General features: G+C 51.0%; 3 protein-coding genes across 4 annotated transcripts; all 3 read left to right on the top strand.

Annotated features, from left to right (window-relative positions):
• The first annotated feature begins 7904 nt into the window (after positions 1–7904).
• Positions 7905–23109, top strand: TMEM9 (transmembrane protein 9). 2 transcript variants are annotated; one of them, XM_049770677.1, is made up of 6 exons: positions 7905–7987; positions 8538–8638; positions 9908–9999; positions 13946–14054; positions 15448–15579; positions 22302–23109. In XM_049770677.1, the coding sequence occupies exons 2-6, from the start codon at positions 8573–8575 to the stop codon at positions 22449–22451; spliced, it is 549 nt and encodes a 182-aa protein (XP_049626634.1). In that variant the 5' UTR covers positions 7905–7987; positions 8538–8572; the 3' UTR covers positions 22452–23109. The 2 variants fall into 2 exon arrangements, with proteins under 2 accessions (XP_049626634.1, XP_049626633.1); XM_049770676.1 differs by lacking the exon at positions 7905–7987 and adding an exon at positions 8078–8104.
• A 14368-nt stretch (positions 23110–37477) lies between these two features.
• On the top strand, positions 37478–38023 carry ASCL5 (achaete-scute family bHLH transcription factor 5). Its single transcript, XM_049770685.1, has one exon. It carries the CDS (start codon positions 37478–37480, stop codon positions 38021–38023), a length of 546 nt encoding a protein of 181 aa, XP_049626642.1.
• Positions 38024–39667: 1644 nt separating this feature from the next.
• On the top strand, positions 39668–98386 carry CACNA1S (calcium voltage-gated channel subunit alpha1 S). The gene is made up of 43 exons (XM_049770788.1): positions 39668–39819; positions 41196–41301; positions 52232–52371; positions 53127–53269; positions 53419–53571; positions 55231–55436; positions 56131–56234; positions 58233–58378; positions 58684–58765; positions 59379–59539; positions 62258–62483; positions 63187–63394; positions 64281–64401; positions 64877–64991; positions 65734–65827; positions 66309–66378; positions 68917–69049; positions 71013–71142; positions 72321–72380; positions 73912–74018; positions 74272–74359; positions 74771–74878; positions 75662–75714; positions 75910–76056; positions 76187–76388; positions 76618–76776; positions 78929–79039; positions 79335–79418; positions 83828–83884; positions 84556–84684; positions 84777–84842; positions 85087–85178; positions 86786–86945; positions 88239–88366; positions 89437–89533; positions 89678–89780; positions 90754–90855; positions 91105–91229; positions 94059–94187; positions 94856–95106; positions 97766–97835; positions 97961–98068; positions 98180–98386. Exons 1-43 carry the CDS (start codon positions 39668–39670, stop codon positions 98384–98386), a joined length of 5433 nt encoding a protein of 1810 aa, XP_049626745.1.
• The last annotated feature ends 12226 nt before the right edge of the window (positions 98387–110612 follow it).

Raw genomic sequence — 110612 nt, 5'->3', positions numbered from 1 at the left:
ATTCTTAAATAAGCTTAATGAAATTTGTAAATGAGCTAAGGTGCTTGAAGAAAAGATAGTTTTAAAACAATAAAAAGTCAAAAGTAGTTTTGGGATTTAAATTTGACAAGTTCTTTGATAACACAAAGGAATCCATAGTTTCTTTCTGGGAGTGTCTTCTGTAGAAATGTAAGCATATCCTCTTCCTCTGATGATCAAGTTTCCTGCAACCCAATCCCTGTTAATTTTCACCTAAATAGGTGAGTTCATTGCCTTTTGTGTGTGTGTGTGTGTGTTTTAATTTTTTTAATTTTGGGCTACACCCAACACTCAGGAGTTTCTCCTGGCTCTGCACTCAGAAATCACTCCTGGTAGGCTCGGGGGACCTTATGGGCTTCTGGGGATCGAACCTGGGTCTGTTCCAGTTCAAAAGCATGCAAGGCAAATGCCCTACCATTGTGCTATCACTCTGGCCCTGTCCTTTGGGTTCTTGGGTCTTTCTGAAAATATTTTTCAATGGCTGTATATGGTTCTCCTTGTGGTAGACTTAGAAGATTTAGAGAAAACAATGATATTGATAGAAAGTAAGTTGGAGACAATCCCCACTTTTTATTTTTCATTAATTGAGTGCTTAGTGTCCTATGTGCTCTTTCAACTATGGCCTGTTCTTGTGGATTATATGGTATTCCTGCTATGTGCTTTATCCGCCACTCATTACAAAAAGCTTGGAAAGTTTTGCTGGTATATTCTGGTCCATTATCCATCGTGATTAAATTAGGAATTCCCATAACTGAAAAGCATTGCAATAGAAAGGAGCAAACTGCTTTAGCAATCTCTGCTGACATAGTGCCAGGGGCCCTTGCAACTAGCAGAGAACTTTGCTAAAAGCAAGGAGTTCTGAGAAGTAAGTGTAAACATTTAAGGCTGGCATAGAGACAATGAAAGCATAGAATTTCAACCCTGAGAAACTGAGTCTAACTTATCTGAAGTTCCCTTTATCAGTACACTCCGGCGCCCGAGATGGGTCCCATTATCTGTACATTCTGACCCATTTTTGATGGGCCCTGTTATCTAGGTATTCCTCTCTGTTCAATGTATTTATGCTATATCTGCATGTGTAGGTGTAGAATTGTGCCCGCAAAATGTTTTAAAGCTGGGCCTTGTGCTTCAATAAACAGAACTGGAATTCTTCTCCCATTCTTGTCTGTCTCTATGTCTGTTATTTGTTCTGTATGCAAGCACTCCCTCCGAGAAGAGTAGCTCACATTTTGACTGGTGTCCCCTACAGGTTGGGGACACCTACAACATAGGGACATCCCATATAAAATGAGAACACGTGTCAATAATCATATGCAGTTATGGTTTGTTTGGGAAAAAATTAACATGGATCACATCCATTTGCCATAATTCATTTGTTCTAATACCATGAAGATTAGCTCCTGCCACATGACTTTTGTACTAGAGAGGAGTGCAGACTGAACAGCTCCAAATAATATTCCTGGCTTGTCTTAGTGGAATGTGATATTGGACATGAAGGTGATTGGTATTTGTGTGTAGAACATCATGTTCTTCCACTGATGATGTAAATATTGGCATTGCCAAGCAATCAGCTAATTCATCTCCTACAGAGATAGGCCAAGAATATCTAACCAAGATCTTATGTCTGTGATATAAACAGATTCTGAGTGCTTTTGTAACACGACTTGCAGTTATTAAAGTAGATGTACAGAGTTGTGAGCATTTATAGGTATGGCAACAATTTTTGTAGAGAGGTCAACTACATATGCAGAATACTCACAAGATTACATGGATCTAACACAAATGATAATGGGTAAATTAAGGTAGCAAGTTCTACTTGTTATGCAGTTATGACTGATGCACACTGTTGTGATCAAGGATGGATCAACGATTCCACCTTTCCATGAGGATGATCCATCAATATAAAACACAGGTACATCTGGAATAGGAAAGGTGCAAACTATGGAAGAAATAATAAAAGTTCTTCTTCTTTAAAAGTCCGAATTTTTCTCCTGCTGGATAGCGTGAAGAAAGTTCACATGCGGAATCAGCCAAAGCTCTTTGCAGAACTTCACTGAGTGGAAGTATTGATTCAATTTCATTTTTGGGTATTGGCAGAACTATGATATCAGGATAGTATCCCAATAAAGTGTGATTTTGCAACCTCCCTTTAATAATCAAATTATCTATTAGTTCTAATATGGCATGGTTGTTTGTTATGAAGGTATATCTATTTCAGAGGACCTGATAATTTAACAATGGCAGCTGTTAGTGATTTTGATGTTGTAAATAGTAAGAGCCATACATTCTCTTCAGGTGTAAAGCAAGTAAGACAGTATTTTTGGAGGCAGCACATAAAATTCCTTCTGAGCCTCTGAAGTCAGTTTTCTTGGACTATTCAGGGAAGAGTCACCTTCTAAGGCAAGAAAAAAGTTAGTTAGCTCTGAATTAGGAATGCCAAGAAAGGGTAATATCACCCAGAAATTTTTGAAAGTCATTGAGTGTTTTAAGATCTTTTTGGTAGATTGAAAGTTTTTGAGGATGTATTATCATGCATTCAAGAATATAACCCAGGTAGTCGTATGGCGACATCATCTGAATTTTTTCTATTACTATTTGTAATCCAGCTGCTGACAAATTTGTCAGAACATCTTCATACAGGCTTTGAAGTTCCTTCTCATTTGAACATGCTATTAAAATATCATCCATGTAGTTTTTAACATAAGCATTAGGAAATCTTGCACAGTAAAGACATAGAACTAAATCAACAAAATACTGAGACATACTTGGTGAGTTAGCGATTCCCTGAGGTAAAACAGTCCACTGAAATCTGTGCATTGGTGCCCTACGATTTAAAAAAGGAATGGAGAATGCAAATTGTTTACAGTCATGTGGGTGAATGGGTGAATCATATAAACAGTCTTTGATGTCGATCACTACCAGGTGGGAATTTTTAGGAATCATTACAGGAGAAGGAAGGCCAGGTTGGAGAGTTCCCATCAGAATCATTGTGGCATTAACATTACACAAGTCAATCAGTAGTAGCCATTTGCCTGGTTTGTTGTTGTTGTTGTTGTTTTTGGTAGAACAAAGACAGGAGAGCTCCATTCAGAAAATGATATTTCTATGAGTCCCAATTTTAACTATTTTTCTACTAAATTTGTAAGCACCCTTAGTTTTATTTCATTAAGTAATACTGACTTGTCTACACAGGGTGGTTTGATTTCCACTGAATGTGGAGTGGTGGTGAACACTGTAACTAAGTGACCCTGATTAGAAAATGTGATTCCTCCAGATTATGAGCTAGACAGATTTATAGGAGGAGGAATTGTGAACTCAGCACGTTATTGTCATGTTCCCATAGATTCGGGAGCACAGAAGCCACATTAAGATTGTAATGTGGGGCCCGGAGAGATAGCGCAGCGGCGTTTGCCTTGCAAGCAGCCGATCCAGGACCAAAGGTGGTTGGTTCGAATCCCAGTGTCCCATATGGTCCCCCGTGCTTGCCAGGAGCCATTTTCTGAGCAGACAGCCAGGAGTAACCCCTGAGCACAGCTGGGTGTGGCCCAAAAACCAAATAAATAAATAAATAAATAAAAGATTGTAATGTGGCTATATTTCCTTCTGTAGTAATGGCTTTAGTTGCCTGGTGCTCTGTCGGATGGAGGAAGAAGGCATATTTCCTACTCCTTGCAAGTCATAAGGAATCTTCCATAGAGTACAATTCCAAAACCAGTGTCAAGTGGATATGATGGGAAAATCGTCTCCTATATCACTCATACGTATCCCTGAATTGCTTGCCATCAATTTCTAGAGGGATTACTGGGTGTGTGTTCTTGTGCAGGCTACAAGTGAATGCCACTAGAGGGTCTGTAGAAGCTACTAAGGGATTAGTGCTGCCAAATCCTCCAATTTTGGGGTGATCAGAGTAGCTCAGCATTACAAATGAGAGAAGAAGGAATTGTGCTATTCTCTCACCCTTTTTAAAAGTCCATATTGTAGGCACTATTATTACGATTATTAGTTCTCCCTCATAATCAGGGTCTATAATCCCCACATGAACATTAATGCCATTTATTGTTATGCTACTACCCAACACAGACCTACTGCACCTGGCAGTATTGGTCTCTTAATGCCTGAGCATAGTTTGATTGGGCATTGTGCTGGAGTCAGGGTTATATAATTTGGGCATATATAATTCCGGTGGTGGTAGGCTGTAACAAGCTTACCAGTCATAGGTATGACTTGTTGCCCCAAATTTTTGTGGAGCCTGAGGCAGACCCCCTGCCCAATTCCCTATAATTTGCTGAACATTAGTAGAGCCATCTCTTGACCAATGATTCCCTCAATTGCATTGTGGGCATGGTCCAGGTGGCAGTCTCCAAAGGGTGGGAGTAGGGTCCCTTCATCTTCTCCTGTAGTGACCATACTTGCCACAATGAAAATATCTACACCAGATTTGAAAGGTCTTCCTCCCTCCCTCCCTCCCTCCCTCCCTTCCTTCCTTCCTTCCTTCCTTCCTTCCTTCCTTCCTTCCTTCCTTCCTTCCTTCCTTCCTTCCTTCCTTCCTTCCTTCCTTCCTTCCTTCCTTCCTCTTTCCTTTCTTCCCTTCCTCTTCCTCCCTCTCTTACTTGTTTCTTGCTGGATACTTGATGGCAACTTTCAGCCTGTTCTCAGAAAGACTCCTCAGTGTAATGTCAGGATTGAAACTCTGGTTTGTAAACAGGCTGTCCTCTGTTTACATAGGCAGATCAGCAATTTCTTGCCCAGTGATCACCTCTGCCGCATTTAGGACAAGGTCCAGATGGTAGATAGTGACCTTGAGAATGCGCAGTTGGACGGAGCTCTAAAATCTCCCTTATATAGCCTGACATTCCTCATTTGCATTTTCAAATGTAAGTTGCTTTATTAAATAATCCTGGACCTCTTTTCCTTAACTTGCCTCTGTACCACCTCAGACAGCTTGCCGATAAATTGGGCAAATGGTTCTGACACACCCTGAAAGACCTTTGTAAAACTACCTTTAAACTCAGAGTCTGCATTTATTTTTTACCATGTGAATAGGACAATAACCCAAATATAACTCAGGATTGTGCAGGATATAATAGCCTATTTTTTATTTTTGTTATTATACTACTCCTAACAACATATTAAGGGTGATTTTGATTCTGGATAGCCTCCTGCCTGATTTTCCCACATTGTATAATTTTTCTTTCGCCTCATCAATTAGCCACATTTGCCATTACAGGTATTGGGATGGGCTCAGGCAAGCTTTGGCCAAAGTCTGAAAGTCCTGTGAGGTCCAAAGTACATTCTTGCTCCAACCTGACAGGTATTCAGTGCACTATGGGGATGTTGACCCATATGCCATGCAGGCTTATTTGAAGCTACTTAAGGAGTTTTATTTTAGTTCTTAATATGTGGGCAGTTCTTGGAGTCTATCTCTGGTGGCCTCTAGTTTTGATCTTAATGGAGTTAGGTTTTCTGATTTTGACTCTGAGCAGATACTCATAGGTTCATCTTCTGTGGTGCTATGGATTTTCTCAGGTCTGGAAGATGCAGGGTTTTTTTTTGGGGGGGGGGCTACCTTCATCTGTTATTATATCTGGACTTATTTTATTCATAGATTGTACCCTGGTCTCTACTAGAAACATTCCACTCCCTTGTTCTGGTGTCAGTTTAGCAGAATTTTCCTTTCTTGCCTTCTTCACCTGATTCGATTTTATAGGTACAAGAGAAGATATTTTTTGTTTTGGATTTTGGAATAGATCATGTAAGAATGGCAGTAGCTATTATATTTGCCTTGGTTTCCTTAACTGATGGAGTGGGCTCAAGAGGAGCTGAAGGACTGATACTTCTCATTAAATCAGTTATTAAGTTATTAAATCTTGTTAGTTTTCTTTAACATAAACTGGAGAGATACATTCCAGCATACCATGGTTTTATGGTTGAATAGATCATTATTGCATTCATGTTTATATCATTTAAAATCCAGGAGAACAAAAATGATTTTATCCACAGTGGGATCAGGGCCTTCATATAAGATGTGATCATTGCCTGGACCCACTGGAAAATCAAGTATAATAGCCAGACTAACATACGTGTTCCAATGTCAAGATGTTTGATGTGCCAACTGCCAGAGCCAAGCTGCTGGGGATGAGCCTATTCTGCTGGGGTCTGTTGGGGTCTTGCAGACAAGACTCTGACAAACTACTTCAAGCCTTTTTAATAGAGGAGCCTAGATGCCTATGATAAGCCCCTAGGCAAGGAGAGGGAAAAAAAGAGAGAAAGAGAGGGAGAGAAAGAGCTGGGTTTGAAACTAGAGTAAGGTCAGATTGAGGGCAGCAGGGTTCTGGGTTTGAGGTACCAGGGAAGCAGGCAACAATGAAATATAACAAACAGGAAGACAGGAAGCAGACCAAGGTGCATGTTTGCAGGAGTAGTTTCCAGGTAGGAGTGGGGAGGGGGGCTGAGGTGGAGAGACTAACAGCCCTAGAGACTCTCAGCGGGTTGGGTTCCAACTATGGGCCCTGGGCATGTGTATGCTATGCATGTGGGTGCAGGAGGTGCCATTCCATTCCATGGGGAGGATGCTGAGCTTGCTTAGTATTGGGGACCTTTATTATTGGCAGTGAAGGGGACCAAGTCTCAGCACCCTGGTTTTATCATCAGAAGGGCTCCACCTCCCCGTGGAGCAGTTTAGAAAGAGGAGAGTCTCTTCTGCCCCCTAGTGACAGGTATCCTGTCTTTCTCCCCCTTCAGCTTGTGGTCCAGAATGGACTTACGGTAAGTCACTTATAGAGATGCCTCTTCTTTGTGAATGCCTCAGATGTGAGTCCACAGAATGACGCACAGGCCCCTGACATATGCCCTGAGAACAAGGCCACACGCTTCCCAGTTTATGGATGTGGAAACCAAGTCTTCCTCCAGGATATGCCAACTGCCAGTATTCCCAGAGCTGGGATGGAACTGAACAGAGTCCTTCCAGCTCCAGAGGCCCAGGTGGGGGTGGGGGGTGGGGGGTGACCTTTGACCACAGTGCTGCCCACTAGGCCTAGTTATTTCCCGACTCAGTTGACAGACATTTCCCGAGCATGTGCCAAGCACAGGGCAGCAGCATGCTGTGGCAGAATGATGCTGAAGATGCAGACACTTGCAAACAGTCCTTGATGCCTAAGAGCAGCTGCATCTGCTCATGGAAGCTCTTCCCTAGGACCCACAATACAAAGGACTTTGTATTGGTATTTATATTGGTATTGGTATTGTATTGGTATTAGTATTTGGTTTCTAACCAAATCCTTTATTGTTTTGTTTAGTTTTGTTTCTTGGGCCACACCTGGCAATGCTCAGGGCTTACTCCTGGCTCTGTGCTTAAGGATTATACCTGGTTGGTTCAGGGGACCATATAGGACACCAAGGATTGAACCTGGGTAAATCAGTCCAGCCGAATCAACTTCCTTTACAGATAAGAAAGCTGAGGCCCAGAGAGGGGAAGTAGTTGCTTAGTAACAGAATCAAAAGCAAAGTCCACTAGGGACCTAGTCCCTCTGGCCCCAGATGGTTCATCTTTCCTTTCACATCAGCATTCTGCAGCCCACCAGTATTTGCCACACCAGCTCCAAGGAGAAAGGAAGAGGAGGAGAAGGGGAGGAGGGTGCTGACCTCTAGCAAATTTGTCCAAGCATAACTCACCAAATAATCTTTTCAGACTGAATCGGGACAAAGCCCTTCAATGATCCTTTGCATCATTACTGCTGCTCTTGCATATCAATTACATTTGTTTTTTTCTCTTTCGAACTGCAAGATGGAGCAAGATAGGCTCCAATATCGCACAGACCGAAGCACTGCGCTAGTAGTTTTAACCCGCCACGTAAACGTCAAGGCCCCATTCTGATCTTCGGGGGGCAGACACTCCCTTTTCTTCTTTTGTCCGGTTGGAGAAATGCCTCCCTCTCCCTGGCGCGGGAGCCTCCAAGAAGCCCAGGAGAAGGTGGATCTCTGCCTAGGCGTCAGGGAGGTTGGACTTGAGCGGCTGCTCTGGAAGCCAATAGAAGCACGGAGTGGGAGGGCCCAGCCGGGCCTTGGATGGCGGCGGCGGGGCTCGCAGGTTTGCGGACTGGGCCTTAGGGGAGGGGGTACAGGGGGTTGTGGGGGGCACGGGGCGGGAGTGGGGATGGGGTGTGTGTCTCAGCATGGCCTAAAACACTTGAGCGCGGTGGGCACGGGCCTTGATCGTCACATCCCAGCTCCCAGGCGCTGCGCCCAAAGTTTTCGCCAGGCCTAGCCGGGAAGAGCTGTTGACTCGCGGAGATGCAGATGGCGCAAGGGGGTGGGACGCGCGTGTAAAGAGGGGCCTAGCGGGTTTGGTGGGAAGAACTGCGGTCCAAAACGCGCCTGATGGGCTGTGGAGAGCCTGAGGTTTAGGGGAGTTTGGGGGGTGGGGAAGTCAAGCAGTATTTGGTGGCCTGGGTTTTTTTGGCTCCTGGAGCCCAGCTCCCAGCCCATGGCCTCCTCCCCTTCACTCCGTGTGTCTGTTGCAGGTGTCCGGTGTGGCTGCCCCCGTATTCCAATAAGCATGAAGCTCCTGGCTCTGGTGGCCTTGGTAGGGTATTTGCTCGTGCCCACAGCAGAAGCCAACAAGGTGAGGGAGGTGGCGCAGGCCCCTGGCACATAATGCCCAGAGGAACCCATAGGCAACTGCTGCAAACTGTCACTTACCCCAGGGCCAGACCTCTGGGGGGGGGAGGGTGCTCCCCCAAGCCCTAACTGCATATGTCCGGAGGGGAGGGAAGAGGGTGGTGCCTGCCAAGCCCAGTGTCTCGCAGAGATTCCAGGTAATGCCAGCCTGTGAGGAACTTGGGGCTGGGAGTTCTCAGGACATGCCCCGCCTTCCCTTGCCCTTGGCCTAAGTGGAGGTTAGGATCCCTCTCTTTTTGTTTGGCTACACCTGGCAAGGCTCAGGGGTTACTCTTCATTCTGGAATTACTCCTGGTGGTGTTTAGGGAACCACGTGGAAAGGCAGGGATGCAAGTTTCTGTCATTGAGAGTGACCTAAATGCCTGGGGGTCCTGGCACACCCCTCATTCCTTAAGACTTAAGTGCTGCTTTGAGTGTGTCTGTGGACCTTGAGCTTTGGTGAGGGTGACAAATGCCTGGGGGTCCTGACACACCCCTCATTCCTTAAGACTTCAGCTACTTTGAGTATGTCTCTGGACCCTGAGCTTTGACACTTAAGGACTTGCTGCTTCTCCTTCTGGAAAGTTCTAGATGGAGTGGTCAGAGTTGGACTCTTACCTATTTGGAAAGAAGGAACTTTCCAAAAGCCTGCTGGGGTCTCTCCAGGGAAAGGCCTCCTTTCTTTTCCCCAATCCAGATCTAGGGAATAGAAGGTGGGGTGGGGAAGAGATAAGTATCCAAGGCTGTAGGGCTGAGGGGCACCGAGAAGGGGTAGGATAGAGCACTGTCCCTCTCACTCACACCCCTACACAAACCCCCTCTCCCTCACTCCTCCTGAGGAAATGGCCATCCCCATTGGTTTCTGCAAGCTCCTTTTGCATCCTGACTGGTGGTGATCTTTTTATTTATTTTGCTTTTGAGCCATATCCAATGGTACTCAGGGCTTACTCTGGGGCTGTCTGCTCAGGGATCACTCCTAGCAGTGTTTAGGAGACCCTGTGGAATGTTGGGAATTGAACCCAACTGGGACATGTCCAAGGCAAACACCATGCTGTATTGTCACTCTGGCCCATGGTGTTGGTCTCAAGGCAGCTGTGACAGAACATTCTTGTGGGGGGGCATGGGAGAAGGTTGGGGCTTTCCTGTGGTCACCTCTAGAACTGAGACCTGGAAGCCTAGGATCTCACCAGAGCCTGAACTGGTCTCTCCTGCCTGTGTGTGCTTCCTCTCACAGAGCTCTGAAGACATCCGGTGCAAATGCATCTGCCCCCCTTACCGCAACATCAGCGGCCACATCTACAACCAGAATGTGTCGCAGAAGGACTGGTGAGCCTGCCTGGTGGCCTGTACCAGCTGTGCCTATGAGGAAATTGGGTGGAGTGGGAGTTTGGGGAGTCTTGCACCCCCCAAAGGAGAAGCTTGCTCTTTCTTTTTTTTTTTTTTTTTTGGTTTTTGGGCCACACCCGGCGATGCTCAGGGGTTACTCCTAGCTGTCTGCTCAGAAATAGCTCCTGGCAGGCACGGGGGACCATATGGGACACCGGGATTCGAACCAACCACCTTTGGTCCTGGATCGGCTGCTTGCAAGGCAAACGCCGCCGCTGTGCTATCTCTCCGGGCCCCTGAAGCTTGCTCTTTCATTCCTAGGAAGGTTCTGACAGGAATTTTGTTTTTGTTTTTGTTTTTGTTTTGGGGGGGAGGTCACACCCAGCAGTGCTCAGGGGTTACTCCTGGCTCCACGCTCAGAAATCACTCCTGGCAGGCTCGGGGGACCATATGGGATGCTGGGATTTGAACCAATGACCTTTTGCATGAAAGGCAAACTTTTTTTTTTTTTTGGTTTTTGGGCCACACCCGGCGTTGCTCAGGGGTAACTCCTGGCTGTCTGCTCAGAAATAGCTCCTGGCAGGCAAGGGGGACCATATGGGACACCAGGATTCGAACCAACCACCTTTGGTCCTGGATCGACTGCTTGCAAGGCAAACACCGCTGTGCTATCTCTCCGGGCCTGAAAGGCAAACTTTTGCCTTACCTCCATGCTATCTCTCCAGCCCCTCTGACAGGAATATTTAGTCCTTGGCTAGCCTGTTTGGAAACAGCACCCAGGTGTCTGATTCCAGGAGAGGGGCTCCTGGCTTTGGTTCATGTAGCATGTATTGGTAACGATGGCATGGTGGCTCGGGTATAGGTGAGGGGGTGTGGTGGCTGTCAGCAGGGGGTTCTCATGTGCTCAGCACAGGGACCCTGTGCTGTATTCTGCGCCAGTCTCTCTCATCACAGGCCTGTGAGGGAGATAGGCTGCATGCCCTTTCAAGACTAAGAGAATTTAAATTAGACTCTTGGAGCCTTGTATGCATTTTTTTATTAAATAAAGGGGGGTGAGAGAAAAGATAGAGAGGAGAGAGACAGAGACAGAGACAGAGGGAAAACAAAGAGGGCTTGGAAAGATAGCACAGCAGGTACCTTGCACCCAGCTGACCCAGATTTGATTATATGAACCTCCTAGTATGTGTGGCCCAGGTGTGGCCCAACACCAAAACAAGCAACAAAGTAAAGAAAACCATGCTTACCCTGGGTGGGGGTGGGGATCAGCAGTGCACACGATGCCTGGAGCCCCCAGGGTATGGATCTGCCACTGTAACGTTGGCATTTTTTTTTTTGTTGTTGTTGTTCTTGGGTCACACCCAGCAGTGCTCAGGGGTTACTCCAGGCTCTATGCTCAGAAATTGTTCCTGGCAGGCTCGGGGGACCATATGGGATGCCAGGATTTGAACCACCATCCTTCTGCATGCAAGGCAAATGCCCTACCTCCATGCTATCTCTCCAGTTCCATAGCCACATCTAACCCAGTAATACGGGTGGGACCCAGCAGCTGAGCTGGAGAGAAAGGGTCCCTCTGCCACGCCTTCTGTACTACCCTCTGCACAGTGGATTGTGGGGTGCCCTGGAGCACACTGGGTCAGCAGCTCTGATGGAATTCAGCTTCTGTTTGTCCTGTTCAGTCCAGGAGACAGGGAGGTACAGAAGAATAAGCCCCCCCTCCCGCCATTGTTTGTTACTCCCACCCCTCTGTTCCCTACCTCTTGGGGAGTATTTGATGTGTGGGTGAGAGGCAGATAGTAGACCTCCCCCATCTTATGTAAGCTGGGGCAACAGTTCTGGCTTCTCAGGACCCTGATGTCTCTCTCCAGAGGTCTCAACCCTGGAGCTTCTCCACTAGAGGCTTCAGTGGACCTCTCCCTATCCTCCCCTGATCTTCACCCTAGCCTTGTGGGGGAGCCCCTGCCTTTCACAGTGATCTCCTGTGTCTCTAAAGGATGGAGGTTTGGCTCTCTGGAGCCAGCAGAGGTACCCCAAAGAAGGGAGAGCCCTGACAGACCAGCACTACCCCCACAGACCTGCTGTCCATTGCCTTCCCCAGAGGCAGGAGAGGGCCCAGGAGGAGTCAGGAAGCCCCTCATCTGCATCATTAGGGCTAGAGGTGCTTAGAAAAAAGACTCTGAAAAACTTTTTGAAAATAGGCATCCTGGGTTTTGGGTTTAGTTTCTCTTTTTCGTTTTTGCTTTTGAGTCTTGCCCATCCATATTCAGGGCTTACTCCTGGATCCACTCTCAAGAATCAATCCTCGAATCCCGGTGTCCCATATGGTCCCCCGTGCCTGCCAGGAGCTATTTCTGAGCAGACAGCCAGGAGTAACCCCTGAGCACCGCTGGGTGTGGCCCAAAAACCAAAAAAAAAAAAAAAAAAAAAGAATCAATCCTGGTGGGCATAGGGAACATACAGGATGCTGGGACTGAAACCAGGTTAGGTTTATGCAAGACAAATGTCTGCCCACTGTACTGTCTATTCCTTCCTTCCTTCTTCCCTCCTTCCCTCTTCCTTCTTCCTTTTCCCTTCCTTCCATCCTTTCTTCTATCTTTTCCTCTCCTTTTCTTCCTTCTCTCATTTCTCCTTTTTCCTTCCTTTCTCTTTCCTTCCTTCCTTCCCCCTTCCTTCCTTCTTCCTTTCCCTTCCTTCCCTACTTCTTTATTCCTTCCTTCCTTCCTTCCTCCCTCCTTATCCTTTTTCCTTCTGTCCTCCTTCCTTTCTTCTTCCTTCCCTCCTTCTTTCCTTCCTTTCATCTTGGCTCCTTTGGTTTCTGTGCTGTGATTATTTTCAGGGGTGTTCAGAGGAGACTGGGGTGCCAGAACTTGGGCTGGACTCCTCAATTGCAAAGCCTATTCTCATCCTCTTTCTGGTTTGAATTTGGGCTTTTATTTCCATCCCCAATGTTCACGCCTCATAGATTTTGCCATTGCTGCCTCGGATGTGGCCACCTAGTGTAGCCATGTACCATGTACCACAGGGGACGGTCCTTGCCCCAGGCACCGCTGCCTACAGCACACACTTGTCCATCCTGAGAATGTAGGCAGGGTCTGTTTGATTGTTCGGTGCTGATGGGAAGGGGCATTTTATAGGCTGCTGTGCTGCTGACCAGCTGGAAGATGAAAGCTGAGGGGCTGAACTCAGAGCTGGCATTGGGACTGGGCCGAGGGTGTTATGTACTGTGGCCTGCTGCCATGCCCAAACCCTGGCTCTGGGGAAATTACCCCTTGGGGCTGTAGAGCTGGCAAGTATGTCCAGGAATCCATCTGGGGTCCTGTGAGCTGACCTTGAATGAAATGGGGCCTTTGGTGTAAGAAGTGGTGGTGGGAGTAGGGGGAGGTGGGGTGCAAGTAAGGTGATCAGAGGGCACGTGGGAGGGAGTAGGCTGAACCCTGCAGGGATAGAGCTGGGCAGTGGGAGCCGGAGTCAGAGCAGCCTCACCTAGTTCTGTTGTAGAACCTGGGCTTGCCTGGAATAGTGTGAAGTGGGGACCCCCCAAGGAGGCCATGTGGGAAGCAGAACCATAGCAATGGTGGAAATTTCTGGCCACTGTGTGGGGCAGAAATGCTGAGCCTTAGCTAGGCCTCAGTGGAGCAAGAACTGAGAAGCCAGAGTGGACTGTGGACGGAGCTAGAGTTGGGGAAAGTGGGGCTGCCTCAGGTTCAACCCAGGTTCTCCCTGGGTCAGCAGAAGATTTTGCTATTTGGGACACAAGCCACGGAGTCAGGTTGAGAGCTCAGGGGCCCACATCCAGGGAGAGCACAGCTCAAGTGGGTAACACATGGTTGAGCTAGGAACAAGGCAGGGCCATCGATGGGATGGTTCTTCTAGTTACCCCCTCTCTCAGAGTCTCTCTGCCCTGAGCCACACTGTCTTCTGCCCCACCCATGACATGTCTCTGTTGCAGCAACTGCCTACATGTGGTAGAGCCTATGCCAGTGCCCGGCCATGATGTGGAGGCCTATTGCCTGCTGTGTGAGTGCCGCTATGAAGAGCGCAGCACCACCACCATCAAGGTGGGTACCCCTACCAGCAACCCAGTCCCTGGCCGTGCCATAACCTTAGCCTCAGATTTTAACCCCCTCCCTTCTACCACAATCTCAGCTGAGCACCCTGGTCCTGCCACCCTGCACCCACAGAGTTTGGTTTACTCTGGAATATTCTAGGGGTTTCTACACTGGCAGTTCAGGCCTTGAGCACTTGCTCCACCTTACTGAGCTCTTTCCTATGGTCCTCCCTGCCTTGTCCTTCAGTGGTGGTCCTTCCCACCTCATCCCTCCTATGTCTTCTTACTTTCTTCACCTCAACTTCCATCTTCCGGTGTCCTCCTCAACATCCTCCATCCTCCCATAGTCCTCTCTGCCATCCCCCATCCCATGGTCCTTCCCACTGTACCCCATCCTCCTAGAATCCTCCATGTCATCCCCTCATCATTCCCACGGTACTTCCCACCATCCTCCATCCTCTCACAGTCCTCCCTGCCATCCTCCCATCCTTCAATGGTCCTCCCACTGTCCCATGCCCTTCGCACCACCCTGCTCCAAAGCAACCCCCTCTCCATTGGGATATTTCCTTCTTCAGCTCTCCCACCTTCCTAGATACCTTATTCTCTGAATGTGCTCTAGGGAACCCACACTCTGGGAACCAGGTATCTGAGCCCTGAGTTCTGAGCCACGTGTCACTTGAGCTGGCAAAGAAGGGACTTCCTGTCATGAGTACCTCATCAGACCCACCCCTTCACCCTCACATTTCTTTCCAGTCCTCAGGAGACCCCGGCCAGCTTTAGCCCCTTTCTTCTTCCCCCTTCCTGGGTACAGGTGGGAGCTGGACTCACATGGTGGGTGCACAGAGACTGGGTCCCATTAGGGAGAAGCTGGCCCTCCAGCTTAAGCTGGCCCTCAAACAGGTATCCCTCTCCCTCCCCTCCCCCCGTGCTACCCCTCTAGGTCAAATCCCTCTCTGATGGTACCTGGCCTAATAGGAGGGCACAGAGCACTTTCAGAGCCAAGTACCCTCTGGGGCCCAGGAGCCTCTTTCATTTTGTACCTCGGCCTGTCTGATCTGTAAAAGAACTGAGATTACCTGAGAAACAGCAGCTCCATCCCGCAGGGAGTTTGTTGTGACCTCTGACCTGGTATGCCCCTCAGGGCCCACTGTGTGTGCTGGAGGACCAGGGAGGGGCACAAGGCCTCAGAATGGCAGTACCCCCTTCCCAGGTCTGGATGGTGTCAGTGTGGGACATAAAGTTCACCCCTCCAATCTGTCAGTTCTGCTGGCCTGAGTGCACCAGGCCTCTGGGCGCCCCTGGGTGAAGGTCAGCCAGTCCAGGAAGCCCTGCTGTCCCTTGCAGCTCCCCAACACAGCTCCCCAGCAGGGTGCAGGCCAGGCTCACGGTGCATATCTTCCCAGGTCATCATTGTCATCTACCTGTCAGTGGTAGGCGCCCTCCTGCTCTACATGGCCTTCCTCATGCTGGTCGACCCACTGATCCGGAAGCCTGATGCCTACACGGAGCAGCTGCACAATGAGGAGGAGAACGAGGTAGGGCCAGGGGCAGGAGAGGGTGACAGGGCTGGGGGAACACCTGGGATTGGCCTATCCCCATCCCCACCCCTTAGATTCCCTAGACTGGGAACTGGGGCAGAATGCACCCCACCTGCCTGGCCCCAGCCTCAGCGAGTTGCCCTTCCCTGGCAGGCCACTGGGGTAGCGAGAAGCTACTAAGATTGGGGACAGGCACTATATGGTCCAGAGCTGCACAAGGTAGTTATTGAGAGGTGGCTGTGGGAGAAACAGAGAGCATTTCTGGGAAGTAACAGACAGAGCTGGGACACCAGCACAGATAGCCTCAGAGGTAACCTGGGAAGTCCTCGCATAGCTGGGGCTGCCGCACACCCCATGAAGGTCCCCATGGGCTCTTGCTGCATCAGGGCTGTGGGCTTCACTTGAGGATGTGGAAATGGGGTGACACAGGAAGAGGACCCTTGGAGGGCTCTTTATGGGTACAAGAAGTGCTGTGGCCTCCACCACTCCCTGTCGAGGCAAGTCTCAGGGCCAGATCCTGTTGAGGGGCTTCAAGGGATCTAGCAAGTAGGTATGGTCTGTCCCAGAGAACAAAGAAATTAGTTAGCGTGTCATTGGGAAAGAAGTGCCAGCCCCATGGAGTGTTGGGAGTGAGGATGGGGAGGGGCACAGGGGACCCCACATTGGGGCCATGAGACTGACAGCATGGAGAAGCATTCTCAGTTGGGGCTCCCCATTGGCATGAAATGAGGCTCACAGGATGAGCTGAGGGCCGAAGGCCCCTGCTTCACCACATGTTGGCTGCACACAATGCTGGGATGGTCAGGGTCCCAGACCTGGGCTATGGAGGCCAGCCTGCTCCAGGGACATTCTGGGGAGGCCCCTCTTCCCCCAGCCAGAGGTGGAGCCGAGAGGTGGCCTCGCCCCATTGGGCTGGGCCCAGGCAGTGGTGCTAGCAGTTGGGTGGTCTGTGCTCCAGAGGAAACCTCGGGTCTACCTGGTGATTAATGCACAGTAATAGCAGCTCTGATATGGGCGGGGCCTGGCTAATAAACACTCAGATTAGGAGAAGGTGGTAATTGCCACCTGGCTGGGGGGTAATTCAGAGCTGCGCTGATTACACAGGCTGCGCCGCCCGGAATGCCTGGCGCTCCACTCAGCCTCGCGTCTCCTGTCACCATGATCTGGTGGGAGGGCAGCTCCTTCCACCCCAAGAGGTGGGGGGGTCCCTACTTCGGACCTTGAGTCAATGGCAGGTGCTTGTTGGCAAGCTTCTGGGCAAGGGAAGGGTCCACTCTGGTTCCTAGGAATAGTCCCTGTCTCCCACAGGGACAGCACCCAGGGTGCCCCCTTGTGCTGCATGGCCAAGGGCCAGGTTCTGGGGCTCAGCCCCAGGTTCAAGAAGGTGCTGCAGAATAAATTCTGGCTTTAAAGTCCTGACCCAGGTCAGGCTGATGGTCTGAGAGGGCAATGGGGACCCTAAGTGCTCGTTGAAGGCTATGGCCTTCTATCTCAGTGCTGAGCGTGGCTTCTCTTCCCTGACTTTGATTCAGTGGGGTGTCCTCTGCCTCAGGGCTCCTAGCTTGGCCCTTCCTTGGGTTTAGGGAGGCCCTTCTCTCCTGCATACTCAGATACAGGTCGTCACCTCTGAACAGCCCAGACCAGACGCCAAGGGTGGCCTTTGCAGGTGATAGTGCAGAGCAAGACCAGAGCAATAGCACAGCAGAGAAGACATTTGCCTTGTTCATGACTGACTGTTTGATCCCCCATAATATGGTCCCCTGAGCCCACTAGAAGTTATTCCTGAGAGCAGAGCCAGGAGTATGTCATGAGTATCAATGGGTATGGCTCTAAAAACAAAACAACTCCCAAAGAACAGAAGAGTAAGGAGAAACTGGCTAGTGAGGATGAGAGGCTCTGTCAGACACAGCCTGGATACCATGTTCTCTAGCTAAGAGTCTTGGAAGAAAGAAGGAAGACTGCCTAGATAAAGAAGGAGACAACCTATGAGCTTTCAGAGGATGGGAGCATGGTACTCAGCACATGGCACCCTCAAGTTTGTCCCCTTGAGAAACACAGGTCGTGGGTGGTGAGGAAGATACTGCTGACCCCTCCTCTGCTCAGTGGGGACCAGGAGAGGACCCCCCTCCCACACACACACACACACTACTGGCTGTGTGATTGAGACTGAGCAGAGCTCTCGGGACTTACAAATACCCTGTGGAGCACTTTTCCCTGAGAGGGCAAGAAGGACAGCCTGGGTGGAGGGCTTTCTGTCCTCCTCGATAGGTTCTGGAAAGTTCTCCAGGCCTCCCAGAGGACTTGGACTCAGCTATCTGAGACCATGCGTCGCTCTGGCTGTACCCTCCCAATCTACCTGTAGGAGTCTGGGACCCTCTGAGGTGAACTCCAGCGGCCAGAGCACTCTCCAGGATTGGGGGGGGTCCCCTGACCCGGTACCCCAGTCTGGAGCCAGGAGCTCTCCTGCCCTGGGGTGGGGGGACAAAGAGAGGAAGGGATGGCCCCAGGCCTGTGGAGGGAGATGAAAGCCCCAGGTTCCCTTTGAAAGGTCTGGCAGGCCCCTGTGGGCCCTGATTGCGGGGCGCTGCCGCCCCTGGATTCCAGCAGCATTAGACCTAATCCCCGGGCTCAGACGTCCTTTGAAAGGAGGAAGCGAACATGTTTGCCGAGCCTGAAACGCCAACAGAGCTGTTTCAGATGTACGGGCTGGGCCTCTTTGAAGAGGGAGAAAGAAGGGACTATGAGCTCTGGGTGTCTCCTCATGGCCTGGCCCTGCGCCCCAGGGGTCCCCAGGGCTCTCAGCCCAGCAGTTCTAGGGCCAAGCCAGGGATCTCTGTGGGGAGGGTATGTGGGAGGGCAGGGGATAGGCTGAAGGAGAGATACAGCTCCAAGGACTTCCCCCTTCTACCCTGTATCAGGGTGGTGGGTAGTGGGGGGACAAGGGTAAGGGGTGCTCTAACCTCCAGCCTTTCCCTCTGAGCCGGGGCAGGAGAGGTGTGAGTCGATAGAAGAATCTAGATTTAATCTAGAACATGTGTGAGGTATTTATGATGCTGTCAGAAGAAGGACTGGAGTCCCTGTTGGGGCAGAGGGCCTGGCTCAATTGCTGTGTCGGTGGGACTGAACTTCTTAAGAAGCTTTGTGAGGCGTGATGGTCCTAGCGCCCCAGTGTGACTGAGTGGGGGAACCAACCACGTGGTCTCCCTTCTGTGGACTTTGCCCTTACGCAGTGTGTTGTGTGTGGGAAGGCAACAGGACTGGCTCACGTTGTGGGCACCGTGGGTCTGCCAGCTGCTGAGCTTGCCTTTGGCCCTTCCTGGAGGGGTGACCCGGTCAGTGAGCCAGCCCTCCCTCTGCCCTATGGTCTTTGCTGGAACAGCTTCTGGTCTTAGGCAGGCCTGTGCATAGCCAGGAAGAGGCACCCCCAGTTCTTATGTCAGCCCAGCCCCACCGTATAGACATCTGGGGCCTCCTGGCTCCTGGTGGCAGCTACCCCAGGAGCCCCTCAGGGTTGTCAGCAGCACCTGACCAGGGTTCTCCTGAGCAGTCCTGAGGTTCTGAGGACAGATGCTGTGTGACTTGAGTCAGCAGCAGGTCCCCTGGGTTGGTATCCTAGAGCCCCAAGGAAGGAGGCTCGGAAGTGGGGGAGTCGCCCAGCAGGCTCCGCAGAGGCCCCACTCGGCCGTCCTAGAACAGATGTGGCGTCTTTAATACCTTTTAATCAGACTATTAGCGATGGGAACACGAGCCTCTCAGCGGCAGCTTCCCCCCACTTAGGAGCTGTTTGCTAAGACTTTACATGAAGGGAAAACAAATGAGACTGTGGTAATGCGGTGAATCCAGCATGTTCCTTAATGCTCCACTCTTGGCTCTTTGTGGCGTCCCGCCTCAGCATTCTCCAAGATACTGAGTGCAAGTGGGGAGACAGGAGAGGTGGCTCCGCCCAGCCTGGCCCAGGGGGGACCCCAGCGCATACTGAAATCCTTTCAGTTTTGTCCTTGCAGGATCACGAGGACGCTTGTCCTTGGTAGAGGGACACTGGGGGTGAGGGTTGCATAGCTAAACTCAAAAGAGCAGAATTGAGAATGTATGGGGCGGAGAGATAGCATGGAAATAGGGTGTTTGCCCTGCATGCAGAAGGACAGTGTTTGAATCCCGGCATCCCATATGGTCCCCTGAGCCTGCCAGGAGCAATTTCTGAGAGTAGAGCCAGGAGTAACCCCTGAGCGTTGCCGGGTGTGGCCTAAAATAAAAATTAAAAAAAAAATTGAGAATGTATGAGGCTGATTTTGAAGGGAGCAGACACGCCCTCTCTTCACCCATGGGGTGCAGGCTGGGGGACCTACTCAACCAGAGATACCAAGAAGCTTTGGTATCGTGGGTGGGAAGGAAAGATGCTGTCAGGATAGATGACTCCCTGGCCAAGGTGTCAGTGCTGAGCACCAAGACCAGTGCTCCCCACCCTATGCCTGTTCTGCCAGCCAGTTAGCTCAGTACCTCATGACCATTATCCTGAGTGTTCTCCTGACCAGACTGGCTCCTGACCCTTCATTGCATGTCAAACTGGAGACAGGAGGTGGGGAAGTTGGGGTAACAGTGTGGGCAGAGTGGGGAGCTCTGAGACATCTCACTTATCAATGAGAGAGAGAGAGAGAGAGAGAGAAAGAGAGAGAGAGAATGTGTGTAAGTGTGTGTGTGTATGTTTGTGTGACTGTGTGGGAATAAGTTGTGTGTGCATGAGTGAGATGCTCATATGGGGGTGAATATGTGATGTGGGTGTGAGATGTGAGAGTGTGAGAGTGTGAGGATATGTAAGTGTGAGGTGTGTACCAGTGTATGGGTATATAGATGTATGAGATGTGAGTGTCCATTGAGTAATGTGAGGGGATGAGAGTGTTATGAGGGAGTGTGTGTGTGAAGTATATGTGAGAATGTGTGTCTGTGTGAGTGTTGTGGGGATGTGAGTGTGGAAAGTATATGTGTGTTATGAGTGTGTGTGAGTGTTATGAGGGGGCGGGTGTGAGGTGATATGGGTGTGAGACTCTGTGTGTGTGTGTGTGTGTGTTAGCGTGAGTGAGTTGTGCTGCTGTGTCACTGGCAAACATGGATCCTCCCGACACCGGCATCAAACAAGTCTGAGAAGACTGGCTGGATGCCCAGAGCTTGGAGGCCCCAAGTGGTCCAGGCACTCAGCCTCTCAGTGCTCCTGGTGCTCTGCAGGGAGCACTATGGGCCCAGTGGGAAGAGGCCCAGAGGAAGTGAATCTGGAGCCAGGCTCCGTGCGCCCCCTGCCTGGCACAGCCAGCACTGCACCCTCAGACACCTTTGCATCTCCCCTTCTCAGGAGCTTCCCAGGTCCTGGACAAGGGGCACCTGGGAGGCCATGTCCCCCTGCTTCATCCCAGCAGTGCTCCCGGGAAGTGACTTGAGCCCTGTGGCCCTGTGACAGTGAGTCCCCTCCCAGACGCCACTCGGAAACTGCTTCTCGCTACCTGCCTGCCCCCCACCAGCCCCCTCCACCGGCCCAGCAGCTGTGTGCGACAGAAGCGGTGCCAGCAAGGGGCATTAGAAGCAAAGTTGCATTTACTGGGCGGCTCTGGGCTTAGAGAGGTGTGCTAATCCCTTAAGAGATGTGTGGCAGGAGATGAGAGGCAGAGAGAGCTTGGGAGGAAATCCCCACGGGGGTGTGGGCCTGGCCCTCAACTCTAATTCCCCCCAAAGATCAGGTTCGGGTCCTGCAGGAAATGCATGGGCTCCGGAGCCTCAGAGGCGAGAGTGGTAATTAGGGGAGGAGACCGCTTTTGAGGACAGAAACCGATGGAGAGCAAAGGGGAAGGGACTTTGGGGAGTGGGGGAGACAGGAGTGAAGAGGTAGAATAACCCTCAGCTTTTAGCAGAAGGTCCAGCACCACACTGGGGCAGTGGCCATGGTGTGGAGGTACAGGTGTGCAGGACTATGGGGTGCAGGAATGTGGGTACCAGGGTGTGTAGGGGTGAGGGTGTGTAGGGTGAGATTATATAGAAACAGCTGTGCAAGAGTGAGTGGGGGGGGTGCAATGTGCCTATGTGGATAAGAGGGTGTGCAGGGGTGCAGATGTGAGGGTGTTTGTGTAGGGATGAGGAGGGCGAGGTGCATCATTCATGTTCCCGAAGGCTCCACAGTGAGCACTTCTGTCTGTGCAGGTTCTGGGCCCCTCCACGCCCTACAGGGCTGTGCCGCCTTCATGGGTTAGCCCCAAGCCTCTCTCCATGACCAACATAACTGAGCTCTGCATACACCAGTATAGACAGAAGCTGCTGGTAACAGAAGTGATTGATCTTTGTGGTGGTGCCTAGAACCCCACTTTCTATAGGCCTGCTTCCCAGAACCCCAAGAATGAATGTGCCTCATCATGCAGTTGCCAACAACAGAGCCCCCAGTCTGCCCAGCTCACTATGATGGACCTCAGAAGTGACCAGATGGACCATCCAGGGCTAGCACCCAGGCAGGGGGTGGCTGCCTTCTGTGTGGGGCCCAGTGCTGGAGTGCTACAGGGCACACAGTCAGGCTCTCTCACTCTCTCTCGCTCTCTCCCCTCTCTCTTTATCTCCTCTCTCTTTCTCTCTCTCCTCACTTCCTCTCTTTCTCTTTCTTCTCTCTCTCTCTCTCCTCTCTCTTCCACCCCCTCTCCCACTTTCCTGCTTTCTCTCTCTCTCATTCTCCATATCTCTTACTGCAGGATGCTCGCATGGCCGCTGCCGCCGCAGCCATCGGAGGCCCCCGAGCCAACACAGTGCTGGAGCGTGTGGAGGGAGCGCAGCAGCGTTGGAAGCTGCAGGTGCAGGAGCAGCGGAAGACGGTCTTTGATCGACACAAGATGCTCAGCTAGAGTGTTGGCACAGAGCTGGCGTGGTGGGGCTCAGGGAGCCAGCGCTGTTCCCTCCTGTGAGCCTTTCAACCCCTGACATCCACCAAGTGCCCCTTCTCCCTCTCTAGAAAAGCCATGCTCAGGACTGAGTGCTGGGACCCCAATCCCCAACAGTTCAGTCCACTCTGGGGTGAGGGTGGAAGTGTTCTCAACTCTGCAACCTCCTAGCTCCACATCCTGGAGCACTTGGCAGCTTCTGGCTGAGACAAGTTGGATCCTGGATCCCTGGGAGTTCAGGGTTTAGACAGGGGCCCAGTCCTCTCACCTCCCCCAGCCCTGAGACCTCAACTCCGGCAGGGCAGACTCCAGCCCCCTCCCCTGCAGTATTCTAGCCACCCCCAGATACTCATCCAAATTTCCTGCAGCCCTTCCGGTCATGTATGGCAGTGACCATGCAACCTTACCCCACTTTTGGCAGTGCCCCCCTTCCCTGTGTCTGCAGTTTCTGAGCCAGACATTTGGCAGGACCCCATGACCAAGAGGCTGAGCAGGGCACGGGTGTTCCTGCTCCTGCCCTCACCTACTGAGCCCCATCCTCCGATGTCCCTGCATGGAGCGAAGCGAATCGTTCTGGGTCTGAGAACTGGTTTGCATTATTAAACTGAGTCCCTTCTTCCCTGGGTCTCCTGAGCCCTGACAGAGCCTGGACTCTGCTAGTGCTGTGTGTCAGAAAGGGCCCATGCCCCAGGGATCCTAGTGGCACTGACAACTGAGGGTGGAGTGGGCACCCCCTCACCCACAGAAAGAGACCAGATGGGGGTGAGGCTCCTCCTTTCTCATTTTACCACAGAGCTAACTTGGGAGTGACCTGAGCATGTTCTGGTCTTTGTGGGAAGTGCAGAAGGGAAGTACCCATGTCAGTCTCATAGCCAGGCATTAGGGCTCCCCACAAAACCATGCTGCCCTAAGGCTGCCAGGTGCTGAGGGTGATCAGGCAGGTCCAGTGGATCAGGGTGTTCCATGTGCAGTGAGTGTCACTAGTGTGATGGGTGGGAGTCTCTCCCCTCAAGGTTTGTCTGAATAAACCTTCCTCCCTGGCTGACTTCTTACAGGGTGAGGAGGACACAGTCTGGAGAATATTTTGAAGTGTCTATCCTAGTGGCTATTGGTCGAAGTGCAAAGCCAATAAAAGTCCTAAAGGGGGCACAGCCAAAACCATAGCACAGTGGGGACAGCACTTGTCTTGCACACTGCCAACCCAGATTTAATCCCAGCATCCCATAAGCCCCTCCGGTCCTTTGAACACTGCCAAAAGTGATTCCTGAGCATAGAGCTAGAAGTAACCCCTGAGCACTGCTGGGTGTAGCATTCCCCCCACCCCCTAAAAAAGGAAAAAAAAAACCTCTTAAGTGGGATGAGGAAATTGAAATGCAAGTGGAGTTCTAAGGGATGGGGGAGCTGGAGGCAGGCTTAGGGATACCATAAGTGTGCACGGCATGATGCGTGCCAGTGTGACTCTAGGGACACAGGACACTAACACCGGAGGCATAGAGGGGCATCTTACCCACAGAGCTGCCCCTGTGTTTGCCCGCACACTCTCAACACCTGCTCACACACTAGTCACCAGGACCGCCCTGCTTTGGAAGGTTCTGGGCACTCAGACCTTTCAGGAGATACCATTCAACCTTGAATCCCACCAGAGGTAGGCGATGGATGTGCTGACTTCACAGAAGCCTCACGGGAATCATCTAAACACCAACCAGACTGTCCTTGAGACTCGGGATGTCTGAGTTCTGGTTAAATCCTGCTGACAGACAACTCAGTCAGGTTTTTGGGTTGGGGTGGCCCAAAAGGCTTAGACTGAACCCAATCATGGTCAGTATCAAGAAGCTCCAGCATGTGGAAGGTCCATGAACAACAAGTTTTGACCCCGCTTGAAGGATATATCTCATCACCAGCATTATGGCAGTTCCGCCCACCCATGTGGGGAGGGTTCTGAGGTAGTTTCCAGGGAACCCCTCTGTACCTGGACAGAGGCTCACAGAAAGCTTTGCCAATAGCCAGGAATTAGTGTCAGGGCTGGACACATTCATGCAAGTTGGTGAGAGAAGCATTCGTTCATGCTCACAGTCCTGTTTTCCCTCAAGCCCAACCACTTTGTTCTGTGGCAGTCCCCAAGGCTCCCCCAGCCCTTGAACAAACCTGCTTCAGACTAGAGCTGAGCCTTAGAGCCAGGCTCCATTAGAGGGTTGCTTGTCCTCATGGGTCATGGACTGTTGGCTTCCTGAAACCTCCCAGACTGGCTCACCCCCTGTGCCTCATTTTCCTATATCAGCAGCTGCGCCAGCTGTGCCTGGACTCATGGTTCCACCATGATGTCGATTAATCCCAGCTTTAGACCTTTCCCAAGGGTCCCTTTAAGTCACAGGTGACCTGTTCGTATCCCCTCCCTTCTCTGGGAATTCCGGCCTTTCCCGACATGTCAGCTCCAAGGGAGGGATGGAGGGTGCTGCTTATCCCCATCAGCACTCTGGCCTCCACGTGATCTTGCCTGCCTTCCTATTAAGCCAATCCAACCTCCCTGGGTGCCCATCTCTTCAGCCCTGCCCTGATTGCTGGCCCTTCTTAGCCTAGTGTCCCTTTTTGTGGGGCTGGAGAGAATTACAAAGGGCTTTGATCCATTCAGTTCAATCCTCGTCATCCCATATAGTCTCCCGAGCACTGCCAGGAATGTCCCCAAGTACAGAGCCAGAGTAAGTCCTAAGCACTATGAATGACCTCAAAGATCCTTCGAAGAAAGGTTTTGTGGGCTCTACGTCCACCTCTGAGAGCTCCTTCCCAGCCCATTGTGGTTCAGTTGCTGACAACATGGGCAGGCCTAGAGAGTTTGCTGGTTCTTGGCTCTGGCATCTCTGCTCCTCCCTGTGCCACAGTCCTGCCTGCTGGGCATCTGAGCCATAGACGCCCTGACCATCCTCACCCAAACATGGCATCTCCTGGGTCTCTGCTCACTGCCTTCTTAGCTCACCCTCATGCTTATGCTTTATTGTTGTTGTTGTTGTTAGTTTTGGAGTCACACCAGCAGTGTTCAAGGCTTACTCATGACTTTGAGCTCAGGGATCATTCCTGACAGGATTCACGGGGTCATGTGGGACACCATATTGGTCAGCTGCATGTAAAGCAAATGCCCTATTTGCTGCATTATTGCTCCAGCCACTCATTCCTTTGCTTGGGGGCCACACCCGGTAGTGCTCAGGGATCACTTCAGGACCACATGGGACACCAGGGACTGGACCTGATCAGCTTCATTAGAAGTGCCCTGTTTGATAAACTCTCTCCAGCATCTTCCTGTCTAGTTTAACATCATGGCACCTCCCTGGGCCCACTGGTGGGTTCCAGACGCTCCACACCAACCCTGCGCAGCCTCTGTTGTGGCCTGGTCACCCGACTCTCCCTGGGCACCACTGGCCCCTTCACAACCCACAAGCCTAAGAATAAACTTGCCGCACTCCTTACCCAGTTGGCCACTTTCATTTCCTTTGGTTTGGTGGTACCCCCCAGTCTCACCCCCCCACCTCCACTTGTGCCTCATCAAGTCAAAGACTTGCAGCTTTTTCTGCTCTTAGGTTCTTTGCTCCTCCCATATCTACTAGGCCAAAGTTCTCAAAGCTCCCAGGTGGCTCAGGAATTGCCCCTCCCTCTGTCTATAGCACACCCCAGTTTTGGGGTTTTGTTTTAATATGGGGGCAGAACCCTCCCAGCCATGTGGTGCCAGGAATCAAACCCAGGACTCCCCACATGCAAAGTCTGCATGAATGTTTGACCTGTCAGGTCAAACATAGTTTGACTCCTTTAGTGCTTTTTTGGTTTGGTTTTTGTTTGGAGGTCACATCCTGATGTGCTCAGGGATCACTCCTGGTGGAACTCGGGGTACCATAAGTGGTGCCAGAGATTGAAACCAGTCAGCTGCTAGCAGTCAGGCCGCTTCCCTCTCTCAGCTCCTTTCTCCTTCAGCTTTGTACCAGTGAGATGGGCAGCCTTGAGGCCAGCCCATCAGTCTTTCCTCCCCTCCAGTCCTTGATTTCAGAGCCTCAGCAGATCCTGGAAGGGAAGAGATGAGGACTCCCTCAGACCTTTGCTTTCCTAGGGGACAGAGGCTGCACTGCCTCTCTGGGACCACTGTTCTATGTCTTCCTGACAGGACCTGAGTCCAACCCCAAGCCCCTTAGCTGCGCTATACTCACCCTTTTGTTTCCTCACACACCCACACCCAGGTGGAGTGCACACGGAGTCACTACACCTTAAATGTGGGCAGCCATGTGACCCCTAGACCTTTCCAGGGAGGCCAGAGGTGAAAACAGCATAAATGGGGTGTCACTGCACAAGACATGGGGGATCAGCCATTAAAACAAAGGAAGGAAATGAGGCCAAATGGGGCCACAATAACAAGAGTGCTGGTGGTGGCTTCTGTCCCAGCATCCCAGGTGCCAGTCCTCCATCTGTAGGGCTCAGGGCTGGACTGGGGATCCTGAGCTGAGCAGTGCTGTCTGTCACTAATGATCAGCTAGCTAATGGGCCCTGGGGAGCTCATGTGCCACAGCTTCTCTCCTGTGGGGTTACCTACTGCATGGACTGTGCTGGGCGCCTCTTTCCAGCATCCCTTACAATATGGTCAGCACCCCGGGTGTTACCTGTCCTCTCATCATTGCTCCTGAGATGTTGGGACCACCCCACATCACCTCCTTGTAACCCCCACCCACCTGTAGACCCTCCCATTCAAGGTTCTGCAGATGCAACAGGAACACCAGGGGGGCCCCACAAACCCCAGCCCTCAGTCAAGACCCCAGCGTTGTGAAACTTGCAGTGGACCACCCCCCCCCCTGCCCAGTACTGTCTCAATGCTCCCGGAGTTAAGACTGTGGGACCTCTGTGCCCTCTGGTTCTGCCTTCCCCTTGGAGAATGAAGGCATGGGACAGCAGCCCCACCCCACCCCTAAGGTCCCCTGCCCTGTGGGGCAGGGCAGGCAGCTCGCAGCGTTAATGAAAGATCTTCCCACTGAAGATTGCACTTCTAGGAAAGTGATGCCACAGATGGGACTGAGGGATAGATCTGGAACGTCTGAGCAAGACAGTGAACACTAGTGGGTCTGAGGACAGAAGCCACCAAGAGGCTGGGGCTCCACACCCACGGGTTCTGCCTGGAGGTGATCACTGGGCACTCAGGGACTCTAGAATAGTTTCAGGACTGAGTACCTTTTCAGACACTCGGCTGGCTGCCAGCACTCATCCTGAAACTATTCTAGAGTCCCTGAATACCCAGTGGTGATCACCTCCAGGTCCGCTCTGTGAGAGGAACCTCACTGCTCTTCACATGAGCTGGTCCTGCAGAAGCAAAGGTATTTCCTGGCCTGGTCCTCTGGGCTCTGAGCCAGATGGACAGCATGGCCTCTGCCCCCTGGTCCCTGAATCTGACCCCACCTCCTGCCCCCTCACCCCCTGCCCCTCTGGCTCTAAGGTGGAGCTGAGGGATGCTGGGAGGCTCTGGGCAGCTGCACTGTTGGCCCAGACTCCACGGCTTATCCCCCGAGGCCAGAGTGGTCCCTCTCCTCCTTGGGAAGCTCCCAGATCAGAAGCGGCCCCCTCCCCTTGCTGGGCGTGTCCCGTGTGAAGCCTGATCAGGTACCGGGATCCGGCTGTGGCTCCCAGAGGCGGCCCCCGGCTGTGAGCAGAGCAGCAGCGCTGCCAGAGCACCTGAGAGGTAACCGGGCTGGGTTCTGCGGGAGGGGACCCTTGGAGCTGGGGGACCACCTGGAGGAAGGAGGCTGGGAGTGTGTCCTCAGGCATGGCTGCCCTGGGGAGAGAAAGCAAGCTGCTGCCAGCTGGTGGGGGTGACATCGCCACAGTGGGGCCTGGCCCTGCACCCCGTCCGCCCACACTGCCTCTGGGTTTGGCTTGACGCCTGCAGGTCCAGAGCTGAAAGCCTGGATTTCCGGGGGGCTCCATAGCAGGAGGCTTTCCTGGGAGGTGCAGGAGGGAAACTGGATGTGTATGGATCCCCGGGGCCATCCAGCGCCCTCCCATCATGTGCTCTGAGCAGCCCATATTGCTGTGTGCATCTTTGGTCCTCTGACCTGCAGATCAGTTTCAGGGTTCACCATAGTCACCCTGGAAACAGGCATGAAGAATTCCACCTGCAGAAAGGCAGCAAAGCCAATGCTTTGCTCATATTTTATACTGCCCCTCACCGCACACTCCTGGGTCTCAGTTTTCCTACCCATAGCATGGGATGAGAGCTTACTTTGCAGGGGTGAATCTTGGGTGCATTCAGTGAGGCACAGCATCCAGAAGCACCTCCCAAGAAGGGTGCTCCATCCTGCCATAGAAGACACCCTCTTTCCCCATCTGGGCCCCATGGTTTCTCTTCTTGCCTTCAGAGACCATGTTTTATATTCTTGCCCCTAGTGCCCCAGACAGGCAGCAAACTAGGCGGGATCCTTCTGGGTGAGCCCCACTGGCTCATCTACTTGACCAGGACACTTCCCCTACTCAGCCTGCCAGTGGGGGGGGGGGGCACCTCCTATGTGTCAGGAGCACTGCTGAGGGGCAGGAGACAAGATCCCATGAACAGAAGGTAAAGCCAGTCTGAGGACCCACTCGGCCTGTCATTCTAAGGGACCTACACACAGCGTTTTGCATATTCTGGGGAGAAAAGGAGGGCCAGTAAGGAACCCCGACACAGGCTTGACCCTGCAGGACTGGGATTTGGAAGGGAGGGAGGATGGGGTGGGGTATCACTGGAAACTCAGGAAAGAATACTCAGAGAGAAAAGGGGGTTCAGGGAGAGGGAGACTCGGGGTACAGTGGCAGAGGAGCTCAGGGTGTAGTGATAGGCAGCTAGGCCAGGAGGGGAGACTGGCGCTGCCTTGAGGGGGTGACAGACTGAGACCACGTCTCAGAGGGTGTCAGATAATGTGCATCTAGAGAACTGGGGGACAGAGGTGGGACCTGGTGAGTGACCTCTGTCCACATGGCAACAAGAGTGGGCATTTCTTGGTCACCCAGGGGACAGGAAGCCCAGGGAGGGGTGCCCTACTCACACTCAGCGGGGACACAGACTAGCTCTGCCCTTACAGTCACTGGAGTCTGATAGAACCCAGCCCACCCAGGTGATTCCAGAACCCCTTTTCACACACACACACACACACACACACACACACACACACACACACACACACACACACTATAAGCTGGTTTCCCCATCACAGTTTTAGAAACATGGTGCGTGGGGCTAAGCGACAGACCAGACCAGCATGGCCTGGATGGGGAAACTCAGATGCAAGTCCACCTTGGGGCTTCTCTCCACCCTGCAGGGCTGCCCTTGCCTTTCTGGGGTCACTCTGATGAGGTGAAGAACCCCAACACTCCCAGGATGCCTGGCAATGCCCAGCATACTTCCTTCTCTGACTTCGAAGCAAGAAGCTACCACTTTCCCGGGCCTCTGCGGGGTCCCTGCCCACTCGGGAACTCTGAAACTTGGAAGGTGCCCATCAACTCCCAGGGGAGAATACCCCATGCACCATTGGGGATAAAGGGAAAGGAAAGGGTCTTTTACCAGACCTGTGGGGCAACACTGGGACTCTGGACACACGAACTAGAATTCAGGTGGGTGAGTGAGGAATTCTGATGGCGAGGTGAGTGACTTGGCTAAGAATTACAGGGACTAATCAATCCTTAGGACCCTAAACACTGCTTCAAATACCCTCAAATTTATTAAAAGGACAATGAGAAAATGGCATCAAGACCTTTTCTACCTGCTGCAACTACAGCATTGATGAGGTGAGGTGACGAGGTTCTGTGGCCCAGAGTGCTGCCCTCCCTCCTCACTCCTCCTCAGGGCTGCCTGCCCAGCTCTGCCAGGCCCCAAGCAGTGTGGTGGCTGTGGGCAGGCATTGTGAACTGGAGGTTGTGCCCTGGTGACTGGTAGGGCTCTTGGGGCAAGGGACCAGACCCATGATGTGCAGGTGGTGATGCTGAGATCACCAACCTGTTCTGAAGAGGGGGTGTCGATTCTAACCCATCACCCAGGGGTGGGCAGCTGGCACCAGGGCCAGGTTGCCCCTGCTCCTTTGTGTCCCCTAGGTGGGCATCAAGTGAGACTCTGAAATGACCACTGAAGTGAGATCACCCTTCCAGAGGCTTCAGTAGACCAGAGGTCTATGTGACTTTTGTTAGTTTTTTTGTTTTTATTATGATCACACTCAAAATGTTCAGGGGTTACTCCTAGCTCTGCATTCAGGGATCACTCTTGCTGGGTTCTGGGAGACCATATGGGATGTCAGAGATTGAACCTGAGTCAGCTGTGTGCAAAGCAAATGTCCTACCTGCTGTGCTTTTTGCTCAGGCCTCACAGAGGCCTTTGCAACTGCTTATCTGGAGATTTGAATATGGACATTCCTGCTGGACTTCCTCAGGCAGGAGCCCAGAGTCACCTTCTGTGGAATGTCCCTTGACATCACCAATTTCCTCCTGCACCCTGTTCTCATCCTGAGACAAAGGGGCCTTGGAGAATCTGATGGAACCCTTGGGGGAGGGGGGCTGCCACTCATTGTGGCCTGGAGGCAGGGGAAAGGGGATGGAGAGTCTCAGAAGCACCTTTCTGAACTGATCCCAGGGGGGCCACCCCAGTATCCATGTCTAGCTTAGATCTTATCTCAGCACCACCCTGACTCAGGGCCCCAGGAGGCAGAGAGGGACTCCGGAAATGTGCTCCCTAGAGCTAACTGTTGGAAACTTGGTAAGCTTGTGGTCATCCTCAGCCAGAGCAGGCCTGGAGCAGACCAAGAGCAGAGCAGGGCAGTGAGAGGTTTCTGTTCTTGGTGTTTTAGGGCTCTGAGGAGTTGATTCAGGCTACCTCTGGCCACACAGTATAGCACAGGGAGTGCTGAGTGGTCCTGGAACACCCAGAAGAGGGCTAATCTGAGAAGCTCATGGACTTTCAGAGCAAGTTTGAAGATGGATCAGAGTTCTTGTGCCCTCCGTTGCAGGCTGGCTTTGGGGGTCCTTTGCACAGGACCAGGCAGGACATGTGGGCAGGGTAGCAGGATAAAGAAGGCTCGGGGCTCACCCCAGGCTTTGTGGAGCAGCCAGGACCTGCCAACACTGCAGCTGCCCTGTGGCAATCAAGAGCAAAAGAAATGGCTTCTTTGCCATGGGGCAGAAGCTGGTGAGGAAGCTGGTTGGGGGGGAGGGGGCATCCTGGAAAAGATGGACAGTGTCGCCACTGATGCAGGCAATTCAGGGCTGGGTGCGGCTTACACAGTGTGGGGGAAGCACTTAGCTCAGATAAACGCACTGTCACCGAGTAACTGATCGAAGCACAGATGCACCGCACTGCATTATGTCCAAACTAGTGACAAGTTTAATTACATAAATATAAAATATATCTGTATATAATAAAAGTATAAGCCAGGTGAATTGAGCCACAAACTTGAAGGAAAATTATTAGGTGTTAGCAGAAAAACCGTTCCCTTCAGGAAGCAGGGGGTGGTCCTCAAACACACAGAATTTTCTAAACCAGGCTGTACCCCTGAGGTCAGGACCTGGCCTTTAGGCAAATTGTTCCTGCCATTGCTGCTAGACGCCACACGATGGAGCTGTTTACAATCAGCCGGTTCGTGTACCGCCCAAACACTGCCAGCAAAGTTAGTAAATCAGACTGGAGGCTCCCAAATCCAGCAACCAGTTCCTTAGTGGGGTTTCTGGATTCAGTCTGGTAATACTCCATCTTGCAGTTACCTTCCGAGTAACTGCCGCTGTTCGTGGAGCATCCTTTAGGGCCTGATAATATCTTTACAAAGCTAAATTCCAGCAGGAGAATTTTAATCTAAGTCAGGACAAGGGTCTGGCCAGGAATTGTTGGGTTTTTTTGTTTGTTTGTTTGTTTTTTATCATTTTTGTTTCCTTAGGATTTTGTTTTGTAGATTTCACACCTGGTTCTGTGCTGAGGGTTGCGCCTGGCTTTGCCGGGGTACCATATACAGTGCTGGAATTTGAATTCATTTCTGAAGACTGCAGCCCTGGGCTAGGTGAATGAATGCTGTGACCTCTATTCTATCTCTCCAGCCCTGGAATCATAATTTAATAAGATATTTTAATTTTTGGATGGGGATAACAAGTGCTCAGGGCTTAGTCATGGCTCTGTGCTCAAGGATCACTGGGATTTTGGGAGACCATATTAGGTGCCAAGGATTGAGCCCAGGCTAGGGGTATGCAAGGCAAAACACCTTCTGCTGTTCTCTTTCCTCTCTCTTCTCTCTCTCTCCTATGCTGTCCTCTTTCTTTCCCCCCCGCCTCTCTCTCTCTCTCTCTCTCTCTTCTTACAATATTATTTTGTTGCTTTTTTTGAGGGAACATACCTGGCAATTCCCAGGGGTTCTTCCAGGCTCTGCACTCAGGAATCAATCATTCCTGGCAGTGCTCAGGGGACCATATGGGATACCAGGGATCAAAGTCCTGTTAGTATGTGCAAGGCAAGCACCTTACCAGCTGTACTATCTCTCTGGTTCCTAGCATCATATAGGATCACCTGGTGACACTCAGGGCTTACTCCTGACTATGCGCTCAGAAATCGCCCCTGGCTTACGGGACCACATGGGACGCCAAGGATTGAACAAAAGCCCGTCCTGGGTCAGTCACATGCAAGACAAACGCCTTACAGCTGTGCTACAGCTCAGGCCCCTCACTCATACCTCTTTTTTGAAATTAATTTTTATCACTATGAACTACAGAGTTACAAAGCTATTCATTATTGTTTCAGATATACCAAGATATACAGTGTTCCACTACCAATTCTTTCACCTGTGTCCTCTTCCCTCTAGCAACGTCTGTTTTTCTCCCTCCCAGGTTTTCTCCTACCCGAGCATGTGCAGCAAGGTTCCTACTGAAGATCAGTTCTCCTGCTCTTCTTTTCTATTCCCTTTGGGGCTTTGTTATTACCTTACAAAGTTTCTTTATACAAGCTCTCTCTTTCTAGTTCAGTTTTGAGGCTCCACCTGACAGTGGACACTTGGGCTACTTCAGTAGCAAAATCCTGGGGGAACCTGGGAGAAGGGTCCAGCCATAAGCATGTCTGGGAAGTTGCTACTTGTGTATCTTTGGGCAAGCGATTTAATCTTTTTGTTTGTTTTGTTTTGTTTTGGGGCTACACCTTGTGATGCTCAGGGGTTAGTCCTGGCTCTGCACTCAGAAATCGCTCCTGGCTTGGGGGATCATAAGGGATGCTGGGGCTGCGGATCGAACCAGGTCCGTCCTGGATCTGCTGGGTGCAAGGTAAATGCCCTACTGCTGTGCTATCATTCAGGCCCCTGATTCAGTCTTAACCGGATTTAATCTTGAGGCACCTTAGTTCCCTTTTGCTCACCTGGAAAACTGGAGGAGAGAGAGAGAGAGAGAGAGAGAGAGAGAGAGAGAGAGAGAGAGAGAGAGAGAGAGAGAGGGGAGAGAGAGAGAGAGGAGAGGAGAGAGAGGAGAGGAGAGGAGAGGAGAGGAGAGGAGAGGAGAGGAGAGAGAGAGAGAGGAGAGGAGAGAGAGGAAAGCAAGGAGAGGAGAGAAGAGAGAGGAGAGGAGAGAGAGAGGAGAGGAGAGAGAGAAGAGGGAGAAGAGAGGAGAGAGGAAAGAGAGGAGAGGAGAGGAGAGAGAGGAGAGAGAGGAGAGGAGAGAGAGGAGAGGAGAGAGAGAAGAGGGAGAAGAGAGAGAGGAGAGGTGAGAGAGGAGAGGTGAGAGAGGAGAGAGGAGAGGTGAGAGAGGAGAGAGGAGAGGAGAGAGGAGAGAGAGGGAGAGAGGGGAGAGAGAGGGGAGAGAGAGAGGGGAGAGAGAGGGGAGAGAGAGGGGAGAGAGGGGGGGAGAGAGGGAGAGAGAGAGAGAGAGAGAGAGAGAGAGAGAGAGAGAGAGAGAGAGAGAGAGAGAGAGAGAGAGAGAGAGAGAGAGAGAGAGAGAGAGAGAGGAGATCTCAATGGCTGGGTCCCCTCTGCACTCTGCTGGTGCCTCCCATATGGGAAATACAGAACACAGAGACAGAATTGTCAGCATTACTGTTCTTGCATTGCTTGCCTTCTGTCCACCAGCTGCCATGCTGGGGGTAGCCCCTAGGCCGAGTGATGGGCATTGTTCCCTCATGCCGCTCTGGCTTCCCCCGGCTCACAGACAGATTTGGTCTCACCTGCGCCCCCTGCAGTTCTAAAAGTAAAGAGAAGAGAGAACCAGGTCAGGCAGAAGTGCTGTTCTTGACTCTATTTCTCCGACCAGCTTTTAGGGAAATGTCCACAGCGCAAGAGGAAGGCCAGCATGAGGCCAGCATGCATATGAGTCAGTGTGAAGAGCAAGTGGTGTTTAGTCCAGCTCATGAGCTCATTTAGTCTCATGAGAGTAATGACATCAAGTAGGAATCAATAGCAAGTGTTTCGGTCCATGCCTTATTTGTGCACAAATGCAAGGTTGGCATGATCTAGGGTGCCCAGTATGGCACAAGGGACTAAGAAATATTAGTTACAGGGCCCAGAGAGATAGCACAGTGGTGTTTGCCTTGCAAGCAGCTGATCCAGGACCAAAGGTGATTGGTTCGAATCCTGGTGTCCCACATGGTCCCCCGTGCCTGCCAGGAGCTATTTTTGAGTAGACAGCCAGGAGTAACCCTTGAGCACCGCCGGGTTTGACCCCCAAAAAAAAAAAAAAAAAGAAATATTAGTTACAAAAGAGACTGAGTCAGAAGAGCTGCCTGAGCACTGTTTCCTGAGCACTGAGCCATGAATGAATGCTCCATAAGCCAGGAGTGTTCCCTGAACACAGAGCCAAGAATAAATCCTGGGCACCACTGATGTGGTTCAACTCCCCCACAGGTTGCCCCTCTCCCAAATAAGACTGAGACCTGGCCATGGGTGCCGGGCAGTCTGAGTGAGCCTTGGAAGGAATCAAAATTGCAGAAAGCCGGTGGCTGGGCTGGGGTGAGATTGTGTGGAGAGAGAAGCAGAGTTAACCAAGACCAGGTAGGTTTAATTCAGCTAGAAGGCTCTAGTGAGTCCTGAGTCTTGAGGAGCCAGTGAGATTTCCCTGCTTTTCCCCTTACTCCAAGAGTCTGTTTGAAGTGATGCTTTTCCAGAACCTTTCTTCAAGAGTGGTCAGAGCTGTTAGATGGCTGTGGTCAGGGAAGGGTGATACTACACCCTTACCTTTCACAGTGTCTTCTACCATTGAGAGTTCAGGTCGCTAGGATCTGTTTCTGGTGCTTTCCAGGTTCTGTTCAGCATGGAGAAAGAGAGGGGAATGCACTTGGGCTGAGGCTCAAAAGAGGGGATGGGGCACTTCTGCAGACCCTGGCTCTCCCAAGATGGCCTCACCCAGCATCCAGACCCCAACCAACCATGGCCACTTTGCACTCACTTGCTCACCAACATCTCCCACGAGGAGGGGGACTTTCATGGGACGTGGGCAAACACACCACAGAGAGCAGTGGGGCCTGAATTCCTGAAGGAAGCGACATCACAGGTAAATCTGATAACCTCCCATCTGAGGCCAGAAGTCTCATCCACCCAACAATTATTTCTGAAATAACAGCTTCCTTGGGACCAGGCAGGCTGTGTGTAATTAGCCCAACTCCAGGCCTAATCCTCTAGTCACTTCTGCCTTCCGGGGGCATCTATGACTTTCTAGGGCTGAGCCAGGTCCTGTGCACTGAAGATGAAGACTAGATGCTGTGTTAGGCACCCTCAAAGCATATGGTACTCCAAAGGTCGGGGCACCCACTGAGATTCTAGAATCCAAGAATCACATCTTCCCGTGAAGACTTCACCCCTGATTATTTGCAGTCCTCACTGGGATTTCTAGTGTAGACTTAGGGTCCACAAATGTTCCCACTTGAGGAAATGAGGCTATTGAACACTCATTTTAATAAGCCGTGCCCTGCAGAAAGTACGTTTGGATTTTATTTTGTTTGGCATAATAGCCTGTGGTGCTCAGGTTTTACTCTGCTGTCTGTGCTCAGGAGTCATTTCTGGTGGAGTTTGTGGGTCCATATATGGCGCTGAGAATCAAACTTGAATCAGCCTCATGCAAGGCAAGAGCCTTAATTCCTGGTAGATCTCTCTGGCCCGAGATGAACTTTTGGATTTCGTCTCCGTTGATTCCTGTTATTCTTCTCCTGAGGGACATTTTCCTTCCCTCCTGACAAAGGAATCACTACTCAGAGGAGCACTTAACTTGGTTAATGGGTGAGTCACGACCCAAATCTGGGTTCTAGCATGGCTGCCATGGCCACATCAGGTGCCTGCATATCCCCAGGGTGTCCACAAGTCTGGAAAGGAGAAGGTGACACTCCAGATCACCAACAAGGCACTCTTTTCCTTTTGTTTTGTGTGTGTGTGTGTGTGTGTGTGTGTGTGTGTGTGTGTGTTGGGGGACAACACTGGCAGTACTCAGGGTTTATTCCTGGCTCTGTGCTTCCAAAATTGGTGCCAGCGATTGAACCCGGATCAACTGCATGCAATGCTTGCATGCAGTGTATCCTTTCCTAATAGAATGTTCACTCTTGTCCTCTTTAGAAACATTTCTGGCTGCGTTGACACATCCCAGCAGCATCCTTTAACTGTCGGTTCCCCATCCTGCAGCCTGCCATCACTCCTCCCGACTCAGGCCGTGAGAAACAAGGCTGGGGCTGGGGTACACAAGCACGAAATTCCTGGGCTCGCAGGCTGCTGCAGGCTGATGGCGGTGCCTTCGGGCCCCGTGGGTGAAGGTGAAGGCGGCCCAAGTTCTGCAGCACCTCCCACAGAATCTGAGCTCCCAGCGCTGTCGCAAAGGGCCTCCCTTATCCCAAGGAATGGCTTGCATTAGGGTCACTACAGAAGCCACCCCAGAGAGCGACAAGAGGCCCTAAGAAGTTGGGGGTTTGGGGGTGCAGAGCTGCTGCCTGCAATGTGACTCATTCCCGGAGCTCGCTTGCGTCTGGACGCGTCCCGGGAGATTAGGGCGGGTCTGGCCCTGGGTCCGGCACCACCATGAACAATAACTTCTGCAGGGCCCTGGTGGAGCGCAGGCCCGGTGCGCCCCCCAGTTGCATGCAATTGGGGGTCGTGCCCGCGCCCCCCAGGCAGGCGCCTCTACCCCCCGCCGAGCCCCTGGGAAACGTGCCTTTCCTGTTGTACCCGGGGCCTGCCGAGGCGCCCTACTACGACGCCTACGCGGGCGTGTTCCCCTACGTGCCCTTCCCGGGCGCCTTCGGGGTCTACGATTACCCCTTCGAGCCCGCCTTCATCCAGAAGCGCAACGAGCGCGAGCGGCAGCGGGTCAAGTGCGTGAACGAGGGCTACGCGCGCCTCCGGGGCCACCTGCCCGGCGCGCTGGCCGAGAAGCGGCTCAGCAAGGTGGAGACGCTGCGCGCCGCCATCCGCTACATCAAGTACCTGCAGGAACTGCTCAGCGCCTCCCCGGACGGAGGCCCGGCACCCCTCGGAGCGCCCACCTGCCGGGGCCCCGATGCGTCCGAGTCCCCCTGCTTCTCCTCCTCCTCACCTCTGCTGGAGTCGGAGGAGTCCAGCCACTGACCGCGTCCACACCCGCTGCAGCACCATCACCCCTGGTCTGGCTCATGCTGGATGTCACAGCATCCTCATGGATGGATTGGATGGGTGTCCTCCATCGACTAAGAGGAAGGCTGAGTGTGTCCTGTCTCCCCCCCGGATCTGGCCACACTGTCCCAGAATGGCCGGTTCTTCCCAAGAGGCTTCATGAGGTTCTTCTTGGCTTGAGGAAACTGTAAAATCACCCCTACGCACTGTATTTCCAAGCCCAGGTGAACTGAGTCTGCATCAGGGTCGCATAATAAATAAGACTAGGTTGAGGGTGAAACAAGTGTAGTCTGACAGTCTTCTACCTAGTATGGAGCTCCTGCCAGAACTACAGCTTTTATTGAGTACAGAGAACACCCCTGAGTGGGGCAGTATACCCACCCAGCTTTACAAGTCAGGCCATCTCTGTTTGGGGGTAAATCTAAGTTGTAAACAAAACATACAAAGAAACCAGGATTGGTCTTTGTTTTGGGTAAAATAAGGTGTAACGCAACAGAAACCTCCTTTGAGGAAGGAAAGCAGAGGTCAATAATGGAAGGTGCCTATGCTCAGAATTAGGGAGAGATGGTAGAGTGTACGTGGCCCACCCGCACCCCCATGACCACCCCCACAGCAACCTTGACCTGAGTTTTCCAGGGCTGGGTGAGGACTGTACTTGCCGGGATGGGGCTCTCTCCCATCAAATGCAGGCAGGAAAATAAAGTTTTACTGAGTTGCCTTTCCTGCACCTAAATCTGTTGTTGGGATGGTGTGTGTGAGGGTGGGGTCCTGGAGCTTCTGTGGCCAGCTGACAGCTGGCGAGGGGAATTCCAGCTTCCCTGGTCACCAGGAGGCAACAGGAAGAAGGTACAAATCATGCATTCTCAACCAGTGAGCTAGGTGGTGGCTAATCCTGAGTTCTGGAACCTTCTGTACAGATGTGGAGTAGTCGACTGTCTCCCTGACATGGAGTGTACAGATGGTGAGGTGGGGTCGGGGGGATGTCAAGAGTGAACATGCCATGGAGAGAGCCATGGGCGATGCCCAGAGCTTTTTCCTGCAATATGGGAGGAAGATTCATCTTGGTCAAGGGGACCCAGATGGGGCCGGAGAGATAGCATGGAGGCAAGGCGTTTGCCTTGCATGCAGAAGGACGGTGGTTCAAGTCCCGGCATCTCAAATGGTCCCCCGTGCCTGCCAGGGTTTTTTTTTTTTTTTTCTGAGCATAGAGCCAGGAGTAACCCCTGAGTGCTGCGGGTATGGCCCAAAAACAAACAACAACAAAATGGGGGGCCCAGATGAAACCCCTGGATTGAGGTCTGAGAGCCTTTTCATGAACTTTCTAAGGCCCTGCCTCCAGATTCATCTGTCTTCTGTCTGGTCTCCACCTCTAAGCTGCTTCCCCCAGCCCCACCCCACTCCGCCTCCCTGGGACAGACTGCTGGGCTGAACAGGGTGACAGCTGCCTGGCTCCAGGACTTCGGCTACGGGTGGCGGCTAATTTTACCCACCAAGAGTCTGAGGATAATCCTCAGTCCCACCCCCATTGGCTCAGGAGCCACTGTGGGTCCAGTCCCCAAGGTTGGGGCATTGGGGACGCAGGGCAGAGAGGGCCTTGGGCTGGGTGAGACCAAAGGAACCATGGAACCACAATCACCTCAGGACGAGGGTTTGAAGAAGAAGCAGCCCAAGAAACCAGACCCCGAGGTGCTGCCCAGGCCACCCCGTGCCTTGTTCTGCCTGACCCTGCAAAACCCACTGCGAAAGGCCTGTATTAGCGTCGTGGAATGGAAGTATCCTTGGGGCCTATATTGGGGCAGGGGGGACAGAAGCTTGTATGGGGTGAGCCTACCAAAAACAGGCTGAGGGTGGGGGAAGTGGAGGAAACTCTAAGGCCTCAGATCCTGGCACCCTGTTTTCCCTACGAGAGGAATGGGCCATGCCCCTAACTCAAGAGCAGGAGAGATCAGACTAATATTGACATATAATAGGGAACCCCTGCAAGAAACTCTCCCAACTCTGGTTGGTGGAGGGCGTGGAAGGGCGGGTTTGCAGGTGCGGAGTGTCTTTGGGGTTTGCAGGCAGGGGAGGCCACAGGAGATGAGGCAGAACCTGGGACACTGTTGGGTTCCAAGCCACAGACCCAACAGGCCTGAATCTTCAGATCCAAGAGGCCAAGGGGACAGGCCCAAACCCCTTCTCTGTAGCCTGGGTGCTGGGGGAAGATGGTGGCACTCTGGAGTCATTTAGGGAGGGAGGTGCAGTTGGTTGATAAGGTATGGCCAGCAGCACTTGGGGAGGGGGTCCATGGAGGACTATCACAGCCGATGCAGTAGGGTCCCCCAATCGAGTCTGGCTACCCACTCCTGCCCCCCCCCCACTTCCCTTTGAAGAATGGAAAACAGGCTAAACTGGAGATCTGGCAAGGCAAGATCAGGGCAAGGACCAGCTGGTTCTCCAGCTGCCCTAAGCCCCTTCAAGTCTCCAGTAGCCTCTCCTACCCATCTGGGGGACCCACTGGCCCTGGGGTCTCCCTCCCCAGCCTTGGATCCTCAATGTCTTTTCTTTTGGGCTCCATGTCTCCTGCCACATGAGCGGTTTCTGGGGAGGGAATGGGGCGTCCAAATACACCTTCCATCTGCTATGCCTTGCACCCAGCCTCTACTCAAGCCCCTCACCACTTGAATCCTTCCTCCTCTTTCCCAGCCACTCAGGTTGGCCCAGGCTGCACCACCAGCAAAGTGAGAATAGAGGGGCCTAGGGAACCCTTGGGGAGTAGCCAGGAGGAGGACAGTTAAGCCCTCTTCTTTCCTTCCCCTCCATTCTACTTCTCTGGGGTATCTGACTTCTGCAGGGTTTGAGGGCAAACGGGGAATTCCAGCTCTTAAAATGAGGAGCCTCAGAGGGGCGGCGGGGCGCGGGGGGCCGAAAATAAAAAAGAAAAAAAAAATGAGGAGCCTCTGACTTAAACCTCATCCCAGGCCTAAAGCAGCTACATGTAAGGTCCCCATGGAAGGGGAGAAGAAAGAGGAAAGGAGGGAAGGAGAGAGAGAATGAGGGAAAGAAAAGGAGAGAACAGTGGTCCCCACTGGTCCTCTGGCTCCCTTTAGTCTCCCCCACCTGCTATTTCATCACACGCACCTGTGGCCTCTCCTTAACTTCAGTCCAGACCCTTCGAGACCATCATCTTGCTCACCATCTTTGCCAACTGTGTGGCCCTGGCTGTGTACCTTCCCATGCCAGAGGATGACAACAACACCCTGAACATGGGCCTGGTAAGACCCTCCCTATTGGCTGTGATCCCCATCAGGGTTGCCCAGGGACAATCCATCTGGAACTTTCTTTTCCTGGGACACAGTCCTTGACTTGGGGCCCTTTGTAGGGCTCTGGGAATTGTCATAACTTTGTAGGGTCATCTTGAGTGAATGAACACAGTGGTGCATGCCTGGAGGCTCGCTGTGTCTGGGCTGTGCTGAGCACCCTCAAAAATGAGCATAGAGGGGCCGGTGAGATAGCATGGAGGTAAGGCATTTGTCTTCCATGCAGAAGGACGGTGGTTTGAATCCTGGCATCCCATATGGTCCCCCCGTGCCAGCCAGGGGCGATTTCTGAGCGTAGAGCCAGGAGTTACCCCTGAGCGCTGTTGGGCACTTACTTGCCTGACCTGGGTTCAATTCCTGGCATCCAATATGATTCTCTGAGCTCATTAGCAGTGATCCTTGAGCACAGAGCCAGGAGTGAGCCCTGAAATTGACTGACTGTCCCCAGAAGAGTCTGGAGATACATGGAAGGTTAGGGAGTTCAGTTCATGTCAATGTCCCTTCCTGATGCTTCCAGAAGGAACTTTCTGCCTTGACTCTGCCTTTCCAGGGGAGTCTCACTCAGGAGTCCCAAGAGAGGACAGGATTTAACATTCTGTACCACCTTCTCCTTGTGCCACCACCAAGACACAGACAAGTCCCAATGAATGGCAGAGCTTGAGGGACCTTCCAGAACCTGATTATCTTGTCTTTTCCCATCTCACTCTTTATGTGTGTGTATGTGGTGGTGGGGGAACCACATGGAGTTTGTGCTCAAGGGTTCCTCCCAGCTGTGCTCCAGGGATTGAACCAGACCAGCTGCATGCAAGGCCTTTACCCTGGCACTCTTACCAGCCTCCCCATCCATCCTCTTATGGATAAATAAACAAGGACTTGCTAGCTAGACAGCGATCATACTTACTGAGTATTTCTTGGATGCCAACTCTGTGCTAAGAACCGGATGCCATTGCTTATTTCCTCCCCCACAGACAAGCCCCACAGACAAGTGACTTACCAGTCCCAGGATGAGCAAAGGATTTTTCAGGGTTTTTTTTTTCAGGTTTTTCCGTTTATTTGGGGGCTACACCTGGCAATGCTCAGGGGTTACTCCACCTCTGCTCTCAAGAATCACTCGTGGTAGTGTTCTATGGATCATATGGGATGCCATAGATGACTCCTGAGTACTCCAGGATGTGTTTGACTTCGCCTCCTCCAAATAGGTTATAAATTGTTCATAAGATTATGTAAATGCGGGACCAAAGAGATAGCACAGCGGTAGGATGTTTACCTTGCATGCGGTCTACCCAGGAGGGACCTAGTTCATTTCCATTCCCGGCAGCCCATCTGGGCCTCCATCCTGCCAGGGTCAATTTCTGAGTGCAGAACCCAAAGTAACCCCTGAGTGCTGCTGGGTGTGGTCCCCAAAACAATCAATCAAATTTATTTTTAAAAAATGATTATGTAGAGCTGGATCAGTGGCGCAAGCAGTAGGGCATTTGCCTTGCACGCACTAACCTAGGACGAACTGCAGTTTGATCCCCCAGTGTCCTATATACTCCCCCAAGCCAGGAGCGATTCCTGAGTGCATAGCCAGGAGTAACCCCTGAGCATCACCTGATGCAGTCCAAAAACAACAACACCAACAACAAAAACCCCCACAAAGATGATGTAAATGTATTTTAAAGATTTAGGAATTACTTATTTATTATAGCATATATTAAGTGTTGTTGAACTATGTAACTGTTTGGGGGCCACACCTGATAATACTCAGAGGTTACTCCTGACTCTGCACTCAGGAATTACTCCTGTCAGTGTTTGGGGGACAATATGAAATGTTGGAGTTCTAACTTGGGTTGACCTCATCAAGGCAAGAGCCCTACCCACTGTACTAGCTTTCAGGTCCCTTGCAACTCAGAGTTTGGACCCAGTGTCCAAGGCCATCCATCTTCCAAGTCTTATCCCTAGCTACTTCAATGTTGTTACAATGGCAGTATGAACTTCTTGGGTCAGCAGCACCCTTGAAACAGAGTCCACAGATTTTATTGCTGGTCTTCAGAGACAGAACAATGGGGCCCACAGCTGCCATTAGTGTGTCCTGCCAGTGAGAGGCAGATGGCCCGTGGGTGAGCCAGAGTGCCTGAAAGAAAGATTTTTCGCTGCCTGTCCTTTCTGCTGGTTTCCATGGAGATCTATCTTGAGCCATCCAGAAACCGAGGTTCTAAGTATGTGCTAGAAGAAATTACAGAGCCAGAGTATGAAAGGAGTTAGGACTAAATGTGGCAGGGCCAACTAACAAGGTTCCCATTTGGGAGGAAGGTGCTTCTCCATTTCTCTGTTTCTGGGCCAAGGAGGCCTCTGGTGTCCCCTTGCAGGATTTTGGAGGTCTGGGTTGTGCTCCATGTCAACCTGAGATGCTGACTGCTTTAAACTGAAGCTCTGCCCTCGTACTGGTATCAATTACCTCAGAGTCACTCATCCTCCATCTTCAAGCAAAATGGTGGCCCTGTTTCTGAGCATCTCACATGCTTTGTGTTGGAGTGAGACAGCCTCAGGCATGGTCTGCAGCTTTTAGAGATGGAGGCATTTCTGGAAGCAGAAAACATAATCAGAAAACTATGTGAAGCAGCATTTGTCCTTTCAGTTATCAGAGCTGGAAGTGTTGTCTGAGAGTGACGGGTCCCTTTATGACAAAGCCTGAAAGAGGTGACACTCAGATTATACACCAGCTCCTGGGGAGACCCCCTCATTCCCTCTTGAATATATGTGTCTTTCAGACCCCATTAAAGCAAGCATGAGGCACAAGAGATGGGGGAAGAAACAAAGGCTAGAGACTGAGAGACTCTAACAGAGCAGGAGGAAGGGCAAAGACTGACATAGCAGGAGGAAAGGAGGCTTTCTTTCGTCCTCTAGCACTAGCTCTCAGGGTGTTTCAGAAAATCGAGGGACCCTTCATTGTCCAGAGAATGCTGACCCCTCTTCATCAACTATCACTCAGCTACTTCTTATTTAATGGCTGCATATCTCAGCCACACTGATGTTACTGGGAATCAAAGGAGCTCAGGTTCTGTCTCCATAGCCTTTAAAGGAAGCAATGGACCAAGCAGTTAGAGCTGAACAATGAAAGAAGCAGTGAAAGGGAATATAGTAGGTTCTGAGACAGGGAAGTAGTCTTCTCTATTCTTGAAGGTCCTCAGCATGGGCCTTCACTGCCCTATACTGGTCCATTTGGTGTTTCCAGTCATTTTCTCTCAGACTCAATGCCCTTTGAGTTAAGTCCTAGGAGCCATGGTGCCCACACCTAAGTCAGGCCCTTCTGCCCCTGGCTCTGGTGGGGTGGGCCCAGGGTGGCTTGGCTGGACATCCCCATCCTAGACAGTTATCAGTGGGTGCTGCAGGAGAGTTACCTGGTTCCCTTCCTCCATCTGGAGTGTTGTGGATGGGGTGAGCACTCACCAGACACTGGTGGGCAGGGAATCAACCCTCACCTCAAATAACCACAAGATAGTGGAGTTAAAATTCCACATAGCGGGGCCAGAGAGATAGCATGGAAGTAAGGCATTTGCCTTGCATGCTGAAGAATGGTGGTTCGAATCCCGGCATTCTACATGGCCCCCTGAGTGCTGCCAGGTGTGACCCAAAAGCAAAACCAAAATCCCACATAGCACCGAAACCCCAGGGCAGGTGGGGAAAACCCAGCAGAAAGGCCAAAGCCACCACCTCATTCTCACCTTCCACGAGGGTCCAGGCCCTCTGGCTCTCTAAACAGGATGGAGTAAGTATAGATACAGGGGCTCAGGTGCAGAACTTGGGACGAGGTTCCAGGGTGAAGGCACTAACAGAGAAACCTGCAGGAAGAGGGGCTTGGAGTCATTGCTGGAGCCAAGACCTGGAGAGGAAGGAAATGAGAGGGCTACTATGAAGCCAGGTTTGGGTATAGGAAAGGGAGTGATGGGTCCCTGGAAGGAGAAGGATGGACTGGCAGGAGGCTGATGCTGGCTAAGGGATGCTCATGAGTTCACTCAAACGGGATTTGGGATGGGGGTGGGGGTTACAGTAAATCTAGAGGGGAACCAGCTATCTTGGGGGAACATTTGGCTGGGGTAGGGTATGGTAAGCCCCATTGTCATTCTGGGTCCTCACATGTCTGGGGCCTCGGGCACCCCACACATACCCACTGAGCCCAGGCTTAGAAAGTCCCACCTTAGAGCTCTCCCAGAAGAGAGGAGGTGAAGGTGAGGTCCCAGGGACTAATGTTATGGGAGTATGGATTCTGGGGTGCACTTAGACGTCCAAGGACAGCTGAAAATCAGACCAGCACTCATTCCCAAAACCCCATGCAGACAAAGCTCTCTCTCTCCAGCTTCTCTGCCCCCATGAATCTCACTCTTTAAATTAGCTCTCCTTCTCAGGTCACCCCATAAGGGCTGAAGGAGACCCCAGAAAGTCCCCAGCAGTCTCAGCCAGACTGCAGGGAGCTCATTGCACCCACAAGCCATCAGCAAAGAGAAGATTGTGAGAGTGAGTCTAGACTCGCAGTGGTCCTCAAACTATGGCCCGCGGGCCACATATTGTATTTGTATCTGTTTTGTTTCTTCATTGCAAAATAAGATATATGCAGTGTGCATAAGAATTCGTTCATAAGTTTTGTTTTTACAATAGTCAGACCCTCCAATGGTCTGAGGGACAGTGAACTGGCCCCCTGTTTAAAAAGTTTGAGGACCCCTGGACAGGCAGAGAATATGTCAGAAATGATTTGGCTCAAAAGCAGGAGGGCAAGTTAGAGGGTAGTACCTCAGGAGTTAAAGGAGCCCCAGGGAGCAAGACAAGACAAAAACATTCAGGGGAGGTCAGTGGAGTTACTCCAGGGACCCTGAACAGAGAGAGATGGGGATAGACTCTGGAATCTTAATCAAAGGAAGACCCAGGCATTGGGTCCCACTTTGAGGAAGGAGGGACTGTGTAAGAAGCCTGGTGTTGCCCAGGAGCAGGAGGTTACTAATACTCCCATAGGGCCAAATGTGGAGGTCCACACTCTCCCTTTGCTAATTTTCAAGTTGTTTGTGAACAACTATCAAGTCAGGCTCCTGGGCTGCCCAGATTGGAGGTTTCAGTCCCCAAAGGGTGGCATACAGCTCTGCTGCCCCTTCCCCGCCCACCAACAGAGACTGGGCCCTTGAACATTCCTGGGCTTCAGGTTGCAGCTCTCGCCCCCTCGCCAGGCTGCAGGCGTAGCCTCTGGCACACAGGGCCAGTGTCTTTTTACAGGGCTCGGAATGTGCCTGCCGAAGGCCACCCCCTCCACTGCGCCATCTGGGGCAATATGCCTGGGATAGAGCCTGATGCTGGTATGGCCTTAGCAGAATGAATGGAGCAAGATTTGAGCTAAAGGAAGAATATGAGCCTGGCTTTCCATTTTCCTTGGGTTTCAGCCTCTTTCGGGGTCAGGGCTCCCAACCTTATTTGTACCCCCATTCAGGCCAGCAAGCTGTGGGCAGATAGCAAGCAAGAAAACTCTTGAAAATGGCCAGTATCTGGCTGGTCATGACTTTAAGTGAGCCCCACTCGGCTTTTGAGGGCCTAAAGAACTCATAACCTTAGCCTCTCTGTGCATTATTCTCCTTATCTGCTAAATGAAGGCAAAAGTCCCCAACTCTCCAGTACCTAGATATATGTGAAGGGAATAGAATCTTTTGAGGTGCTCAGGGTTTACTCCTGGCTCTGTATTCAGGGATCCCTCTTGAAACTGCTCAGGGGACCGTATGGAATGTCGGGGTCAAATGAACCAGGGTCAGCTGCATGCAAGGCGAGCACCCTACCTGCTGTACTATCACACTGGCCCATAACTGTCTAGATTTTGGCTCATAAATGGTTATTAACTCTCAGTTATTATTGTTGTTGTTGTTATGTAGAACAGAGCTGGTGTCCCATCTTTTCTCAAACATTCTCTCAGCTTCAAGGTCTCTTGGGTCTGGACATATCCCACCTGAGAGGGACGGTGTGTTTGGAAGATATGGATCCCTAAGGGGACAGTAGGCTGGCAGGTGACACCATTTGGGTCACATTTATTTGGGTGAGAGATCATCAGGCTAAATATAGCCCTTCCTTCACTCCTTAGCAGGTCATTTTCTGAACCTGAAGTCTGAGGTGGCTGAGACACAGCCACAGCCCTGGATACATCAGAAATGGTGTGGCCATAGGCCAGACATGCTGTGACCTCAGTCGTGACAGTGACAGGTGGGGGGGGTATTTCACAGACTCAGCCCCCACTTTCTCTCTTTAAGTCCCACTCCCTCCATCCATGAAGCAGGAATACAGGGCTCTGGCTTGGCTGCAGCCCATATGGGCATTCAGGAAATCATGGCTATTCTCTAGTTGTCAGCTAGTGAACTTAGAGCCTATGACCTTAGAGCCATGGACCACCAGGGTGGAAAGAGCTTGGCTGATGCTGCTTCTGCTGCTCACCATGCCCTATCTTGGCAGGTGGGCAGGCCCTGGGCTCAAGCAGTGCCAGAAGCTCAGGTCAAAGACCCCATGTCTAAACAGTAGAAGTCATTGGGATCTTGGGTAAGGCTGGACCCTGCTTCTGTGGAGATCCAATGAGGCTGTGTCTGAGGGGCTGTGAAAAACAAGTCTTCCTGATGCCTCCACACCTTGTGAGTCAATCTCTCCTTCCAGCCCTTTATTACCCCAGGAGGCGAAATGTCTGTGTGTCTAGACAGGCCTCAAACCTCTGCTGCTCTTCACGAGAGAGGGGGGAGGGATTTGAGTCCATAGTGAAAGCACCATCCACAGCACTGTCACTCATTGTAAGCAGGTGTTAAAAGCTTCAGAGACTTGCTCTTCAGGAGACTTTAGGCCACTCTGGCTTCTCTGTGGATCAATCCCTGACCAGCCTGGTGTAGTCCCAGATTCTGAGTTTTCCAGGCGGGCCTCTGAACACTGGAGTCAAGCCATTGCTCCACAGGCCCCAGTGCCTAAAGCAGTGATGCAGGATAAGAAAGCATGAAGATCTCTAAGGATCACAATGGAAGTCATTGGAATATAATAGAAGCCAGTGGAACACAACAGAGACCAATAGAGCACAGTAGAGGGCAATGAAGCACAGCAGAGACCAGTGGAATATAACAGAAACCAATGAAGCATAACAGAAATCAATGGAACAGAACAGAGGCCAATGGAGAACAAAAGAGGCCAGTAGAGCCATTAGAGGCCAATGGAAATTAATAGCAGCCAATGGAACATAGTGGAGGCAGAAAGGAGAATTCCCAGGTCCAGACTCTAATAAAAGATGCTGTAATATGCAGATCATTTAAAATAAGCCGAGAGGGGCTGGAGAGAGAGCACAGTGATAGGATGTTTGCCTTTCAATGCAGCCAACCCTCCAGCCAACCCTGGACAAACCCCCGTTTGATTCCCAGCATTCCATATGGTTCCCCAAGCCTGCCAGGAGCGATTTCTGAGCACAGAGCCAGGAGTTACTCCTGAGCACTGTCAGGTGTGACTCCAAAACCAAAATAAAATAAAATAAAATAAAATAAATAAAACAGGCCAGGAGTAAAAGATATGTCCTGTTGTACACCATTGAAATTTAAAATAACTGAGTCTCACAGTGGCTTAGGAATGTGTCCTAAGAGGAGCTAGGAAGAACCACCACACCTTATGCTTGCAGCTTCCCCACTGCTGTCAACTGTCTGCTGAGGGAAGGAAACAGGTGCAGTCCAGTAGGTGGAACACTTCAGAGCAGCATGGCTAGTCCCAATGCAACTATATCTGAAAGTGAGTGTCACTCACTCCTCTGTGAAAGACTGAGCTCAGGCTGGAGGGGCCATGGGACATGAGTATATTATGGGATAGTATTTCTAGGGACCATGTCCTAAAAGAAAGGTCTCTCCTGGGTGTGGCCAGGCTGTGCACTCAGGTTTGTGCTATAGTTCAGGATCTCAGTGTCAGGCCTTGTGCAGGGAGAACTAGGGCTTGGAGCTGATGGGACTTAAAGCCATTATAGCCCATGGCTCAGCTAGCTGGCTCGGTTTGTCTGGGAGGCCGTGGACAGGCAGGAGCAGGTGTGGGCAGCTCTCCATGTCCCTTGCTGGCCGTCTGGCAGGCCCTGTCTCCCTCCCCTCCATCCTACTCGTGCCTATGCCCTTCTGTGGCAACTCCTGACAAGGTGAAGTCAGTTTGACTTAACTCTCTTCCCTTTGTCATGTTCTTTTGGGGTACCCTGCCACCACTATACAGATCCCCTCCCAAGTTCAATTCTGAGGAAGCCAAAAAGTCAAAAGATTTAGAAATACAAATTGGTAGAAAGAATTAAGAGCAAGGTCTAGAACAGCAGGTTTGGGGCCAAAGAAATAGTATGGTGGGGAGGGCAATTACCTGGTACACAGCCAAATGGGTTCAATTCTTGGTCACTCACAGGGTTCCCTAACCCCATGAGGAGTGATCCCTAAGTACAGTATAGACTCAGAGTGATACTAGGGGTGCCCCCCAAAAAATAGAAAAACAGAGTAAGGCCAAACTAAACAAACAAGAATAGCTGACTTAGGGGTTGGCAGGGTAGTACAGGAGGTAAAGCAGGTTGTCACATCACCTGTGAGTCTGATTCCACTTCCTGCACCTTATGTGGTCCCCTGAGCACTGTCAGGGGTCACTCCTGGAAAAAGCCAAGAACACTCTGGGTACCACTGGACATGGTCCAACTGTCTTCATAGTATAATAATAGTCATAATAATTATTCTTTTTTTAAATATTTAAGAAAACAAAACAAAACAAAAAGCAGGGTTAGTTCAGCTCTGCCTCCATTTTCCCTCTCTAAAAGAAATTGGGTTTTAAGATAATTCTCTGAAAAGCACATAAAGTTTGGGGCTATACGGCTTGATTCCTGCCTCCCAACTGCCCACCTGAAAGTCTATAGCTGCTCTTCCAAATCATGAGCAAGGTGGCCAGTGTTCCAAGCAGCTCAGCCTCCTAGTTGAGAGACAGTAGACAGTGGCCAGTAGCCACTATAGACAGTGAAGATTAGTGTGGGGCCATCTGCCTGGCCACTGTGAGACCAGCCTGGGTTCTCCTTAGCCCAGAACAAACCAAACTAGGAGAGAAGCCTTGGTAGTCTCCTGGCTCCAAGTGCAGACCCCATGGATGGGTGATTATGGGATGTTGAATTGTGGGATTTGGAGCCCCATTGCTCAACCTCATGGGACACTCACCAAATCTACACAGTTGATCCCAAAACAATATGGGAGAGGAGTCATTGACACCCAAATGCCTGAAAATTTACCAGGTGAGGCTGAGCTAAAACCTTTCGTTTTACCTATAAGACTCCCCTTCCAAATACAATGGATCCCACCTTCCCCTTCCTCATTCAGGGGGCTCAGTGTGGGGTGGCCAGGCAGGCAAGGAAGTTCTAGAAAAGGGTCTTAAAGGCCAGACCCTGAGCCTCCAGGAAGGGCCATGTGAAATTTCAAAAAAATTTCAAAAAATAGACCTTCCCCACCCTGCCTCCCACTGTTCTACGGCAGTGGGACAGGAAATGCCCAAGCCAAAAGCTTCCAGATCCCTTCCTTGGGGACTAGCAGGAACATTGCTTTATCCCCCCAAGTCTGTGGTTGGAAGAAGTGTGATGAGATGGAATGAATGCAGGTTATCTCACATCCTGGAATTTCATTCAGTTGGTTCTTATCCTCAGGTTAAGATTGAAAGTAAGGCAGATAAGAAGAAATGCATGGACATCCTACTGGAGAAACAGGCTTAGAGGGCTAAATTGGGAAAAGAAACATAAAATGTTGGATGTAGCTAAGATTGGACCAATCCACAAATTTCAATGGCTGTCTCTGGGTGGAAACAAGCTAGAAAAAGAGTGTTATTAAAAACCCTAGAGAGGGAAGCCAGGTTTACACACTGTCCTACCATGTCCAAGCTGTCATTTATATCTGTGACCAAGATATCTGCCCACAGGAGACACACAGCTCAGAACCATGCAGTAAATCACTAGGATGACCTCAGAGGGAAATGACTTCTGAATAAAGCACTGCAAGAAGTGAGGGAACTAGCAATGGAGGGTGTGGGGTGTAGAGGAGATGGGGATTCCTTGATAGCAAAGCCAGCATGTGCAGAGGCTCTAAGGCCTAGACCAGGAGCTAGAACAACATTTAGGGCTTGTGCCTCCATGATCCCAAACCAGGTTTGATTTCCAGTACCATATCATCCCTCAGCATCACAGGTTATGGCTTGGAGGCCCCAGCATGTCTGGATAGCCTGGGTATTCTGAGCACCACAGAATCTAAGCAGGATCATGTCTTTGAGCCTTACATTCAACCTCCAGCTTTGGTGGCTGAGAATTACCAGTGCCCAAGGCCTCCTGGGCACCACTTGGGAGCCCCATTACGCCTCAAAAACAAAAATATTTTTGTTCAGAAAGATAGTACAGTGGGTAGGGCACTTGCCTTGCATGTAGCTGACCAGGGTTTGATTCTTGGCATTTCTGGTCCCCTGTGCCAGCCAGGAATGATCCCTCAGTGCAGAGCCAGGAGGCAGCCCTGAGCACTGCTGGGTGTGGCCCAAAAGTAAAACAAACAAACAAACAAAAAAAGAAACAAAAGCAAATCTTGGGGCTGGTGAGGTGGCACTAGAGGTAAGATGTCTGCCTTGCAAGCGCTAGCCAAGGAAGGACCACGGTTCAATCTCCCGGCATCCCATATGGTCCCCCCAAGCCAGGGGCAATTCTGAGCACTTAGCCAGGAGTAACCCCTGAGAATCAAACGGGTGCGGCCCAAAAAGCCAATAAAATAAAATAAAATAAAAAGCAAATCTTGAGGCTGACACCTGAAGCCAAGGGTGCCCAGAGCCCAGAGTGCAGCCAAACCTAGATCAGAACTGTACAAAGAGGGCTGACCACCTTGTTCCACAGGAGAAACTCGAGTATTTCTTCCTTGGTGTCTTCTCCATCGAAGCAGCCATGAAGATCATCGCCTATGGCTTCCTCTTCCATCAAGACGCCTACCTACGCAGCGGGTGGAATGTGCTGGACTTCACCATTGTCTTTCTGGGGTGAGGCACAGGATAGGGGAACTGGTAGCCAGAGGGCCTGGTGATCACTGTGGCTGAGCATGCTGGAACCCAGCCTCTGTGGGTAGTGAATGACCCTGATCACCTGGCAGGTGGTACAACCTTTCCACATGCCTAATTCTCTTCCCTTGGAGGTCATGTGTTTAAAACCTGGTCTCCTGATTGTGCCTAAGTCTCAACCATGGCCAGGTTAATGGATATTCACTGAGGAGGAGCACTGAGGGGTTCTGGAAAAGAGTGGACATCTGGGCCCAGGAACAGGAGAGAAGGAGAGCCGAGTCACATGGTTGTTGTGGCACAAGTGACAGCAGGACAGTCATTGGGGAGAACCACTTCTGAGCTTCTCCCTGATACCCACCAGGCAAGGTATAGGTGGCTCCTAAGAGTGTTTGTAAGAGCTTATGGTACCTTTGGGTCAAAATGAGAGTACAGTGGGGTGAACACTTGCCTTGCACGTGACTGACCCAGTTTGATCCCTTTGATCCCTGCATCCCAGCCCTGCCAGGAGTGATCCCTGAGTGCAGGGCCCAGAGAAGCTTTGAGCACTGCTTGGTATGGCCCAGAGACAAGGAGCCCATGTGGAGCTTTCTGCTATCTGAATTCAACCCTGAGCAGGGTCAAAGCCAAGTCCCTGATAAGGAGACGAACCCAGATCCAGCTCTAAGGGTAAACCCAAGTCCCAGATAAGCCGTGACTGACTGACCATGGGGCCTCTCTTCTTTCTCTCGCCCTTGTAGTGTCTTCACGGCCATCCTGGAACAGGTCAATGTCATCCAAAGCAATGCCACACCCATGAGCAACAAGGGAGCTGGGCTGGACGTGAAGGCACTGCGGGCCTTTCGTGTGCTGCGGCCTCTTCGCCTGGTGTCGGGGGTGCCCAGTACGTGAGAGCTCCAACTCCCTCCCCAAGGCCTACCTGCTTTTTTGCCCCATTTGGAGTCCCAGAGAGTTCCTAGGAGATAGAGGGGGAGGGCCAGGATCTCCCTTGAAGAGGGTAACATCTCCCTTCTCCCCACTTTCTCATGGCAGGCCTACAGGTGGTCCTCAACTCCATCTTCAAGGCCATGCTCCCCCTGTTCCACATCGCCCTACTTGTCCTCTTCATGGTCATCATCTATGCCATCATCGGCCTGGAGCTCTTCAAGGGCAAGATGCATAAAACCTGCTACTTTGTGGGGACTGGTGAGTGTGGGGGAGAGGGAGAGGACAAGGAAGGTGGGTTCCTAACACACCAACAGGAACTACTGCCCTAAAGGAGCCCTGGGCTCTGCCATCAAGCACTCCTGCTGACCCAGGGGTCTGAGTGATAGATAGTACAGCAGGTAGAGTGCAGTCAACCAAGGTTTGATTTCCCCATATGGTCCCCAAATCTCCATCTGTGGGTAGGATGTTTGCCTTGCACATGGTCACCCTGGGTTTGATCCCTGACATCCCATTTGACTCCCAGAGCCCACCAGGAGTGATTCTTGAATGCAAAGCCAGGCATAAACCTTGAGCAATGCTGTGTGTGGCCCCCAAACAAACGAGCAAACAAAAAACAACCAAAAAAGTCCTGAACAGAAAGAAAACAGGTAAAGCCTTTGGGGCTAAAGAGATAGTACAGCAGATAAGGCATTTGCCTTGCATTTAACTAACCTGGTTCAATCTTCTGTACCACATATAGTCCCCCAAACCCTGCCAGGAGTGATTCCTGAGTGCAGGGCCACAAGTAAGCCCTGAGCACAGATGCATGTAGCAAAACTAATTAGTTAATTAATTTTTTAAGAAAAGAAATACTGGGGCTGGAGAGATAGCATGGAGGTAGGGTATTTGCCTTGCATGCAGAAGGACGGCAGTTCAAATCCCTGCATCTCATATGGTCCCCTGAGCCTGCCAGGAGCGATTTATGAGTGTAGAGCCAGGAGTAACCCCTGAGCGCTGTCAGGCATGACCCAAAAACCAAAAAGAAAAGAAAAGAAAAGAAAGAAATACTAAAATTCTGCCATTATTTAATGAGTTAATTGGAGATATAATAATTTTCACAAATGTGCCTGCTACTGTACTTCTTTTTTTTTAATTTTCCTTCTCATTCTTTTTCATTTTTCTTTTTTTAATAATTTTGCTATCATTTATATGGAAACAAATTATGCTCATTTATGTCAACTATGTGATGCCTTTTCTTTAAATAAAGTTAAAGTAACTTTAAAAATTAAAAAAAGAAAGAAAATAACCCCTCCTCCACCCACAAACCACACGGGGCCCTAAGTGTTGTGAGCTGAGACTCAGAGTCAGGAGAGCCCTGCAGTTCTCATCCCGTCCTTGCTGCCAGAGTTATAAATCTAGTCTGGGACTCACACAGCTGGGTCCAGCACAGCATGTGGTCCAGCCCTCCAAGTCACTCCCCAGTCCCCTTCCTAATATATAATAATGCATTGGGAAAGAATGGTAGTGAGGAGCTGGAGAGATTTCAGGGAGGGCTAATGTACCTGCTCTGCACAACCACACTTCTGGTGGGATTCAGGAAACCATAAGGGGTTCTGGGGATCAAACACGGGTCAGCTGAGTAGGTAAGAACCTACTGTACTGCCTCCCCAGCCCTGCATAATCCTGGTTGATTTCCAGCACCGCACTTACTTCTCTGAACATTGCCAGGAGAGATCACTGAAAACAGAGAAGAGAAAGCACTGAGCACTCCCCAAACAGAGCACACCAAATAAAGAATGTGATAAACCCTCTGGCATGGCCCTGTGCTTGTGAGTGGCTTGAGTCCTGATACTCGCAGAAGCTCGATGCCCTGGTCTTTTCTCCTCCTGTCCCCCACCCACCTTGGTCTCACACTCCTTCCCTGGCTTCTATCTGCAGACATCGTGGCTACAGTGGAGAATGAGAAACCCTCACCATGTGCCAGGACCGGCTCAGGCCGCCCATGCACCATCAATGGCAGTGAGTGCCGAGGAGGCTGGCCCGGCCCCAACTACGGTATCACCCACTTTGACAACTTTGGCTTCTCCATGCTCACTGTCTACCAATGCATCACCATGGAGGGCTGGACCGATGTTCTCTACTGGGTGAGTCTGGCTTCCTCCTGCTGGAGCTTCTCCCCAATCCCTGGCTATAACTTGGGAGAGGGCGAAGAGGATGGTAAGACTATTCCAGGCTCAACAAATATAAAAGATTAGTGTTGGGACCAGAGAGATAGTACAGGGGCTAAAATGCTTGCCTGGTGTGTGGTTGGTCCCTAGTGCTGAATATGGTTCTTTAAGCATCACTAGGAGTGAGCCCTGAGTCCTGAACCTTGAACACAGTGATATCTGTCCCCCAAATAAGCAGGATTAGTGTGAATGGTTCCCATAAAGTTATATCCTAGGGGCAAATCATCAAACACCCCCCACACCTGACTTATTTCTCCTGTTTCCTCAAGCAGAGAGCATCTATCATTCTCCACATGAAACATGGGGCTAGTCCTCAAAGATGGTTAGGGCTTGGCCAGAGCCCAAGAAGTTTTTATTTCGAAAATTTGGTTATAAATAAACCAGCTGAAGAGGGAAACGAGGGGCAGGAGGAGGATGGGGTGAGGGGTCCAGAGCTAGAGGGGATTTGGCAGCTGCCAGCTGCTCTGATAGGAATAACTTATTTCTCCATCTACCACTGACTCCTTCCTCGGAGTCCCCAGATGCCTCTGTCCCAACTCCTGTGCAGTCTGAGCCAGAAGGGACCCCAGCCTGCTCTCAGGGGTGGGACTCACTGCTGTGTCTGGCCCAGGTGAATGATGCCATCGGCAATGAGTGGCCCTGGATCTATTTTGTCACCCTCATTCTGCTGGGCTCCTTCTTCATTCTCAACCTGGTGCTGGGCGTCCTGAGCGGGTAAGGGAAATCCCAGACTGGGGAAACATGCCAGCTCTGCCTCTGAGCTCCGGGAGAACTGGGGTAGACAGATGGTACAGGGAGGATGTTTGGGTCCCCATGTTCTCCTCAGGCTTTCTCTACCCTTCCTTCCCTCTGTCCTTTGGTCTTAGATCTCACAAGACCCAGCATCCTGGTCCTACATGTGTATGTGTGGATGTTCAGCCTTGAGTTACCTTCTATTTAGTATTGATTCAGGACTAAACTTCCCACCCTGAAACCCTTGTGCCCGTGCCTCATAGCTGTTTGTCCCTAGTCCCATTATCTAACCTTTCTGTGTCCACATCTGTCACATGGGAATTGCCTCTTTCCTGAGGTTGTTGGAATAATTTGATGAAGTGCTTAGAATATAATCCATCCTGGAATCAGAGCTATGTACTTATTAGTCATTAGTAATGAGCAGTCTCTTCTCTCTGGGTCTGCTGTGACTCCTTGGCCAGCCACAGGGTACAGAGTAGGTTTCTCCCCACAAATGCCCTCTCCACCCCCTAAGTCTCCATTTAGCTGAAATTTGGGACCGTGGGCACTGGTATGGGAGAAACCTGTCTTTATTCTATGATGTCAGGGTTGATGTTCTGGTCTCACCCATGTGAGGTCAAACTTTGCAGCTGCGCCCCTGCCCAGCACCACAGAGCCATAAATAGTGCCCTTGGCTGAGTTTTTAATCCCTGATGGATGCAAGTGACAGGAAGCTTCAGCAGCCTGAGCACATCTGCTGACCTGTTCATCTCTTTTTTTCTTCTTTTTTTTGGATTTTGGATCACACCCGCCAGCACTCAGGGGTTACTTCTGGCTCTATGCTCAGAAATTACCCCTGGCAGGCACAGGGGACCATATGGGATGCTGGGATTCAAACCACTGTCCTTCTGCATGAAAGGCAAATGCCTTACCTCCATGCTATCTCTCCGGCCCCTGACTTGTTCATCTTAAAAGCAGGTGCCATCTAACTTTTGCAAATGTACTCTACATTGGCCATGCCTTTGACCAAATCGCTGCAGACCTGCCAGTTGCTCTTGTTCCTGAGGCTCCTGAGGCTGCCTCATGTTCATCCACACCTGTTCTTTACACAGCAACAATATGGCTGACTTTCTGCCTTTTACGCTTGCCTGAGCCTGAGCACTTGGCTTCACATGGCTATCAGAGGGCTCAGGACACCAACTGAATCTGCCTGTTAGGATCACACAGCTGTAAGCAGATTTTCAAGGCCTGAGGCCAGTTCCTCAGATGTATGGAATGTTGGTGTATCCCTCCATCTTTTCCATCTCCACCTGGTTTGGTGGTCCACTGCCCCCTCAAACCCCGACTGACCTGGGGCTGCCTCCTGGATTCAATTAGGCCCAGGAGAGCTGATACCTCATGCCCACTCCTGAGGTTTCTAAGTCAGGGCGCATTTCTAGGCCTCTCAGAGGATCAGGACACCAGGGACATCTGAATTGCTCCAGAAAATTCAGTTAGGACCATAGCAGTTAGATCAGGTGGCAGAAAGTGGTTGGGATGGAAGAGGTGACAGTAGGCTTGATAGAACTTTTTTTAGTTCAGATAGAAACAGGGAAAAAAGGGGCCGGGAAGGTGGCGCTAGAGGTAAGGTGTCTGCCTTGCAAGCGCTAGCGTAGGACGGACCGCGGTTCGATCCTCCGGTGTCCCATATGGTCCCCCCAAGCCAGGGGCGATTTCTGAGTGCATAGCCAGGAGTAACCCCTGAGCGTCAAACGGGTGTGGCCCAAAAACCAAAAAAAAAAAAAAAAAAACCCAACAGAAACAGGGAAAAAAACTCAGTCAAGGGAACCATTTATGGCTCTGCGGTGCTGGGCAGGGGCTCAGCAGCAAAGTATGACCTTGCATGGGTGAGACCAGAGCGTCAACCCTGATAGCAGGGGCTATCCCAATGCTAAAGTGAACACAGAACGTCTGGCCTCAGACACTGCTCGCTCCTCCCCTCCTGCCTCCGCTGACCTGCAGGGAATTCACCAAGGAGAGGGAGAAGGCCAAGTCCAGGGGAACTTTCCAGAAGCTCCGGGAGAAACAGCAGCTAGAAGAAGATCTCCGAGGCTACATGAGCTGGATCACACAGGGCGAGGTCATGGATGTGGATGACCTGAGAGAAGGTTTGGACTTAGGGCTCCCTCAGCTTTCCCCAACCCCTGGCATCTCATCCCATGCTTCCCAAACCTCCTACAATTCAATAAACAGAGTCAGTGGGAGGGAATGGGAGAAAGAGACCCCAAAAGGGAGCAGCTCCCAGACAGCCTCTGCCCCAATTTCCCTGAAGGGGGCGCTCTTGGCATTCTCACTTCTGATGTCAGGATCTTGCAGAAGCCTCTGGCTGGGTCAGGCCACTGGCCTAGGTGTCCCCATCGCGGGTCTCCCCTGAATGCTCAGCTAGGGCCACCCAGCAGCTCTCCTCCCACAGGAAAGCTGGCTCTGGACGAAGGAGGTTCTGACACCGACAGCCTGTATGAAATCGAGGGCTTGGACAAGGTCATCCAGTTCATGTGAGTGTCTGCAGCCCCAGGTCCTCCCACACCTTCCCCTGAGACCAGGGAGGTCATTGGACCTTTCAGGTTCTTTCCCAGCCCAGAGGAAGCTTTTGCCTTTCTGAGAATGCAGGGACCCTCTGGCTCAGAAACTCAAAATCAGGCTGGCTCGTAGGCAGCTGTGCTGAGGCATGAGATGGTGACCTATATATAGACCATAGGAGTTGTGGAGGGGACACGCAAAGAAGTGTTGCAGCAAGGAGGCTAGTTTATGAGCATTGGAGGCTGCAGGGTTATGACCAGCTGCGCCCATTCTTGGAAGTCTGAAAGATCAGACACTAAAGAATCAGACACCCAGGAGAGATGGAGGAGCTCGTGGAGACAAATGTAGTCCCTCCATGATCTTTCCATGATGCATGACATGCTGTGGGCAGCCTCCAGACCTCTGGGAATTGTCCTTTAGTGGGTAAAAAACTTTGCTGGTAAGAGGTAAGGCTATTCCTCAGTCTGGCCCTGTAGTTCACGTCTCCTTGTCTCTCACAGCAGGGCGGGAGGGGATGAGTCCAGCTGAGGCTGTGGGTGGGTCCCCCAGAGGCACCCACAGGACAATCACCCTCCACCTCTGCCTCAGCCGCCACTGGAGGCACTGGAACCGCATCATCCGTTGGAAGTGCCACGACGTGGTCAAGTCCAGGGTCTTCTACTGGCTGGTCATTCTGATCGTGGCCCTCAACACCCTGTCAATTGCCTCTGAGCACCACAACCAGCCTCTCTGGCTGACCCATCTGCAAGGTGAGTTGGAGCAGAGCAGGGTTGGAAAGAGGAGGTGATTGATGGCCAGAGCAGTTCATGGATCCTCTGGAGCTGCAGACGAGGTCAACTCGACAGCAAAAGGTTCTCTAGAGATTATAAATTGCTGGAACTTGATTATATGGTCTGACCCCTTCTCTTATAGTGAAAAATGGCTTCCCAAGGCAAGGGGAAACTCCAATTGTGCTTCTCCTGGCATAAATAAATTATGGGTGATAAGTACAATGTGTTAGGATATTCTCCAGGTGCTTACCTGAGTGTGAGGGCAAATTATTATGACAAGATACTGGGCATAAAGGTTGTCAGGAATTTAGAACTTCAAGCAACCCCATTCCAGTAGCACTTCTCAATAGCAGACGTCCAACATTGGTTTCTATGTAAGGCACAGAAAAGGCCTTGGGGTACAGAGTGACTATGCTCAAAGAGCTCTGGACTGAAGGACTTCTGGAACATTTTAGGCCAAACTATAGATGGCAGTGAGTGGACTTCTTAAGCCTAACTGGGGGCAGAAGTGGGGGCCTGAGACTACCTGAGATGGGGCCTGGAGCTTATCACCTGCAGAATCTGGGGTCCTGGGAGACCTGCCCCATGAAAGAGAAGAAAACATGTCACTGCTCTTTGGGCCAGGAAGACAGCTTGGCAGTTTTTCTTTGGAGATTCTGAATACAAAGGAAAAATCAAAATTCATTTTGTGCTCTGTGTCAGTGTGATATCAATTTCCCTTTTCTATGGAAAGAATATAGAAAGAATAATTATCAGATACAGCTGCTTCCATCTATCCGTTTCTTCATCTGTTCATCCCTCCCTTCCTCCACCCACCCAACCACCTATCCATCCATTTATCATCTTTTATCCTGTTCCCACTCATTCATTCCTCTCTCTCCATCCACCCACCTATCCATTCTTTATCCATTCAACCATCTATACACCCATCCACCCATCAGTTTGTCTATCCACTCATCGGTCTTCCTTTTATTCATCCATCCACTCATCTATTTATCTGTCCACCCATCCATTCACCCTTTATTCACTCATCTACCCACCCATGCATTATTTCTTTTCTCTCTCCATTATCTACCCATCCATTTACCCTACTACCTACTCTTCTATTCATGCACTTATCCATCCATTCATTCATTTTAAACAATCTACCTGGGATCCCCTTTGAATATGCCAAGGTATTGCTAAAGTATTTGCCAAATGTGGAAAAGATTCAAATAGAAAAGTGAGAGATAAATTTGAGGTTCCTGGATCATGAATATACAAGGAGGTTGTGTCACTATTGTTGAGATGGGGCAAATGATCCCTGAGGGATGGTTCCCTTGTTTGGGGTATCAGCAGAGATATGGGCTTGGTTTGGGCTTGGTTTAGGAATCTTTGGGGAATTCCATCAAAGATAGAAAAATAGGTCTAGAAGGCAAAAGACTGGTCTCTGCTGGAATGTTGAATGTGCATATAGAAATGTCAGAATTTAGGGCCCGGAGAGATAGCACAGCGGTGTTTGCCTTGCAAGCAGCTGATTCAGGACCAAAGGTGGTTGGTTCGAATCCCGGTGTCCCATATGGTCCCCCGTGCCTACCAGGAGCTATTTCTGAGGAGACAGCCAGGAGTAACCCCTGAGCACCGCTGGGTGTGGCCCAAAAACCAAAAAAAAAAAAATGTCAGAATTTGGTTGTCAGGGGTAAAAAATGCTAAGATGACATCACCAAGGGATGGTGGCACTGAAGTTTTTTTGCTCAAAGCTAGCATATATTGACTAGGGTTTCGAACAAAAGTTAATTAAAATACATCTGCTGAGGAATCTTGGGGAAAAGCCATAGAAATGGTGGAAATCCAGAAGTTGTGTCACAGAAGCCAAGGAAAAAGAATGCTGAAAAGAAAAAGAAAATTGGTCAATGATGTCATATGCTTATGCATGGCTGGAATAACAGGTTAACATGGCCAGTGGATCTGGCCTCATGGAAGGACTATTTTGTAGAGAGATGAGGGCTAGTCTAGATAAGTAGGAGAGGGGAAGAGCAAGTCAGTGGAGTGAAAAAGTGAAGGAGTCAATATAGAAAACTCGAGATCTTTAGCTGAGATTGATAGGAGTTTCCAGGGAAATGGAGATGACATTTAAATATGGCAACCAAGGGACTTCATTGAAAAGGAAGAAGATAGTTACACAGGGAGAAGAGAAGAGGGCTCATTGACAAGGAGTGAGGTGGGAACTAAAGGTAGGTGGACAGATTATATTTTGGGGGTGCCTTCATGACCTGCTGCTCAGCTGCTCAGACATCACAGCCAGTGGAAGTCAGAGGACTAATGAGGTGCCAGGGATTTAACCTGCATCTCCTACATGCAAAGTCTGGACTCTGGCCCCTTGACCCATCTCTCCAGCTCCCATACTGCATTTCATTTATTGGGGAGCCCCTTTGTTCAGCAGGAGAAAGGGATGAGTACAGACCCTAGAAGTGGCAGCATTTAATAAGCTTCAGCAAAATTTAGGAACAGAGATCTAGCTGTTGACACCTCTGCAGAAACATTCACATTCCTGTGTTTCTAGATGGGCCCTCACTCCTTCCAGGCTCTTGCTAGATGTGGAAAATCAACAAAACATGATGTGTTAGAAACATAGGTTGTAAATGCAGAGGGCCGAGCCCAGGAGAATGAGAGTCCTGATGCAGCTCTTACTCCCTGCACCCCCACCCCCCACCCCAGACGTTGCCAATCGTGTGCTGCTGGCACTCTTCACCATAGAGATGCTGATGAAGATGTATGGGCTGGGCCTGCGCCAGTACTTCATGTCTGTCTTCAACCGTTTCGACTGCTTCGTGGTGTGCAGTGGCATCCTGGAGGTGCTGTTGGTGGAGTCAGGGGCTATGAGCCCCCTGGGCATCTCTGTGCTACGCTGCATCCGCCTGCTTCGCCTCTTCAAGATCACCAAGTGAGCAGCCGGGTCCCCCCATGGGCAGTAGGCAGGGGCTTGGTTCCACTCAAGTTCTCTCCTCACTGTCTGGAAGAGAAGGGACACCTTACCCTGTGCCCTGACCTTGCTCCTCTGTTTTTAACACCTTCACCGTGACTCAAGTCAAGGCAGAAATAAGAGACTACACAACACACACACACACACACACACACACACACACACACACACACACACACACACACACACACACACACTGAGGGAAGGCTGGAGAAGAAAAGGAAGGTGAGACAGAGGAAGGGAGCCAGGCAGGAATAGGGGAAAAAACTGATTAGAGGAAGGGGTGCTAGTGGAGGGTCCTGCGTTGGTTTCTGAAGTTTTATGGAGCATGTGCTCTGAGTAGAGCGCTATGGGAAGCTCACTGTCAGCGTGGGCCACCTCCTCCGGAAAGCCTCCTCTGATCTACTGGGTCCAGATTCCCCTCCCGGCACCCTTGTCCTCATTGCTGATCTGGGGTGCCCAAGAGGAAAATGGCCCTTGCAATCTGGGAGTTGCTAGTCTCAGACTGAGGCCCAAAGCTCTACTGTCGATAAAAGTTGCCTTTGTGTTCTGGAGGAAAAAAGAGAAGAGCTTCAGGCAGCCCTCCCGGCACCTCTTCCTCCTGCCCTCCTGCCCTTTCTCTCTCTGTCCCATCCTTCCACTGTGGCCGGGGTCTGTCCCTCAGGTACTGGACATCACTGAGCAACCTGGTGGCCTCACTGCTGAACTCCATCCGCTCCATCGCCTCTCTGCTCCTACTGCTCTTTCTCTTCATCGTCATCTTTGCCCTGTTGGGCATGCAGCTGTTTGGAGGCCGCTATGACTTTGAGGACTTGGAGGAGCGGCGCAGCAACTTCGACAACTTTCCTCAGGCCCTCATCAGTGTCTTCCAGGTAGGCAGATACTTCCCCAGGAAGTATCCTCTGATCTGCTGCTCTGGGTCCCTCTCCAAATTCCTTTGTCCCAGGCTTCTCTCCCTTGTTGCTCTCTGTCACTTCACCACCTGAAGCTTGAAGCTGAGCCCTATTTTCCCACTGGCTGTCGCCCAGTGCCCAGTAGGGCAAAGTTAATAATGGCTGGTGGTGTTGAAGTAAGTGAGGAGGAACCATATACTTCCTTATCCTGCTGTTGCTCTTTGACCTCAAAGGTCCTGGGAAAAGCTCTACCCCAAGACTGTGCAAAGACCCTCCCAAAAAAGGCCAGAAACTCTCTTGGCATCCACTCACTGGAACTGCTGGAATCCCAGGAGGTGCTCAGGAAAGGCCTAGATCACAGATCCAGAAGTGTCTGTGAGGCAGAGTAGAGAAGCGTCTGTGGCAGTGATCCACCATCAAGGCCACTTCATGTGGAGGCCACTTCATGGGGAGAGGAAGTGACATCCTCCTTCACCCTTCACTAGCTGGGCCTTGCATCTTTCCTGAAATATTTCCAGTAGGTATAGGGCCTCAGTGGGTGCAGGCGGCTAACTCAGAATCAGACATGAAACCTGGGGAAGTGTGTCTGCACGCATATACACACACACACACACACACACACACACACACGCACACACACGCACACACACACACACACACACACACACACACACACACACACACACACACACACTGCCCTGGCCCTGACAGTTTGTAGTCTTCACTAGAAAGGAACTGGAAGGAGAACAAGGCCTAGTTGTGGAAGCCCAGGAAAGCCCTGAAGATCCAGCATAGAGCTTTCTAACACTGTCTGATCAGTGATGCCCCTGTCCTGTGTCTCCACTCTTGCTGTCTGCCCTTACAGGTCCTGACGGGGGAGGACTGGACGTCCATCATGTACAACGGCATCATGGCCTACGGCGGGCCCACCTACCCAGGCGTGTTGGCGTGCATCTACTTCATCATACTCTTCATCTGCGGCAACTGTATCTGCCTGCCAGCAGGGGGCAGCAGAGAGCTGAGACAGAAGGTCTCCGGATTGTGGGGTTTAGGGGGCCCAGGGGTTCCAAGCGCCCTGGGAGGAGGCACCTTCCAGGACAAAGGGAGATGGAGTGTAGCAGGAATGGGTGTGGAGTTCCCTCCCTGTGGGGGGCTCAGAAACTATCTGAGCAGGTGGTTGTTAGCAAGGCAAGCACAGGGGGTCTGTAGGCAGTGAAGATGGAGCACTTGGGAGGAGCTGGCAGACAGGGTGAGGAGGGGGCGCACAGAACTGAGGCCCACTCAGGATTTGACGATGCAAGTAGGAGGTTTCCCCCCAGCAGCAAACAGACAGCAAAGCCCCCCACGCAGGGTGCCCCTCAGTGAGGTGCCCTGAGCCTTCTGGCCTCTGTCCTCGGCCCCTGTCCTTCTGGGGGGCCTCTGTCCTGTTCCTGCTGCACCCCAGCCCTTAGCTTCCCACAGACATCCTGCTGAATGTCTTCCTGGCCATTGCTGTGGACAACCTGGCTGAAGCAGAGAGCCTGACATCAGCTCAGAAGGCCAAAGCGGAGGAGCGGAAACGCAGGAAGATGCCCAAGTGAGTGCTCCAGCCACACAGGGAGAACTGAGGGGGGGGGTGTCTTTGTGATGAGGGGGAGTCCAATGGTGTGGCTGCTCACCCAGGGAGCTGGAAGGCAGGCCCAGATTCAGACAACAGGGGGGCAGCAGAGAGAGGCGGCAGCCAGGCCAGAAGTCCCAGCTGCGTGTCCTAGTGCTGCTGGCAGATTATCATGGCCCTCTGCAGAGCGGCCAGAGCCTCCTGCGGCATCCTCCCGGGTCTTCCAGCAGAGGGTTTGTTTATCTCTGTAGCCCCTCTGTGAAAACTGAGACCAAACTGGACTTCTAACTCTGTTCCCCAAACTCTAGCTGAAAGGCATATCTTGGGGGGTCTTATGGAAACACTGATTCTGGTTTAGCAAGTACAGGTGAATGGAAACACCACAGTTATGAGCTCTCTTGGGCGAGTCTGAGCATGCCCCCAGGGGCTCTAGACCAAGGCTTGTGTCCCCAATGTCCCTTCCTGGAGGGGATACATGGTAGATGCGTTCCAGGCCATTGCCCAGAGCTGAGCCATTACTGGACAAAGCGCATGGCCACGCTGTGGTTTATCACAAGCTGGGCACAGCCAGGAGTTCTGGAGATCAGTGAGTGCCCAGAATACCTTCTCCTGAGCTCCCATCTCCCCTGAGCCCTCGATCTGCCATGCCCCACACCACCCCAAAATCTCCCAGAACTTTCTAAAGAGCTCCACTTAGGGATTTCTTGGTTTATTGACTCAGGGCCCTCTCAGACAAATCGGAGGAGGAGAAGGCTGCGGTGGCTAAGAAGTTGGAACAGAAGCCCAAGGGGGAGGGTATCCCCACCACTGCCAAAGTAAGTCAGAGACAGGGAGATGGACGCCTTCAGCTGCTCATCTTTCTTCTCTGTCCTGTGGGAGCAGCCCCTGGTCCTACCCTACAGATGAGCATCACAAACCCCCAGTGTGGGACTAGGTTTTCGGCTCCTCATGGAGTCTAGGCTCCCTACCCCCCATGTGGCTCCTCTAGTTTCTGGAGAGCCCAGAGCAGCCCCCCCACCACTTCTCCCTTCTGCTCCAGCCAGGCGGGCTCTGGCCAACTCTACCAGAGGCTGAGCCCCAGGGTCAAGCTGACCCAGTGCAGGCTCAGCTGTCCGGGTTCACTTCTGAGGGATCAGGCCATTACTCTGTGGGGCCACTTCTCTTTGCCTATGGAAGTGACCCCTAGGAGGCCCTCATCCTGTCCTGGGATGCATCAGAGCTGATTGAGCTGAACCCACCACTGGCTGCAGCTCCCACAGAAGGGAAAGCACTGTTTGTGCTTCTTCCCTCCTTCAGCTAAAAATCGATGAGTTTGAGTCGAATGTCAACGAGGTGAAGGACCCATACCCATCAGCAGACTTCCCAGGTGAGAGTCCTAGGGTCTTTGGCTGCATTACCCACTCACCCCTGAGTATTCCCTCCCTGTCCCCTCCTCAGGGTCAGGACTATTGTCCCATCTGTGTGTCCCCATGCAAACAAGCTGCCTGCCTCACCCTCTCCAGAATACCCTAGAAAGTTCTGCATGCTTTCTTTACTCAGGACTTATCCCTGGCTCTGTACCCTGGCAATACTCAGAGGACCACATGAGATGTCAAGAATCAAACCTGGGCTAGCTGCATGCATGGCAAGTGCCTTGCCCATTGTGTTCTCTCTTCGGCCCACCCCACACCCTATCTTTACACTGAGTTCAGCTTTCAGGGAGAGCCTGTTGGGTGCTTCTGGACCAAAGATTTTGTCTCAAGAGCCTGGTTTATGAGCACAATCTTGTAGACTGCCAGGCAGAGAAGCTCATAAATGAGGGGGTTAGATTTCTCACCATCCAGTGATACTAATCAACAAAAAGGCCAATAGAATCCTGCCGGGCATTGGCACAGGACAAAATCCAGAGGAGATGGGTGGGTAGGAGGGAGGATGGACAAGACCCCTTCATGGTCAACTATCCTATAAATGCAAAGAGCCATGGCCAAGAGGAAGCTGCCTCTGTGCTATGCTGCCTCTGGTGCCTGGACAAGCCCCTTGGCTCTCTCTGAGCTCACTCTGTGGAGCCAGCGGAGTAATGTCCCCAACATCACTGGAAGTGAAGGTGGATTTTTTTTATATTCCCAAATGCCCTAGTGTTTGGCCCCTCCATAAGCAGAATGAGTGAGGACCCCAAAGTTGTTACAAGGAAGAATAAGAGAGCTGACTTTGGGGAAATCAAGGGCAAAACCAAATATTTGCCAGGAGTTAAATGCAGGCTTTATCCATTCTAGACCTGAGCTGTTTGGTGTGACAACTGTCCCCAAGGGTTAGTGTGCAGGTAGGGCATGCGGCAGGGGTGAAGTTGGGAGAGGTGGGAAAAGGATATGGTGGAGGGAATGCAGCCGGGCATAGAAGTACCCATTTCCCAAGGTGTGAGCACTCACTTTCTAAAAACACTCCAGCTGGCTTACAAGAACTGCTAAATATGCATAATAAAGTTAACCCGATGAGCATAAATGAAAGAAATAAGAATCAAGGCATAAATGAAGCCAACACAGCAACAGCTACCTAACTCAATGTGAGACTGGTATCTCATGTGTGGCACAGGCCACACAGGTTCTGGGGTCCCTATATTTGCCCCTGTGCAGTTAGCCCAGCACTTGGCTCATGTGATCACAGGATGTGACATTGCACAGCAAGGAATCTGCCTAGACTCACTCTCAGAGCATTTCCCTAAGTGACACAAGACCACATACTATGTTTCAGAATTAACCTGGTGATTAAACTTGGAATGTGTCTCCGGGGTTCTGGGCAGTGGAAATATGGCAGGAGAAAGATAGAGAAGGGGTCTGCAGATCCCCAGCAGACAAGCAATGGGGTCATCTCACACTTCCTCCAGAGTCTGTCTGCAGGTGGAAGGGGGGCCATGAGAGGGGAGGAGCAAAAGGAGGAAAGGAGGAGGACCAGAAATCTGGGACCAGGCCTAAGCTGCATGATAAGGGTACCTCGCCTTTAGACAGTACCCCCAGTCTTATTGCTGGAACCCCAGAGCTGAAGACTCCCGGCCATGAGTGAGCAGCCTGGTGAGGCCATAAGATCCAGCCAGAGCTTGAGGGACCCTCTTCCTTATCTGCTTGCACTAGAGTACACACACACACACACACACACACACACACACACACACACACACACACACACACACACACCCTGCCCTATAGCTGCTGCAGTACTGAGAATCAGTGACCCTTTTTTCGTCTCCTCTCCATATGATGACAGCTGTATTCTCAGCTCAGGAGAGGAGTTGGTTCATCTGAGCAAACCCCACACTCCTTGTCCTTCTTGCCAGTTGGGGAAGGCAGAGACTTCTAGGTACTCAGAGAATTTGGGCCTCAGTTAGGACCTGAACATGGGTCTCAAGCAAAGATGAATGGAAGCAGGGCTGAAGAGATAGCATGGAGGTAGGGCATTTGCCTTGCATGCAGAAGAATGGTGGTTTTAATCCCGGCATCCCATATGGTCCCCTGAGTCTGCCAGGAGCTATTCTGAGCGTAGAGCCAGGAGTAACCTCTGAGCACTGCCAGGTGTGGCCCCAGAAACAAAACAAAACAAAAACAAAAAAAAACAAAACAAAACAAAACAAAAAAGATGAGTGGAGGCAAAAGATGGATGATCTCAGGCAAAAAAAAAAAAAAAGATGGAGCCCATCTGTTGGCCAGCTATGAGACCTGCCCTGTAACAGGAGAAGCCCGTCAGGCTCCTCTGTCCCTCACTGACCCCCTGAAGGGAGAGGGAGATGAGGGGCTGGACTCGGCTGCCTCATATGTCCGGCAGAAGCTAGCACCCCTTTACATGGTGTTGGACGTTCCTGGCTGGATTAAGAGCCAGAAGTCAATGGATAGTAAAGTGTGGAAAAACACCCCGATTTCTACCTTAACTCTACCAGGGGATGACGAGGAAGATGAGCCTGAGATCCCAGTGACCCCCCGGCCCAGGCCCTTGGCTGAACTGCAACTGAAGGAGAAGGCAGTGCCCATCCCGGAGGCCAGCTCCTTCTTCATCTTCAGTCCCACCAACAAGTAAGGGCTGCACCCACCTGCCATGGATTGCTGCTATGAAGGTGATCTCTGGGGGTCTACGAAGGGGCTGTTGTGTAGGTAGCCTCTAGGACTCCAGGGGCACTGCCATGGTGCAATTTCTGGGTCTCAGTGTGGGGGGGGGCATATACCCTGCTCTCAAAATCCCTAGTTCTCTGAGTCTGCAGGTGGGACCTTGGCTCCTTTCCTTTAAAAAAAAAAAAACTTGATTGATTGATTGGTTGGTTGGTTCTTGAGCCACACCTAGTGGTGCTCAGGGATCACTCCTGGCTATGCACTCAGAAATCACCCCTGGCAGGCTGGGGACCATATGGTTTGCCAGGTATCGAACCACTGTGGTATCTCTGGCCCATTGGCTCCTTTCCTAAGGAAAGTCCAAACTAGGGAGAAACACTGCTTGAGAATGCAGCCATCACCCATGCCGAGAAGGGCTGGTGAAGGGGTAATATTAGCACCTTCCTGAGAAAAATTTTAGACAGGCACAGACTAGGAATGGAGGAAGCTGCTGCTCTCCTGGCTTCCTTTTTAAAATTATTACTGTTATTATTATTTAAACATGGTGGTTACAGTGTTGTTCACACTACAGTTTTTATTTCTCACAGATAAAGTTGTTCATGATTGAGTTACAGTCATACAATATACAACAACCTTCACCAGTGCACATTTCCCAGCACCAATGTCTCCAGTTTCCCTCTCATCCTCCCTGATGCCATCTTCCCTTCCATCCACTCTCCATCACCTGCCTCTGCGGTGGGCATTTTACTTCTCTCTCTCTTCTTTTTTGACACTGGTTTTCACTACTGTTATTGAAGGGGTGCTATGTATGTCACTTTATTCCCTTTCAGCACCCAGTTCTTGTTCAGAGTGATCAGTTCCAACTATTACTTTCATAGTAAACCCTTCTCTACTCTAATTCTTCATTTTTTGTGACAAGCATCCTACCATAAACTGGTCTTCCTAATTTTCATCTCTATTGACTCTAGATATCATCACCACAGTTAGTGTGATTATCCTATGTCTATTCCTCTCTCTGACTCATTCACTCAGCATAATAATCTCCATGTCCAGGTATAAGCAAATTTCATGACTTCATTTTTCCTAACAGCCACATAGTATTCCATTGTGTAGATGTACTACAGTTTCATTAGCCACTCATCTATTTTGGGGCACCTGGGTTGCTTCCAGATTCTGGCTGCGATGAACATAGTAGTGCTGAGGGTATTTTTTTTTGTATTGTGTTTTTGTGTTTCTAGGATATATCCTACTAGTGGTATTGCTGTATCATATGGGAACTCAATTTCCAGTTTTTTTTTTGAGGAATAACCATATTGTTGTTGTTGTTGTTGTTGTTTTCAGAAAGGTTGGACTAGTCGGTATTCCCAACAACAGTGGTTGTTCTTTGTGAGGTGTTCCAGTCTCTGTGGCATGAGATGATATCTCATTGTTGTTTTGATTGTTTTGATGTGGAGAATTTTTTTTCATGTACCTTTTGACCATCTTTATTTCTTTTTTGAGGGAATGTCTGTTCATTTCTTATACCCATTTTTGGATTGGGTTAGATTTTTCTTCTTGTTAAATGATCTGTTCTCCCATTTTTAACACCTTTAAAATATATGCCACAAAGATAGAACAGGGATTGAACTTCCCGGCACCACAAATGGACTCCTGAGCATAGTTGGGCATGGCCCGAAAACAACATATACACAGACTTTCAGGAACATTCTCTCTGCTGCCTGTGTGGAGCCCAGCCTGGCCATTTGCAGTAATGAATGCAGGGTAGGTGGGCAGGCAGAATGAGGTTAGGCTGCTGGCGAGAGCAAAGCCCCACGTGTCCTCCCTGCTATCCCCCTCCACTGACTGGGAGGAGGAAACCATTGTCCCTGTACTGACAGAGCCCGCGAGGCTAACCCCCAGTAGCTCACAGCTCTCCTGCCCTCCACCCCAGGATCCGGGTCTTGTGCCACCGCATCATCAACGCCACCTGGTTCACCAACTTCATCCTGCTCTTCATCCTGCTCAGCAGCGCCGCCCTGGCGGCTGAGGACCCCATCCGGGCCAAGTCTGTGCGAAACAAGGTGAGAGCAAACCCAGCCCCTGACCAGCTCTATACCCTTGGGCCTCAGCCACCTGTACCCCTTGCTCTGGGGCCCAGCAGTCAGCTCTAGATTCTGTGTGGCTTCAGAGTAGAGTTTGTGTCCTTGAAAGGTGAAAATTCCCCCAATGCTGCCATAGCATGCCACATCGTGCTTGATCTTACTGGTGTGGATGAACAAAGGCAATGATGGCAGTGCTGGGAGTAATACTGGTCAGAAGGCAAGGCTGGTGGGCAGAGGTGATGAGGCAGTGATGGTGATGGTGGTGATAATGATGGTGACAGTCAGCTCTAGATTCTGTGTGGCTTCAGAGTAGAGTTTGTGTCCTTGAAAGGTGAAAATTCCCCCAATGCTGCCATAGCATGCCACATCGTGCTTGATCTTACTGGTGTGGATGAACAAAGGCAATGATGGCAGTGCTGGGAGTAATACTGGTCAGAAGGCAAGGCTGGTGGGCAGAGGTGATGAGGCAGTGATGGTGATGGTGGTGATAATGATGGTGACAGTGATGAAAGTGCAAATGAGATGATGGTGCTAAAAGTGGGGATGATGTGGAGCTGGAGAGATAGCCAGAGGTAAGGCATTTGCCTTTCATGCAGAAGGTCGGTGGTTCGAATCCCGGCATCCTATGTGGTCCCCTGAGCCTGCCAGGAGCAATTTCTGAACATAGAGCCAGGAGTAACTGCTGAGCGCAGCCAGGTGTGACCCCCCAAAAAAAGTGGGGATGGTGGTGGTGGTGATGATGACAGTGCTGTTGAGGTGGCAAGAACAGTGTCAGTGGGAATGATGGTGATGGAGATGTTGGTGATGAGATGGTGATGGGAATAATAGTGGAGTTTCTGGTGATGGTGGCTCTGATGGTAGTGATGGTGGTGGAAATAATAATGATGCTGCTGAGGTGGTGGAAATGGTGGCTGTGTTGAGAGTAATGGCGATGACGTGATAACGGGACCGTGGTGATGAAGTGATGTGGTGATCATGGTGATGTTGAAGATGGCAGGGATGAGGGTGCTGAGGCAGTTGAGCATGGTGGGAGAGGACTAAATGCAGATGCTGGGGAGGTGACAGTGGTGGAGGCGGTGAGTGGTGCTGCTGACAGGGACTAATGTGATGTCACTGTGCTGTCCTTTCTCTTACCGGCTTCTCTCTTCCACTTCCAGATTCTGGAGTACTTTGACATTGTCTTCACGACTGTTTTCACTGTGGAGATCGTGCTCAAGGTTTGGAAGGACTAGGCAGCCTTGGTGTGGGTGTCCTGGGCAAGGCCCAGATCTAATAAGTCATATGCTGCTCAGGGTTTGGGCCTGGCACTGGAGAAGGAGCAGAATCAGGTCTGTGGGACCCAGCAGACAAACCAGACAGGCCCACGTGAGCACTAATCTCCGAGCAAGTCTGTGTCCTGCAGCCTGAGGCCTCTTGCTCAGATTCTGAGGCCAGGAGCTGTAACTTGTCCCGGGGCCTTTGTTTGGGACATAGATGACTAAGCCACTTTTCCTCTCATGTCCCAAAGACAAGGCTGTGGTCTGGCTGAGTTTCTACCCTCTACCCTCATGCTGCTCCACCTCCCTGTCCATGGCACACCTCTGCTCCCCACTTTTGAGGTGGAGACACTTATTCACACTCCCATGTTGAGGGGCAGGGCTTGGGGCAGTGGGGTGTCCTGTTTGTGGATTCTCCGGTAATCCAGCTTTTACCTTCCTGAATCAGGAGAGGGGGTAGAAAAGGCTACTATGTGAGATCAGGATGATGTATTGTTTGAGAGACTTGACTAGCAAAAAAAATGTTGTGCAGAGGAAAGGCAGCTTTCTGATGTCCAGGAGGACTTCCTTGAGGTGGTGGTATTAACACAGACTTGGGTGTGGAATAGGACTTCATCAGGGAGAATGCATAAGGGCAGGCAGAAAGACAGACCAACAGCCAGTGCATGGGGGAGGTTTGAAACATGCTCAGAGGAAGAAAATTCCTTGGAACTGGGACATAACTAATAGATAGAAGAGGCCTGGATTCAGAGGCCTGAGGCAAGAGGGCAAAATCCTCCTGGGCCTTAAATGCCAAGAAAGGCTCTATCCCACCAGGCAATTGAGACAGAAAGTCTTTGAGCATGGGCTGGAGTGAGTGCAGTGAGTAGGGCCTTACCTTGAACATGGCTGACCCGGATTCAATCCTCAGCATCCCATATGGTCCCCTGAGCTCCACCAGAAATGATCTCTGAGCATAGAGCCAGGAGTAACCCCCAAACATCAGGTGTGGCTCAAAATCCCAAAAGAAAAAAGTCTTTGTGCAGATTTCTGGGGAGATGATTAGAAAGTCAATGCGAAAGTCAATGGGTGAGCAGAGGGGTAGGGCAGGGGTGCTGGAAAGGGGCAGAACGGGTCAGCAGGAACAGCCTTCAAGGGTTGTTCTGCCTGACTTGCTCAAAACCCTCAGGAGCTCAGGGCCAAAGTGACTTCAAAGATGCTTTCAGAAAGCAGAGGGTTTTCTCAGGCATCTGTGGATGCAAACAAGAGCCACCACTGTGCCCCTCATGGCATCTGAAGCAACAGGCGCTTAAAGAGAAAGTCGGACACCTCTGGGTTTCTGGAACTGTTGGCAGAGGGGATAAGGCATGGTGAAACAAGCGTACTCTTATCCGAGGGGATAAGGAGGTTACTGGGCGTTGATTCCCCGTGAGAACCTGGGGGTGCAAGTCAACTGGGTTGCTCTCTGGAGAAGCCCCTGTGTGGCTCAGGCCTGTGTGGTTTCCTCCCCCAGATGACCACTTTCGGGGCTTTCCTTCACAAAGGCTCCTTCTGCCGCAACTGCTTTAATATCCTGGATCTGCTGGTGGTGGCTGTGTCCCTCATCTCCATGGGCCTGGGGTGAGCAAGCAGAGGAGCAGGAGGGTGGGCACAGGGTCCTGGCAACCACACTCAGGGACAGCCACATCTGAGACTAGGAGTCAGCAGCACCTCTCCTGCTCAGTGGGTAGTGCTGCCTGACTTGGACGAGAGGAGCTGTGGGCACGTTGAAGACCTCAGTGGCCGCAGGAGAGCCTGGGCATATCCTGAGCACAGTGAGGGCAGGAGGCAACTGGTGACTGCAGCAAATGCCCCAGCTCTGCTCTGCATCCAGGTCCAGCACCATCTCCGTGGTGAAGATCCTGAGGGTGCTGAGAGTGCTCCGCCCACTCCGGGCCATCAACCGAGCCAAAGGACTCAAGGTGAGGGCTGGGGGCCCGGGAGGTCAGGGGGTCTAGGGAACCTGGGGAGAGGTGAATGGGCCTAGAAGGACCCAGGGGGGAATGAGGGGGCCTTGGGGACCCTAAGAAAGGTGAGGGGATTTGGGGAACCAGAGGAGAGGTCAATAGGCCTAGGGGGACCTTGAGGGAGGACCTGGAGGGTAGATGAGGACCTCAGAGGAACTCTAGTAGGTGAAGGGGCTCGGGGGGACCCCAGGGGGAGGTGAGGGAATTCAGGGACCCAAAGGGGAGTTGAGGGGAAAGTGGGGAGTATCAAGAGATGCCACAGCACTGCCCTCTCCAAATGGGACCCGTGGCAGTGGGAACCGGGTGGGGTGCCTCTCAGGCTGGCTGTGCAGGGCCCTTGGTGCAGCCCATCTGTTGTTCCCATAGCATGTAGTGCAGTGCATGTTTGTGGCCATCAGCACCATCGGGAACATCGTGCTGGTCACCACCTTCCTGCAGTTCATGTTCGCCTGCATCGGTGTCCAGCTTTTCAAGGTGAGTGACCTGCTGCCCCCCAGGTAAGGGGACCCTCCCAACTGCTAGGATCCTCAAATGAAGCCTTGCAGAGCTGACCCAGTCTGGAAGGTTCCCTGTGCCCAGTCCATGGCTCTGTGGCCTCTGTCCTGGTCTCTACTCCTCCCAAAACTATACTCATCACCCCAACTTGCTCTCATCTGCTCCTGGTCCCACCTCTTTGCCTGGCCTGTCCAGCCCCTTCAGCCAAGCCTCCTCCAGACCATGACCCTTTCTGGCATCATTCACAGTTACCAGCTCCTGAGGAACCCCTTCAGCCTCAGTGAACCTCCAATTATGCCACACTTCCCCTCAGTTCCTCTGGGCAGCCCTTGAGTTGGTTCCCTGAGTTATCTCCCAGAAGTCATGGCAGGAGCCCCAGAACCCCAAATCAAGGGGTCTCAGAGAGCCCTGTGCACCCTACATGCTCCCACTCTACCAGGGGTTCCACCTGCTGCCACCCCTCACAGAAGGACCTTTAGGATTTATTCTTTGTTTTTTTGGGGGCCACCCCTGGCGGTGCTCAGGGCTTAACTCCTCAGGCTTAACTCTGCACTCTTCGGGGTGCCAGGGATCAAACCCCTGATTGTACAACTTCTGTGGGACTGAGACCCCCTTCATTTGTTCATCAGCACTTTGGGCCCTCCTCCCTCCTTTCAACCTCCTCCCTCTCCTTTTTTTTAATCTTCCTTCCTCTCCGTCCTCCCACTCATCTCTCCCTCCTCTCTTCTCTCTCATCTTCCTCCCTCCCCCCTCCCTGCACAGGGCACATTCTTCAGCTGCACAGACCTATCTAAGATGACTGAGGAGGAGTGCAAGTGAGTTTCTCTGCTGGGTCTCCAGGGAGGGTCCCCAAAAGGAAAACCAGGTTTGGGGCAGAGCAGTGGCCCTCAGACTGGGGAAGCAAAAGTTGGGGTACCCCGGGTGTGGGGAGGTGGGGGGATCCTCTAGCCGGTCAGGCCGGTGGCCCACACAGTACTGCCAGCAACGGTGACCATGCAGCCCTGCCCCAGGGGCTACTACTTCGTGTACAAGGACGGGGACCCCACTCAGATCCAGCTGCAGCCCCGGGAGTGGGTCCACAATGACTTCCACTTCGACAACGTGCTCTCAGCCATGATGTCCCTCTTCACCGTGTCCACCTTCGAGGGCTGGCCCCAGTGAGTGAGGCTCAGAGTTGGTTGGGTGGGTTGTGGCTGGGTCCAAGACAGGGTTGGCCCAGGGCTTGGGAGCTTGGGGGCTCTCCAGTTCCTCTCCCAGGATCCTCACCCTGTGTCCTCGACTGCCCAGGCTCCTGTACAAGGCCATTGACTCTCACGGGGAGGACGAGGGCCCCATATACAACAACCGGGTGGAGATGGCTGTGTTCTTCATCATCTACATTGTCCTCATTGCCTTCTTCATGATGAACATCTTTGTGGGCTTCGTCATTGTCACCTTCCAGGAGCAGGGGGAGACGGAGTACAAAAACTGCGAGCTGGACAAGAACCAGGTGCCTCTTTCTCGGGCACTGGGCCAGGGGCATGCCTGGGCTGTGGGCCATGACACAGGAGGGTGGGCAGGCCCTTTAGGAGCCAGAGCACTGAGCCAAAAGTAGGCTCTGGCTATGCCCCAGAGTCTAGGCTGGGCTGGGCCCCAGGAGAGGCCATGGCAGCTGAGGGACCCCAGCACAGCTGCTCTGGGATATGGGCAACTGCTCATGGTCTGGGTTTATGTCTCAGCGCCAGTGTGTCCAGTACGCCCTGAAGGCACGCCCACTGCGGTGCTACATTCCTAAGAACCCCTACCAGTACCAGGTGTGGTATGTGGTCACGTCGTCCTACTTTGAGTACCTCATGTTTGCCCTCATCGTGCTCAACACCATCTGCCTGGGCATGCAGGTGAGCTGCCACCCACTGGGCAGGGCAGAACAGGGACAGGGACAGGGGCAAGGACAGAGACAGATGAGACAGGAACAAGGCAGGGACAGAGACAGGGACACAGGCAGGGTCATGGACAGAGGCAAGGACAGGAAGGGACAACTCCTGGAAGGGACAACCTCATCACACAGGGCAATTCTGTGGGCACCGAGCATGAGTGAGTGAAGGTGACTGTATAGGTGTGAGTGTATAGAGGTCCATCTGAGAGTATGCGTGTGTACACATGCATCTGTGAGTGTCAGAGTGGGTGTATTATGAGTGTTCATGAGATTAGGTGTGACTGTGAGTATGTCAGTGGGAGAAGATGAATTGTGAGGTGACAGCGTGCAGGTATAGAAGCATGAAGTTTGGGGGTGAGAGTGTCTTAGTGTGAAGGTGAGTCATAAGTGTTTGTGGGTGTGTCTGAGAGTATATGTGTAAATGTGTGGGTGGGTGAGCATGATTGTATGTGACTGTAAGTATGTGCATGCGTGAAGGTAAATTGTAAGAATATGTGGGTGTATGTATGTGCGGCTCTGAAAGTATGTTTGTGAATTTGTGAGTATGTGAGTATGAGTTGTGTTTGAGAATGAATATGTATATGAATGCATGGGACCGTGAGTGAATGTATTTTGACTGTGTGCATGTTGAGTGTGAGTGTGATTATGTCAGTGTGTGAAGGTGAATTTGTGTGAAGGTAAGAGTGTATGACTATGTGAGTGTGTCTGAGAGTATGTGTGGCTTTGTGTGAGTGTAGGTAAGAGTATGTAAGGTAAGTGTAAGGTAAGACTGTGTGAGTGTATAGGTTGGTGCGGGACAGAGTGTATGACTTGTGTGTTTGTGTTAGTGGAGGGGGTATTTATGTGTGGATGTAAATATGTGGGGATGTGTAAGTATTGTATAGGTGTATAGGTATGAGAGTGAATGTATGACTTGTGAGAGGGGAGTGTGTGTATGGGATGTGGTGCTTGCAGAGCAGGAAGCAGAAGTGACCAGCTCTTACAGCCAGTAGGGTGTTTCCTTCACACTGCTGGACTGGGTTCAATCCCCAGCACCCCATATGTTCCCCTGAGCTGAGTAGGAATGATCCCTGAGCACAGATCCAGAAGTCAGCCCTGAGCAGTGCCTGTTATGGCCCCCAAACCAAAATAATATAAAAAAGAAAAATGAGCAGCTTGGACTTTTTAGCCAGGCAGTGGCCATTGGAGGAAGATGACTCGGCCCAGTTCCTCTAGTCTCAGCTGCTGGGGAACTGAACTGGAAGCAGGAAGTGATTCTCTCTTCCATGATGGCTTGCAGTGGAATGTCACAGCACAGGTGCCCTTGGGATTGGGCCTTAGAGACAGTATCAGCCACAGTACGTGGTGATCCCATGAATTCTATCTGCATTAAAATGAGGATCTCCCAGGCCACACACAGCCCACAAGATGGGTATACACAGGGCCTCTCCCACCTCCAATCAGTAGGCCTGGGGCTCTGTATATATGGGACTCTGGCACAAGGTTGAAGGGGCTGACAAATTCAGCAGGAGAGGCATCCCCAGACCTCTCTTACTCCTGGGAAGTCTGGGATGAATGAGATCACATCAACTTTCTGAAGAAAGGGTAGAAGGGAGCTAACGGGCCACAGAAAAGATTAGCAAAGATCCCTGGGTCTGTGGGCATGTGGGTGTAAGGCTCAGTGTCTGTCCTGCCCTGACACCTCCCTTTCTACCCACCACAAAGGGCATGGACACAGCCCCTGGAGTGCAGATAGACCCACTCAGCCACTCTCACAGTTGAGAGGCCTCTTCTCTCATCCTCTTTGGTGGGGACAAGGAAGCCCTAGATTTTGGTCGCATTCGGAGAATTGATAGATTGGTTCTGGGTTTTCCCAGAAAAGTCAATGAAGAGGCAAAGTGATAGTCCAGTGGAAGGGTGCTTGCTTTGCACACATGCAACTAGAGTTGATCCCAGGATCTCATCTGGTCCCTAAGCCTGGCCAGAAGTGATTCCTGAGTGCAACAGAGTCAGGAGTAAGCCCCGAGAACTGCTGGGTATGGCCCAAACAAACAAAGTCAATGAGGAGGGGAACCAAGGAAGGGGGCTCAGCCTCTCAGGAAGAGAACGAGCTGCCCCTCCTCCCACCCTCCCAGCACTACAACCAGTCGGAGGAGATGAACTACATCTCAGACATTCTCAACGTGGCCTTCACCATCATCTTCACACTGGAGATGGTCCTCAAGCTCATTGCCTTCAAAGCCCGGGTGAGTAGATGTCATCTGTCCGTCCGTCCGTCCATCCGTCCATCTGTTCAACACTTCCTGTTCCTGCCCATAGAGCACTCCAGAGGTTTCCCTGTTTCGCCTTTCACTGTTTCTTTCATTCCCAAAAATTCATGCCCTGCAGGCCAGTCCCCCACCCACCCACATTCCCCTTCTTTTTCCCGCTGTTTCAGACTGTATCTGGGTGGGTAGGTGGAATAAAGAAGGAAAGGTGGGGAGAAGCACCTTGGTGAGGCAAATAGGCCCTATGTCTAATTCTTGGGCTCTTTCCCTCCAGGGCTATTTTGGAGACCCCTGGAATGTGTTTGACTTCTTGATTGTCATCGGCAGCATCATTGACGTCATCCTCAGTGAGATTGATGTGAGTATTGGCAGGAGGCTCCACCACTGGGTTGCTCCCTGTTGAACCCATAGACCTTTGTGGGGCTCCTCTCCCACCCGCATGTAGAGCATGGCCACCCCTTCCCTGGATTCCCCAAGGTGGACAAGTTCCATCTGCAGAGTCAGCCAGTATCTCAGGTGCAAAGAGTGTTCTAGTTGAGAGCTGGAGTGAAAGGGTGAGGTCAGGGAAGTCTTTCTGGAGGCAGTAATGTCTGAAGGAAAAGAAAGTGATGGTGGGAGATGAGGAATCAGACACTGCAGGTGGGGTCCTGGGCCACAGAAAATGATGAAAGCCAGTATCTGAACCTGTAAGGGTTTGAATTGGCAGAAGCAAGAGAAACTGAGGAAGGATGTCCAGAAGTGGGAGCACTTGTACTCCATACAGCTGGTGGTATTAGGAAGACACAAAATTTTGGGGGCAGGTCAGTGGTTGGTTGGATCAAATCCAACAGGGGCTGGTTAGGGATCAGGTCTAAGAGTCACATGTCCTGGTGTCAAATCATACAAGCTAGAGACAGGAAAGCATAGAGAGGGGACTCAAGATGACACTGAGGACAGAGATGTTATGGACTAATTAGTCCTGACACTAAGGAATCTTCTAGATTCCCTTGAAAGATGTGTGCACTGATTCAGTGATGGGAGACAGAGGTCAAGGAATCAAGTTGGGTTAAACTCTGTTCTGTTAATTCAAAGCAAAAGGTGGAATATTTATACTAAATTTCTTGACAAGTCATAATTTTCATAATAATTTGACAAAGCTAAAATAAAAAGGAACAGGGACAAATTGTTCAAGGTATATTGAGTTTTGTCTTAGAAGCCATTTTTTTTTTTTTGCTATCAGAAGTTTCTCTGTTTGCAAGGTCAGTTCAGAATTGTTTTGGTTTTATGCATTATGAATAGGGCCTGAAATGTTAACCTTAATATGACTGCACGTAGGCTAACAGCAAAGCTATATTTGAGGCTGAGTAATTATTCTGTAAGACTAAATAGAAAATACTTGAATCTACACAAATGTTCCTCAGGTGTGTTTATATATCTGAGTAAACTTTAAGAGAGTCTCTAATAAAAGTGAGTAATAATTATTAGATAAAGAATATTTGATTCCATGTATGTTAAATCTGAGTAATCTTTAGAATGTCAGCTAAAGTTATGCCTCAATTAATATTTATGCTACATTCCCCTTTTTCCTGAATGCCTCATGGATAGGCAACCAAGGTTTTACAGGGCTCTAATGTCTGTGAGTACAGGCTATTTTTTTCAAGCATCCTTTCTTACTGGTGTCATTTTTCATGCTGTCTTCTCTGCAGAGTACAGGCTGCTTTGAAAAAGTTTCTATACTAGCAGACAACTTTTAACAACAACAACAAAAAAAAAACTCCCTTAGGTAGTTAGGGCCTTTTATAATTTGGTGCCTTCTTAGGTCTCAGGATCTGTTAACATGGGGAATGTAGCACAGATACCTGAATAAACAGGTACTGGGCTCTGGGGACAGTGTTGTGGGGACAGCATGAGTGTCCTGATAACACTGCCTGGTGCCTCATCCCGGAGGGCTGAGGGGGCAGCTGAGACCAGACGGAGCTTTCCTGGGTTCTCATAGACCTCGATCTCAGGTTTGATTCTGAGAATTGGGGTACCTGGGAATGAGTCTGACTGAAACCTGAGGCTCCAGCATGCATGTGTTCAGCCTTAGTTAAGTCTTGCCCAGAAACTGGATTTCTGTGGAAAATGTGACCTGTGGAGGAAGAGCTGGTGAAGGGAGAATTGGAACTTCAGAGGAGGCAGAAGAAGGCGGAGTGGGAGAAAGAGACAGCAGCAGAGTTGGGCCAGAAGCAGATGGGGTGCTAGGCTGGCAGCAGCCGTGAGGGCTGTCAACACCAAGTGTCTGGGAAAAGGAGAGGAGACTCCCATCATGAGCTCTGTCCCGCAAGTTCTGCTCAGCAGCAATAGAGCCTTGAATAGGGTCCAATATCAGAGATGGAGTCTCAAGGCAGGCAAATTGGGCTGGGAATGGGGTTATTAAAAGGCAGTCCTGGAGCACAGACCTGGGAATTGAACTCAGGAGTGAGATGGAGGGAAGAGACTTATGGGAGTGGAAGAGAGGCAGAAAATGGTGCCGGAACCCCAGAGAGTATGACAAGGTAGAAGGGGGCGCAGAAGCAGCTGGGCTGTGGGAAGGTGCCCTAAGCCCTGGTGAAAGACGCCCTGGCAGGGAGCAGCTCCTTCTGGAGACTTGGCTTCCATGTTGTTGCTGGCCTGGGAACAAGTCCCGCCCATGAGCAAAATTGATAGTGACAGACAAAAGCCCATCTGCTCCCATCTGGGGGCACAGGGCTGGCAGGTGGGTGTTTCTAAGGAAAACCCATGTTTGAGATGAGGAGTGGTGGTGGTGGTGGAGTGATCTATATGGGGGTGTGGAATGTGACTTGTTGTGGGGGGTGCGTGAATTGTATAGAGTGTGAACTATCTGAAGTGTGTAAGGTGTGGATGATGTGTTGCAGGGTGTGTCATACATGTGAAATGTGAGTTGTACAGGGTGTGAGGTGTGTGTGTATGTATATAGGGTGTGAAGCATATTTGAGGCATGTTTATGAAGTGTCAGGCATATGTATGAGAGGTGTGTGAGGAATGTATGTGAGAAGTATGTATATGAGGTATGTAAGAGGTATGTGTCTGTGAGTGGTGTTTGCCTTTTATGCAGATGGACAGGACAGTGGTTCGAACCCCGGCATCCCATATGGTCCCCCGAGCCTGTCAGGAACGATTTCTGAGCATAGGAGCCAGGAGGAACCCCTGAGCGCTGCCGGTGTGACCCAAAAACAAAACAAAAACAATAAAAAGATATGTGAGTCTTGTGTAAAGTATGTGTGGGAAGTGTGAGAGATGTGTCTGTGAAAGTTGTGTGAGATCTATGTGAGAGGTGTGCATGTAAGGTGAGTGAGAGAAGTGTGTGTGAAAGAGGTGTGTACACAGGGGTGGGTATTCGGTGTGTGGAGCAGGTACACACTTGTAGTGTTCTACTTCCTTCTACATCCCAGAGCCCTGTGATTTGGGAGCAGCACTGTCACTGGCAGGCAACAGAGAAAGCCCTCAGCAGCTCAAATAAGCAGCCAAATCTCAGCTTGGTCTTGATGAGGGAGGTCAAATAAGGGTGAAGCTGGGTGTTGAGGTCCTAAGTGGACTGTAAGAAATGTGCAGATTCCTCGGGGCAGCATCTGCCTAAGCAACTCACTTTATGCCAAATGGGGCCAGGAGCAGCAATGCTACAGAGATTCTGATAGCAGTGTCTACTCTGCCCAGTGCTGCAGCCCCAAGCCACCTATGGAGCTTGTCCCTTGAACTCCTTTCATTTCACATTCTGTGATTCAAGCCACCACCAGTGGGCTGTGGCTGCCCTCTGGGAAGTGCAGTTCCAGACCACTGACTGCAAAAGGCTGCTGGGCTGCGTTGAACCTTCCAATGCTATCCAGGCCCATCCCCAGATGCTGAAATATTGGTCTGGGTGGGAATAAGGAAACATATTTTCAGTTCTGATGACTTGAGGGCAGGGGAACAGGAGGGGGCCAGGAAAAGAAGCCGAGGATCTTTGTACAAATAATCATAGGATGAGGATCCAGAGAGATATTACAGTGGGTAAGACAGTTACTGAACTAGGTTTGATCCCCAACATCACATATGGTCCCCCAAAGACCGCCAGGAGCCCAGAGCCAGGAGTAAGCCCTGAGCACTACCGGGAATGGCTAAAGACCAAAGATAAAATAAAAGAAATGGAGGAGGAAGCAGAGAGATCCCTTCTTCTCAGACTTCAGCTCAAATGTGGCCCAGGGTGAAGCCTAGCACTAAGGGACATTCCTCCCACCTCAGTTCTGCTCTGTGGAAGTGACCTATGATGGAGCAGCTTGGTCTAGATCCTAGGGCCTAGGACCTAGGCTTATACAAGGATACCTCCTCTGGGTGGGTTTCTAGACTCCCCTCAGTGCTTTGCCCTGGAGGCTGAAACTTCACAAGGCCTTAGGGGCACAAAGGGGTTGGCCAACACCCCTGGGCTCAGAGTAAGGGGCGCCATGCCCTCTGGACAGGTACTTTCCGTGGTGCCTCACACAAGCTGGACCCCCAGGAAAACCCTGAACCCCTTGGCAGCTGGGAACCACGTGGGCCTGTCCAGTTCCCGTCCTCCCAACTCTCCTTGCTCCTCGTCCCAGCCTGTCACCTCACAGTCCCCAGCTTCCCCTTCCACCCCACCCCATGTGACAGTCCCTTGGGGTCTTCCCCTCTGCTCCGTCTTTGTCTCTCTTCGCCCTTCTGTAGGTCTGTCCTTTCTGACGCGTGTCCTCACCTCCCTCCCACGTGTCCCCTCCTCTCTCCCCCTCCCTTCGTGTCTTCTCTCCACAGACTTTCCTGGCCTCCAGCGGGGGACTGTATTGCCTCGGTGGAGGCTGCGGGAACGTTGTAATTCCAGGCTGCATGAGCCTGCCCGCACGCCTGCCCTCTCTCCACCCAGCTTGCATGCGTCACTGCTGCATGGCATGGGGGTGGGCTTGACCCTGGGGTCCCTTTCCCAGAGCATCCCCTCCCCACTCCCAAATGGGGCCCTGTTAGAGTGGATGGGGCTCTAGCGTGGCGCATGCTTGGAGGAAGTGCTTTTTCAAAGCCCTTGGAATCGGGTCTTCCTGCTCCCTTGATGCTTATAGGAGCATCAGAGGGGACAGGGGTGCTGGTTCTAGACACTGGGGACGGGTCCACATGCAATCAGGCGGGGACTCCAACCAGCACAAGGCAGAGACTAGCTTAGAGCATTGGGGTGCAAGGGGCGGTTGCATTGACACCCTCGGGAGCCTCATGGGAGGGGGCAAAGCACAGCTGTAGAATTCTCCAGTGGCTCCACAGCAGCTGGAGGAGAAGTGAGATGAGGCAAGTCACCCCTGGGGTTACCTGGGATCACCCCATGCGCTTGGCACTCACGCACCTCCAGCCCCGAGTGAGGATGGTGGCAGTAGGGCCCAAGCAGTAGGGCTGCCCCCTCCGCTGCCCTGGACACACACCTGCCTTCCCATCCTGCCTGCCCCTGACCCCTCTGCGCTGTGGCCCCCAGACTGACCTCTGGGGCTGCTGGCCCGCAGGACCCCGACGAGAGCGCCCGTATCTCCAGCGCCTTCTTCCGCCTGTTCCGCGTCATGAGGTTGATCAAGCTGCTGAACCGAGCCGAGGGAGTGCGCAACCTGCTGTGGACCTTCATCAAGTCCTTCCAGGTGCTCCAGTCTCCCCACACACATATGCACACATAGGCAAACACACATAGGCTGCAGTGCTGACCCTGTGCCCCTTTACACTCCTTCCCTAGGCCCTGCCCTATGTGGCGTTGCTCATCGTCATGCTCTTCTTCATCTACGCCGTCATCGGGATGCAGGTGAGTGGCTCGTCCCTAGGGGCTCCATTGCTGAGTGGGTGGGTGGGACTACCAGAAGCCTCCACTGGGCAACAGGGGCATGATGGCATTTTCCAGGCCTGAACGAGGAGGGTGGTCCAGAATGGCCTTGCTCAGACCCCCTCCACTTTGCCCCATGAATCTATGGACTGAAGGAAAGGACCTGCTGGCTCTTGGGGTTACATGTTCAGCAGCTCAGGGGCTGAGCAATGGCCTTTGTTGGCAGATGTTCGGGAAGATCGCGCTGGTGGACGGCACTCAGATCAACAGGAACAACAACTTCCAGACCTTCCCCCAAGCCGTGCTGCTGCTTTTTAGGCATGAATGTTCCCTCCCCCCTCCCCATGTCATCTACCAGCCACACATCCTGGTCTTCAGGCACCTGGTGATACTACTTCCTTGCAATGGTTATCCTTTGGTAGGGTCCACTCTTAGAAGATCCTTTCTGCTCACTGGCTTTCTCAGTACTTGGTGAACAAGCAGCCCATGTCTTCATCTTACACTCTGTAGCATGAAATAATTAACGATGGCGCTGGATGGCAATGGATGGAGGCCTTTGTGCTTAGGCCCCAGCCACGTGGCTTCATTCCCCATGCAGCCGGCGGGTCCCAGGCCCAGGTGATCGGCGTAATCAAGACTCACTCACAGGCAGGCATCAGGAACCATTAGCTTTATTCATGCCCTATTCACCACATGTGTGTGGCCTACTCATAACCTTTTAAGCACTAGTTATTCTTGGCCCTGCATCTTAAACTCCTTTCAGCCATCTTCCCTTTGGGCTCCATGCTGGTTCAAGACCAGAACACAGAAACCCAAAGCCAGCGAGCTCAGCAGGGCCGAAAGGGCAAAGAGCCAAAAGGGCCGAATTCCCTTGGTCCAAGCCTTATCTAACTTTTCCAAGACCCCTCCCAGGAATGGGAGGGTCTTGCAGGTAAGGTTACACCTACTATCTGGTTTCCAAGACCCCTCCCAGAAATGGGTGGGTCTTAGGTATCTACACCAACACACTCAGTCCAATGTGGCTACTTCTGTCTCCCCAGTCTAACCCCACAGAAGAAGGAGACAAAGTCAGGTTTGGACTGAACACAGCCCAGGGGCAGAATAACCCACAGACCCACAGGGTCCACCTCAGCAGCGCCAAATGTGCTCATGAACCCAAACATAGGAAAGGAAAGAAAAGAAAAAGTTGGGGCCAGAGAGACAGCATGGAGGTAAGGCGTTTGCCTTTCATGCAGAAGGTCATTGGTTCGAATCCTGGCACCCATATGGTCCCCTGAGCTGCCAGGAGTGATTTCTGAGCATAGAGCCAGGAGTAACCCCTGAGCGCTGCCGGGTGTGACCCAAAAACCAAAAACAAAAAAGAAAAGAAAAGAAAAAGTTTCCTAGGGTTATAGTGATAGCACAACAGGAAAGACACTTGCCTTGCACATAGCTTACTGTGGCTTGACGTTGGCATCCTAGTATATGGTCACCTGAGCCCACCAGGAGTGATTCTTGAGTGCAGAGCCAGGAGTAACCCCTGAACATTTCCAGGTATGGCCCAAAAAACAAATAATGAATAAATAAATAAATAAATAAATAAATAAATAAATAAATAAAAAGCTTCTTACCAAAAATAGGAAAACCCAGGACCTCTGACCCTTGACCCTAAGGATGATGTTTTCTGGCCATCACCATCAGCGATGTGAGTTGTGGACCAGTTTGACTCCCATGCAGGATCCTTCTCCTCTGCACTTTATTTATCTCCTTCTGGGAAGACTCCAAGACAGGCAGAACAATGGGGTGGGGGGGAGCGGGTCACAGCTTCCTGGGTGAAATGAGGCCCAGCTCACCCGATGGAGGCCCAGGCTCCTCACCTATGCACACCCCGCTTCTGTCAAGCTGCCCCAGTACCCAGGCCAACAGTGGTCACTACTCTGTTCCAGGTGCGCCACAGGGGAGGCTTGGCAGGAAATCCTGCTGGCCTGTAGCTACGGCAAACGCTGTGACCCTGAGTCTGAGTACGCCCCGGGCGAGGAGTACACTTGCGGCACCACCTTCGCCTACTACTACTTCATCAGCTTCTACATGCTCTGTGCCTTCCTGGTGAGCCTCCCTGTTTTTTACTGGCACTGCCTTGGGTCCCTTTGGGTGAAATCCCAACTCCGGTCCCCTGGGTGGAGGTTTGTTTCACTGCTGAGGAGTACCTCAGCCTTTTATGATTCCTGGGGTCTCGGTTGGTTGCATGTGGGATCCACAGAGACCTGTCCTGATGGCACAGACCAACCCAGGTCCCATCCCCAGAAGAAGTAAGCCCTGAGTACAGCCAGGTATAATGCCAACAGGGGAAATAAAGGAGAGAAGGGGGCTGGAGAGATAGCACAGTGGTAGGGTGTTTGCCTTGTATGTAGCTGACCCAGGACAGACCTGGGTTTGATTCCCAGCTTCTTGTATGGTTCCCCCCAACCTGCCAGGAGCAATTTCTGAGTGCAGGACAAGGAGTAACTCCTGAGAGTTGCTGGGTGTGATTCTAAAACATAATTTAATTAATTAATTTTAGAAAGAAAAGAATAAAAGAAAGCAATTGGGGTACAGAGGTGAGGCATTGGGCCCAATCCCCAGTACTGCATATGGTCTCCTCAACCCCCCAAGAGGGATCCCTGAGTGCAGACTCAGGAGTAGTAAACCCTGAGCAATGCTGGTGTGGTCCCAAAACAAAAAGAGATACAGAGTTAAAGCAATAGTACAGCAAGTAGGGCGCTCCTTTCACATGCAGCTGACCTGAGTTTGATCCCTGCATACCACATAGTCCCCTGAGCACCACCAGGAGTAATCCCTGAGCACTGCCAAGATTAGACAAAAAAGTAAATAAAGGGAAGGGAGGAAAGAGGTAGAGAGGAAGGAATGGTGAGGGGAAAGGAGAATGACACCCAGTTGCCAGGATCCTGGGAGTGCTACAGGACTGTGGAAGGCATCATGGAGGCCCTCTCTGACCCATCCACCTCCCTTCTTTCCTTCCATCCCTCAAAGCTGCCTCCAGCCCTATTGCAATCTAGTCAGCACCTGAATAAGATTCAACCCTGGCCCTGAAGGGCTTCCTTGGGTACAAGGGGCAGATGCCCAGTTGGACACAAATCTTGCAAAGATAAAAGGGTCATCCACCCTTGCTGAGGCAGGAGACATAGGCACAGCCAGATGGGTACAGAGTGGAGACAGTCTCCCTGAGGCAAGAGAAGTCCTGGCTCAGGCTCTGAAGTGTTACTGTGGATGCTTATGTGAAGGGGGACACTCAAAGGCTGGACTTGGGCCCAGGAAGGGAGTGGCTGAGGTATTTCACAGCCCCTCGGCAGCATCTCCCATCCATCTGTTCATATAGGGCCTTTGTCTCTTTTCTTGCAGATCATTAACCTCTTTGTAGCTGTCATCATGGACAACTTTGACTACCTCACAAGGGACTGGTCCATCCTGGGCCCTCACCACCTGGATGAGTTCAAGGCCATCTGGGCCGAGTATGACCCAGAAGCCACGTGAGTCCTGATGGTGAGATCTGTGCCAGTTCTCACCCATGGTTATTCCTTCTGCCTAAACCCAGATTAGTCTCCTTGGGGAGGCCCCTCATGAATGGGCTTCCCCTTCCTTTTTTAGCCCCAAATCTCAGACCAAAGAACTCCAATTTCTCAGGCTTGGAAGGAGGCACAGCAGGACTCCAATGTTACTGAAAACTGGCCATGCTGGTGCTGAGCCACATTTAGGAAGAGGACCTCACTATGGCAGACTCTTGAGGCCCACAGTGTTACATTCCAATTCAACAATGACACAGACTACATAGGAGCTGGCATTTCCAACCCCCCAACTGCCTGGCTTTTGTGCACCCCTAAAACTGGGGAAGCGGGTGGGGAGGTAAGATGTCATGGGTCTAATCTGGCACTGATTTGCCTCCCGTGAAAGCACCACCAAGAATGGTGTTCACTGTGCTTCCTTCAAAAAGTAACCAAATTATAAGTAGGAAGATACTTTTAGGTCATAGATAACTTAAAAAGCAGAAGCAGAAAGGTGGAATTCTCAGTGAGAAATAACAATTTGAATAGAGGACAAAATGTTTTAGCTCACTGGCAGAACACTTGTCTCACAGGTCTGAGGCCCTGGCTTTGACTCCCAGCATGGTATTAAATAGATAAATGAATGAATTAATGAATTAACAAATAAACAGGGAAATACGATAGCAGGGAAAGTACTTGCCTTGCATTTGGACCATCCAAATTCAGTTCCCAGCAATCATATGTTCAACCAAGTTCTCCAGGAGTGAGACCTGCGCATAGCTAGGTATGGACACAAAATAAAACCAAAAAATGGGTGGGAGGGAGGAGAACAGGGAGAGATAATACAGGACAGAGAACTTGTCAAGTATGCAAGTGACCTAGGTTTGATCCTCAGCACTATATATGGTCCCCTGAGCCTCTGGGAAAAAGTCCTGAGCACCACCCAAAAATAAATAAATGGGAGAGGCTCAATTTTCAAAGCTGTAAAGACAGGAATGTCTACCACCACCACTCTGCCCTGGATAGCTGCTAGGGCTGACTTGTATGTCCTTCTACAGGGGCAGGATCAAGCATCTGGATGTGGTCACACTGCTGAGAAGAATACAGCCCCCACTGGGCTTCGGGAAGTTCTGCCCACACAGGGTGGCCTGTAAGGTACTCGATGCAGAGGGGCAGGACCTCAGGGTATTGTTGGCTAGTGAAGGTCACTCCCTAAGGACCTCATGTCTCAGCTTTCCGTCTGTCCTGGGGGTGTTGGGTCCCAACCTCACCTGACCAGCCTTCAACTCTTCCATACAGCGTCTGGTAGGCATGAACATGCCTCTGAACAGTGATGGCACCGTCACCTTCAATGCCACGCTCTTTGCCCTGGTCCGCACAGCTCTCAAGATCAAAACGGAAGGTGATGCCTGCCCTGGCCTGTCCTGGGGGTTGAATTCTAGGTCCCTAGAGCTGGAAGTTGTGTTGGTGGGGGGGAGCATAGAGAGGGAACAAAGGGACCCAGGTCATGGCCACAGAATCACAGAATTTTCATGTCCCTCAAGAGGGCTTAGAGGGAACCCCAAAGTTCATACAGGTCACTAAATCTTTCTATATAGAAGGTCAGTGTATATATAGCTGAGGTGGAGTCAATTAAGGATGTACTGATATTAGTACAGGGGTGAGGTGGAACAGGCCAGGAATGTACCCATATTAGGTCAAGGGTGAAGTCTGGTAGATTAAGGAAATGCTGATATTAGGGCAGGGATAAAATAGAGCAAGTCAGAAAAGTGCTGATATTAGCACGGGGGTGAGGTGGAGCAGATAAGGGAAGTGAGGTTCTAGCCTGGGATGAACATCCTGAGGTTTAGCCTGGGCATGAGCAGAGCTGCTGAGGAAGCTGGGCAGGTGGTAGAGTTGACCCTCAGCTAATCTAAACTTGCATGTGACCCTCCCACTTGGTGAGGTGGACAGATGGGAAGCAGTGAGGGGTTCAGTATTGGTTCCGGGGAGGTCTGCAGATCAGGCCCTCCTGCCAGCATGAGAGCATTGCCAGGGTCTGAGCTGCCCTGGAAAGATTTCCTGGAAGAGGCTAGGACGGGCAGCCCAACTGGATAGGACAAGCGCTGCCTAGAGGACTGGGACAATAAGAGGGTGAGGTCTGGGGAGGAAGAGGATGAGGACGTTAATCTTGAGTAGCCATTCTGGTCCTGGAAATCACTGCCCATGGCTTGGGCTGGGGCTGCCAAGGACCCCCAAGTACCTTCCACTCCAAGTGCTCAATCAGCTGCTACACTGATAAAAAGTCAAAGAAAACACAGCCAGGTACCAAGTGGCTCTCTCAAAGGCTAGCCGGGCTCACATTAGTGAGTTCCTGATGCCCTGTCCCTCCCTAGGTAACTTTGAACAGGCCAATGAGGAGCTGAGAGCCATCATCAAGAAGATCTGGAAGAGAACCAGCATGAAACTCCTGGACCAGCTCATCCCTCCAATAGGAGGTGGGTACTGCTGAGGATGGGGATGCTGGGTAAAGGGCCAGACTTCTCAAGGAAGCCCCAAAAGGAACAACCAACAATACCTTTCATGGGACCCCATGTAGGCAGCAATGGGATAGGAATCACCCTTGGTAAGTCCAAGTGGGGCGGCCAGGGTGCTTGGTCCTAGCTGCTTGGGCACCCATGCCACCCCTGCACTCTGTGTTTGAGATCCCCTAGCTTTCACAACCTTCCTGGTTGGCTTCTCTGCAGATGATGAAGTGACTGTGGGCAAGTTCTATGCCACCTTCCTCATTCAAGAACACTTCCGGAAGTTCATGAAGCGCCAGGAAGAGTACTATGGGTATCGGCCCAAGAAGGACACAGTGCAGATCCAGGTACAAAAGCCTCCAACTTGAGGGGAGAGGGGGCCGCTGAGTCAGATCTCAGACTTGGGCTCCTTCTCTGAGTCCTTGGATGGGGCAGGGCATAAAGGGAAATCAAAGAACCAGTGAGCCAGGCCATGACGGTTCTAGATGACCTGTGTTGAAAGGTGCCCCTGGAGAAGAGCAAAGAGTGCTTCCGTGGCAATGGAAATGGAGCTCAAGGAAATGGGGCTTGTTCAAGGGGGAGATGCAGGTTAGATGAATAAACAGAACCTTCTCCAAGAGGCCCCCCAGAATGCCTTCAAAACAAACTAAAGACTATTCAAAGGGAGGCTTTAGAAACTGGGTTATCTTTCTCATATTATTTATTTTTATTGTTTGGTCTTAATGCACATGTTTTATAAATACAAAAATTATACAACTATTGGAGGGACATTTTACTTCAATTGCAGTCTTTACTGGGCAAGAATCTCTTGATTATGTTTCTGAACCATTTGAGAGTAATTCCTAATATGAAGTTCCATCAACCTTGAACACTTTATAGTGTGTTTCCTACCAACCCAGGATTTCTTCCTCATGCCACATGCAGCCACCCCAGACAGAAGATGGACATACACACACAGCCTCCCATTGTGTGCTCCCCTCCACCTCCCAGTGCTTGCTTCACATTGCCTTCCAGTGAGTGCTCCCCACACAAGCTTTGCTGCTTGTCCCACAACATCCAAAAGACTTGACCCTTTGTTCCATCTCTCAGTAGCTTCTGTCTGTCTTCTGTCTTTCTTTCTTCAATGTCATCTTGACACTTTTGAAGAATTCAAATTAGGATGTCTCTGGTTTGAGGTCATAGAACGTTTCTTCATGTTGCAAATAAGATTCACATCTGAGGAATCCTACATGGCTCTTAGCCAGAGCAATAGGGCAGTGGGTAAGGTACTTACCTGGTACACAGCTGACCCTGATTTGCTCTCCAGCACCACAAAAAGTCCTCCATGCACCACCAGGAGTGATTCATGAACACAGTTTGGTATAGGGAAAAAAAAACATTTTTCCCTTTGAAATGCTCAGGTAACACCAATTTTCATGTGTGCATTGAAAGTGATAAGAACTTGATCAGCACAACTGGTGATGCTCAGGGGTTACTCTTTTTTTTTTTTTTTTTTTTTTTTTTGTGGCTTTTGGGTCACACCCGGCAGTGCTCAGGGGTTACTCTTGGCTCCATGCTCAGAAATTGCTCCTGGCAGGCACAGGGGACCATATGGGACGCTGGGATTTGAACCGATGACCTTCTGCGTGAAAGGCAAACGCCTTACCTCCATGCTATCTCTCCGGCCCCTCAGGGGTTACTCAGCTCTGCACTCAAAAATCACTCCTGGCAGTGGTTTGGGGGGACCATGAGTCAGTGCTGGGAACTGAACCAGGTCAGCTGTGTGCAAGGCAAACAACTTAACCCACTGTATTATCTCTACAGCCCCAATTTAGATTTGCTTTAAGAAAAAAAAAAAATGGGGCCAGAGCAATAGCACAGCGGTAGGGCATTTGCCTTACACGCAAATGACCCAGGACGGACCCAGTTTCAATCCCCAGCTTCCCATATGGTCCCCTGAGAAGACAGAAGATTCCAGGTCCTCCATCTCGATCTCTGCAACCTGGAGCGATTTCAGAAATTGCTAGGAGCGATTTCTGAGTGCAGAGCCAGGAGTAATTCTGAGTGCCACTGGGGTGTGCCCCCAAAACAAACAAATAAAAAACGATTAATACAGGCCTGGAGAGATAGCACAGTGGCGTTTGCCTTGCAAGCAGCCGATCCAGGACCAAAGGTGGTTGATTCGAATCCCGGTGTCCCATGTGGTCCCCTGTGCCTGCCAGGAGCTATTTCTTTTTTCTTTTTTCTTTTTTTTTTTTGGTTTTTGGGCCACACCCGGTAACGCTCAGGGGTTACTCCTGGCTATGCGCTCAGAAGTTGCTCCTGGCTTGGGGGACCATATGGGACACCGGGGGATCGAACCGAGGTCCGTCCAAGGCTAGCGCAGGCAAGGCAGGCGCACCTTACCTTTAGCGCCACCGCCCGGCCCCTCCAGGAGCTATTTCTGAGCAGAGAGCCAGGAGTAACCCCTGAGCACCGCCGGGTGTGGCCCAAAAAAAATTAATTTCAAAAAACAGAGGTATGGGGCCCGGAGAGATAGCACAGCCGTGTTTGCCTTGCAAGCAGCCGATCCAGGACCAAAGGTGGTTGGTTCGAATCCCAGTGTCCCATATGGTCCCCCGTGCCTGCCAGGAGCTATTTCTGAGCAGACAGCCAGGAGTAACCCCTGAGCACCACAGGATGTGGCCCAAAAACAAAAACAAAAAAAACAAAAAAACAAAAAAAAACTATTAATACAATAAGCAATCATTCCCATGGAAGACCATACTGAATAAACTGGGAAACAGGGGGACGGGGTGTAGGCTTAGGAGAGCCCCTGAAACCAAGAAAAGACTTCTCAGGCTGTTCTCAGGATTTGGATTAACCCAGAGGCCAGAGCTAATCCAGTGGCTTCACAGATACCTGAGACATTGAAGGAGTCACAGGGAAGAGTGGGGCAGCCTCGGGCATCAGGGAAAGTCTGATTACAGGGCTTTGTGGCTGGTAATAGAGCCCTTGCCTGCCTGGTATGTGCGAGTCCCTGTGTTCAATTCCCAGCACCACAACACACAAAAATATCTTGGGAGCTAGTTCAGGTCCTGCCAGGAGTGACTCCAAATCAACTATCCCAACAGTGAAGAACTAAGCAGAGTTTTGGGAAGTGTTTCAGGTCTCCCCTCCTGAACCAGGGACTGCTTTCATCTCTTCCCCATCTGTAGGCTGGACTGCGGACCATTGAAGAAGAGGCAGCCCCTGAGATTCACCGTACCATCTCCGGGGACTTAACGGCTGAGGAGGAGCTCGAGAGAGCCATGGTGGAGGCCGCCATGGAGGAAGGGATATTCCGGGTGCGGGAGGCCACATCGAATATCCAGGCCAGGAAGCACAAGGGCCCCAGACAGAGGGGGACAGGAGAGGGACATAGAAGCTGAAGGAACCTACTGTCCTATCTCTTGAACTCTATGATTGACCCTACTACTCAAGGCATCACCTATCTCTCCACTTTCCCCAGCCAAGTTCACTTCTTTCCTCACCTCTTCACAAACCCTGGTCACTCTTCCACGGCCCAGTAACTTATTACCAAGTGGCCATCATTTTCAGTTACTCTCACCACCTCTAGCCTGGGCAGGGGAAGGGGTGTCTCAGGTCTCCCCTAACACTGTGAAGCTAAGAGTCTCAGGGACCACCTGGTGAATCTTCTCGATGGTTGGGGAGGAAATGGTGGACAAAGAGATGGCAGGAGCAGTGCAGATCATTTATAAGTGGAAGTCAGAGATTCAGGCCTCACTCCAATACACTATATCCTCTCTGTTTTTCCTGAATGCTCAAGATATTAGGGTGCCTCCAGACTGATACTCCTGAATATTGTTTCCATTAGCCTCACAGTCTAAACTCCTCAGATCTACAGGATGTGTCCCTTACCCCAGCCCACATTGTCCCCGGCATCACAGTCCCCACGTGGCTTCCCCCTTCCCTGCACCCATACACTTAGCCTCACTCTCCTTTTGGCTCCTAGAGGACTGGAGGCCTATTTGGCCAAATGGACAACTTTCTGGAGAGGACTAACTCCCTGCCCCCGGTCATGGCCAACCAGAGACCTCTCCAGTTTGCGGAGATTGAGATGGAGGACCTGGAATCCCCTGTCTTTTTGGAGGACTTTCCCCCAGAGCCACGCACCAACCCTCTTGCTCGGGCCAACACCAACAATGCCAATGCCAACACCCCCTGGCACAACAGAAACCAGAATAACAACTGGGCATCTCCCAGGTAGGGGCAGAAATGGCCAGTCTGGAAGAGGGGGGCTAAGAAGATATGGTGTGTGGTTCTAGGCTTGGGGAAGAGGCCCCTGGAAAGGTTTAGGGTGTTCTTGGTGGACCTTTTGCTCTCAGGGATTCAACTGGTACCTTCCACCAGGCCAGACTGGGCAGCTGAGACCATTCTAACCAGCAGGGGGCAGCATTGTGTCAGCTGTGACCCAGGGCTCAGAGGATCTGGGCTACACCAGGTATCAAATCTGAGCCATTTGAACTTAACTTAGATAGTATAGTTACAATGGAACCTAATATAGACATAGACACAGACATACAGACATAGACATAGGCATAGACATAGATATAGACATTACAGACATTGTCATAGACATTGACATAGACATAGAAATAAACACAGATGTAGTAATTCACTCAAGTTCAAATTTTGAATTTGGGTTTCCAGTGAGATCTCACTGTCCTGGGGAACCCCATCTCACTAACCTGAGTTATGGATGTGCCCAGGGCTGAGTCCCCAGGTCCCGGAGCAGCATGCTGGCATGAATGTTACAACTCTGGGCTCCAAGCAGAGCTTGAATCCTGCACCCTCAGAAAGGGGCCTCTGGGGCCTTAGGGTGGCAGGGGCCAGGCTGTAGTCCCCCTTGCTGCTGATCCCCTTGACTCACTTCAGCCTACAGGCCCTTCTCATTAGTGAAAATTCTAAGTATTGGGGTGTGTCCCCAAAGGCTCCCATCTCTGTAAGGACACATCCTGCCATCTGACTGTGACCAAACCCTGCAGCAAGGGCATCAGGACCTTTTAGATGGTGTTGACCACCAGGGCCTGGTTGGGCTAAACTGTGAGCTAAGATTTTTCTCTTTCTCCGTCCTGAAGTCCCATAGCCTATCAGCAGCCCCACAGACTCCCCTAGGCACTCCCATCAGACTCTGGGCTGGCAACTGCCACTGCTGTGGCTCAGGCTCCCTGTAAATGCTGAATGTCGAATGCTATGGGCAGCCAAAACTGGGAACAAGGGTCCTAAGGAATGCCATGCTGGATCTTGGCCTGCAGGGGGAAGGGTGAGGGAGCGTCTCAACAGTTGACCTACATAAACATGCATGGAGACTTGGAGGCAATGCCCCTTCTTTCTGCTCAAGCACAGTGGGGCCTAATGTCAAAGTGACTGAGCCCTGGGTCCTGATGGGAAATGGGTAGGGACTGGCAGGCCCAGCATCTCTGCTCACAGCCCACTTCTGTTGCAGTGTCTGCTATGAAGGGGAGTTGACCAGGAACATAGAGGTGCCTGCTGCCAGAGGAGAAACCCCCAGTCTGCGTCTGCCCCAAAGAGCCTTGGGTCAGTCTCTCCTTTATCCCCAGACACCGGGGAGTCCCGACTGTCCCTGGCAGTGTGGAAGTCACGTTAAGGGGACTGTCAGTTCCTGTGGGAGCCTGCTGGGCTGGTCAGTGGGAAGGGAAAGCTGGTGGGGCTGGGGAGAAGTCTCCCCCAAGAGAAGAATGATAAAGAGGAGGTGATGAGGCCAAATGATAGCACAGCAGGTAGGGCACTTGCCTTTAAGTGGCCAACCCAGGTTCAACCCAGATTTCAACCCAGATTCAATTCCCAGCATCTCATATCCTGAGCACCACCAGGAGTGATTCCTGAGAGCAGAGCCAGGAATAACCCCTAAACACTGCTGGTGTGGCTCGAATGAAAAAGAAAAACAGGCTGAGTAAAGAATAACTTGCTAGGAAACTCACTCCCCAAGGACACCCCTAACCTGGTATAAGTCCCAGACTCCTGTGTGCTGAGATCCATGAACAAAGGCACCTGCAGACATATCCACATCTGTACACACGACATTGCACACATAAAGTGTGCATCTATAGGCATACATTAAAATATGCATGTCTATGTACATACACCCATAACCTAAACATATATACAACATGTGTGTCAGTACCTATACAGACACAAACATACTACTATAGCCCAACATTTCATGTATATACTTATATGTTGGGTCCCGTTTACACCTTGATTGGTTATCGGTGGATCCTCAAAGAGCTCCCAGAATGAGAAATTAATTCCCAATCCCCTATCCACTTGTGGGGGAGGAGATCATGATAATATTTATCCACAGCAATTAATCCACACAGACAGGAGGGTAAAGGGGTAAGAAGGTTGCGTGCAGAGTCCTTTGTCCAAAAAACACCTGGAGCCAGCTAGTAAACTCTACCAAAAGACCCCAATCACCTCGCTCCCAGACTATTTATTAGGCTCTCAAAAGTACCCCCACCTGGAAGGTCAAGGTGGGACAACAGGCAGAGATAATAATCTTATGGAAATGCTTTCATATATAACACTCATAGAATACACACAAACATGTGTGTATACATGGATACACATGAACACATATACACATACACCTGTACATAAACATGTGTGTGCATGTGCACAGACTTGTGTTTACTCACACACACTGTTGCACACACACCTGTGTGTAGATAGGTCAGACTCTGGTCCAGACCCCTGCATGCCACAGACAGCAGGGCAGTGCCCGACCTGGAGTTGTTGCAGCGGCTCTAGGCCCCTCCAGGCTGCCTCTGACAGACTGTGAAGTGGGGCCCTGGCAGGATTCAGCAGCCCCCACTGTTGTTCCCTCCACCTCCATCTATAGGACCCTGCAGCAGATCCTGCGAGAAGAAGCTGAAGGCACAGTGGGCCCCCTGTCAGGTACCAGGGCAGAGGTGGGGAGGGCAGCTCATTCATACAGAAGGGGTGGCTGTGGGCTCCCCTTCCCTGGGTCTAGGCCACCTCTGGGGCCTGCAGACTCCAGCTTTCCTCTGGGGGCCTCTGCTTGTGCCCCAAACAGCGGCCTGAGAGGAGGAGCTCTACACAGGGGGCTCAGCATGAGGAGACCCTGCAGGGCCGAAGAAGGGCAGGAAGTACCACTTCAGCAACTGTCCTGCTTATCCAGGAGGTGAGCAAGGTACTGGGCACAGCCTTCAAGGACTGTGAGGGCCTGGGGAGCCTACAGAGCAGAGGTCCAGCAGGCCCGAGTCCCTCCTCCCTGCCTTGTCTCCTACTGTAGGCTCTGGCCCGAGGGGGCCTGGGTACCTTGGCAGATGACTCAGGCTTCATTGCGGCCACCAGCCAGGCCCTGGCCGAGGCCTGTCACATGGAGCCAGAGGCAGTGGAAGCAGCAGCCACAGAACTACTGAGAGGACGTGAGGCCCCTGCAGGCAGCCTGGACCAGCCTCGGGGCTCCACAGAGACTTTCACCCCCCACAGGCCATGAGGGCCCAGCAACAATTTGGAGAGCCTGAATTGAGGAGCCAGCACTCCCATGATGCTTTGTGGGAGTCTAGGGTGGGACACCCCATCAGTCAGGGCACAGTGGGCCCTGTTCCTGGCCAGATGAGCAGTGGGAGACTCTACTGTGGTTGCTTGGGGCCAGGGTAGCCCCCATCAGGCCTTTCCCATCAGAGGGCATTAAAGTCTCTGGGCCCACATCAGGCCCCCAGCCACTACCTGCCTCCTTGTGGGTCTATCCATACTTACCCTCTTCCTCCACCCCTTCCAAGGTCTGTGTATGGCTATGGAGCCTGGAAGAACAGAGACCATCTGGATGAGGACACCATCCAGTCAGAGACAGGGGACAGAGAATATGAGCAGAGAGAGGGCCCAGCAAGCCCAAGAGGTAGCTAGGAAGACTCGCATCCAGGACCCCAGACTCCAGCTCCCACCAGAGCCTGCACTCCAGTTCTCAGCTCCTGCCACACCTACACCAGGCTCCAGGCCTCAATTTATGCCACAGCCCAGTTCCCATGCAACCTGCACCCTAACTTATTCCACAGCCTATACTTCAGCTCTCACACAGCCTACACCCCAACTTATGTCATAGCCTGCACTCCAGGTCCCACACAGGCAACCCTCTGGCAGGCTTCACCTGCCCCCTTGCCAGAATCCACCATCCACACAGGCCTTCAGCCTCAGGTGCCACTTGCAGATATGCAGGGCAAATTTCGTAGCCTCTCTGATCCCAGCCAGCAAGGCCAGATGCAGAGATGGGCCTGGAGTCTGCTATGCAGTGAGCAGGGCTGGGAGTTTGTCTTCATGCCATGCTGTGATGCTCTTTCCAAGCAGAATTCTGAACAGGGAGGACAGGGAGCACTGGGGTAGGCCAAGAGGGCCAGCCAGGGCAGACCAGGCTCTGTGGGTCCCACAGTGGCTTCCCTGATGTCCTTCTCACAGTCACTCCCGCAGGCCTTCACCCACTCCTTAGGCTCCCCTGCTCTGTTGCCTTCATGGATTTCCTGTGGCCTTCTAGCAAACCCCTAGTAAACTTGGGCAGGAGGAGGAACATGCTAGGTAGAGGGTGACAAGTGTCTATTACCATCTATAAGTGTCCATCATCTGTCATGTCTGATCACTCATCAGATATCTGATCCCATCTGCCAATCTTAGGTCATTAGCATCTGTTGGCTTATCCCCTATATGTGTTATCTTCTATCATTATCTCTGCAGCTACTGAGGACCAAACATCTCTGCTGCCTAGTCTCTGCTCTGTGCAACTTGCCCAACTTCTAAAGCATCTTCCTCAATATCCCCACCAAATTGGTTCCTTTAAATCCTTATTTAATTTCTGGAAAGCCTTAGATACATGAAATGCATCCAGGGCGCTCCAGAATACCCACCCACTCAACCTGAAGCTCCCCTGGCTTGCCACTCACATAGGATTCTTCACAAGTCTCTGTTCTAGATACTTCCTTCTCAGCTTATCTCACTGATGATCTCATCCACTCTTGTATCTGAGCTGCCTCTGTGTTGACTCTCCCAGTCCACACTACATGGCCCCATCCCTTCCTGTTCCAGATCATGATCCACAACCCTCCTAAGTAGCCTTGTCCATGCCCACCTGTGGCTCAGCTTGGCCATATGTGAAAACAAATCCTTCCATGTTCAGTGCAGGAGATAGGATAGGAGTAAGACCAAGCCTATGTGCACTGACCCCAGTTTGATCCCCAGCATCTTGTGACCTCCTGAGCATCTTTGTTTCCCACTGGGTGGCCCTGGTAGTCCCTATACCACAGAGACTAGATGGCACCACATCTGGACTCTCTCACTGAACCAACACTCCCCTAAATGACCAAAGAATCACTGGGAATCTCACACTCACACACACACACACACACACACACACACACACACACACACGTAAAGAAGGAGATATATAAGGGTTTGAGACAGGCTTGAAGCACGATCTGGCAAGTGTGAGGGCATGAGTTCAAACTCTGATGTCTTCTGCAGGCTGAGGTGACCATGGCTGCCCCACCTGGGACCCCTGATGAAGAGAAGGCAAAGAGGGCACTTTCATTCTCTCTTTGCAAACCATAGCAAGGAAGGCAGGGGTCTAGGGACAGGGAGAAACTAGGCCCTTTACGGCCTGTAGGCAAGAAGGCTCTACCCAGCTCACTCACACTAACAAACAGACACATTCACACAGACCTCCCCCACTCACATATATACACTCACATACTTACACTAACACGCAGATACACTGACACACCCAGACAGGCCCCCACATGCCCATCACACACACACACACACACACACTCACACACACACAAAGACATAGACACATACATATACAGGCCAACATATACAGGCACTCATGCATCCACACTCACATAGATACATGTACAAAGTTATAGTTACACATATCACTAAAACACAGACATGCTCACACACAAACTCACACAGACCCCCACATGCAGAAACTCACATTCACACACACGTGAACACACTTATCATCACACACCCACACACTTAGATTCATGCACAGATGTTCACATCTGTCCATGTCCAGTTGTTCTGGTTCATTGAAGGGTCTAGACTGGGTTCTACCCACCACCAGCCCCTGCCCCATTACCATGGCAGGCTCTGCTTCCGGAACAAAGCAGGGCAGGATACAGGGCAAGAAAGGCCTCCCTGCAGTATCATCTGGTATGCACGTAGCTTAAGAACTGCAGACACTGGCTCGAGCTGCATCTGCTGGGGACTCCAGTCCCTCCAGACTTAGGGTCCAGCTGCTAGTGGGGATCTGCCAGTGGAGGGGTATAGTAGGAGGAGGGAGAAATGGGCACAAAGTCCGGTGCTGAGCCATGAGAGCTAGGGGCTCTTCCCATCGGGGAAGCTGCACTCAACCCCTGGACAGTCAGAGTCTGGTCTGATGCTGTCTATGCCCAGCTCTGACAGGCCTGATGGCTTTGCAGGGAGAGCTCAGCCTCTGAGCTGGCTAGACAGCTCACCCCAGAGCCCACCCCTCAGATCAAACTCGATGTGGCTTCCTTGCTGAGATGTGAGGCATCTCACAAGCCTCTTACATTTCACAGAGGGATGCCCTGACCTTGGCTTCTTGACACTGATGGCAGAAAGAACACAGCCTTGCTCTCCACATGGATTCGATCCATGATGCCCAATAGCAGGATTCACTCCTTCCTGGTCCCCACTGCAGCCTTGCCAGCCCTGAGCATCCCGACCCCCCACTTCCTTTCCTCCTTCATATTGCTCCCATTCTCCTGGTCCTTGTGCCATGCCATTCCTGCTTTGAGACTGACAGCTTAGGAATACATTTAGAAGCAACACTCATCTGAGAGCTTGAGCCAGACATCAGACCTCGCAATGGGATGCAACATCCTGTCTGGAAAACCAAGGTCTGGAAGCTCCTTGCAAGCACTTTTGCTTTTGTTGGACGAGAATCAAACTGGGGGTCGTCCACGTGCACTGCCACAAAGCTGCACCCCCAACCCTGCTGTGGACCCATCAGGCATGACACTTTGGTGTCAACAAATTGGGCAGCTGGGGAGCAGCACACTTTTGAGGAGGAGCCACTGCTCCTTGACCAGATAAACGTTTATTGAGCAAGGACCAAGGTGTTTACGTGCCAAGGGAAAGGACTATGTGTGTCAAGTTAAATTCAAAACAATTCCTCAGATTAATGTGTAAGCCAATATTAGCGTCAATTTTCAAAGGAAATTCTGGGTGGATGCAAGCTACTGCAACACTGCAAGACCCAGACAATGAGACAGTTCCCAGGAATGCTGTGGTCTGCCCAGGAGTCTGTGACCCTTTGACCAAGTCCTCCAACTTGACCCCAGGGAACATTTGGCAAAGAAATAGGGCCCAAGGACCTGAGACAAGATCTAGGCTGATGCTGAACATAGCTGGAAAATGTTACGATGCCAGAGAATCTTTTGTGGGGGTAAATGCTAGGGCCTCAGGGTGCAAAAGAACTAACTGGCTGCTGTTATTTATGTCAAGTGAGCAACAGCAGAGATTTCTGGTGAAAAAGGAGTGAGTCCAGGAAAGGAGAAAGAGGTAACTGGATTTGGGGTGGTAGTGCAAGAGGAAACCCAGGTCTCTCAAGTTCAGAAAAGGCCTGTCCATACCCCATGTGTGCAAAAGGATGCTTTGAGAAAGCCATTCCCACTGGTGGATCCTTCATACAAGCTCCTCTCCCCTCCCTCCTTCTTGATTCTTGTGATGACCTGGTTTGGTTGGTTGGTTGGTTGGTTGGTTGGTTGGTTGGTTGGTTGGTTGGTTGGTTAGGGGCCACAGCTGGTTGTGTTCAAGCCTTACTCTTTCCTGGCTTTGTATGCAAGCATCACTCCCATTAGACTGGGATTGAACCCATGTCAGATATGTGCAAGGCAAATGCCCTACCCATTGTACTATCACCCTGAGGGTTGGTTACATTTGCACTGTGGCCTTGGAGCCCACAAGTGTGTGTGTGGGGGGGAGATTGGTACCTGCATGTAAGCAGTGGGGCTTGCACATGAGATCACTTTCACTTTCCAGGGTGCTCTCAGGGGCTCCCATACTGGAGTTGTGGGCTCAGAAATCACATACTCTGGGGGCTAGAGTGATAGCACAGCAGTACGGCATTTGCCTTGCATGTGGCTGACCCAGAACGAACCTTGGTTTGATCCCTAGCATCCCATATGGTCCACCAAGCCAGGAGCAATTTCTGAGTGCAGAGCCAGGAGTAACCCCTGAGTCACCAGGTGTGGCCCCAAAAACAAAAAACAGAAAACAAAAACAAACAAACAAAAAGAAATCACATGCTCTGCTGTGGTTCTGGGAGCCCAAACAACCAAGGCACCAGAACCAAAATCAGTGCATATTTGTAGCACCAGGGATCCAACTCTCTGAACTTAGGCCTATAAGGAGGATCTTTTGCCTGTGAGAACTCCCAGGCTCTGTTTTCTTTCTAAACTATTTCTGCCTTCACTTGCCTCCTCCTTGGGGTGATTGTGGCTAAGACTCATCAGCTTAGAAGCTGAGGGGCCACGCCCCATGGTGGTAAATCACTTAGCAAATCAAAATAATTCTTGTTCCACCCATGCTAAGAAGGCAGGCTCAGAAAGGCTGAGCTCCTACTCCTGAACCTGCAGTTGGAACTCCAGAGTGCCTTGTTTCTTGTGAGGATGTGAGGGTCACATGACAGCCCCCCAGGAATCTGGCTGAGATCTTGTCCACATGTAGCAAAGCCCCAGCATGACCAGTGCCCCAATGCCTCTGCCTGCCTCCCACTCTCACTCAGGGCACACAGATCATGCCTCACTGTCTTTCCTCAGGGTCTGCTGCAGGGGCCTCTGTCGGGGGTCTTTGTTGGGGTCTCTATGGGGGTCTCTGTTCGGACCCTATGGAGGGGTCTGTCAGGAATCTGTTCCTGCCACTCTCCTCTCTGGGGTGCACTGAGTCCTACGCCCTGAGATGGAGGCCTTGTGATTCTCCCTGGCCTTTCTCTCTGGGCGCCGACTTCTCAACTTCTGGGTTTGCTCCCCTGGTTCTGGCTGACTGGGATCCTGCCACCTACTCTGGAAGTGAAAGATACAAAGTCCTTTCCGGGCATCTCTGCATCTCCCTAGTCTGCCCTAATTTCCCTCCGGCAAAGTGTCTCCTTTGTCATCCGCACAAGGGACAGGAACTGGGGTGGGGAGTGGATGCAGATGAGTCAGCCCAGAGAAGGTTTCACTCGGCCTGGACTATCAGTCAGTGTCAAATGGCCTTTGAAAGACTCTTAAACAGAATTGAACTCCCACACACTCACACACACGATCACACTGACACACACCACATATATACCACACTCACACACAGACCACACTGACACACACTCTCACACACTCATGCTTGTCTGCGTGTGTGTGAGAATGCATGCTCCTACATGCTACAGTACACTTGAGTCTTACAATCACACACACATGCACACATTCATCTCTGTCACACTACAATGCACTTGAATGTAGCCAGCACTTTATAGATTAAACCTATGCACCACCACCTCCCAGCCCACCCAGCTCCTCCTGTTCGAAGTGTTAAATAAGTGCTCCAAGCTGGCAGTTGGCCCTGCAGGTCTGGCTGAGGCAAACAGCTATTAAAACCGGAGGAAATGATGAGTCCCAGGGCTGCCATCAGAGCTGCTGGCAAGGTGGGGCTGGCTGATGCTAATCGAAAGAGGGGCTCCTGGGGGTTCTGCACAGGATTAGCCCCTCAGGGACCTCCTCACACCAGGGTTGGAGGGTCTCTGGCCTTCATTAGTTCTGTGACCTCCCTCCCTGCTCTACTCTCAGCTCTCATCTTCCCTGTCACTATCCTCTTCTAGGTGACCCTATGACACAGCCCACATGGGTCAAGGGCAGGAGGGGCTCAGCTGCCCTTCAGGTGACAAGCCCTTCAGGTGATAAGCCCTTCTGGCTTATACCGTGTTCCATGTGAAGCTCCCACCCCACCCCCATGGCCTCACACCTCTACCAACAGAGGAATTAACAGAAGCCTTATTTCCTATTTCTGGAGCTGTAGTTAACAAAGAACAAATCTCAAATGCTCTCAGGGCAAGACTTGATTACATCTTCAGAAAACACCAAAGTCTGTGAGGCCATCACACAGACTCATCACACCTCAAATCTCTTTAGGTCTGTTAGATCTTCCTCAGTCCTTCAACTCAGCTCTCAGTCCCTCACCCCTGTTCTCCCCCTTGATATGTTCACACTTTCTAGGATTTTCTATAGGTGGATTTACAGCAGGTGCACTTTTTGATCTGGCTTCTTTCTCTCAGTAAAACAATTGGGGAGGGTTTAAACCAGGTATGGTGCTAGGGAATCACCTCTTAATGGTGGTCAGAGGACCTTGCAGTGCTGGGGATCAAACCAGAACTCCCTCATGCAAAACCTGTACCCCACTGACCCTCTCCAGAACTATTTGGAACCAGAGATTGTAAAGATAGGTGGCACATGTCTTGCATCCAGTTGACTCAGTTTAATGCCCAGCACCAATATGATCCTATGGGTACTAATAGAAGTAACTCCTGACATGAACAGAGTATGACTGAAACCCAAGTATGAGCATACTTGTAATCATGGTGCTTAAATAAATATTTAATTAAAAAAAAAAAAAAAACAAGAAGTAACTCCTGAGCACAGAGCCAGTAGTGTTTAAATGCCTCCAGGCCACTCTCCACAAAAATAAATAAAACATAAATAAAAAAAACATAAATAAAAGAAAGCAAACAGGTATTTGGAACCATCCACACTGTGTTGTGTGTCAACAGCTGCTTCCTTTTGCTGGTTGAATCATTTCCATGGCATGATGGACCCATCTGCCCATTTGCCTGTATGGGGGGTTCCTGGCCAGAGGTGATAAAAAAAAGCTGCCATGACTGATCAGGGCTCAGAGCCTGGTGATTTCTCAGGGTAAAGGCTCCCTTTCTTGGTTCAGCATATGCCAATGCCAATCCACCCTTTCCCTGAACAGTCAGTCGTCCCTAACAGAACCAAACAGTAAACCAGCATGCTAGGCTCAAACCTTGCTTCCCCAACCCCCTTTCAATGTGTGTGCTCTGCAAACTCTTTGCTTTATGAGATAATTGTCCCCAACCTGAACATCCCCAAGTGCTGATCTAGCTCAGCCCTGAGCTGTGTTCACCACTGATCTTGAATGTGCCTAATAAGATATTGGCTATCTTTCATCTGCCTGGGAGCTACAGCTATGAAGGTCAAGTTGTGCAGTCTCAGAGGGTATAAGATATTCATTCCCTCAAGGAGTCAGAATAATAGTACAGTGGATTGGGCACTTGCCTTTACCCCATGAATACTAAGAAGAGTGATCCCTGAAAGCAGGGAAGCTAGAATCCATCCCCTGGTGAATGGGCCTGAAGTAGGGTAAAACAAGGATTAAGAAAACCAGACAGATATAATATAGAAAAGCATGGGCTCAAGAGGCTTCCAGCATCATGGACTGTGTGTCCTTACTATCTGTCCTTCATGTACAGCATTAATTGTTCAGGGACAGTCAACATGGGAGGAAGGGCAGATACCTATCTCATGCCAATCAAGCCTGAGTGAGTCTTTATATCTCAAAGGAGGTGTGTGAAGGGAGGAGAATGCTAGAGCAGAGTCTCTGAGGATTTTCTTCCTCTGGGAGAGATGGCAGACAAAAGAGTGAATACAGGACCCTCATCAGAAAAGTGCTCTTTGCTGATGCCTGAGTTCAGGTATTTCAAATTAAGAGTTATTAAATCATCTCTTTCTACCACTCTCTGCAGACTCTCTAGCTAAACTTACTTATTTCTTGGATTTCTTCATATGCAACACAGGGCCAGGCCAGGAGTGAGACCTGGGCACCACCAAATGTATCCCCACCTAATAAATTTACTTTGAATGTCCAGAGCCATAGAACTGCGGGACGGGACAGGTATTTGCTTTGTATGCAATCAATCTGGGTTCAATCCCAGTACCTCATATGGTCTCCCAAACTGTACCAGGAATGAGTCTTAATAACAGAGGCAGGAATAAGCCCTGAGCACTGCAAGGATGGTCCAAAAACAAACCAAAATAATCTACTGTGGACATGGGACGTGCTATCCAGAACCTACAAAAAGATTTTCCTGTTGAGGGATCACATTTGGTGATGCTCAGGGGTTACCTCTCATTTTGCACTCAGGGATATGATTGGGGTGCTATATGGGAAACCAGGGATGGAATCAGGGTTAGCCAGTACAAGGCAAGCACCCTACCTGCTACCTGCAGTATCATCACTACCGCCTCGTTCCTCAATTTCCTTTTCCATGCAAAATGTAAATCTGCCTTTCATGCCAAGACAAATGACAAATGAACTGAACCATCCTCGACAGAAGAAAGCACAGAAAGGGTCAATGGGAAGAAATTCAAAAGGAAAGAAATTACACTGCAGTCATGCTCCACAGGGCCATCCCTGGAGTGTCCTTTGCTGATGGCCAAGTGGAATCAGAAATGTGGAGTTAGAAAGGCTCAAGAGGAACTAGTATAGCAGGTAGGGCATTTGCCTTGCAAATAGTCTACCTAGGTTCGATCCCTGTCATCTCGCAGAGACAGGAATAAGCCCTGAGCATCACAGGACCATAAACAAACAAGCATAAAATAGAGAGGGGACCAGAGAGATAGCATGGAGGAAGGGTGTTTGACTTTCATACAGAAGGACAGTGGTTCCAATCCCGGCATCCCATATGGTCCCCCAAGCCTGCCAGGAGTGATTTCTGAGTGTAAAGCCAGGAGTAACCCTGAGCACTGCTGGGTGTGACCCAAAAACAAATTAAAAAAGGAAAGTAGAGAGTTGAAAATATTCCGTGAACAGCGTTAATGACTACTTTACTTGCCAAGTGACCTCTGAACCCATTTCCTCTTCTGTATGATGGGGACAATAACAGTATTTCCTTCATGGACTGATGAGGGTTAAAAGAGAAAATGTACGAAATGGCCGTGGTCCAGTATAGCACAGGGGATGAGAGGCATAAAGTGCAGCTCCCTGGTAATAGTGAGAGACTGGGACAGGTCTGTTTGTAGCAAGAAGCCAGCATTGTGGGGCCAGAGCAGTGGCACAAGCAGTAAGGCGTCTGCCTTGCCGCACTAGCCTAGGATGGATCTCGGTTCGATCCCCTAGCATCCCATATGGTCCCCCAAGCCAGGAACAATTTCTGAGCACATAGCCAGGAGTAACCCCTGAGCATCACCGGGTGTGACCCAAAAATCAGAAATAAATAAATAAATAAAGCCAGCATCGCTCTTGTTCCCATCAACATGAGCCTGAGTGGCAGGCAGCCAAGGACAGGTAACTGGCTAGGCTAGCTCATCACCACACCCCTTACCTGCCTCAATCTCACAGATCAGAGACTCTCTTCACTCCTCATCCTGATAATTGGAGATCTGGGTCTACAGAAGAAGGAATGGAGGATGTTGGAAAATGAGAGAAGATTCATAGTGTCCTGAGTATCAGAGCATCATCCTGGGTGTTGGGGATACACGGCCTCCTTCACTTCATCCAGGCCCTGGCTGGGATGACTGGTGGGACTGGCCTTGTGTTCAGGAGATGGAGTTGCCTTTATTATTGCCAACACAAATTTCTCTGGATTTTGAGTTAGCAAGTGGCAGAACAGGGATTGAGCTTCTGGTCCTATCTTTTGCTGTGTTGCACACTCTTCACTTTGATCTTGGCCATTCATTCACTACAGCCCAATCTCAAGCATGTAGTCTGTAGGGGTGATTATGTTGCATGGAAACTGCTTTGTTCCAGACCCATCATGGGGTGTTCAGAGCCAGCATGTGTATATGTATCCTGTGTGTACAGGATCAGGCTTTGTCTCCTTGCTTGTGCAAGTCCAAATAAGTCTCTTTACCTCCGTTGGTCTAAATTTCTACCTGAACTAGACTTGGCCTCATTCCAATCCTAGGATTCTGTGACATTGAGAATTGTCATATATGTACCCATCTTTGTCCCTAAGACAGTACCAGGAAGCATTGTGAAGTGGAAGACCCCATGTTTGAGGTTAAGTGGAGTATTATTCATTAGACCCTCATTAGCATTGGGAACCAGAAATAGCTGGGCTTTTTTAAGATAGTTAGGGTGTTTGTAATCCACAGCAGTGTTCTCTCTTCTTTGCTATTTTTAACAAATTCTGGTTTCCTCTAAGGCTAAGTCTGTCTCCCCCAGTAACAGAGGAAGTCAGGCTGAGCTAGTGCCTGAGAGAAGATTTCTGAATCTTGTACCCCAGTACACCCTATCTGGAGTCCTGAACCCCATTTAGGCTTGTCTGAACTCTGCACATTCCATCCCTAGAACCTTAAGACAATATTCAAAGTTTTTACAAGTCCCCAGACAAACCCTAAATATGAAAAAAGAAGGAAGATTTGCCCTCTGGTGACCTTCAGAGTCATTCGAGGGTCTAGAGATTCCTCTGAGGGTTTTTGATGGTTTCTGGAGAGTTGCTAAAAAGAGCGGGACTGTGCCTGAGAAATCGGCCAGATGGCGGCCCCAAGTTGCCACTGGTGTATTTGAACTACAGTAGTGTGGGAGTTTCCTGTCTTGGAGATGGCCCCCCACAACTCCCGCAACTTCCCATCTGCCCAGACGCCCACAGCTCCTGTCAGGAGAAATGATGGAGACTCCAAGATGCCTGGGGGTGGAGCAAGGGCCCAGTAAAGGCACTTGGGAGCGTTTGTGTGATTCTGTCCGGCAATGGGGACAGGAGGTGGGGGTGGGGAGATGTGTGGGGGCACTTGAGGCTTTGGGAAGGAAGGAAGAGAAGATGGGCAGCTGGGAGGAAGGAGGAGGGGTGGGAATAAAGCAGAAAGGACGTGGTGGCAGTTGCCACTAGAAAGAGAATGAATGAAACAGGGGCAGGAATGTCTGAGGCTTCCTGGACTGTCCCATCCAACTCTTCTCACGCTCTATGCTCTTCCCTCCCTCTTGAATCCCTCTCTTGTCCTCATGCCCCAGTCTATCTCCTTCTGGGCAGTGGTACCCACGAGTTAGGGTCTGGTCATGGAGCGTGCCTGTTGCCCCCTGGCGGCCCAGAAGGGAGGTGCCAAGGAGATGCCCTTACCCTTAGGACCCTGAGCTGGCTGCCCTGGAGCCTCCTTGCTTGCTTCTCCGGTGCTGGTAAATTTGCGGCCTGCAGGGATGCAGAGGAGGCGGCCGGCAAAGCTCTGGCGCCACTTCCCAGCAGTGAAGCTGTGAGTCAGAGAGGTTACCTACAGTCAGGGCTGGGGCCCCGGGAAGCACCGGTCCGGAGGTGGGCGCCAGAGCAGCTTTGCATCCGCCAGCGCGCCCCTGGGGCCAAGCCTGGGCCAGCTCAGTGCCCTTTTGCCCTTTTCCTGTGGCTGCGGCAACTTGGGGGTGGTCTGGAGAGTCTAGGTTCAAATTCTTCTTTATTTTGTTGTTGTTTGTTTGTTTGTTTGGGGGCCACACCCGGCGGCGCTCAGAGGTTACTCCTGATTCTGCACTCAGAAATCGCTCCTGGCAGGCTTGGGGGACAATATGAGATGTTGGGGATCAAACCCAGATCTGTCCTGGGTCAGCCGCGTGCAAGGCAAATGCCCTACTGCTGTACTATCACTCTGGCCCCAAATTCTTCTTCTTTTTGGGGGGGTGGGGTGTTGGTTTTGGTTTTTGGGCCACGTCCGGTAGTGCTCAGGGGTTACTCCTGG

The sequence above is a fragment of the Suncus etruscus genome, chromosome 3 (genome assembly GCF_024139225.1).
Source record: "Suncus etruscus isolate mSunEtr1 chromosome 3, mSunEtr1.pri.cur, whole genome shotgun sequence".
In the NCBI taxonomy this organism is placed as follows: Eukaryota; Metazoa; Chordata; class Mammalia; order Eulipotyphla; family Soricidae; genus Suncus; species Suncus etruscus.
The sequence above is the reverse complement of the archived record's forward strand: the minus strand, read 5'-3'. Positions and strand labels throughout refer to the sequence as shown.

Coding starts and splice junctions, on each gene's coding strand:
- TMEM9 (XM_049770676.1), top strand. CDS start 8,083: ATGGCGGCGGCGGGGCTCGCAG. Junction 8,639..9,907: donor CCACAGCAGAAGCCAACAAG/GTGAGGGAGGTG, acceptor TTCCTCTCACAG/AGCTCTGAAGACATCCGGTG. Junction 15,580..22,301: donor ACAATGAGGAGGAGAACGAG/GTAGGGCCAGGG, acceptor CTCTTACTGCAG/GATGCTCGCATGGCCGCTGC.
- ASCL5 (XM_049770685.1), top strand. CDS start 37,478: ATGAACAATAACTTCTGCAGGGCCCTGGTGGAGCGCAGGCCCGGTGCG.
- CACNA1S (XM_049770788.1), top strand. CDS start 39,668: ATGGAACCACAATCACCTCAGGACGAGGGTTTGAAGAAGAAGCAGCCC. Junction 71,143..72,320: donor CCAAGTCTGTGCGAAACAAG/GTGAGAGCAAAC, acceptor TTCCACTTCCAG/ATTCTGGAGTACTTTGACAT. Junction 90,856..91,104: donor GCTCATCCCTCCAATAGGAG/GTGGGTACTGCT, acceptor GCTTCTCTGCAG/ATGATGAAGTGACTGTGGGC.